This window comes from Micromys minutus, assembly GCF_963924665.1.
Source record: "Micromys minutus genome assembly, chromosome: 15".
NCBI classification, from domain to species: domain Eukaryota; kingdom Metazoa; phylum Chordata; class Mammalia; order Rodentia; family Muridae; genus Micromys; species Micromys minutus.
Genome location: NC_137984.1, coordinates 5,923,456 through 6,043,605, shown reverse-complemented (window position 1 = coordinate 6,043,605; position 120,150 = coordinate 5,923,456). Strand labels below are relative to the sequence as shown.

At 40.1% G+C, this 120,150-nt stretch overlaps 1 protein-coding gene across 1 annotated transcript; it reads left to right on the top strand.

The window, feature by feature from the left end:
• The first annotated feature begins 38,893 nt into the window (after positions 1-38,893).
• On the top strand, positions 38,894-119,716 carry RSPO3 (R-spondin 3). The gene is made up of 5 exons (XM_080929482.1): positions 38,894-39,222; positions 66,206-66,397; positions 67,907-68,053; positions 72,787-72,984; positions 118,724-119,716. The coding sequence occupies exons 1-5, from the start codon at positions 39,126-39,128 to the stop codon at positions 118,918-118,920; spliced, it is 831 nt and encodes a 276-aa protein (XP_080785608.1). The 5' UTR covers positions 38,894-39,125; the 3' UTR covers positions 118,921-119,716.
• The last annotated feature ends 434 nt before the right edge of the window (positions 119,717-120,150 follow it).

The following is a 120,150-nucleotide window of genomic DNA, read 5'->3' as shown; positions in this document are numbered from 1 at the left end:
GAAGCTTCCATTTGTCATTGCTCAATACTCTCTCCCTCTAGATCCCATTCTCTATGGACAATGAGCTCAATGACAGTGAACAAGACTGTGGTTTGAAGACAACCTCGTCGTCAAGGATACTCCTTTAGACACTGAAAATTCAGTAAACTCCACCATATACACACTTCCTGAAATCCCACTCTTTGCACAGGCCATTAGGTTGACTATGTCTTAAAAGTAAAAGGTTATAGATCTTCACCACGGGGCAGGGTTGCAAAGTTAGGACAATTAAATGCAGCATCTTTCAGAGGCAAACTGAAACTGACATACTTTCTTATCCAGCCTGTTGTGTGGGATGCCAGTGTTCTTTACTTTCCTTGTTATTTGAGTAGCAAATCCGAACCCCACCCATTTGTACAGCCATCTATAGTGTGAGTCAGAAAGACCCTCACTTAAATATGAACACCCACAGACAGTGTTGATATGGGTGAAGCCACTGAACAAGTGGTACTGCCAAAAGACAGGCTGGCAAGCACTCAACTAAGCCAAGGCCCTTGCCAAGTGCATATGTATTTTTCCTGCTGCAGAATGCTTACTCCCCTGGGTTTGATTTCTTACATACGTCGGCTATTATTTACGAGATTTTTTACAAAGCGATGTTTGTTCGCATATCACACTCAAGAATGAAGGAGTTGTGGAGTAGGGGGTTAAAAGGACTGAAGCAGTCCAGCGTGCTGTGTAAAAAGTTAGCGCTTCCACAGCAACCAGCAGTCCCCTTTTCTGGGAGGTCCGCAGTGGCCCTCCAGCCAGCGGCAACTAGACACCTAAAAGGACCAAGCAAAGTCCCTTCCTTCAAGTCCTGGGACAGTGGATGTAAGCTTTCCAGCAGACAGAATCTAACAGAGTAGGCAAGCAAGGATCATCTTTCGAAGTTGCTACCAAGACTTTCGTGCAGCATCTGATTCTACAATCTGTCATGATCCACAGCCAGAAAGGAAGAGAAGGTGGGGGACGAGGCCCTGTAGAAATTAATGGAGTTCTTGGGGGCTTTGTTCCTTTCCTGGTGCCAAATGGGATGGGACTCTGGCAGCAACAACTTTCGATCAGTCCTGAAAACAGTTCTGAGGGCCAGGAAATTAGTTCATAAGGGAAAGAGAGGAGAAAAGGGAAGGAGGCTCCAGATCCCTGGGGCAATCCATTTATGTACTGTGGTATGAGGTTTGATTATCTTGATTTTATTTGCAGAAGTTCTGACTCTGTTGGTCATAGAGAGGTTTTGAAATCTGTATCTCACTTTTTAGGCCGACGACCTGCTTCTACAAAATGCTTGGAGATTTCAGATTCCTCAGATAATCCAGTACGAGTACACTCCACGTTCCCTCGGGACATTGTCTTTTCTTGAGGAACACTGTCTTTCCTTTTTAAAATCTGTGATACAAATTTATTTTCACTATCAAGCTAAAGTTAAAAAAAAAAAAAACAGTTGTAAATGGAGGAGAATGTTGAATTTGATACTGGAAGCTAAAATGAAGCTCTCTGTTGCCATTGACCTACTGTGTGAGACTAACCATTAAAACTGTGTTTTTTAGTCTGTAAGGTTATAATATATTCTGAAATTGACAGAATTCCTGACTGTTACAAAGTTCACGGGAACTCCCAGGCTGTTGGACACTGAGGTTCTATATCCAGCTACACCATATGCTCACTGTGTCTGACCAGACTCAAAGAATCCAGAATGTAGCTAAAGACCATGTTTTACTGAGATGGATTCTAGGCCAGGAGAGCAAATAGGCAAAAATGTAAAGAGTTCATGGGTTTGTATCATTTTCTGCAGTACAACGTACAAAAAAATATACAATTATAAAATTTTAAAAACTGGACACTAAAATAGTAAACATAATAAAACAATTTTAAAGGGGAATGTACATATATATGGTGAAAATTTTAAACATTGACTTTCTTTTTTGCTGTTGTTGATTTGTAGGGGGTTGTTTGCTTATTTGTTTGTTCTGGTTTCTGCTTTGTTGGTTGGTTGACTGGTTGGCTTAAAGACAGGATCTCCATACAAACTTTTGCTGTCCCAGAACTCATGGAAACATACCCACTTCTATCTCCATACTGCTGGAACCAAAGGCACAAATCTCCAGGCCTGCCTAGCACTGACTTTATTAACCGTCCTTGGACCATAGTTTTCCCCTTAATATTACAAATATAAAATTGTATTCATTATTTCTGAGGCAAGATATTTTCAAATGTTTATGTTTTTCTCATAAATTATGTCATTCAGAATAAAACAATATTTATCACACACATTTATATATAATAAATTTTTTGTTAGAATAGTTTGGGACTAAACAATTTTTTATATCTTATAAATATAATATAGCCAGTTTTCATAGACTATATTTAATCCAATAGAAAACATATTTCAAATTGAAAGACTGGATATCTTTACTAAAATTATTGTAAACAACACTACAAATGTATATTAGGATTACTAAAGCAGATGACACCCTCATGATCTTCAGCTGGAGATCTTTTAGATGTTCACGCTTTGGGCAAAGTCTGGCATCTTTTCATAAAACTAATGGAAAGAGTGTGAACTTTAACCTTATAGACCAGTTAGCAGGCAGTGCAGAACCCAGGAGCTTAAAACGATCAGATTATTTCTTGCAGAACAGGGACAGTGGGTACAAAGTAGGATCGAGAGCTAATCACCAAAATTACCAACTGTGCGCAGAGACGTACAATTGGATGGAAGATGAAAGAGACAAAGGCAAAGACAGGCATGTAGGCAAGAGATAAGGCGCTGGAGAGATAGGGACCAGGTAAGAAGTCAGAGTGCGCAGATGCATGCTGTGAGTTGGCTCCTGAGTGTGCGCTAGCAGCTCCGAACAAGCCTTCACTCCAGACTCCTAGAGCCATTCTGAGTCTTCTGAATGGTGAGGACGGTCAAGTTAGAGAAATGTTTGACTAGATATTTGCTACCATGGATTGTAATTAAAAACTTACTTAAAGGAAACATTTCGATCTAACAATGTCCTGAATCCTCGTGAGGCCACCTTATTATCACTGCTCTGTCAATATGCAGAGTGACCTTCTCAGACCACTTCAATAGCCTAAGCGAAGTGCAGCTCCGGCAGGGGGATTTCTAGGAGACATTTTTGCTCACATACTCAGTGGTGTACTGAGCCTCTACACATTTGTTGACAATAACAAATTATATATCTCTTCTCAGTGCCATAGGCCAACAATATTGCACTGGCTCAGTACTTTCTTAGCGCCATTTATAGCATGTGTAGCATTAAAATGTCAGCTTATCAAAATTTAGAATTTCTTAGAAGACATATTGCCTGTTTATAAAGGATTTTTTTTTACATTAGGATAATAGAGGTGGAATGACCCATTCAAAGTATAAATGGGAAATTGTCAGGGACTGTTTATTCCACTGGGCTGAGCTAAAAGAAAAAGGCAAACTGACTACCAACATTTATCTCTTCTGATTTCTGACTGGTTCTGTGTGACCTCCTGCCTCGTTCTCCCACCGCCATGGGCTGTACACCTTTAATAAACCCGTCCTCCTTTAAGGCACAAAAGGAACCCAAACTGACAGCTCACTACTACTGAAAGGCAAGGAAGAAATCCATAAATACAAGGAAAAATCTGAAACCACAGAGCAGATGGATGTCAGGAGCCTCCTGAGAGGAGGTGGCAAATCTGTATGGTGTGAAATCACTGGGTTGGTCTCACTCTGCTGCCTACAGTCCTGTTTACAGAAACTCCCCTGAATGTGGGGGGGGGGGCTCACTGAGCAGATTTAGTCCTAGTTTCTAGAGTCATATTAGCCAGAGAGAGTATACAACATTCAACAGAAACCAGAATAATGGAGAGAGAGAGAGAGAGAGAGAGAGAGAGAGAGAGAGCACCAGAAGACAATTTTTCAGGGTTTTCACTAATTTCCTCTTATTCTGTTGTTAGAGACACTTTCTGAAACCTTTCTAGACTGCATGGTCTTTGTTGCTGGTAGGTGTGTGGGGAGATATTTTGTTTTATATATCAAAATATATATATGACAAGTTGTATTTATTTGGCTGGTTATGGTTTTTAGACTGGGTCTTGCCATGTTCCTGTGCTGGCACTGAACTTACCAGGTCTTTATTCCAGGCTAGTCCCAGATTGTGACCCTTACGCCTCACCTTCTAAAGTGTTCAGATTATAAATTTATACCTCCATGCCCAGCAGTCAATTAATGCCTTATGGATCTTGCCAAGGCAATCGGCACATTGACCAACTTAGTCAGACTACTGGATATTTTTTGCGTAAAAGCACAAAGTGTTGCTGCCAGGATAAAATACCCAGGCTCCAAGCCCCAGACCCACTGCCTGTAACATGTCACTGGATTTGCAGGCACTTCTTAAATCTTATTTATATTATCTTTTGACAACTATGTCATGGAAATTCAGTGGAAAATTATGGCAGCTCATGACGAGGTCCTGTGTGTGTGCAATGGAGCCTTGTTCCTTCTGGCAGTGGCCATGACACTGTCAAGCTTCCGGGTAGAGCAAAGTCTCAGCTCAGATTATAAAAATAGATAGACAGGGTCTGGAGAGATGGCTTTGAGTGTAAGAGCACTGACTGCTATGCCAGAGGTCTTGGGTTCAATTTCCAGCAACCACATGGCGGCTTACAACCATCATTAATGGGATTCTCTGCCTTCTTTTGGTGTGTCTGAATGTCTGAAGATAGCTACTGTGTACTCATATATGCATAACATACATAAATCTTTTAAAATGTTTTGTTAAATAAATAAAATAGGTAAAAGTAACTTGTCTGTGAAGAAACAAACCTAACTAATTCATCTCTGCTCATTGCCTTGTACATAAGTAATCGCTTTGATCTATCACATATTTGGGAAAACCTAAAACAACACACAATTTTAAATGTGTCAGGAGGTATACACACACAGACACACAGACACACAGACACACAGACACACAGACACGCGCCGCGCACACACACACACACACACACACACACACACACACACACACACTTGAGTAGTTCATTGTTTTAAGTTCTCCCAAGTCTATGCTGTGGACATCCCCTTCCCCTTCATATGATGGTTGCTAAGTATCTTTTAAACTACATAATCCTGGCATTCTCTAAGTTTTTTTTAAAGCCCTAAGCCAGAGCTTCTTAAGTGGAAAAACTGGGCTTTAGAAACCCTGTGAATTTTCCCTTGACTTAAGCTTTTATTAGTTGTCCTTGATCTCCGATTTAGTTTTTATTAACATCCTCAGATATGCAGTTCAGCTTCAGGTTACAATGGCAATACTTTAGAATTGAATTATATTGTCATCGCTCTGATAGTACTTACTGCATTTGTCAGGGTAAGGACTACAAATGTATTAGATAAAACTTCAATTATTCGAGCCTATTTAACAAGTGTTCTAAGCAACTCTATGAATACAAATAAACCACCCCCCCTATTCCCAAAGCAAATCTTTGCCAGCACTCAGAAAACTTCAGTTTAAACAGAGCACACAGATGTTTACATTCAGTCCAGAAATTTGAGAATTTTCATCAGGATGCATAAAGATTGAGTCTGAAAGTTTGTGGTCTGACAAGCCCTCCTTCTCAAAAGCAAAAAAAAAAAAAAAAAAAAAAAATCACTGAGAAAATGCTGTCCAAGGGAACAGTACAAAGGTGAACTTTCAAAGATGAGGAGAAATGCCATTGTCATCCAAGAAAGTCTCAATGCTGCAAGTCATCAGACTGGCTACCCCAAGCCACATCCAGCTATATGCGCTTATTGATTCAATGCAGTAAATATAAGAGGAAAGAAAGATGTTTACGTCAATGACCACATGCTGGAACTCATGGTTAGTTACGGTATACTTCATATCTTTAATACGGGACCCTGGATCAGCAAGGTTCTGATTCCTATCCATGAAATTCTCCTTGTATGTTTCATAGCATCTCACAATGTAATTGCCCTCTTGGGGTCTGGTTTGTCATAGTGCTCAAGGTTAACACAAGCCATTGATCATCAGCTCTATTTAGGGCAGTGGGCTAAGCACTGAATCCCGAGACGGGAAGGGTGCAAGAGTTCCGCCCTAAAGGAACTTAATCTGGGCAGTCATCTCTGGAAATAGACCATCACAGCAGCAAACACGTGGTGCCTCTCCAACAAAAATATTTATGTTGTCACTCAGCTTAACATGCCATATTTATTAATGATTTGACCTATCAGAATAAGAGATATTTTCCAAGTATTGCATCTCTGTAGATGTATAGTCTATATGATTACTATTGTTTTCCACGTTCAAGGTTCTAATTGGCTATGTTTACTCATGTCATAAAATTTTATTATTAAATTATAAGCTACCAGAAATATAAAAAAAATAGTCTGCACGAAAATTAATTATAGGCAAGCATGGTAGTACATGACTTTATTCCCACCATACTCAGGAGGCAGAGACAGTAGTATCTCTGAGTTCAAGGCCAACCTGGTCTACAAAGTGAGTTCTGGTCCAGCCATGGCTACACAGTGAAGCAACCTTTCAAATAAAAATAGACAAGCAGAAGTTAATAATATTGACAACTTGTGTTTCTCTATAACCACTGCGGTCACCAGTTATCATCCATACTTACTTCTCTGACCTGGTCACTCATCGCTGCCTGTGTGAAGCTGTTGTGAAGTCAGTCTCTCTGTAAACACACTACCTTCAGGGGTCACTTTCACTAAAATGGATCCAAAAACAGTAAGAACAAAAACTTCAACATCATGGCAAGGACAGAAGGCTAGTGGAAGTGTTGAGGAAATGTCCCGACTCTTATTTGTGTATCCCAGGGACTCATCCTTACATGGTCCTCGTTGAACGTGTGATGGACAGATTATTGAGACGCCGAGCCACAAACAAGCGTCTTGTATCGTCTTCTCATAGGAGAAAAAAGAAACCCAGACTCTAGAATACATTGTTCTCTATTTCAGACAACAAAGCCACTGTTCTTATTCATAGCTTACTTGTATTTAGTATCTGGAGCACTTTATGGTAAGAAGCTAATAAAAAAATAAAATAAAAACATACCCATCTGATATTCATCACAGGTTGCCTGTCTTACCTTCTCCAAACTAACCTGTATAAACACCACATCTTGAGTCTTCAGCCAAATTACCATCCCTGGCTTCATTCCTCATATTTGCTCCTAGAATGCTAAGGACCCCATGTGTATTCTTATTGGCCGTTTGCACATCACAGGCTTTTACAATAAACATTTAAATTATGTATCTGACAGTTCTCAGGCCTTGGTCTTTGCAGTTCCTCTGGACAGAAATTTAATTATTTTCAACCAACCAACCAACCAACCAACCAAATAAATAAATAAATAAATGTGGCTTCTGTTTTTTAACCTGAGGATTAAAGAGAAAAATCCTTTCTAGTTGCTGTCTTCACAAGTGCATGGCTTCAGGTGGCAAGGAACCTTTGTGTTTGCTCATATTAACCATTCAGGGTCTTCACAGCTTGACATGGGCAAGGGTTCTGTCCCTGGTCACTTGCATGCCTGAAGCTTTCTTGTTAGCTACTTCCCAGAGGTGATCTTGAATTTCATTAATGGAAACCTTCCAAGAAGGTCCTTTCCTTGCTCCTTTGTACGCTAGGGGAGTCAGCAAGCACTTCTTAACTGGTCCAATACTGGTTTCCAGTTGCTCTTCCACTGATAGTCTCACCTTTTATTGGCACCTGTTTCTACATATGAATTGCATCCTTTCTCTCTCTGGCTACCTCATATTCCAGCAATTCTCAACTCCATGTCTCTTGTCCAATCCGGTTTCATAATTTAGTTCCATGTAGGTACCACCTGAATATTTCCAAAATGGGCATCCTCCAGACTCCATTTGCACAGTGTGCCTAAAAGGGAAAAGTGAACATTGTAGCCCCTGCTGTGTAAACCACACCTAACTTGCTCTGTGTTTTAGTCACTAAGTCAAGCTGATTAGGCATTTCAAGCACCTTCTATGGTTCAGTTATATCTCATAATTTCCAATGGTCATTATCATGCTTACAAAGTATCTTCCAATTAACTTCCTCTCTCACCAGTGTTTTCTTTTCTGTATTTACTTACTATCTTTAACTTGAGCTATTGTTTTTCTGTTAATCTCACCATATATCCTAGCAATGCCTGATAGCTATCTATAAAGCATGCATAGAGGGCTGGAATCAAAGCAAGTGACCGGGAGTGTGGGTTCATTTCAGGGTCTTCATTTCTATTCCATTGATCTACCTGCCTGTCTCTGTGCCAATGCCATGCAGCTTTTAATCACAATTGATCTGTAAGACAGCTTGAGGACAGGGATTGTGCTCTATGAAAAATTGAGTTAGAATTTTGATGGGGATTACACTGAATCTGTAGATTGCTTTTGGCAAGATGGCCATTTTTACTATATTAATGCTGCCAATCCATGAACATGGGAAATTTTTTTTCATCTTCTGAGATCTTCAAATTCTTTCTTCAGAGACTTGTAGTTCTTGTCATACAGCTCTTTCACTTGATTAGTTAGTGTCACACCAAGTTATTTTATATAATTTGTGACTATTGTGAAGGGTATCATTTCCCTAATTTTTTTCTTAGCCTGTTAATCTTTTAAGTAGAGGAAGGCTACAGATTTGTTTGAATTAATTTTATATCCAAACACTTTGCTGAAGTTTTTTATCAGCTGTCAGAATTCTCTGGTGGAATTTTCTGGGTCACTTAAGTATACTATCATACCATCTGCAAATAGTAATATTTTGATTTCTTCCTTTCCAATTTGTATCCCTTTGAACTCCTTTTGTTGTTTAATATCTCTGGTTGGACTTCCAGTACTATTTTGAATAGGTAGGGAGAGAGTGGGCAGCCTTGTCTAGTCACTGATTTTAGTGGAATTGCTTCAAGTTTCTCTCCATTTAGTTTGATGTTGGCTGTTGGTTTGCTGTATATTGCCTTTACTATGTTTAGGTATAGGCCTTGAATTCATCATCTTTCCAAGACTTTTAACATGAAGGCATATTGAATTTTTGCCAAATGCTTTCTCAGTATCTAATGAGATGATCATGTGTTTTTTTTTTTTCCCTTTGAGTTTGTTTATATAGTGGATTATTCTGATGTAATTTCGTATATTGAACAATCCCTGCATCCCTGGGACGAAGCCTACTTGATCATCTATGACAACAGAGTTAAAATCATCCAATTGGGAAAAAATAGCCTTTTCAATAAATGGTGCTGGTCCAACTGGCAGTCAGCATGTAGAAGAATGCAAATCCATCCATTCTTATTGCCCTGTACAAAGCTCAAGTCTAGATGGATCAAGGACCTCCACATAAAACCAGATACACTAAAACTAATATAACAGAACATGGGGAAGAGCCTAAAACTAGCAGGCACTGGGGAAAATTTCCTGAATAGAAAAACAATGATTTATACTCTAAGATCAAGAACCTACAAATGGGACCTCATAAAATTGCAAAAGTTCTGTAAGGCAAAGGATGCTGTCATTAGGACCAACAGAATGGGAAAAGATCTTTGCCAGTCCTACATCCAATAAAGGGCTAATATCTAATATATACAAAGAACTCAAGAAGTTAGACTCCAGAGAATTAAGAAATGGGGACAGTGCTAAACAAAGAATTCTTAACTGAGTAATAGCAAATGGCTGAGAAGCACCTAAAGAAATGTTCAACACCCTAGTGTTCAAGGAAATACAAATCAAAACAATCCTGAGATTCCACCTCACACCAATCAGAATGGCTAAGATCAAAAACTCAGGTAATAGCGGATGCTGGGGAGAATGTGGAGAAAGAGGCACAATCCTCCACTGTTGGTGGGATTGTAAGCTGGTACAACCACTCTGGAAATCAGTTTCGATGTTTCTCAGAAAATTGGACATAGTACTACCTGAGGACCCAGCTATATCACTCCTTGGTATATACACAAAAGATGTTCCACCATATAACAAGGACACATGCTCCACCAAGTTCATAGCAGCCTTATTTATAATAGCCAGGGGCTGGAAAGAACCCAGATGTCCTTAAACAGTGAAATGGATACAGAAAATGTGGTACATTTCCACAATGGAGTACTATTCAGCTATTAAAAACAACGACTTCACAAAATTCTTAGGCAAAACAATGGAATTTTAAAATATCATTCTGAGTGAGTTAACCCAATCACAAAAAGCACACATGGTATCTACTCAATGAAAAGTGAATATTAGCCTAAAAGGTCAGATTACCCAAGACAAATTCACAGACCACATGAAGCTCAAGTAGAAGGAAGACCAAAGTGCAGAATCTTCAGTCCTTCTTAGAAGGGGGAAAATATTCATAGGAGGAAATATAAAGACAAAGTTTGAAGTAGAGACTAAAGGAAAGTCTATCCAGAGACTGCCCCACCTGGTAATTTAGCTCATATACAGCCACCAAACCCAGACAATATTGCTGATGCCAAGGAATACATGCTGTCAGGAGCCTGATATAGCTGTCTCTTGAGAGGCTTTACTAGATCATGACAAATACAGAGGCAGATGCTCACAGCCAACCATTGAACTGAGAACAGGGTCCCCAATATAGGAGTTAGAGAAAGGATTGGAGGAGCTGAAGGGATTTTCAACCCCATAAGAACAACAGTACGAACCAACCAGAGCTCCCAGGGACTAAACCAGTGTCCAAACAGTGCACATAAAACAGACCCATGGCTCCAGCCACATATGTAGCAGAGGATGGCCTAGTTAAGCATCAATGGGAAGAGAAGCCCTTGGTCCGGCCAAGTCTCAATGCCCCAGTGTAAGGAAATTTCAGGGTGGGGAGGCAGGAGGTTGTGGGTGGGTAGGGGTACCTTCATAGATGTAGGGGCAGAGGGTATGAGATAGTGAGTTTATGGAGGGGAATCCAGGAAAGGGGATAAAACTTGAAATGTAAATAAAATATTTCCAATTTTTAAAGGGGGAGGGGCAGAAGGTTGGAAGTCTCAGGGAAGTCTTCTCACTGCAGCATCTACAGAAAAATGAAGGGGCAGTGGGTGCCTGTCACCAAGCCTGATGACCCAAGTTCAATCCCTTATACCTACATAGTATAAGGAAAAAAATCAACTCCACAAGTTTTACTCTGACATCACATGTGTGTCATGGTCCACACACATGAACAGACACACACAGAATAAATAAGTAAGTCAGTAAGTTTCGAAGTTAATTCTAGCAGTCAGGACCAACAAAATTTAGAATTTTATAACAACGTCCACTAAAGCTAAGAATTTAGCAAACACTGAGACATAATCCTCACCAATGCAGTCTGACACTGCTCAAGACAGAAGGGACCTGACCATCAGAACAAAGAGAATGTGGGAGTATGTATATATTTAGTACCTAGTAATCTGTTAAAGGGTTCAGTAAGGTTTGAGGGAGCAGATATTTCTTCTCATGTCTATCTTATAGGTCTACCATTCGAACCTTCCTGCCACCTCTGCCTAAGCTAACAAACTCTTAGAAACTGGTAGAAAAGCATTTAACTGGAGGGCTGCTTACAGTTTAAGTGGTTTTAGCCCCTTATCATCATGGCAGGGAGTGTGGTGGCAAGCAGGCAGGCATGGTGCCAGAGCAGTTGGCAAGAGCTACAGACACAAAGAATGTAGATTAGGAAACATACTGGGCCTAGCATGGGCTGTTGAAACCTTAAAGCATACTCCCAGGAACACATCTGTTTCATACCTCCTAATCCTTTTAATCCTTCTGAACAGGTCCACATTCTGATGACTAGGCATTCAACTGTATGACCCTATGGTGACAATTCTTATTCAAACCACCACAATGATGTATAACAAGAAATTGGTTATAAGATAAACACACCTCAGACAATAACACCAGGTAGTTGTACATAGTGAAGCTGGATTATGCACTATAGATTATAGCTGTGTCTTAGAGGCACAATTAACTATCATTAAAGGAAACTTTTTAAAATATTTTAAAGTCAAAAGGGAATATATATATATATATACCTACTGAATTGGCAAATACCAGAATACACACATACACACACACAAACACACACAAACACACTCACTCATAAACTCTTGCCAGAGCACCTGGATTAAAATTGCTTTACAATTTACAACAACATTTGAATTTAAATTACCCATAGTACTAAAAAATTATCTTACTTTCTTGTTTTTTAGCATGATAAAATGGAAAACAAAAGACAGTTGTTAAATGACTTCTTTTTGTGAGGTGAATAGAGGGAAGATGGAGAAAGAATAAATTTACAATGTGCCTTGGGAATCTCTCTCTCTCTCTCTCTCTCTCTCTCTCTCTCTCTCTCTCTCTCTCTCTCTCTCTCTTTCTCTCTCTCTCAATATCAATACTGAACAGACATACAACACAAACAAGAGAGATCTACCAGCAACAGCTCTGTAAGATATTTAAGATAATTTATTGCAATGAAGACAAGCTAATGTGATTCCTGATTGGCTGTCATTATATGTCCACTGGTCTCATGTTCCTATCAGTATGTCTCCCACGATGTCCCCTCCATGACAGTAAAATCATCTGAAGACATGAGCTGAAATAAAGCTTCCTTGCCTTAGCTCATTTTTGTAGTGTTTTGTCAAAGGGGTAGCTTTAGTGTGTAAAAACCTGCCCTGGTGGTTCTTGAACCTTTGTAACTGGTATGGGAGCAACGTTGAAGAGTTTACTGCTGTACTCTAAAGAAGCTCTTAAAATCTGCAAGGAGACCTTAATGGATCATTCGTGTGGAAGTTTGAGAAACCAAAATGTTGAAAAAGAACACTGATAGCTAAGGCCCAGCTCATGAGGTTTCAGAATCAATTCCCAATCATGAACTTGTGCTAACAATTTAACAGGCAATCTAGAGATATCTTTCCAATGGTGTGACGATTGAAAAGACAGGGTTCAAAATTGGTTCACTTTGCAGAGAAAATGTTAAGGCAGCATAGAACCAGACAATGGCACGGGTGCCACTTAATGATATGTAGGAGCGTTAGAGTAAAAGGGGAAAAGAGAGGCATACAGAAAAAGAGGAACACATTGTCTGGGAGCACAAGTTTATTTCAGGTTTTAGAAAATGTCAGTTGTAATATTAAAATTGTTAAGTAAATGAGTGTTTTGAAAGAAAAATGAAACACTGCCCAGAAGTTATAGGAAAGGTGACTTGAGTCACTACTCTACCTATAGAAGTGTGAAATAATTTGATTTAAAAAGAAAGTGTTCCCTAGGGTTCCTGCTGGTAACCTAGGGAAGGGTTTTCTCAGATTTAGCCCTGCAACATTCAGAAATGCTGCTGCCATGCTCTAAATAAAACAGGCCCATTTAAGCTAGCTGCAGATTGTGGCATGTGAGGTTCTTTTAGAGTGACCAGACCATAAATGTATGCACCAAGATTTCAGAGAACAGCTTAGTAGATGTGGTGATGTATTACAGGGTTAGGTACCAAGCACGGAGCTCCTGGACTGAGTGCTATTGAGCTGCAGGCTGAGCACCAAAGTGCGATGGAGATCTCAGAGTGACAACAATTTTAAGAAGTGGAACTGGCCTAAGAGAAAAGCCATGTGTTTCATAAAACAGGGCCATGGTGGCAGGGCCACCAGAATGCAGATGATGCCACCACATGTCCCACATGCAAAGATCTACCATCTACATCCAGGAAATGGTTCCTGGTTTGTCTTTGCTTTAGCCTTCTCTTTAAATGCTATGCTCATGGTTATCATCCACTGAACTGAAACATTTACTCTATACTCTTTTATGTTGGAGGAATTCAATTTCTTTGTTTGCTTAGTTGTTGTTGCTTTAATAGGGGCTCAGAGTTGAAGAATTGCCATGAGACTCAGAAGACACTATGAACTCTGAACTTCAGAATAATCTTGTAAATGAAAAGCTATGAGAACTCTTAAAGTGAGAAAAAATGGTTTTCCCTTTATGAGCCTGTAGGAACCGGTGGTAGAATGCCGTAGTTTGAACGTGAATTGTTCCACACATCCTAATGTGTGAAAAATTGATCTCAAAATAGTTACTCTGTTTTGACGGTTTATGGGCATCTTTGGGACATGTAGCCTAGCCATCAGCACAAGATCATTTGGGAATAGGCCTAGAAGATAATTTTTGTGTTTGACCCAAACTCTCTCCTGTAGGCTACTACAGTGGTTGATGTCCACCCCATTATAGAAACACATGTTTGCCTGAACATCTATAGTGTTTATGACCCCAGAAATTAACTGAAAATCTTTACTTACTTTTTTTGGCTTATCTACATGTAATGTTGATAAGAAAGGTCCTCAAAACACTTATATACAGGTAACGAATATTATATGTAGGGTAAAGACAGTAAAGCAATTTTGCATGGTTCTAGGAGGTTTATAGGTTACTATGAACCTTACGACAAAACTTTTTCACAGGTAATGTTTGAGAACTAAACATTTGCAGTAGCTGTGATGTATTCAATTCTAAATTCTGAAAATAATTTTATGTCATTGTTGTTCAAACTTGAGGTTCCTTATGACTAGCAATATGAATTACCCATTTAGAGGCCCCACAACAGTATTTTCACATCAGTTGGTTAATTCACAGAAATTGAAAGAAACATGAAAAGAAGAAAATGAAGGATGAAAGGAAGGAAGGACAAGAGATGGGAGAGGTTTTAGGTTTCTATCAAATCTATTTTAGAACTTACAACATTTGTACTAGATCACAGCCCAGAACGCCTTGAAGTAGCCCACTTAAAACACCGCAGTAGCAAAAGGAATCAGATATAATTCAGGTCATCTTTGAAGCCAAGAGGAAAGACGGGTACAAACCACAGGGAAAGACCAGAAAAGAGCAAACATCACTAAGAGCTTTTAGTTTGGCCATGTCGCCTTTCATTTCTCCGCTGTTTATAGGCACAACTCATACTTTGAAAAAGGTCCTAAAGATGGTGCAGAAACTTGTAAAGTCACAGAGGATGCCAGCAATGCTGGCCCTGACATTTTTTCCCATGGTGACTGTATGTTGTGAAATGCAAAATATGTTTTGTTTTCTGTCACATCAATAATTTGATTTTATAGGAAAACATCTTTATTGTACAACAAAATCTGAGAAATGAACAGGGTCAACTAGTCCTCACAACATTTCTGTGAGATACTCTTGCTACACACTACCCAGCACAGCGGAAAGCCACAGAAGATACACAGTGAGCAAGAGAGGTAGAGAGGGGATTAAAACTAGCCTTGAATGTTGATGTGCACGTGTAGGGGATAGACAAGACTGGCAAAGCCAGGCTACCAGAGTCCCAACCAAAACCGTCCTGGTGAGTGACTTTGTTCCTCTCTGTCTCATCTCTGCCCTTTAACACTTAATCTTTCTCATACGTCACATTCTGTGACTGACAACTCTAAATTTTCTGGCAAGTCTTAGATGGCAATCCATTGTTTTCCCCCTGTGATTTCGCAGCGTAGGAGAGAAACAAAGGCCAGGGCAATTTAAACATATGACTAGGTTTCTGCTAGATTGAAAAACAGGAAGGTTACTTCCAAAGACAAGACTTCAGAGCAAAATGGGAGGGGAGCTCCTGTGGATTGATTGGGTTTTTGTCAGCTTAACGCAAATCTAGACACATCTAGAAAGAAGAGATCTCAACTGAGGAACCATAATCTGTAAAATTATTCCATAGATAAGTCTGTGAGGAATTTTCTTGATTGATGAAAAAAGCCCCATCCAACTTTGTGTGGTGCCATCCTTGGGCAGGTGGTTCCAGGGTGTATAGGAAAGAACACTGAACAGGCCAAGGAGAGCTAAGGAGAAGCATCTATCACCCCTCTGTGGCCTATACTTCAGGTCCTGCTTCCAGGATCCTGTCTTGAGTTTCTGTCCTGGCTTCTCTCAGCAGTGGATTGTGAACTCTAAGATGAAATAAACCATTTCTCCCCAAGTTGTTTTAGTTTCTGTTTCTTTATGTCATCTCAATGGAAGCCCCAGCTAGGACAACTTTCTTCTTCCCACAGTGAAACTTCATGTGTTCATGACGTGGGACTATGAGGGACTGGAAGACGCACAAGGTTTCCTATACAAGTGGTCAACTGTGCAATTTGACATTTACTGTCAGGGATCCAGCTATGGTAGTCACCAAGTGAAAGGTTACCAGAATATGAGAAATGAAATGAATTCCACTTAAATAAATGCCCAAAAAAAGCTAAAATAAAAGATGGATAGTGTCTAAATAACATGTTTAAATATTTTTATTTATTCTTTGAAAACACTATAGATTAACATAAGGTATCATGATAACATCTAACCCAATATCCCTGTCACTCTGCCCAGACCCCACTGCTACTTCCCTTTCCATTTTTATGTCTTCCTGATCTTTCTATTCTTTTGTTTCTGCTTTTATTTTTGTTTTATAATCTACTGGTTACAGTTAGTGCTGCCTGTGTGTGCCTGGGTGTGGGACCACCCACTCTCAGCATGGGTAACCTTCCAGAAGCTATTGCCCAGAAGAAATGAACCTCCTATCCAGAAGCTAGCACCACCCAATGCTAAAGCTACATCCTTTGAATTGCTGTAAGAGGCATCGTTTCACTGCATTCTCCTCTATGTTATTTTATCTCTTAAATTCTTCTCCTGTTTCTCAGTGTTCTCTGAGTCTAGGGTGGGGGCTGCTGTTAAAAATATCACATTTAGGGAAGAGCATGCAACAGTAACTTCTCATCACCTTGACCTGAACTTGACTTGAACCGAGGCCCTCAAAAGCCAAGCTTCAGATGAGGTCCCCTTTGCTGCTTAGACTTGTCTGCCAAGAGAGGGAGAGGGCAATGAGAGTCAGTTGAAACTAAGTTAATTATAACAGAAGGAGCAAGAATAGAAATAGAGGTATAAAAACATCAGCAAGAAGGCATCACACTGGAAAAGCCCACAACAGTAGATAAGACCCTGGGGGAAAAAAATCTAATCCAGACATTGCCCTAGGTCTGAGTCTCTGATCCCACTGTTAGCTCTTGTTGAGAACGTGTGCCCTCTGTCTATAGAAATAAGACAACGTGGACTGAGAGACATGCTCAGTCACTCCGTCTCCTCAGGGCTGTAGGAACTGATGGAATGCGCATGCTCTTTTGGTCTTTAGAAGCATTCAAGCAAAATAAACCTGGGTGTACATCAGCTAATGGTCAACAGGAAACACTGAAACTACATGAGCTCTTAAACAATAAGCTTGGAAAAATACCGAACAACCCTTTCTCCTTCGATTTTCAGAGAGAAAATTTCCAAGAACGAGGTTCTCACAGGCATTCCACCGAAGCTTGCAGAGTCGTGAACTGCTCTTTAATAACTCTGTTCATAATTAAATCCGTTTTTTTTAAAGTCAGTGTTCTTACGTCTCAATAAATCTCTGTTCAGCATCTCCTGTGAACTGTTCATGTTATACAGCGTGAACAGTATGAGGTTCAGATCACTTCATTTCTGTGCTTACGGACCTTAAGCATTTTGTTGACATCTAAGCAAATTCCTGTGCTACAGGCAAGGTGTGGTAACGGCAAGAGGAAAACAAGAGCAAACTTCAGGGGAACTTGAGGAAGCAGAAATTCGTCCTGTGGCATGGGGCAGGGGGCAAGATTTATGTTTGCAGAGCAATATCTCTGAGTTGGGCCTTGGGAGCTACAGGTGATTTCCACATGTGTGTGCAGAAGCAGATGGCATACCAAGTGGAAGCAATAGGTAGAGCGAGACGAGCAAATCTCCAGAAATCCTGTCAGAAGCGCAGGCCGGAGACCGAGTGCGACCTTCCATTTAACAGAAGTAAAGACTTGAACTTCAACAAGGTTAAGAGTTTTTCCAAATTTGCCTTTCCAATTGGGGGCGCGGGGACTGAGGGCTTTTTCCTGTTCCACAAAAGCTCTCTTCATCTGTATCCTGCCCACACCTCCCCCTCATTCATGCCAAAGTGTGTATTAGTCCACAACATGATCCCAGCAGTTTGAGACAGGGACAGGGGGTGTTCTCTGCGAGATGACAATTGATTCACACAGGAATTTGCCTCTCCCTTGGCCTCATGAGTTCCAGATTCTAAGCAAGTCCTGGCCTCAGTCTTTCTTAACTGAGAGAGTCAAAGCAGATTGTCATCAAGGGAAGGAATTTATGAAAAGAGCCAACAGTACTCGAAATCCCTCAAACACAACTTCCTTAGACTTGACTCCCTCTAGAGCATGTCGTAGGAAAAGACTTCATCAGTAAAATCCTTTTCTCAGTGAACTGGGAAGTTCATGTTTTAAAACCAACCCTCCTCCAAACCCAATAAAATAGAAACAAAGGCAAAGCAACTGGGGTCTTTCTTAATGGGTAGAACTCAAGTGAGTTAAATTTCTGTCTCTTTCTAGCACTGGTGCCAGCCCCAGAGAACTGCGGCGTAAGGTCATTAATGACTGCCTGTGTGGTTTAAAGTCTTAAAATTCCAGATTCACAGTAATAGCTTTAGCATGAGACTGCTCGTTTCTGTTATCAGCTCATATTTAATAAATTCTCTCAAATCAGATAAACCTATCATCATAAAGGATTTATTTCTCCGACTTGAAATGTACTAATCCAGTTCTATGAGATGCTGCTTCTTGTATGCAGAAAGCACACACACTCATGTGGAAGTGTGTAAATGTCAAGTGTCCTTCTTTATGGCCAGCATGCTTGTATTGGTTCCATATTGTGAAGAAATACAACAGGGAGTTGCTTAATTCTCAGAGTCATTAACACTAGAATGTATTTAAAGTGTTCTTTTGTTTGCTTTGCATGTTAAAATCTCAGTACACTTGTTAAACATGAAAAAATGTCAGTGACCCTGAAGCAGATGAACCACACATCATTCAAAACGGATGTTTAAGAACCCCTAAGGACTTCATGGCTGGGTAGTGAGGTTCATCAAATTACTTTTGACTTCCAGTCACATACAGCCTATAGATAGATAGATAGATAGATAGATAGATAGATAGATAGATAGATAGATAGACAGATAGATAGACAGATAGATAGATAGATAGACAGATAGATAGATAGATAGACAGATAGACAGATAGATAGACAGATAGACAGATAGATAGACAGATAGATAAATGTTGTAAATAATACTTTATATATATATTTATATATATTACACAGTCATTTTGTAAAAAACATATTAACATACAACGGTAGGCCTTATTATAATTACAGACAAGTGAACACAACCAAAAATTCCTTTATATAAAGAAATTTGTAAATAGTAAAAAAGAAGGAACCATAAAATCTAGTGTTAATAATAACAGTCATCTGAATGTATTTAAGAATTCCTTTTCTCTTAAATAAAAGAAGAAAACACCACACGTTTTATTTTTGTCGAAAAATGACACCTTATATCATTCTTTCTCAGTAACGTGCTTCTATCAAAGAAAGTTCACGTTAGTCTTTAGGTCCTCAGCTATAGTTGATAAATAAGTACTTTGACTTGTCCACTAATATTAATAATTAACTTGATTGATTAATATACATTAAAGGAATAAAGCAAAGTCATGCTGGTGGGAAACTGTAACAGATTGGTTATTTATTTGAACACCAGAGCTCATTTTGACCCCCCCCCCCCCCCGAATACGGAAGGCAGATAATTACGAACCTTCTAAAGAACTGAGGGGGCGGGGAATTCCAGTTTTTCACAACTTGCAACATGTACTGACTAATCTTTCTAATATTGTATTACACAGTCTTGTGATGTCTCCTGATAGTAGTTCACCATCTCCCATTCCACAGACTGGACTCACTTGACTCTCTGTTTATTTAACTGACACTTGTTTGAAAGGCTGGGTGCTTCTTATCCCTTTGAGTCACACACTGAGTCTGGGAGCCTCTGCTCTGGCACTTTTAGCACCTCATTAATTACTAACTGTAGCAAAGTCCTGCTGTTTTGTAACTCCACTGCCTTTGTTGGGAAATCACAAGCCCTTGCTAGAATGAGAAGGCAGAACAAGAGTTATCAGCCAAATGCTCAGTTTGGCTGCTTCTTACAAAGGCTAATTATCTTGGGGTCTTGTACTTTCTGTAGATATTCAAGCAGATAAGCTTATCCTTTGGCACTTGGGAGTTCCTTTAAGTTAAGCACCAGGGGTATCTAGGGTGTACTGTTTTGTTTAGGGCTTCCTGTAAGATCCAAGAGTTAAATAACCATCAAGGTTATACCTGAGAATTGGAGATGAAATAGAAAAGTGCCCTGGTTCCCACAGGCAAGGTCTGGGAAGGGACTAAGGGCATCACCATACGCAATTAGAGAACCCATGGTGTCCTTAGCACTTCCTGCCCAAATCTCTCATTTGGCACTTGGACCTATGCTCTCTGAAGCTGTTTACTTGTTGCAAATGCAAGCCCTGACCTCCTCCCCACGGAAAATAAATCAATAAATAAACCCTTCAGAAGCTGTACTCTTCAGTATTTCTGTCTGTAACACCTTGCCGTGTGGCCCACGTGCTTTTATATGGAGATTTGTGGTGTTTCTTGCACTATATAGTCACAAAATAATTCTACTAATCAGTGATTGATATTGAAGAGATTCTTAAGAGACAACAAAGTTTTATCAAGAATTACCCATCGAACTAACCGAATATTCAGGGACAGGGGGCAGACAGACTGAGCAAATGCACTGAGAAATGTTTCTGTCATTCTTAGAAATACATTGCTTTTGTGCGTCATGTAAGGAAACTGTATGTTCGTGGAGTGGATATTACGTCCTCTGACAGTCACATAAAGATGAAACAAACCTACAAGTTAACAGCCCACGGCATGAAGAACACCTTCTCATTCCCTTCGTACTGAATCCTAAGACTTTGCTAATCATTCTGATTAAGACAATTCCACCCAATGGCTTGCTATCGTGTTTTAAAGGGACCCTTCCAGCAGCTCTTTTTCAAAGAAGGAAAGCCTCTAAGATCATCTGCTCTAGGTGTCTCAGCTATTCTTGATAATGAGCTAGTGATTTGGCTGCCTGGAGCCCCACCTCCTCACCTGCCGCCTCCTGTCAGATAGTTTGGAATCTTTATCTGATCTTGCATTCCCTACCTTGCATGCGTCCCTCATCTTCTGTCACCTGATGGAAGTCCCAAGGACACAGACCAAGATGCCCACCTTCAAGCTCACCAGACTGAATCAACCTGAGGTGCAGGTAAACACACACAGACAACAGTTTCCTATGCAGTCAGATGTAGGATTCAAGGGTTCTAGCAACATAGACTTTGATTTTTTTTTAATCTATATTTAACAAGCCGTTTAAGTGACAATTGCCTTTAGGTCCATTTGAGCATGAGGAGAGCAGTGAGTTCCAACCCTGGGTCACACTCAGCTCTCCTGGGGAGCAGTTATATCATAGACACCTATTCACCACTCACCAACTCTGACTGAACTATGCTGAAGTGGGGCTCATTCTCGGTGTTTTTTCACGCTCTTGGATGGGCATGTGTCAGGTCACAGATTCTTTTTCTTTAAGTCTTGTACAAACCCTGATGGAAAAAGTTTTAACATGTACGAATGTAATGTATAATGATTTATCAGGGCTTGTGACAATGAAACTCTTAACCAGTTTCCAGTTATTACTGGTCCTGTAGATCCTTGGACCACTTATAAAAACTATTGAACAGAGTGCTTGGGAATGGAGCCTGAAACTACTATCTCCTTCAACTTTCTGGAGTACACAAACACACACATACACACACACAATTTATAAGTCATAAATTTCTAAGATTAATAAAAACATTACTTACTATGTTTGTTCAATCTATCTACCCCTTGCCTCTGAATATCCAGTTAGATTGATGGGTAATTCTTGATTGTCCATCTGATGAAAAGATTCCCAGCACAAGTAATAAGGTAGAAAATAAATTTCAAACCTACAAAGTAGATAAATGAATGCAATGCCTCTGACATAGCCCGAGTCCTCACCCATTGCTCAGGATATGTGTTCCCAGAAACTGAGGAACATTCTAACAGGCTCTATATTAAGAGTGGATGCTCAGTTGATTTTGGAGGAGACATGAATTGCCTTATAAATCTACCCTTGAAAACAAAAACATTCAACATCTGAGCTGGCCTTTTGCAAAACTGCAATCAGATTTAGACTTAATGGTTCAGAATCTAAGTTAATATTCACTGCTTTGGAGATGGCACCTTGATTGCATTGACTTAATTCTGTTTATTTTCTTTCATGGATGAAGAGGATCTTCCCTCTCAATCATGAAAAGTTGATACAGAAGAATGTATTTATTGTAAATAATTTCTAAAGCCTTCCTCATAAATCAAGTTAAAACTTCCAAAAACCTGGGCTCTTTGTTTCCTTGATTTCATTCTCTCTATTAATATTGCTAAGCTTATATTCACTGAGTCGAGACCAGGCTTGCTCACTGGTGGGCAGTGTAGAAATAGAATCCAAGTGGGTTTTAGTCATCATAGTAATTAAAAAAAATAAATGAATAAATTTAGCAATACAAAAATAATATATGAACCCGATGCTTTATTTTCTGAGTAGCTTATTTTTTTCATTAAGTTCAGCTGAAAAATAAAAACAGAATCAGTTTGAGAAGCAAGTTTCATATGGATTTTCTTAGTTATAAAAACAAATACAGCCTTTAGTTGCTAAGCTGCATGCAAAAAGACTGCCTTCTCTCAATTACATTCATAACTCTCCTGACCATAGATTTTACAAATGCAGAGAAGAGCCAGTAAACAATTATAGAAGAGAACTAGAATTAGAGTGTTGTCCCCAAGAAACCTGATGGAGTCCTAATTGTTTTAAAGCTTATGAGGAGGTCCTAGTCTGAAAAGACAATGCAAAGAAAGAACAAAGTCAAAGGCTAGAGCCATGGGAGTGGACAGATGAGTCGCTTAAGGAGTGAGTTGTACTCATGCCCCAGAGCTGCAGTAGATGTTTTAAGGCAGAAGATTGATGGCACATTATACGTGTAGGGGAGCAGCTGACCCTGGTGTGGTCAGCAGTGTTCTAGCTGCAAAGAGACCTAATCTTGCCAAGAGCATATCAAGAGAATCACGTGATCTTTCAAGCAGCAGTGCCCATATTGACAATAACACGATAGATGTTAAATGGCTAAATGGTTTCCTCGGAAACTTTCCGTTCTGGACAGGGTATATCACTATACAATCGTAAATGGTCTGGAAGTTGTTATGTAGACCAGGCTGGCCTCACATTCATAGAACCACACCTGAGGGGCTAAGCCATCACTCCTGAAATTTCAGCTTATTGAGGAAGTCTTATGTCGGCATGCGCTGCCATTTGTGAAAAATTAACTTCATTTTATTTTGGAAACATTCTAAAGGGGAATCATCATTCTCTTACCACAGACTCATTAAAAGCACCATGTACTTTGGTTTCTCAAATGCCCCCTACCTCCTGTCCCCTATGCCCCAGTTCCGGTTGCAAGCCTATTTTCTGCTGTCTTCCAGCTCCTATGAATTAGCAGAGATTGCACAGTGCACCCATATAAAAGATCAGGAAGCCCCCTGCAGAATTGGAAATGTAGAATCCTGAGATTATACCAGTCACAGCATCCAAAGGAAGGAGACGTATGCCAGACGGGAGTACCTGCCAAGCAGGAAAGATTAAATTAATTTCTCTCTCCAGGACTCTTCATGTTTTCCGAAACACATGCATCACAACTAACTTTGGCATGTGCTTTGTTCCCTGTGGATCACATAGACTTTAAGAGGTGAGAAGTGCTGGGAGATCTTTAGATCACTAGGAGCTATCCTTGGGAGTGATTATGGCGGTCATCCGGGGGGTCCATAGGCTCTGTAACAGGAAGTTGTTAGAAGGCCAAGCCTGGTTCTCTAGGAGCTATCCTTGGGAGTGATTATGGCGGTCATCCTGGGGGTCCATAGGCTCTGTAACAGGAAGTTGTTAGAAGGCCAAGCCTGGTTCTCGAATCACTGTCACACCACAAGCCTCTCTCTCCCACTTGCATGCTCCTGCCATGAGTCAAGCTGATGCTGTGAGCAGCCTTATAAAGTCTTTTAAACTTAGCCTGTTCCCAGTATTTCATGATAGTGATGAACACTGCAAAACTACAGAAAATAATTATTTAGTGACGAGATAGCTGTGGTTGTACAGATGTATAATCTCAGATCTTAATAAAGGAAAGAATAAAGCAAGAAAATCTGGAGTTCATGGTTAGCCTTGGCTAATGGAAAGGAGAAACTGTCTCAAAATAAAACAAGGATAGCCACAAAGGAAAACTATAGCAAAAAACACACTTCACATAAAATAAAACCAAATCATTGAACTTTTAGGGCTGGTAATTCAGCAGCAGTGAATCTGATTTATTTTTTAAAAGTCAACTCTTTTTTTAGTCATTCTAGCCCACTTGTCAAGGAGACCCTGTACACATATTCTTTACTCATTGTTCCTTTTCATTTTCTTATTTTTAACGTTTTATTTGCTCACATGCTGCATATGTGCTGGCCTATTCTGAATGAGGGGCTCCAAACTCGACAAGAGGAATATTCTCAGCTCAGTGACCACACAGCTGGGTTTCTTACCCATGCTCCACCCTGGCTAATATGTTTGCATCGTACAATTCACTGCACTGTTACACAGAGGCTCTTTCTGCCTTTTTTACTTACACATTAGTAGTAAACAAGATGGGTCTGGCCACCAGAAACTCTCTGGTAGAAGAAAAAAACAAACTATCAATTCTGAGCAGCAAAGTAATAAAGGCCAGTACATCTTCTGACACCCGATTTCAAGTCCCTCATGTACATAGTAATTCTTGACTCCCGAGAGAATGTATCTATGAAGGATTAAATCTCAAGAGATGTGGATCTGCCTCCTTTGGTTTACATTCTGCTCTCTTCCTCCATATGCAAAAAGTTTACTACTCTCCTCAGACAATGATATGTTTGAATTCCTGATTCTTTACTGTACTGTGCTTTTGAGTAAAATTGCATATTTAAACAACTTAGTTTATATCTATCTATATATAACATGACTATAGAAATTACTAAAACATCTCTGATGATACTGATATTACTAGAAGTCCAAGAAAAGTAGTTTCGAACACAAACCCAAACAACAACGCTATAGTCCATTCGAGGAATAATCAGCTGTGATTCAGCAGAAAAAGCAATTACAGGACAAAATAACTTTGGTGAAACAAAAGTGCTTCTATTTCAAGAGTATAAGTTAAAATTCTTTTCGGTAGCCAGACTATCCTAAAATTAGAATGTGATACAGTTACTAGTAGCCAATCAGACATTACTATCCAACCACACTGGGGGTTCCCTCTAGGAACCATTGAGAAATTGGTCATGACAGAGAAAAAAAATTACATAATCATTAGTAACAAATACAAATCGCAGGAGACATGTTTGTGAGTTTAGGAGGAAATGGTGAAGATGAAAGGATGCTGTAGTGCTTCTGGTTCTCCGTTCTCGTGCTCAGGAGTGTGTGCTGCCTGCAGTCCTCATGAACTTCACAGGTCCTTTCCAATCTCCTGAGACACGCCAGCTATCAGATGGATCTGGATTAGACAGATCTCCCAAGTGCATCTGATAAAGCTCTGCTAAGTCAGACCCCATCCCTCTCCTGCCAAATGACAAAGATCTGTGCAGAAGAAAACGGTGTGTTTAAATAATGCACGCGCCCTTACGTTTTTTTAATTCCATTTGTTTTCACCATAGATTTTGTTTGTGACTATTTCAAATGACATGTGTGGTAACTATATGCAATGTTAACAATGAAAACAAAGAGGGAGATACAAATGTGCATTCACTCACATGGGAGAGGAAAAGTAAGCTATTCTTAAAATTGTTTTAGAGGAAAATCCTCAAGAGATTATTATTAGAAGCTATTCTGGACTTGTATATATGTATACTCTGTCTCTGTTATTTCTACTATAAGCAAATATTTCAGGATGGGTAGTCTAATCATTAGCATTCTTTTTTCTAAAAAAAAAAAATCCTATTCATTTCAGTTTTCACCCCTAATTCCTCCTAGATTTATACTCTATCTAGCCACTGCCTCTCAACTTTGGTCCTTTTGTATTAATATTCTACAGAGTCCATTTGTACTGCCTACATACTCAGGAGTATAGGGCCAGTCACTAGAGGATTGTTTATTAACCTGTTGGTCGTTTTAGGCACTGAATGACCTTTTTTTTTTTTTTTACAGGGGACACCCAAGCCCATTAGAAAACACAGATATTTACATTATGGTTCACAACGATGGCAAAAGTACACTTATGATTGTTAACTAAAAGAATTTTATAGTTGAGGATCAGTACAATATGAGGATATGCATTAAATGATCACAGCATTAGGAAAGTTGAGAACCACTGCTCTAAAGCATGCTTAAATTTCTAGGGGCCACATCCTTAGAGAAAAGTGACTCTCTCACCCAGAAATTATCAGCTGCTCAATATCAGGGGCTCCTTAGCTAGGTGTGAGGGAGCCTTTCCCTCCTTTGTGCTAGGTTGTTGACTTTGTTCTGTGTAGTTCTTGTGCAGGCAACCACACATGCTACGGTTTGTGAGTGTAGTGGTTCTGCCATGTCTAGTAGATGATGCTGTGCTCCTCTCAATCATCACCTCTTTTCCACAATGGTGCCCAAGCCTTGGTAGGGAAGGATAGCTGGTGTCCCATTTCTACTGAGTTCATTCTCTACATTTGATCAGCTGTGATTTTCATGGTTAACCGCCCAAGAGTGGTGATGTATAGACAACAGAGAGTTGTTGCATGTTGCACAGAGTTCTGGAGGGTTGACCTATGATGATGATTGTCCCTCTGCTTCCAAAATGGGGATGGTGTGATAGCACATTCTGGCTGAGTCATCACATAGATACAAAGGCAAAACTACTCTCTGAACTTTCTATTATAAGGCACTACCATTGTAAAGGTAGCTGCAGAGGTTTGGTCTGATACTCCTTGCATTCAAATGCTAAATTCTATACCCCAAGATCTGGTCGCCCTAGGACAAAGAGATCTTCAAGTACACCAGCTTTTGTTGTGTAAAGCTTGCCCCCAGTTGTCCCTTGTTGGTTAATAAAAATGCCTACAGGCTGGGCTGGGCAGAAGAAAGAGGGCAGATTGAGATTCCCAGGTTTGGAGTCTTGGGCAGAAACCACCAGAAGGAGAGAAAGAAGAAGGAAGGCGCCATAGGCTAGTGTGAGTCAGGAAAGTATGAGCAGGAGAGCTGTCCTGTTGGAGTAGGAGTGGCCCAAGAGGAACATGGCAAGTGATAACTTCGGGTTATTGACAGGGAAGTAGACAAAATAGCATAGAGGGTTGATATCTTCCCAGCTCTAGTGCCTTAAGGCATATTATAAGTATAAAGATTTTCATGACTTCTATTTGCAAACTAAATGATCTAAAGTGGTAAAGATCGAAATAATCTTTACCACAACAGGTGACACTCTCATGACTTAATTACCTACTCCCATAACTCATCTTTATTAATATTAATTGGGGATTAAGTTTCAACATAAAAGTGGAAAGGGACATATTCAGTCCATAGAATCATGTGTCACAGTCCATTCTCTATTTCTATACCAAAACACGTGTGCCTCAGAAATTTGTAAAAAGAAAATATTTTAGGATGTTTGTTTCTCTCATTCCTTTCATCCCTCTGTCCTTTCCCAACCCAAAAACCATTTTCAAAGCATATAGAACACGAGAAAATGTGGTACCCAGCCAAAACCAAACTTGTCTGCAGTACGATTCCTGCACCTATGGTTCAAGGATCACTGCAAAATAGAGAACGGAAACTTGTGAGAGCCAGAAGAGATGAAGTTTGGTATAAGATTTCATCTCCTAGAAATGTCAAAGCAGCTGCACCCATGGAGTCTCATTAACATGGCTGCCTAGACAAGATTGAACAAGGATTAAAAGACACCAATAGGCATGCTAAGATGGAAAGGGGAAAGCCCATGGTCCTTCAAAGCTAGACAAAGTATGACTGGTGACTAAGGAATACTGAGGAGTCTTTCTCAGGGAAGAGCAAATGTTATTTTAGCTCATTGTTAGAAAGGCAGGTGAGTATACCCCTTCCATCTTCTTAGTAGGGGCCTTTGTACTGTATCATACTGTGGCAGAAAATCCAAAAGAAGAAACAGGCAGAAATCATATATCAGACAGACCAGAGGGAGATGCCAAGATTACTTTGTAACATGGGAACTATATTAAACCCTTTATATGCTTTGGTCTCCCAAGGTCCAGTTATCTCTTAAAAGCACCCCCCCATCTTTCAAAATTGCTACAATGTTGCTACTAAATGTCTTATACATAAATTTTGGATGGTAAACCACATTCAAATCATAAAGCTATGTGTCCTTTGAAAAGCTGAAAGAAGCCATATTATACAATGTTGGAACATGATCCAAGAATGGAGTTGTGTGTGGGGAATTTTGAGTGCTTGTGAGAAAATACCAAGAAAACCAGACAATAGTCTTGTGACCACAGCTTCTTCAAAGGTTTTCTTAACCCTCGGGGTATAAATTGTTTGATGCTCTGAATAAAATTAACTATTGCATGAGACTTTGTTACACCTCACTTCAAGCTCCACCATTGCAGTCTCACTACCTTTAGAGTGGTAAATAATTAAAGTATTGATATTAATACCACAGTAATGAACTCTCAATTAAGTCAGAATATCAAGTAGTACTGAGGGAGAGAAGTGGCAGGCTCCCTTGTTTCTGTTCCTAAACCCTTAAGGGAAATCTATTATTAAAGAAAAGCGACCTTTCCTAAATTTCAAGGTTACAGAACATAATACTGCTCTGACACTGACCCTTAGTCGGTAAAAGGAGATCCTGGCAAGAGGACATTTACATTGTGGCTCCTTTCCACAAGGAGCTTTCTCTGTGACATTTACCAATATAGCTCTCAAGAAAAGAGGAAAGGAAAGAAATCATAAGCTAAAATTCTATAGGCAGACCCTTACAACTCCCCCTAAGATGAGACTGCACTGAAGATTTTTTCCTCTGAGTAACAAACCATAGTTTCCTTTGCTTGGGAACCTACAACCCAAAACCACAAAGTTTGTCTCTATATTATTATATTCTAAGGCCTTAAGTCTAGCCCTGAAACTCAGTCCAGAGCAAAAGCTAATCTAGACCATGAAAGAACTTGATCAGTGATCAGATAAAGTGTGGACTAGACTACAATTTACTCAATGTCAAATTTTCTGGTTGGTCAAAAAAAAAAAAAAAAAAAAAAAAAAAAAAAAAAAAAAAAAAAAAAAAAAAAAACCTGAAAGCATGACTTTATGCAGAGGTCCATTAGCTCTGTAGTGTATTAAAGACAGCCAATGTTTCTTTCCAACTCATCCTCTCAAAGGTTGGGATCTACTGGTTAAACCTTGATATTTAGGTTGGTCCTACAACTTGCTTAGACCAAAATCAAAAACAGAATAAGAGTGGCATTCATGGACACCCATAAAATTTCTCTCTTTCTAGTTCTAGAACCCAGACAGCCCAGTACTCTGAAGATGAATAAATATCTGGTGAAAGAGATCAGACCTCTTCCATTCTCCTGAGATGTAAGCTGATGCCAGTCATGAGGAACCTGTGGGAGGTCAGGGTAGCTAGTTCACACATAAGGTTAAGAAGCCATAAGAGCTGGCATTTAAGCCACTCTGCTTGGGTGTTGTTTGTATGGCTGACACAAGCTCCCTGGGGGGAAAAGCCTTTGCTCCCTCTCATCTTGCCAAATACTATTAACTGAGTAATTTTTTGCTGAGCCACCCACTGAGTATGGAAAAGTGGCAGATGGACTAACATCCAAAGAGAACTAGCCAACAAAACACCATCCTTGTTCATTCTTCATAATCGACACATCTCGCCGACCAATGAGAAAACAAAATGATCTCCAGGAAAGAGAAGATTATGTGGATTGAAAGAAGGGTAGAACAGAAGGGTTAACCAGCCCTTACCACTAACAGAAACAAAGATGGAGTTGCAAACCCTGGAACTTTGTGCATGTAAAAGGCTGGGAGACTAAATGGATACAACTCAGCAGGCCAGACTTCAATAATGGATGTACAATGACCTGTCTGGAAACACCATGTCACAGGTAACAAGGAAAGTTACATGGAGGAGTAGAAAACACGAATAGGAGAGGTTATGTCTCTGAGAAGACCAATTTCCACTTCTTTGTCAATTAATCTAAAGTCCTTCAAACACTTCTAGGAAGCAGGAGGGATGAGAAGTCTTTTTTTTTCCCCACATGATAGGACTCTGCCCCAGGTACAGTAAATGGGTCAAATCATTAACCTACAGAGACTCCAGCACTAGGTATCAGCTATTAACAGTCCTCCCACACAGTCAACACAACACAATGACTTGCTGGAGGAGGGGCCATGTTACCAGTGAAGTATGGCCGCCTCTCTAGCAAGCAGGCATCCAACCATAGCCACTTTGTTCCATAAAACAAGGAAAAAGAAGTTACTTTCTCTCCAGCTGAATCAGAGTCAGTGTGAAGCGGAGGAAAGGACCCTTCCTTATGTACAGTAGGATTCTTTATCCATGTGCTAAACACTGCATGACCTGCGGACAGGCTTTCTTCCCATAGCCTACCTAGGCATAGCTCTTATCACTTAGCACTTATCTCATGGAAGGTTTAATGACTGATCTGTCTGCCTCCTTCACTGAGGGCAATTTCCATGAAAACATCCTATTCTTTTCAGTTGCGTGTCTCTAGGACCTACGTAGTGTTGGCCACATTGCTTAGTCAATACTGGGAAAAAAAAAAAAAAAAAAAAAAAAAAAAAAAAAAAAAAAAAAACTTGATCAAAAGTAGCTATGCAAATGCACAGCAGTAACGAATGAATGTGTGAAGGATATATATAGGTGGAGAGGCTGCTGCTCTGTCATTAAAGTACCTGCTACTCTAAAGACATGTTTCCTAAAACATGCAGAGCAAAGACTCATGCTGTCTGAATGCTGCTGAAGTTTGATTTAAACTCCAACACTGCTTTCAGTCAGCGACATAGTAACCCCATAATATCAGCCCTTTTAATAGATCAAAAGATGATGAACAGAGACTTTACTTTGGTGTCTGTCTTAGTCAGGGTTTCTATTTCTACACAAAACATTATGACCAAAAAGCAAATTAGGGAGAAAAGAGTTTATTCAGGTGATAATTCCACATTGCTGTTCATCACCAAAGGAAGTAAGAACAGGAACTTACACAGTACACGAACTTGAAGGCAGGAGCTGATGAAGAAGCTGTGGAGGGGTGCTGCTTACTGGCTTACTTCTCCTGGTTTAGTCAGTTTGCTTTCTTATAGAACCAGCTTAGGGATGGCACCACCCACAATGGGCTGGGCCCTCCCCCACTTGATCACTAATTGAGAAAATGCCTTACAGCTGGATCTCATGGAGGCATTTCCTCAACTGAAGCTCCTTTCTCTGTGACAACTGGAGTTTGTGTCAAGTTGACACATAAAACCAGCCAGTACAATGTCTAAAATGGAATTACTCATAGAAGACACCCAACAATTCTTTGTGAGATGAGTTGCCAGCTGATTTACAGTCACCTGCCCTTTGAGGTACTTTATACTCACTGGTGGAGGAGATATTATTAACCCATCAGCAGGCAGCAGTAGGGTGTGGGGGATAAGAAAGTCTTCATGAAAACATGCCTCAAAACCAATGTCAGCTTTCACTTTTGGAGCGGCTGTTTCCTGACTGCTTTGCTCTTTTTCTTCCTGTTTGTCTCCTCTTGTCCCATTGCCTAGGTTTAATTTTGAACATGAACTTTGGTTTTCTATTGCCATTGTGATTCTGGTAATTGACATTGATTGAACCCATGACATCATCACTCTGATATCTGTTGCCTGCTCATTTTGCTAGGTCTTAGGATTTCCCTCCCATCCTGCCATAATCCTGGAACTCAGTCTATAGCCCAGGCAGGCCTCAGATCCTCCAGCTCCTGCTTTCATGGGGCTGGTGTTGATAGATATGCCAAGTTCTAATGAGTGTATGTTCTTCAGGAGGATGGGGGTGAGAGAAGAGGGATGCCAAGGCTTCCAACCAGACAGGCTAGTTCCAGTCCCAGCTTTCACAGCTTCCTGTCACTTAGGAACTCGATACAGATATCCAAAAAAATGTTAGTGTCAAATAAAATTTTAAATGTCATAGGAAACTCACAAGGAATCAATGAGAAATGTTGATTCACTCAGACATTAGAAAAAGTTGGAAGCTATTTCTACTATTAGGCTCAAAAAGTAGGGAAGGGCCATAATGCTCTGCTTTTAAAACCTGATTGAGATTTGCATATCCCTGATGACTAAGGATGTTAAACATTTCTTTAGGGGCTTCTCAGCCATTTGATATTTTTCAGTTGGGAATTCTTTGTTTAGCTCTGTACCCTGTATTTTAATAGGGTTGTTTGATTCTCTGGAGTTTAATTTCTTGAGTTCTTTGTCTATATTGGATATTAGTACTCTATCAGATATAGGATTGATAAAGATCTTTTCCCAGTCTGCTGGTTGCCATTTTGTCCTATTGATGTTGATCTTTGCTTTACAGAAGCTTTGCAATTTTATGAGGTCCCATTTGTTTATTCTTGATTTTAGAACATAAACCATTTGTGTTCTGTTCATGAAAGTTTCTTCTGTGCCCATGTGTTTGAGGCTCTTCCCCACTTTCCCTTCTATTAGTTCCAGTGCATCTGGTCTTATGTGGAGGCCCAGCTCATCCTGAGTGAGGTAACCCATTCACAAAACAACACACATGGTATGCACTCACTGTTAAGTGGGGATTAGCCTGAAAACTTGGATACAACTCACAGACCACATGAAGCTCAACAAGAAGAAAGACCAACAGGTGGATGCTTCAGTCCTTCTAGGAAGGAGGAGCAAAATACTAACAGGAGAAAATACAGAAACAAAGTGTGGAGCAGAGACTGAAGGAAAGGCCATCCAGAGACTGCCCCACCTGGGTATCTATCCCATATACAGTCACCAAACCCAGACAATATTGATGATGTCAAGAAGTGTTTGCTGACAGGAGTCTGATATAGCTGTCTGCTGAGAGGCTTTGTCAGAGCCCGGCAAATACAGAGGCAGATACTCTCAGCTAACCATTGGATTGAGAACAGGGTCTCCAGTGGAGGAGTTGGAGAAAGGACTGAATGAGCTGAAGGGGTTTCCAACCCCATAGGAAGAACAACAATACCAGCCAACTTGACCACTCACCCATGCTTCTAGGGACTAAACCACCAAACAAAGAGTACATATGGAAGGACCTATGGCTTCAGCTGCATATGTAGCAGAGGATGGCCTTGTCAGACATCAATGGGAGGAGAGGCCTGGTCCTGTGAAGGCATGATGCTCAGTGTAGGGAAATGCCATGGTGGGGAGGCAGAAGGGAGTGGGTAGGTGCGTGGAGAAGCATCCTCATAGAAGCAGGGGGGAGGGGAGGGAATAGGGTATTTCTGGTGGGAAAACCAGGAAAGGGGATAACATTTGCAATGTTTGTTTCATTGATTTTTTAAAAATTTACAAACAAAAAACCTGACTGAGAATGACCTGAAGCCATGGAGAAGACACCACTCTGTAAAGCTGTGCCCATTTCCAATGGAGTGTACCTATTTCCAGAATGATACCAAATCAGGAACTGAGCAGAAACAACCTGTACTGGCTGGTTTTGTGTCAACTTGACACAAACTCCAGTTATCGCAGAGAAAGGAGCCTCAGTTGAGAAAATGCCTCCATGAGATCCAGCTGTAAGGCATTTTCTCAACTAGTGATCAAGGGGGGAGGGCCCCGCCCATTGTGGGTGGAGCCATCCCTGGCCCAGCCCATTGTGGGTGGTGCCATCCCTGGGCTGGTAAACCTGAGTTCTATAAGAAAGCAGGCTGAGCAAGCCAGAGGAAGCAAGCCAGTAAGTAACATCCCTCCATGGCCTCTGCATCAGCTCCTGCTTCCTGACCTGCTTGAGTTCCAGTCCTGACTTCCTTTGGGAATATGGAAGTGTAAACTGAATAAACCCTTTTCTCCTCACTTGTTTCTCAGTCATGACGTTTTGTGCAGGAATAGAAACCCTGACTAAAACACAGCCTTTGTTCCTATGCATTGATTTAACTGGAAACCAGTAGAAAAGAGTACCAGTGATGTAATTCAACATAGTCAACTTCCTGGTGACAAAGATGGTACCAGAAATCAGACATCTAGATAGTGTTAATATTAATGGTACTTTCTACATAAGCTTGGCCATTTGTGACTGATTTTCTGGTCCCAGATGTCTCATCCTGGAAATAATGTGCTCTGAGATCTGTTTGGGTCGGTATATGCCAGTATAGCATTTTCTCATTAACAACTCCTCTCCTACAGTCTTTCATATGCCATAATACTTCAGGTCTTTGCTAGCAACCCTGCAACCTAAAAGTGCTACCACAGTCACTCAGGTTACACTGTGACCTTCTGAACAGTCTCCAGGGACAAAGGGCACGTGGATATACAACCCTATAAAAAGAGAGGCACAAATGGGGAAAAGTCTCTTTTTTTTTTTGTCTTATCTCTGAAAAACTAAAGTGACATGGATTTTTTAAGCCCCTCCTTCCTAGAGCCCGTCGATATTAATCCCTGGTAGGATTCACAAATCAAACTGAACCAGGTCTGTGTCTCCATGAGATGTAACAGTCTCTATCTCTGCTTTCTATAGGAGAATACCCAGAATTAGGGGTTTAAGATCTACACTTGTTTGGCATTCCCAAAGTCTGTAGATACAGAGGCTGATCAAACTAGTCCTGGGTTTATCTTTGCTAGACCAGAGTCCTTTAGGATTCCTGTAAGGAGTTAGGCATTTCCAGCAGAGTGACGCATTCAAAAGCAGATTTCTAAATCTGGACCTATTCAGTTAAACACGAGTCTGTAAGTGCGAAGTGTGATGTCATACGGCTAGAAATAGCTTCAACATTTGGAATTACCAGCCTGTCTGTCTCCCTTTCTTGAAGGTATTGTTATTACAGTCAGTGCATTCAGACTTTGGAAATCACTTGGTTGAATTCCTTTATTCTTCAAATAAAGAAATCTGGGAATCAATAAAGATGCAGAGCCAGGACTCATCATGGTGCCGAGATTTCTAAGCCTGTGCCTTGACCGTAATAAACCTTTAATCAAGTAAACTATTCTGGGGGTTACAATGAATACTGCTGGGTATCCAGTTAATTGACACCATGAGAGAAATCAGTTTTAAAATAAAAACACACCAGACAGTGTTCAACACAGTTTTATAAATGACCCATAACTTCATAGAGAAGGAAAAACATTCTTAACTCTTGACAGACAGCCCTCTTCCTATCTACACAGAATTTTCATTTTCTCGTTTTTGTAATGCTGTGGACCATTGAATCACTTCTTGCATTGGCCTAATCATCCTGTCTCTGTCTAAAATGGTGGTTAGGCTCCATCTACTAATTTCAATGGCTTTTAAATACTGTCTGCTCCATGTTTCTGGGATGGTTTCTGACTACTTTAGTGACACAGACTTCACCAGCAGTACCCCACTTGATTTATTCACTCACATGCATCCAGATCTGAGCAACTGGTTAGCAGAACATTTTCTGAAGCTGCGTACTTGCTCTATGGCATAGTGACTGATGTCAGTTCCAACTTTGCCAAACATCTCTCATCACTACAAGCTGTACCCCATTCCAAAGTCTTGGGTTTGTGCTCTCCCTTTCTGGAGCAAGCTTCCTTCCACATATTTGCTGTATGGGTTCAACAATATGAAAATCATGTTTGTTCCTTAAAGTGCTCCTGCCACAGTGGATAAAAATAGCTTCTTACTGTTGTCTTTGCCTGGTTGGGGGAGGCAGGAGGGAAAGATGAGAAATTGAAGTCACATTCTGGATATGTTTATCTCCCCATGTTTATCCAAACTCACACAATTCTCTTGCCCTGAGTCTCCAGCTCTTAATCCCAGTTTGATGTGACAAATGTTAAAATCATAAGAAAATTTCCAACTTTGTGCTGCACCCACGGCTTCTAAGTTACTTTAGTGTGGAGCTCAGGGAGGCAATGTCAGCTTCTGTGAGCATTATTTTCTTTGCTGAATTGAAAAGCTAGGTACTTTGTTCCACAAAATAGTCTATGGCATGCCTTTTGTAAGCTTCTGGAACAGCTGAGGGAATGTAAGACTCAGCCAGGCAAGTGAACACACCTTTAATACTAAGGTAACATAGACCAAAAAGAAAAAAACGAGTTATTCTAAAGCAGGGTGTCAAGAAAGGAAGAATGCTCTCCCGATTCATTTAATGTTTTCCGGATGTTTCCTCTGGATGGTGCTTGTTCCTTGACAAGCTTTTCCTGCCCGCTGCATCTAACACTTCTTTTCTGGGATAGCTCAAGAACCTTAGCTGCTCACTGAGTTTGTTTATTTACTTACCCTGCCATTCCTGTTCTCATCCTAAAGAGCATGCGTCTGCAGAGCACACAGGGAGAAGAGAAGTGGGTGTCTGTCTTCTTGCTTATTCCCCTGAACTTTTCCACCAAATTGCTTTTTTATATGCCTTTTGCAATCTCATCCCATCCGGCTCAAGTATCCCGGATTAGAAAGCCTGTCTCTGGAGTCCCTTTCAAAGGGAGCCTCCCATAGCTTTTAAACCCTCCACAGTTTATGATGCAGGTATTCTGGATCTGGGGTATTAAGCAAGAAGGAACAAAAAGCTGATGGGGACAGGCACAAAGAAATACAGTGGCTTCTTTACTAGATACTCATTATTGGAACTGGGGGCATCTGCAACTTCTCTAGTTCAGAGTGATAAATTGTCATTTAGCAGTAGACATTATTCAACAGTTGCAGAGTGTGTGTTCTCCCTCTCCATCCCTCCTCTGTCTCTTCCAGTCTCTGTCTCTCTGTCTCTCTGTGTATGTGTGCGGGTGAGTGCATACTATAAACAGGGTCACTGTTTTTTTTTCATATACCATACTCAGAGGATATTATGCCGGGTTTCAAACTTCCAGTGCAAGTACGCAAAACATTTAGTGATGACTTAGCAGCAAAGGGCCAGCCTTCTAGATTCTGTGTTGCACAGCTTTGCAAAGAGTACCTGTGTGGAGTTTCCTGACTTTTGTATCCAAGCCATTCCACCTCAACCCTGATCTTGGGGTATATATCAAACTCCATAGACCTGTAACCAGGGGTGCTCTTAAAGATTACAAAATGAGACAGCAGGCCTGTGACCTTTGCCTCTCCTCTAACTTATGAACACAGAAGCTGAAGGCACTCCACAAATCTCCCTTGTTTTTTAAAGTGGCCTGCTTGTTATCCAAAGTTTCATAAAGCTTTCACACTGCAGAAGAACCCGTTAGAATGTTGATCAGTACCCTTAGGACAAGTTTACATTAAAAATGCTTTGAGGCATGTGACCTTCAACCAAATACTTGAGTAACTATAGAGTTTGTGCTACCGGGGAAGAGGTAGAGTGCCCAACAGTGACAGACTCAGGGCCTGGACTTTTCCCTGGTGGTGGTTTGGCCTGGGAACCTGGATTTTATTTATTTATTTATTTATTTTTTCTTGCTACTGCTAAGAGCCCTCCACTCGCACTCCACTTGCTCTGGAAACTGAAGCAAGAAATGGACCTTTTTGCATTGACCTCAAATGGGGACAATCTTTCCACATAGTGTTCGCAGTCTTCTAGATGAGATGCCCGAATGTACAACAGATCCTTTCAAGAATGAGAGAGAGAGAGAGAGAGAGAGAGAGAGAGAGAGAGAGAGAGAGAGAGAGAGAGAGAGAGAGAGCTAGAGCTAGAGCGCCTAACAGGCAAGCCGACTTCTTGGGGAAGCTTCTGAGGGAGGAGGGATCTTCCAAAGCAAAGGCTGGACTTGGGAGAAAGCCACAGTACAATACAATTGCTTTTCCATCCTGATTACCCAGAGAGCTCACACCTCTGGGTCCTCCCCTTAAGATCAGGTAAAGCACCTTCAAGTTGAAGGGTAAATCTGTCTAAGCCCCCCTGAGACCACACAACCACAACTACTTTCTCTGGACAAAAACAAGGGGGATGGGGGTGGGGAAGGGATAAAGCAACAGACACGGGGAAAGGCTAAGAGTTGAGAAGGCATCTGTAGCCAGAAATCCGGGGAAACTAGGAATACGAAGGAGGGGTGGGTTTCCGAGAGCAGTTGCTGGAGTGAGGTAGGGTCTCTGAAGAGCCTTAGGACATGGCCACTAGGATGTGGTAAGCTTTGCCAGAGGCCAAGGACAACAGAGGCATTGGGTCTGAAGTATTATTTGGTACAGCTGGGTCAGAAACCTCAGGCGGACCAAACCCCAGGGCGCCTACCTCACCGGGTTCGAACTGTCCCATCGAGGGCCTCCCCCAACCCCGCTCCCATTCTCCCGCCGCCTTTGCTGTGTCCGGAGATGCTCCGCCGCAGACCCGGGACCCCTTAGGCGCCTCTTCCCGTCCCTCTGCCAAATCGCAACGCCTGTACTTTTCCAGCTCCCTCTTTCCCTCTTGAAATTGAAAGTTATTGAGGTCGCTCGGGGTTGTTGCTCCTCCCCGCCCCCGAGCTCCCCCCCCTCCGCCCCCCCTCCCTGCAGCCATCCCCACTCCACCTCCCTCCCCCTCCTCCTGTATGGGGTGCTCCCAGCCCTGCCCAACACTGGAGCAGCTCCTGCTCGGAACGCCAGAAGCAGCTCGGGTCTCTCCAGCGCCCCTTGGCCATGGCCGCGGTACCCACTGCGTCCGCTCCTCTGCGCTCCCCGGGTCCCCGCCACTGCGGCACCCGCCGCAGCCTCTGAGCCCCAGGGGCTACTGCTCGCCCGGATCCCGCCCGCGGCCGCCGCCGCTGTGCGGCCGAGGATAACCTGCGGCCAGCCAGGAGGTTCCTGCAACCTTCGCTCGTGGCGATGACAGCCACCCCAGAGCAGCCGGCTGTGTTCGGACAATTAGAGAATGCAATTGTTGGTTTCCCTGGCCACCCGTCCCGCTTCGCTTGCCATCACAGCACGCCTGTTGGATCTCAGTGGAGAAGTCCCGCGGCTCTGGCTTTTCAGCTCTCCGTATAGACCCGCCTAACACCTACATACATATTTAAAAGAAAAAAAAACATTAAATATAACTAACAGTGAAAGCAAAAGGAGAAAAAGAAGGGAAACAATACTGGGTTACTATGCACTTGCGACTGATTTCTTGGTTTTTTATCATTTTGAACTTTATGGAATACATCGGCAGCCAAAACGCCTCCCGGGGAAGGCGCCAGCGGAGAAGTAAGTGCAAGGTTTTCTTTTCTGGGGGCTGGGGGGAGTGTTGTTGTTTGTTTGGGTTGTTGGTTTGGTTCTGGTTTGCGTTACACGCCTTCGCCCCCTTCCACCGCATTCACCTGCGCAGAGTCAGCTGCAGGAGGAAAGAGTCTCTCCAACCCTATGCCTCCCACAGGAGACAGCAGTTCGGGCACCGGCTCTCCTACACCAGCACACCAGCCAGTGCTGGAGTCCCTGCACACCGCGCTAGCCTGGCTCCCGCCCCCTGTAATTCGGGATCTGGAAACCTTCCTTTCTTCCTTAGATTCTCTCTAGGGGTTTGTGCTTTCCCTTTGAGACTCCGGAGGAGGTCTAGAGCCCCGGGCAGTTGGGTCGCCCTGCCTTCAGGTTGCTTGGTAGTGGCACAACACGACGTGGGATCACCCCGAGTTCCCGCCAGGCTCAGGGGAACCTTGGCTGCACCCCCACCCCCGCCCCAGGCTGCTTTTTGATAGCGCAGCTAAGCATCCTGGGGTGAGCCCGAGGGACAGTGTGCTAGCGCCCGCGCTGCCGCTTCCCACGACACGCACATTGAAGTGGCGCTAAGGCTCAAAAGCTTCTGGGACTGTCCCACGTCTCACGCTCCAGGGTCGGAAGGCAGAAGAACCCCAGAGGTTCCGAACTTCAATCGCTTCCATGTCTTGCCGGTCCCCACGTGAATGTTCTGGCAACCTCACACGCTCTCAAGTGGGTCCCCCTGAGACAGGCGCGTACTGAGAGTGGGGTCCCCCCTGAGCTCTTCTCCTCTCTGCTGGTCAGTCTATTACACTGGAACGTGTCATGTCCCTGCTGTGTGGAACTGCGCCTTTGCTGGAATTAAACGGATCCCTAAACTGGTCTGAGGCAAGCCGGTATCTTCCAGAGATCCGGGATCAGACCAGAGGCTGGTTTCTCTGTTTGTTCCCCGGTGGCCAGGCGTACTGTTGTCAGCGCCCGCAAAGGGAGTACTTTCCCAGAGCTCAGGGCGACCCTGGCTCTGCAGAGGGCTCTTGGCCCCGGGGGTAGCTACTAAGGGAAACTAACAGAAAACACCCAGTAAAGCTTTAGTACCTTGGCCCTGGGCGTCTGCTCAGCCCACGACTTTGTCTGGTCCCCAGATGAGATCTCTTTCCCAAGGGTCCAGCCCGCAAAACCCTTGGGGCAGGGATGCTGGCAGCTCTCAACAGCACTTGTGTGGGGTGGAAATTTAGCAATCTCCTCTCGCCACTGTTTGTCTCTGCCCTGGCCCTGGACGTGAGGGTCCCCTGAAAGCTCCCTTTGTACCACTAGCCTAAAGCCAGACAAAGTTTGATTCACCTGAAAATTGCCTTTTAAAAATCATGGCTGGGCAGGAACGCCAGAGGTTTGGAGTCCGAGTTGGCCCCTTTGCCTCTAGGATCGCGTCTCAGCGCAGGAGGGCCTAAACTAAACATGTCAGGGAATCCGATTTATTATTCTTGGCCTCTGAGTGGTTTGTATTCTTTGCAACCCTCCCACCCACTCTATCGCTCGGGCCTTGCTGCTGAAGTGGCAGCCTAGGGGCCCAGGCTCCTTATCCCCACTCCCGGCTGGCTGGGTCCTCTGGGCACCAAGTTTCAGGGGAAAGCGAAGGCAGGAGGAACACAGCTGTTTGCCCGCATAGCTCATGCCAATACAGTCAACCCAGTTCACTCCATCTTCCTAGTGTCCCCGACCCCCGACCACGGCCCCACACACTTGCCCAGGTGGGGAAGAGTCTTGTGTCTCCGTTGTCACTGGTACCTGAGTTTCTGAGTTTGGGGGTGGGGGTGGGGGCTTCTATTTTTGAAAGAAATAAAAGAAAGCAAGGGGGGGTCTGTTGTGCGTTCGTTCTCATCTCTACACCCCTAAAGACCAGAGCAGGGTGCACACATCTGGGCTGGAACTAGGGCGATGAAGTGTGAAGTCTAAAGGAGACTGCTTTTCTCTCTTCCTGTGTCATGTCAAAGCCAAGTCGAAGGCGCCCTCTGGTTGTTTTGCGGGGTTAAGAGAGAAATAAGCGGAGTTGAGCTGAAATTCCAGCGATTCCGTGGGAGTGGGTCTGGAAAAGAGGTCCCTCAAGCTGCTCTCCCGGTGCGGTTGCTCTGGAGTCTGCGTTTGCGGCGTCCTGGCTCCTGCAATCCTGGGAGAGGGGCGACCCCTTGCGTCCTCCGAGCAGACAGAAGAAAGATTTGGCAGGCGCATCATGGCTTTTTGCAGCAAGAATCAGAAGGTAGACCCTTGTTAACTGTTCAGAAACTCGACATTAACGCAGCTGGTTTATAAAATCAACGGGACTGCGATTTTTAAAATACCTGAATAAAAAAATAGCAACTGGGAATATTTTATAGTGAATAATACGGCGATAGTCAAATTATTTTTAAACTGGCCAGATATTTCTATTTTTTTCACAATAAGGCAACTTAAGAAGGCAATTAAGAGCGTCGCTTCTGCCTTGTAGTAAATAGCTTCATTTTCTTAAACGTTTGGAAACATTACTAATGGGAGAGGCAGAAAAGTAAGGGTAAAAATAAAAGATTGCTAATGTCTTTTTTAAAAAATGTGGTCTCTTAAATGTCTTAGTACTTAAAGTGCTAGCAAAGATTGTCATTTACAGTGTTGAACATATAAAGAGTTATGCGAATATTCTTGTGTTTCTCTACAATAATTAATATTCTATTGATCTCCACAAACCAATGATCCTAATTTTTACAAACTACCATTTTCTCTATAAAATTATGCAATGCTTTAAAATGGATTTCTCACAACTATTTAAATGTCTGTATAATTATGGCGCATAAACATAACAAAATGTACTGATTTCGGTTGATATACAGTGAGTTCCCAGAGATAACAAAATAATTTATTATAAAATGTAAAGCCTTTACTCAAAAAACAAAAAGTCATCACTCAGCAAGGTTTTTAGCAGCAAGCTCTAGCGCTGGACACTGGACATTAATTAACAAAGCCTAATCTGTCTCAGATCCCGTTTCCACCTCAGCCTTTGCAGTGTGGTAGAGCCGACCTTGGAATTTTATGTTGCATGTTAGTAGCACTTAAAGGTCATCTTTGTCATAGCGATCAAAATTCTTTACTAATGTGTCACATTTTCACCTGGGATTCCTTCTGTGGAGACAGAAACTGTCACTTGAAGTGTAAAAGCTGGAACTACAGAATCTCCCTTCAGTAGAGAAGGGGTCTAAGAGACAGGAGCCAGTCAATGAAACATGTCTTCTCAGATGAACCACCTTGCCTTTTATGTATTTATACTGTGTGCTGAACCGGCCATAGACAGGATATTAAGCTAATGAAATCATTAACTTGGTGATTTCAAGAGTGCCATTTTCTCAATATGTCCAGGCACTGGGCTGTTCTGCTTAACTGGGAATCTTTATAGCTGTTGTTGCTATATTACAGACAAATGTCAAATAATTACACACCAAATAGGACTAGAGTGCTTTTCTCATCATAATTCATTATTTGATTATTCAGAAGCCTCCATAGAATGGTACTGCTCCAGAGGTCATTGACTCTCTGCAAGAGGACAATGTTTGTTAATTGTGGGCATTTCTTAATTTACTCTTAGTTTTTCAGATTTTAGATCATTCACAATTTAGAAATCCATTATATGCCCAACAATTAAAATACAGTTATGACAATCTCCAGAGACAGATGAAAAAAATCAAAAGAACAACAAAATATTTACACTGATCATATACTTATTGGAATTGGTTATCTCCAATGCTAGTGTAGAAGATGTTAACATAGCCTAAGGTTCTGGTGTGTTCTTGGTGATTTTATTGCTGACAGGTAAAAATAAAAACTCACTGTTAAATTGAAATATTAGTTTAATGTTTTATTTGAAGATTGGGGACAGTACCTTTCTGCCTTTCTTGCCTGCATTTGTCACCTGTGTGGTTTAGTTTTGTGAACTCTGGCATATCACACGGGATGTATGCAGTTCAAAGATAACTTCAGTGTTCTGGAAAATAGTGGCAACGTGAAAATAAAAGCCAAGTACATTTCCCTCTCTGAGCGTGGAGGTTTGTTTCCCAGAATCCTTTGCTGCTACTCTATTTTATTTTCTGCTCCAGCAAAAATAATTTTTTTTAACTGAGTGGCTTAAAAAAAATGGTGATTTGAAATGCTGTCGTCTTAGCCCAAGTAATTCGTGGAAGAAAAGTGACAAAATTTATCACAGTCATTTCAACATTCCTTTGAACCTGCACTAAGAACAGTATTTTAAATTTTATGTAGATGGGATATTTCTCCAATGAAAAGGTTCTCTGGTTTTTAATGTTCTACAAATTAGGTCTCCAGAAAGCAATGAATTGAAATTAACAACATGCAGTAAAATTTGATTTTAAGTTGTTATAGGAAAACCCTTGCTACATTACTAAAAAAATGACTTTAATAGACATTTGATCCTTTTAGATTATGTGAGTCTGGGTAGGTATCTCCAAATGGTTACTAAATGTCTAAAAATATTTTCTAGTTAAATGTATAATCATTTAAATATGTGTAGTGATTCTCATACTTCACAAAAAGCATTTCAGAACCTTACATAAATATATCATACCAAAACATTACTCTGAAATTACATAAACTTTCAAAGATATTCTTACGAACACTGTAATTCCCTGTGTTTCTCTTTATCTCTCTTTAAACACTCAAGTTGGTATTTCCCTGGTCCCTTCCTCTTCCTCCCTTGATTCATATACCTATCCTCACTCACCACAAAGGTCATTCCAGACTCTCAGTGAATTTCTGAAATGCCAGCACGGTGCATATTGTATTTCATGAAATGTAAGAACCAACTTCAGTTGCCATTGGAAAAACATCATTAAGTCTTGCGAATATAGCAAGAGTCGGTGATGGTAGTGTGTTTATGTGACTTGGTGAGGGTGCTTTCCTCTTCTTACAAAACATTGTTTGGTGGTGTCATTAACAAAACAACAATTTGAAATATCTTGACTCATATGTTAGGTAGATCTTTCTCTTGTTTTTGATTTTGTTAGAAAATACAAACAGCTTTCTTTGTTATAATTTTTAAAGGCTTACAATGAATAGATTGTCTTAAAAATTACCATCTACTGAGTCCTCTAGTAGATTGAAAGAACTTTGCAAGTAAGCCTTAATAAAAATACATGAATATAAATATGAGAGAAAATACTGAAGATGTTTTGTTTGTTTATTATACCCAAGCATTCTGATTAAACTGTTCATAAAGCAATACTAAAAACAATAAAACAATGGAACTATAGCCAATTATTTAAAGATTAGAGTTTTTCAAGGACACTGTAGTTTCTAAAGAATGGCTGGGTGTCACCGATGATAAGAACTCTCCATTTTTCCACCTGAAACTTTTCCACAATGTGACACTTAAGTAAAAACATCTGAGATGTTCTCTTATGTGAAGAGTGATAATTCACAAAACATCCTGTTACTGTGCCTCTTATTTCAAAAGACCATCTCTGCCTTAACTACGAGGTCAGCAAGAGATGAAGCAGTCAATTGTTCACACTAAAATGTGGGAATTCTTTAAAAGAAGTTTAGTGGTACCAAAAACAAACAAAAAACAAAAAACAAAAACAATTCCCACTCAATTATATATATAGATAAATAATTGTACCTTTATGTTTTATGCAAAATGCAGCTTACCTTTTCAAAGCACTGTCATATATAGTGTTGCATCTGACATTTTATGATTTGATAAAGATCAGATTTCATGAGTGTGTGATAGAGACTGGGCCCTGAAAGGGAGACTTTCTAGTGGGCATTAGGAAGAGTGGAGTGAGAGGCAAAGACCTCGATTCAGAGGCCAGCATTGCCACCAGTGCTTAGATGACCTGGGCAACTGTCCCTTTACCTCAAAATTCTTGACAGTTTTGTTTTCCATGACAAAATGAGATGGTTGATTTTTTTAAAAAATCATTAGATCATCCAACAGTCTTAACAATTACTAATCTTTTTGTGTGAAACAAAAGTCATGAGCAGAGAGCTAAATATTTCTTCTAAATGTACTCATCTTAACTGAGTTTATTAGGTAAGGGCTAAGAAAGCAAACCAATTCATTTCTTTGTAACAAGTGAATGTATCCCATAAGACCTATTACAGAGACTGACCACGTGACCTTGTAACCTGGAGAATGGGCTTATGTATGACATTCTGTATCCTTCCCAAATTGTAGTGTCTGAAAACCACAGCCACAGCTGAAACTCAGGCAGGTCCATCTTGTTCCTAGCCTTAAAATCCTTGGAGCTGCATCAGAGTAGCAAGCAGAGGAAGGCTTCAGTCTCCCTGTCCTGACAAGTGCTTAGAGATTGCCTGGGGAGATAAGGAAAAACTAACTTTGTAAATTTACTTTTAAGGCCAAAAGGCCTACTTTATGACATGGGATGATGGGGTCAGATAATACATTGGATGACTCCTATTGATGAAATAAATATTTCTGGGCACTAACTCTAGTTGGAAGAAGAAAAAGAAGCAAGGCCATATTTGGCATCAATTTAGGAGAATAAGGATTCAGATGTTGGTCAATGGAAAAATGATACAAAGACAGACAAGAATGAGACAAGTAGGTTTGGTAAGAAACACATTTTGCTTTTGAACTATCTTTAGTGAGGAGCTAAGAGGACACTTAGGACTTGAGCCCCAATTTCGGAATATATCAAGGGCTGAAGTCAAGGATGGTGGTATCACTCATGAAAACAGGATGACTGGCTGCTCGAGATTAAAGATGTGGGTGCCTTCCTTTACTCATCAAAGGTGTTTGTGTTGCTAGCCTCAAGAGTGCTTCATGCGGTGTCCATGAGATTACATTAGACCACTTTCCTCATTCTAAATGCTCTAATGCATTGCTTCCAACTGGTTTCTCCTTTCTAGTACTTTCTGTGACATAAGAGAATGAATGGTTGCTGTTGTCATGATTGATTGTTCCAAACAGTCACATCCTGTAGCTTTGGAACATTTAATACCTTCATGACGTGTTACTATGCCATAGGTCATGTGGAGATTTGAAATACCTTATAGTAATGGAAGATATATTCATATGCGGTATTGAATGACTTTTGAACCACACTATTGAACCTAGAATCTCACAGTGGCATTGCTACTTTCAAGTAGATTTCTCAATGAACATGTGCTCATTTCAGGATGGGATAAAATATGAAGGCATCTAGTTACTCATCTACACTGAACAACATCCCCAACGCATTATTTGACCAGCCATTATAATAGTCAGGTTCCTGGTTTCTCACTGGCTCCTTCTATTAATTTTAGAGGCTCATAGCAAAGGGAGTATATTTTCCCATTATTTTAAGGACTCGCAGAAGTATGAGTTGATTTAGCTTACCGTTGAGCTGCTTTCTAAAATTAATATGTAGTTATGTGGGCTGTAGACTCACTCCCCAACATTGTGTCTAGAAAGATGCTCATGGGCATAGTTGTGACTATATCTCAATAGAAAGTGCTTTCCTGAAAGTGACCGGTAAAACAGCCCTCATTTCTTTTTTTAAACTACATAATAAAAGCTACTGCCACACAACATAGAGTCCCAGAATCCATGAGCTACTTGATTTAGAACACCAGCTCCCTGACATATATTTAGTCAAGTAAGAAAAAGACTGTCCCTTCTCATATCTACAAAGGAACCTTACAACTGAACAGTATAACCCCCTTGACAATGGCTGTCATACACACAGCACAAGTGTCCTTTCTACAGAGAGGTGGGGAAACATCATGTCCAAGTTAAATGCCTCCTAACAAAGTACAGCTTCCCAACTGTCAAGGCAGGTGTTTCAGGCTATATATCTTCTTTAGTATACACTGCATTTGTCTATTAAAGTGAATATTATGGTAGCAACAATTAAATATCTTACAAATCTTCCCACCTCTCGGTAGAAACCCATTCCTTGAATATGTTCAAAGCTCCATTCAGCGGTCACACCCACTCAAGACGGAACCTAGAGCTTCATTTTATCTATTTCCTATCATTTATTATGTACCCTGTTATCAGAGAGATGATACTCAGTTCCTGGTCTACAGTTCAGGTTTAACTTCACAGCCACAACTTCGAAAAGCGTCCTCTTTCCACTCCAGAGGCACTGGGCATACAAGGCATTGTTTCCAGTCCCACCCAGTCTTTCCCTTTGACTTCCTCCACACCTTCCCCACAGACAGTTTCTAAACAAAGTTGCTGATTCCTAGTTTTTATCACAGGCAATAAAATCACACAATTTATTTGGTACATTCTAAAATTCCTTCTCCCCAAGTCCCTCTCTATGCATTCAAGACAAGATTCACTTAGGCATGAAGATGTTGGCAAAGCTGTAATTGTGGAGTTAAATGTCAAAAGCCTTGTAGCTAGTTTACAATCACAATTGGCGTTTCCTTGGCTAGTTTATTTTCTTTTCTTTTCTTTTCTTTCTTTCTTTCTTTTTTTTGGGTCATCCAGAAAGTTATCTTTATGATGTTTCATAAAATCTGTCATTTATATTACTTTCACTATGAACAGTAATAAGTACCTCCACTCTGAATTTTTACTTTATGGACTTTGATACAGGGATTTTGCTGATGCTGAGTTCATACCAAAATCACCTGGAGATCTTTAAAAATAAAAACACCAAGACAAAATGTGGTAATCTCTGGAGATAGGCCCCAGATTGTCTCATTTTTAAACCCACTCTGGTGACTCTAAAACACAGCTGAGAGTGATATATTGTCAGACCCTTAATTCAAGAATAGCCCATACAGCTGAGCAACTGTTGAAAACTGTGCCAGTTTTACGAGGGTTTGGCAGACAAAATAAACCTGTGCAAGTGTGATAAGAGGTGAGCTATGTACCATCTGAAGAGCAGAAAGCACAGGGTTGTTTCTCAATAGGAAATTGATGCACTAGACACTGACTGTCGCAAGCAGGGCTATCTGAGAGAGAATCAATCACTTCATTCTAAAAAAGACAGCAAAGTGCCTGCAGGAAGGCCTGATAGTGACCTTACCAGATGCTGGATCCCTGCAACACTGCCTTTGGGAGAAGATGATTGCACTGCTTTGGTAGGGGAGCAGTGAGCAGAGCAACGGTGGAAGCAAGATGGGGTATAAGCCACACTCGACCTTTTCTCCAAAGCTACTTAATACTAAACAATGGTTGGGCTTTTGTTTTGTTTTGTTATTTTTGTTTGGTTTTCATGCCTCACCCCTCCTTGATATCAGGAAAATCTTAATGGGGAAGCAACTGTCTAACAGGAGGTAAACATTCAGTTTTTTTTATGGTCTCTGACTAGCTTGGATTGACTACTGGTCATCAGTAATAGTGCTGTAACTTGCACGGGCTACACTCCAGCCAATGGGTGAAGTTCTGTGGAGGATCATTAATTCACAGATGCCTTTGCTTTACTCATCGTCTGCTTTTCTCTAAGCCGTTGTCTTCGTTAACCCTTGTTTATTATTCTTTTCTCGTCCTTGCCATAAAAATAGGGAAAGCTCCATGTCAGAAACGAGGTGGAAGTCTGGGCTTCCTGTCAGATTTCATTGTGCTTGTTACGGGGGCTCTTTGGGAAAAGTTGGGTTGCAATGAGTCACTAGGCCAAATCCCAATAACCACAATTGCCAGAAGTAATTAGACTGAAGAAAGCCAGGCTTCTTGGGAGGAGGGTCATCATAGCATGCTTGAGACATTGCTGAGTGGTCAGACCCAGTTACTTGTCCCTAAGGATTGGGAGCATTCATAAACTACAGAAAGCAGGAAACCCACAGAAGACAATGCATTTCCACCAACTTTCTTCTCAATAGGTTATTCACCCTGAGCATGCACAAGATGGGAATTTATCACTACCACCGCCGGCGGCACCGTGCGCGTCACTGGCCCCATAAACCACCTGTCTGTCTGCAAAAGTCAAAACCCACCCAGAGAACTCCTGCTGTCCCTGTCTCAAGTGTGCTCCTCCCTTCCTACATAGATTAGAAAAGAGCCCCGGGAATTCAGTCTTTGTCAAAGAATTATCCGAGGGGGGAAGAAAGGGAAGAGAGGGGAAAAAAAGAAGTCCTCATAAACATTCTTAGGTCAATTTAGACGTAATATCAGTGCAAGGACAATCGTCTATAAGAAAATGGTGACCCATTACTTCAGGACAGGAGTGCTAAGATCTGCACTTAGAAAAAGGCTAAGGGCAAACCTAGGATTTCTTGTACTAAAAGGAACCCCTTTTCAAAACCTAGTATCAAAGCCAGTAAGTACACGGGATCAAAAGAGAAGTGAGTCTGTCTTTTTAAAGTTTCAGTATAAGAAACAAGGAGATTGTTAAATCTTTCCTTTGGAGAAGCACAGACAGCTCTGTGCTTAACAATCCAAAGGAACGCTGGCTTTGAAACCACTGCCTGGACTGCTCAGTGGCCATCCCCTCGTGTGATGGAACTTTAACTGAACAAAACCTCAAAGCTTCCAGGACACACTGTCTTTACATTTTCAAATCCCTTTCTAATTTAGAATGACTTTCAGTTAAGCTATTACTAGATCTTTGTTTAAACATATGGAAGCAAATGCCAATGTTTTAAATATACAGCCTAATGCATTTGCTGGTCGTGTTTATTTTTTATTTTTTATCTTTATGTTCTGCAACTGGCAATCTCTAGGTATCTTGGCAGATATATTGTGTCTTCCTATATAATACATATATGTCCTTATCATGAGGTGCAGTGAACTGCTTGTCATTGTGACCAATTTAGGAGAACCATACATTCCATTGTGTTTGGATTGCATTTGACAGTAATCTGGGAATAGAAACATCCAGTCTTTCCCAGTTGGGATACAAAGATGCTTTTTAATGATTCCCACTACCCCAGCCATCTTCAGCATGCAGAGACATACTGAAAACCATTTGTCAATGACTTTGATATACTGTTTGTGATCTAAACAAAATAATTCTAATTCAGAAGAGTCTTATGAAATAGTTCTTAGCTAAAGTACATAATTTATGGGAGAGAAGGGATACAGCTCAGCACAAACGTTGTATTTATGTTGGTGTTCATCTCAGTGGATGGCCGTTCTCTCCCGGCATATAAAGCCTGCCTACTGATTTCATGTAGCAACTCCCATTAGCGGCATAGCTCAGAATAAGTTTGAAAGTTTGATGTGTCAACAAACTTATTTTACGCCTTTCTTTCTTTCTTTGTGGACAATTTACTGAGTCTCTGAAAACAATGTGTTTTCTCTTCTTTAAACCTGGAACCACTGGTCATTTTTATAAGAGCAATAAACTAAAGTGGTTCTTTAAATATCTTACTTGACTGGCTTTTCATAACTGAAGTACCTTCTATTAATATAAACTCTTTATATTCTTGCGGGAAGCTCCCTAAAATTCAGGGAGCTGCTTAAAATTATATGACCAGAAATCCCCCCCCCACCCGCCCTCTCCTTCTGGGAGGATGCCAGCGGTTTCTCACCATTCACTCTGACAACTGTTCTGGTGTAAATATTTGAAGAAATCCTTTCCATTAGAGATTAAACAAAGTATAAGTAATTGCTCTGCCATGACAGATCTTTATTAATGTTTGCAATAGCAGATCTTATATTATCTGATGCATAGAAGCTGACACCCTCAAGAAGAACCAAAGTAAAAGATGCCAAGACAGGAGTTACAGTGTGCTGTATGCAATCTGATCTGCAAAATACTGATTTCCATTCACCCGCCCGAGGCTTACATTTAAATAATGCACGTAGTGTGGAGAAAAACGAATTTGCTAAAAGTTGAAAATAAATATCAAAAATGAGTTAGCAGTGATTAAATTGACTGAAAAGGTAGAGGAAAATTATAAATCTTTTATCACTTAAATAGCCCCTTGCCATTTCCCAACATGTGCATCAAACTTAAGCAGTGTGTGTGCGATTGTCTCTGACAAACATCTCTGGTTTCTCTATTATTGCCCAAGAATTAGCATTAAAGGGGATAAGGGCTGACCTCTACTGCTTATATCCAGTATCACTTGTTAAACTAATGTTACGCTCAGCTTTGAGAAGCAAGCTTCCAGTGTGGCCTTTCTGCGTTTCATGTCCACAGATTTTTGGGGAATGAGTTTGTACCAGCTGCCCTCGGTGTCAGGGAAACCAGATGGAGTCCAGACCTCAGGTGTTCACTCTCTGATGGAATGGATACGGGAGGGTAGAATATATGACCCCTGCACATCTCCCAGCATATTTATACTATCTCTTAGTGATCATATTACTTAATAATTACAACTAGTTGCTATGCTGTCATTTTAGAGGAAAATAGCAAAGAAAAAGGGTAGGCAAGCTTTTGAAAAGTAGTTTTAAGTTCTCAGGTGACCGTGTAGTTTCATGGATGCAAAGAGATGGTAGGCTCGGCATGACACAGACGAGCAATTTAACCTATAAAGAACGTCACAGGCTGAACTTCAGATTATCAATGATATGGGCTGGAAAATAAGTGCATGCCTTAGAAAACATGTTTATCCTTCCTTTGATGATCACACTAAAATATAAACATCTACATGTTTGAATTCAGCTTAATCATCGACAATTCACACCCTAAGAGTTCTTGTTGGTCTATGGATGTTTTCTTTATAAAGTAAGATTTTTTAGAAAATTTACATTAATATTATTTCTTATGTGGAAATTATAAAACTCAGATGTGTAGGTGCACACCTGTAACTTCAGAGCTCAGGAAACTACAGCAGGTAACTTTTTGTGAGTTCAAGATCAACCTCACAACGGTCTCAACATCTACACTGAGTTTTTTTCTTCCTATGCCTTTGACGTCAAATGTACAGTATTTGCTAAGCTGGTTCACATTTGAATCCTGGTTATACAGCACGATTTAATGAAGAAAATAATAAACAGGATCTATGGGATACACATGGAAACCTCATAAACTTCACTGTAATAGACTTGTGTCCTTTGACTGACCTTCGCAAAGCCTGTGTTTTCTCCAGTTTTGACTATGATGAGAGAGAATTCAGGGAAGAAGGCAAAACCGTTTGATTTATAATTGGGAGATGTAGTTTCACAAACCATTTAATCTCTGATTAGGTTGTAGAAAGCAGGTCTACTTCTTCATGTGCCTGAGAGTGGGCTACTAACCTTGTCCCTTCAAGGGTGGCATCAAGGAGACTTTTTTATGTTGTTGGTTTTTGTTTGTTTTGCTTTGCTTTCTCACCATAAGCTCTTACCAAATAAAGTTATCAATTAAAGCTTCATAGAAATGGAGTTAGGGCTTAAGTTTAAAAGTATAAGTTTTTCCTTATGTGTCTGTATACTTTTTAGACTATATTTAAGAAGATAAGCAAAAACCAATATACGGGGGAAAGTACAGAGCAAAAATAAAACTCAACTTAGTCCTAGTTAAAATAACTCGCGTTTCATTGAATAGCCTCTTATTTAACATTTTTCTAAGCTGTGACACACTCATTTCTTAGGAATACTTGAACAGAAATGAAAATGATATTTTCAATGAGGGAGCCCAAGTCCTATGCAGATATTGATCTGGAGAGCAGCATTGTGGGTCTGAGGCACACAGATGGGAGGAAGCTCAGCCTACAACACTGGAATTTATTAGGCCTTCCAGCATTTTCTTGTCTGAAAATTTATGGCCAATGAACATCACTTGGCTTGACCTTTGTGACAATCCCAGGAAGTGTGCTATGCGCACTGTAAACGTAGTTGGCATTGTTAGGGAAAGCTTGTGATGGAGTGCCATAGTTTGGCTGAGCAAAGTTCCATTTTGGGTGCACTGATGGATTTCTATAGCTGAGCTTTCACACCCCTTCGTTAACTGGAATTATTTTCACCAAACAAACACTAAAATATTTGAGGCTTAAAAATCATGCATTTTTGTTCATCAATCCAAGGCATTTCTAGAACCTTTTATGGTCAGCAACCCCTTGATCACTACATGGAACGTCCAACTACTGAAAGCCCTAGCTAGGCAAATGCACATCAACACACTACTTGGACGTCTACCGTTAAGTCTATTGATGAGTTTTCTAAACCAGTTTATAGCTTTAAAAAGGTTCCTTCCTAAAATATAAAGACATGAAACCAATTTGAGATGTTCTTTTATTGTAATTTACAATTAACTCATGAAGGCTTTTAGGTAAAGAAACCTGTTACGTGTGTCATTTTGTATTACCTTATGCAACAAATATATGATAAATAGAAAACCATCTGATAACTAAGAAACCGAAGGAGCACATAAAAATGATTCAGACGTGAAAAAGGCAAAATTTAACCTAACGGCCTTCACCATAACACTCTGCTGTTCATTAAGCATATTAGAGGATGCTTCAGGGAAGGCTAAAGAGGGCAGCCCTTAGCAGTAGAGATGGCAATACTATTTTTACTCCATTAGACAAAAGTCAGACTTAAACAAGGAAGAGAGCTGGATAATTGGCAGGGTTGTCGTTGGGAAGTAAAAGGACATTAAACTGTTTTATAGCCGAAGATCAATGAAATCAGAGCTGGGGTTTCTGAACGCTTTATTCTGGTTGCTAATTGGCATCAGTGGTATTGGTGAGAAAGGGAAGTTATAAGCTCCGTTCCTCACAATGTGTATAAAAGGCCGATTGGAGATGGGGTTCAACAGGGCTCCTAGGGGTTCTGACTTTAGGAACTAAATGGTGGGAATTGTCGCTCCAAACTTAAGGGCTCTCTTTGATTCGTAGCCCTGTTCAAGAGAACTACCTGTTCTTGCAGTGTAGTATACTGTTCACCTTCTTCATTCCCTCACTGAAGGCCTGGCACTCGCGGCAAGGTGCTTCCCTAACCAGTCACGATGAAGCACCATTTTAGAAATCAAACGACTCTTACCAAATTATCAAACTTCTCATCAAGTTAGAAGCTTACCATCACGGATTTTCTTATTCTACTCTTGGGGATAAGGGGACTTCTAACTGTTTCTAGGCTGGCAAAGTACCACAGCGACATTGTCATCAGCAGCTCATCGAACTGTGGTTTGCATGATGTATACACAGGTCACATCCTTACCTGAGTTGTTCAATGTACTTTCAAAACGGACAGGGCAGTTTTAGCCACAGTCATCTAACAAAATCCAGAAATATCATTTCTGAAGTATTTTATTACAAGCCCAGTAAGCAGCAAAAAATAAAGCACAAAAGAGGGAAATTTACTATCCCCCCAGTGCAGCAAGTATGTGAGTTTTCCCACGCTGCATAAATCCCCAAATATTTCCACTGAAATATCTAATATTTTCATAATTTCTTTGGCTTTGGCTTCTGCAGCATGTATGCTAAGGGGAATATTTGTTACTTGTGAGATTTTTACTGGTTGAAAAGAAATTTACCAGCAGATCATTAAGGTCCTGTTCAATCAAATTCCCATCATGGGAAGAAAGAACTATTAAGACAAGAGCATTATATTAAAAGAGAAAGAAGAATCTAGGGCTCTATATAGCAAGACAGTTTTAAATAAGGATTTCCACGAAAATAATTATGTATGTAATTCATATGTATAATTAATAAATATATGAACAATTATCGAATAAGGCAGTTATGCTTCTATAAGTTAAGAGCTAACAAGCTATGCATGTCTCATTTGAAAATTTGTAGAAAGGATTGTACACGACCCTATTGAATTCCATAATCACAGTATCCCCACGAATCCTCTTTCTGCGTGTAACTGGTAATTTTATTTACTTCCTCCCTCGCCTTCTTCCCGTTCATCTGTGTACTTTGCCTCCTGACTGATGACTCGGGCATGCACACAACACAGCTGTCAGTAATTTGTCATGCCCTTATTTCTCTTGTGAAAAGCTTCTAATGTATATAATGTGTGGTGTTTTCTAGATAGAATAAAAAGAGAAGTTCTTAAACCATTATACACTTCTTGAACCGGAGACCATATTTTATCACAATCCTTTCTCTAATCTCTGGAAGACTTCTATCAGCAATTCCTGAAACTCTTCATTTGGATTCTCACAAAGTGTGGAAATCCCATCCTTTGTGTCAGGGTCACCTCTAACGCTTTTTTTTTTTAAAGGAAGATGCTACAGGCTACAGTCTATCTTCTCCATTCCCAAACCAAAATTTTTCGAAGCAGGACCTATTTGAATTTCACACACATTATTGGGCCATAGAGACATGAATCCAGACTATTTATGTGTTCTTGGGCATGCACAGGAATGCTGGTGAGCTTGTAGACCTGAAAACCATTTCAGATCCTTTTGGAACTGGGGATATAGGCAATTTTATATGGCCTGACATGAATGCTGGGAACTACACTCAGGTACACTGAAAGAGCTGTACCTACTTTTAACAGATGAGTCATCTCTTCAGCCTCACTCTTAATATTTTTATTATTCATCTTATCAGTCTCAGTCTGTTAAAGTCCCTGTCTTTGTTGAGTTGTTTGCCACATAGGCACTCCTTCCTGAAATGTGATTAATGGGTCATCAGTAATATAGTCTGTGTCTGTGGTCTTTATGAAGCCGCTTCTCTCTCTGATATTTAGTGACTTTTTGCCTGCCATGCTACCAAATTTCTTAAATTACAAAGAAGTATCAACATATGCCCTCTTCCCATCCTTTATTGTTGGCTAAATCTACCAGCTATCTCAAATTTACTCAGAAAGAGACAGACTGTGCAGTACAGCAACTTATCTTCTACTTATGGGTTTCTTGCTTTGAAACAGGGTCTCTTTGTTTATCCTGGTGGGTCTGGATTTCATATACAGATCAGTGTGTGGATTACACATGCTGACTACCATACCCATCTACACTTGGGATTTAATCTTCTTTTATTAGTTTCTTGAGAATCTCACAAATCATACTTCATTTATGGTCACCCCTCCTCACACTTCCCAGATCCTCTGCCCTCTCCACACTCAACAAACTTGTTTGAAGGGCTTCACTGTTAGGGAAAATCGATGCCCTGATCCAAGCATCTGCCCGTTGCCAATGGCTCCTCAATCAGGGGTCAGCTTCATGCCCACCTCCCATTTCCAAGCTAGGCCTTGGTATGGCTTGAACTTACTGGGGTGTGGGTATGCTGCTGCAATTACTGTGAGTTACTATGCACGCCCACCTTTCTGTATCTGGAGGACACCATTTTCTTCTATTCATCTCCACCTCTGCTACGTTGATTCTTTCTGCCCCTCTTCTACAGTGATCCCTAAACCTTGGCAGAAGAAGATGGAATATAGTTGTCCCATTTTAATAACTTGGATAGTTGTGGTTTTCTATGTTAATCACCGTATACTGCAAGTAGAAGGTTCTCTGGTGAGAGCTGAGAAATGCATTAATCTACAGGTATAGCTATACTCCATTAGGAATTGGGTTAGTACTGTGACTATGTAGTAGAATGATAATGGTAAGTTTTCCCCTCAGGCCTATATCTATCTGATCACAAGTTCTTGGCCCAACAATGCTGTCATGGATATATTTTATCTTGTAGAGCAACAAATTTATTCAGAAAATCTGTTACACCAGTGATGTCGAAGCCACTATTGCCTCTGTGGGAGTGTCTTTTAACCAGTCATTATTATAGCTCAGAAGAGTCATACCTTGGTAAGATTGAGGATTATTTTATATCTTCTAGTATCATGCATAGCACCTTCTAGAACTATAAAGATTATCCTGTAAGGATGAAGCTTCCAAGTGAGCACCATCTTGATTTTTCTCATGTTCTGTGACTCAAATACATTGTCTCTTCAGCAACAGGTTCTTACTTAAAGTTCTGGAGGGCAGTCAGCACAGCACTGGCACTGTGAAATAGCAACAGCATTAGTCTGTAAGGTTTGGAGGCAGAATCTGGAAGAAAGGTGCGCCTCCTTCCTGGGACTCTTCTGTTGTTGTGTTGTTGTTGCTGCCTTCCTCCTTTGTTAGTTCCTGGTACCTCCTCGGTATTGTCATCCTGTCGTAAAAGGTTTCATCAAACCTTGGTGTATGTAAGCTTCTACAGTAGGGGATAGTTTCCCATGTGACCTTTTAGAAGATCTTCAGTGTTATTCGTTCCTCCCGTTCCCTTCTTTCCTTCCTCTACACCGTTCTCACCTCAACCCCAATTTCCCCTTTGTTGTTCTGTTAATCCCTTTAAACTGAACTGTCATATTCTTTCCCCCCTCTCTTGAATGGCCACAAATGCCGGCTTAGACTAGGGAGTGGGGAACACTTATTCACTACTAGCAGAGTACAAACTGGTCCAGCCACTATTAAAACTAGAGAAGTCTTTTAAAAGCTGAAAATGGATCTATCACATGTTTCATCATGGCTCTGTTATAGTAGCCAGACAATGGAAACAGCCTAAACGCCCATCCATTTAAAAAATAATAAAAACAGGACGTATTTACACAGTGGAATACTGCTTAGCTGCAAAGAAAAGAAAACTTATGAAATTCACAGGTAAATGGATGGAGCTGGGTCCAATAATTCTGAGACCAGTTCCCGAAAGACAAACAGCACATTTTCTATTACTTGAGGATCTTATCTTAGAATTTTCAGATACTTGCATTGGATTTGGAATACCCATGGAGGTCAAATTATTACTAAGGGGCAATGGAGATGCCACGGGGCTTTCAGGAACAGAAGATAGTAGGTACTTAATGGATTCTTAATGAGTGTCTATAAGAAGGTCAACCTCCTCAGAATTTATCAAGTAGATGTTCCTGTACTGCACACAGGCAACCCTAGATTCAAAATGAGTAAGCAACATATGCCAAAATAAATAACCAGGTTTAAGTATCTTAACATGGGTAAGACGTTATCCATCTTTGTGTGTTTGCTGGCTAGCAGAATTAAGGTGCTGAATAACTTGGTTTTTAAATAAATACTTGGATTAAGAGATACATATTAGTAATTTAGCTGAGAAAAAGTAGAGCCAGACTGTGATCTGAGAGGCTGCACTCACCAGTCTGTTAACCTCCTCTGGGAACTGTGCAGGGCACTTTTCCAAATGAGGCACCAGTGTAGGGAGTGCATATCAAAGTTTGCAAAGCATCTTCCCCAGGAAGGCACATTGCTCTTCTTCCATTTCATCAGTAGCTTCATGAATCCAGGAGAAGCAGCCCCTGCTTTTTCTCTCCTCAGAACTTTAGATGTGATACACACAGCCAGGTATTTTTTGTTTAATGATATGTTTGTTGTTTGCACATCTTCTTGTGCCCATTAAATCACCGCAAATCTCTGCCTGCGGTTTGCTGATGCTGAGGCTTCGGCCATCAGATATGCTACTTTTTTAGCATGCTATGTGGCATGAAGATCCAAGTTTATTCCTAATACAACAAAGTAGAGTTTGTTTTTTTCACACAGACTGAAGTTTGTTTCACTCAAGAATGTGAGTTGGTAGTTATGGCTTCACACCCATGCAGGGTCAGTACCATTAAACGATCACATTTTTCTGTTTATGTTGACTTCTAATTATTTCTCACATTAAAAAAAAAAATGGAAAGGTTCTGTTAGCCAAACCAGAGCACATAATGATTCCCACTGTTGGATAAACACTGTTGGACCTGTCTCCTGAAAAACACAGTTATTTACCACCCACAAACTCATCAACAGTCCTGGCTCTCGGCAGGATCTGGATTCTCAGCCCTCTCCAACCCCTCTTGTCCTCTGTTCACCTCCACTTGGGAACATGGCCACTTGGAGAAAGGGAAGCTTCCCCTCCCTTAGAAACAGCTGGGAATGCTGACTCAGTACCATACATTTTAACCCAGAGCAGAGCGTGCTCACTTTATGATGGAGTTTCTATTTGTGGTTAAGGAAAAGACTCTCCACTTCTGATCCTTCAGATGCCTTTGATACAATCTCAGCATCTAACTGAACCAGTGGATCAGACTGGCTGGGCTGGAGCAATGATTTTTCCTACTAATAACCTTGACTTTGAAATTCACCCAAGGATTATTAGCCTTTTGATTAAGTAAAGTAACATATGGTGGAGTTTCTTATGTAAGTCTTATTAGAATGGGAAGAAACGGTGTTAGTGGCCTGAATTACGCTAAGGGTATGTGTTAGAAAATGCAGGAAAAGACTACATGTAAGACTGTTTTTTAAGTTTTTATTCTTTAATGATCTCGTTTTTGTTTCATAAATGAACGTATTTTCACGGGACACTGGATGCCTGTCTTCTTTCCCAGATCCATAAGATTAAAAACAATTAAAGTGAGTATCACAATCAAACCAAATGTTCATGTCTATGAGCACATGATCTGCGCCACCATTCAAGGCAGGTCTCTGGGTGTGGCCCAGCCCTCTGCTACCCTCACCACCTGTCAGTCACAGTGCTGGAGCCTCGTAGGTTCCTCTGCTCTTGCTTGTGTTTGTCTAGGTAGACGCTTCCCTGGAAACTCAAAGATGGTTTCCAGGGCTTCTCCTTACCATCTAGGCTTCAAACATGAAAACGGCTTAACACCATGATACAAAGAACTGGAGAACCTTTACCCCGGTATTCTTTGTATCATACAACACAGTGAGTACTCATGTTTCTTAACTCAGACCTTAATTTATAACCGTTTTTGCTACATTCATGCACAATGTTTCCATCCCTTTCCAAGCTCACTGATCACTACCAAGAATTTCTTTTTATCCTGTTACCATGGTATGGGGATGCAAGCCGGTGCTGGGGTTGGAAAGGTAGTTTGGTAATTAGGAGAGGCCAGGCAAGCAGGAGAACCAGAGTTAGTGAAGATGCTGAGCGGATGCTGCATCAACCTGTACGAACAGCACAAGTTCTCAACACGTGGGTGGTGACCCCTTGGGGGCATTGAAGAACCCTTTCGTGGGGGTCGCTTTAGACGATCAGAAAACATAGATAGTTATATTAGGGTTCATAACTAGCAAAATCACAGTTATAAAGTAGCAACGAAAATAATTCTGTGGTTAGGGGTGAGGGTGGACCACAACATGAGGAAAATACTGAAGAGCAGCAGCATTGGGAAGGTTGAGAACCACGGCCCCAGAGCCCTTGACTATAGAAACTGCAGAGCCCTAATTATAGCTGGCCAGGGAGACTAAACAAATCTGGGAAGCTCAAATATGACTGACAGATTCTATCTCATTGACTATGCTGAGAGTGATTGACACAAGGACTCCTCATACCGACTGAGGTCTCCATATGTACTCACACACACTTACACCACATGCACACAGGAAAGAGGAAAAATGACATTGCTATACTTCATTAAGTTACTGCGCATATGAAAAATAAGCTTTTGTGACTGTATTAACATGTATGTTCAAGTCCTCTAAATTGTCCAAAAGACTGTAGAGCTTGAACTATGGTCAGATTTAACTCATGAATGAATTAAAAAATTCTCAACAGTTTCTTTTGTATTCACAAAAAAAAAAAAAAAAAAAAAAAAAAAAAAAAAAAAAAAAAAAAAAAAAAAACCCTGCAAAAGACCAGCAAGTAGTTCTATTTTTTGTTTGAACATTTGATCTTCAATGAGTTCAACGATCATTCCTAACTCTTCAGTTACCTTATCGCTCTATAATAACACAAGGAGAAACTGTTGCACTATCTCTTAGGGACTTGTTCGTGTAGAAGTCCATTTCTTAATGTAGTCAAGACTAAAAAAAAAAAACCAACAAAAAAAAACACTAGATAATTGGAATACACAGGACATCTAGAAACATCTTTTTTTGTTGTTGTTTAACTCTCTGTTAAATATTTATCAGTTTAACACTTGTTTTAAAAACACAATTACACAGCTTTTTTATATTAGTGGGTTCATTCACTCAATCATACTTGTTATTAAAAAAATCAATGCAATGTTTACTCTGTAGAGAAGCCGGAAATTATCAAAGAGACGATCAAGAAACTATCAGACTAAATAAACTCCTTAACCCGAGAAACATTCAGTGTGAACATGTGCCTGAAAGGCAAGAAATCTAAAGTGAATATGAAATCTTCTCTCCCGTTCTTTCTTTCGAGGCCCCTGCAAGAGTCAGGGGCAGTGTTTTTGTTTGCTTGTTTCTTTATTTTTTTGGTTAAAATATTTGTGAATGCATTACATATTAATTATATAGATTTTAAAATTACAAAATTGCATGAGCGCTTACATTGAATCCTGTCAAACCTGTCTTATGAATTTAAGTTTATTAAATTTGCACTTTGGGAAATTCTTCAGTCACAAGTAAATAAGAAGGGCAGACAATTGACAACACACTCTAGGTTACTGTCATATAGCCATTTATGTAAATGAGACATGTTTCCAGTTGAACATTAAAAATGAACTAAAGGAAGACAGATCCATGAAGCTTGCTCTGACATTTCACACAGATTTCTTGATACTCGGTTGCATGATAAACACCATGGGTCACAGGCACAACTTTCTCAGCCAGATAGTCAGAAAACTTGGTTAGAAATCAAGAGGGGCTAGAGAGATGGCTCAGGGGTTAGAGCACTGGTTGCTCTTCCAGAGGCCCTGAGTTCAATCCCAGCAACCACATGGTAGCTCACAACCCTCTGTAATGGGATCTGATGCCCTCTTCTGGTGTCTGAGGACAGCGACAGCGATTGACTACTATTTCCACAACGTTAGCTTTCATAAGATGGTATAATAGGAGGGTTTGAAGGGAGGAAAGGGAGAGATTTTATAATTATATCATAATCTCAAAAAATTTCAGGTACAAAACAAAACAAGATGAACATTTTAAAACAGTTATGATAACGTATGTCTCTTTCCTAGTTGTAATTTAAGCAGTACTAATTTTGCATGAATGTCAGAGATTCCAATTTTAATTCCTGTAAATTGTATCTATTTTTTCAGTAGCATCTGACCCCCTTTACATTGACAAATGTGGGTTAATACCTATATTCAGGGAGAGTTACTAGGTACCAAAGATGCATGTCTCAGATCCTTGATCTCACCTGCTCTCTGCTCAGTAATTTTCAGTATTCTCAAGACCTAGCTTGGAAATTCAAAAATGAATAATCATGATCACATCTACTTCCACAGGCTGCCCAACAGTTGCCATGGTGAATTCTTTTATTTTTATGAGACACGCAAGTGTGCAGTGTCACAGAATGCTTTGAATGTTTCTCCCTTTCAGCACCGTATCTAGGTATCAGCAGAGAACCCACGTACACCCTCAACAAACATCCCAAAGTAAGCTGTTCCTGTATAATGATGTCATATTATGCCACATTTGATAAGCAAACTCCCTTTTCCCCTCAAGCATGTTCTAACTCTCCACCTGCAGGCTTCCTCCCCCCAAGTAGTAACTTCTTACTCTCTTCTCCCTATCAAGAACTAAAAAACCAACTTCCCAAGCACCCTTCTTGTCCAAGTTGTTCTGTTGGTTACCATTTGTGTTTGACTGCATCACCCTAGTAAGCTGGGCCTCTGACCACTACCATACCATTATGCCATAGCTCAATTTGAAGTTACTATGAGCACCAAGTTACTATGAGCACCCTACCTAGAATACCACAACAGGTATCTCATGATCCCCAAGTCTGCTGAGGTGTCAAGGAAAAACCATTCCAAATAGAAATCACAACACATCATTCAGCAGATAGAAGCCTGGCTTGTCTACAAAATGGCTGGCATGTCATGGTCCGTAAAAGGTTTTATAATCTAAACACATCCTATGCCCAGTCTTCTTGACCATCTGATTTCTTCCTTTACCTGGAGCATACACAGTCTTGCATCAAACTCATCCCTGTCTGCTTGTCAGCTGGAGTAACTGTGGTGTTTCCTCTAGCCTGACATAGTCATGTATGTGCTGATAAACTCCAACTATTTCTAAAACAAAGAGAAAACTCTTCTACCGAGCACCTCTGTCCTCTCCAGTGCCCCAGCCCCCGGCGTCCATGACAACAGCGGTAGAGACACTGACAAACACTGTGATAGATAAAGGAAAAGGAACTCAACAGAATGGGCCAAAAAGGCAGGAGCATGACAAACCAAAATTCCATTTTTTTTTCATCTTAGAATCACAAGGTTTTATGGCTGGAAGAGTTCTTACAGGCAATCCAGACCAAAGTTTTCTGTGGTTTCCATATAAAAGTAAAAGGCCGTAAGATGAAGTATGGGGAATTTGTATCTGGTTGTGTAATGCTGACTGTAAGTCCAGTGATCCTTATACAGCACTCATGAAACTTATCACAGCAGTCACCCATAAAAACAGGATCCCAGAATCCCAACTGCAGACTCTTAATGTCTGTCATTTCCCATGGAAATGGTCGTTTAATCCTTCCCAAAGAAACAGATTGTTCGTCACTCCATGCTCAAGCATTGCCCTATTGCACATTCTCTTGATTCCAAACAAGCAAATCTCCACCAAAAAGCTGGGACAACTGAGACTTCCTTGTTCTTTCGAAAACTCTGTGCACCGGGGGAGGGGGGATTACAGAAAGATTTGTTTTACCACAACGTTGACTCGCATCACTTCACTGGGAAAAGTCTTAGAGTCTCGGGGACTTGAGCAAGGTCTTAGAATATCATCCCATGTCTCAGGAAGTGGTTGCCAATCATCAGACAAACTTGGACCTGACTCAAGGTTTTGAACATCCAAATCCAATTCTTTAAATGAAACATCCTAAGGAATGTTAGGGTTTGAGGCTCTGAAAGTGTAAATTATGTTAATATTGATAACTGATTTGTTTAAAGTAGTTTCATAATTCATGAAGGCTCAAGGTACATAAAATTTCAGAACCACATTGTCCATGGAACATGTCAGTGGTAAGGATGTATCGGTGTGGGTCCTATTCATTGAACCTGGGATCATTTCCTGACTGAAATGGAAGCAATTATTTTTTTAAGTATGATCTACTTTTCCACAGATGGGTTTTGTGAGAATTTTTTGCAGGTTTCACTTGGACATCTAGCTTCTGATTTCAATTCTGTTGGAATCTGAACACTTGGGGTTCTCCTATACCTTTCCTTTTGAGGGTATACCCCTGTGTAAAACAGGTTCTCATTTTTCCCTATCCTTCCCTTCCCCCAGTCCCCTGGCATAAAAAATGACCCTGATACTTGGAAAGGAGTTTCTGGTACAAATCCCTCAGGTCCCATAATGGCTAACCCTCCTCGTCTGCTTTATAGGCCCGCCCCACCCCACAGAAGAGCAAGCACAGGAAAAGCAGTCCTCCCTTCCCCTCCCTTCCCCCACACGTTTCCTCAGTTTATTTATGAAATGTCTTGGAATGAGAGCGAGCTGCTTGTGGTTCCTGTGGCTTATTCAGGGAATGGTTTCCTGCAGGCTGGGGAAGCAAGAGGGTCAACTGAGTGACCTCTATGTAGCCAACCCGTATACCACAGCGGGAGGATCTTCATTATGGGTACCATTGCTAACTGCTAGGACAACGTTCTTGCTCCAATGAAGAGCTTAATCACCCAATGTTACTGTAAATACAGATTAATTATTATACCTTAAATACGAAAAAGTACTCCCAGGCTCATGTTTTGAATACTTGATCCTTAGCTAGTAGGTGATAGCATGTGGGAAAGGGGTGGAGCCCTTGGGTGGGGCCTTGCTGGAGGAGAAAGATTATTGATGAAGGAACTTTGAAGTTTATTGCCCAGACACCGGTTCTCCTCCTGTGCTCTGTTTCCTGGTATGGCACCATAAGACTGGAAGGCTTTGTTTCTGCAATAAAGAACTTATTATCAGACATCATCATGAAGACAGATTAATAGTGGCTAAGTCTACAGATGTTTATACCTTCCCCTGTCAATAAAAGAAGTCAGAAATATGCTAAGATAGCTTTAGATACCTGTGTGTTGTTGACTTTTGCTTCTCCAAGGAACATGGTTGACTTTCTAGAAAGTCCTATACAGGACTAGCATTGTATTTGAATAGATAATCCATTTGGAAAGAAGATAACTTTAAACACAGGCTACGTGAAGCATGTTCCTTATTTGGCCCCATTACATAACACATAATCAATGCCTATAATCAAATTAAAAAAGAGGAGGTCAAGTAAGTGATTACTCCAATGGTTGTTTATGTTTGTTGAGGCTTTCCAGGGAGTATTCTTACCTCATGCATTTATCACTTAGAAACCCAGGGAGTGCGATGACAGTGACCCTTCTCCTAGATTTGTTTCTCCTCAACTGCTGTGCCTTGTATTTGAATGAGTAAATTTAAATGGCAGGGGGTGGGGGACAAAGACTCTAGGACTTCTCTCCCCAAGAAACCAAAATAGGAAACAAAAATTACAGTAAGTGCTGGTATCTGATTCATATAGAATTACTGATAAGACTTAGATGTGAAGTTTTTACATGATATCAAACTTAATGGTGAGAAGAAATGTTTTGGAAAAGTATGCTAATGTAGTTTCAGAATCAGTTTGTGTCGGATCAAAGAGTCAAGTATTCTCTTAGGTCAAAGTTGAAATCGATGTTCCAGACCCAAGGTCCTTGCTCAGTCTCTTCACCCAACTGATTACACTTGCTGGAGAAGTCGGAGGCATGTGCTTACCGTCTGTGACACACAAAATCAGGCCAGTTCCACCAGGTTAAATGCACAAAACAAAACAACAAACAACAGCCAACCACAAGGGCTGCAGAGGTGGCTCAGAGGTTAAGAGCAGTGTCTGCTCTTGTAGAGGTCCTGAGTTCAAATCCCAGCAAGCACATGGTGCGTCACCTCCATCTGCGGTCGGACACGCTCTTCTCGCCCACAGGTGCACATGCAGATAGAGCACTAACATATATAAAAAACAAATCAGTAAAGCTTCAGAAGAAAAACACGGATTGTCAAGCCCGATTTTCCCTGTGTACCAAAGCACAATTATATTTTACTGAGATTTTTTAAAATTTTAAATGAATGTTTAAAATTCGAATTAAATATATTTTGAATCTTCAAATGTACAGATTTGTGAGATTTTAAATTTAAAAAAATATTATAGATGGCTTAAAATGAAGGTAGGAAAAAAGTTTTATCTCACTTTCGAACTTTCACCAAGTCGAAAGGTAATTAAAGTAACATCTACATGGAGAAACATGTCATTTATCTACCCACAGCCTAATGTCTCTTGCCTCTCTGCTCTGTCTCCCCAGTGCATCCTAATGTCAGCCAAGGCTGCCAAGGGGGCTGCGCGACGTGTTCAGATTACAATGGGTGTCTGTCCTGTAAGCCCAGACTATTTTTTGTGCTGGAAAGAGTTGGCATGAAGCAGACTGGAGTGTGTCTCTCCTCGTGTCCAAGCGGATACTACGGAACTCGATATCCAGATATCAATAAGTGTGCAAGTAAGTACCCACCCTTCGCATTTCCACCCTTACCTCCTCCCAGGAGATTTCTCCTGATTAGAAGAGCTCTAGTAAGCCTAAGATACTGAAAAATAATTAGTATTTACGTAATATTTGGGAAAACACATACACATAGACTGAGCTCCCAGGACAGGAAAACTTTCACTACTAACTTACAAAAACATCACTCCAGTTTTGTTTTTGTTTTGTTTCTTTGTTTGTTTGTGTTTGATTAAGCAATCTAAAGCCAGAAAGTGATTATTACTAACTGGAAATAAAGTTTATGAGGTCTGTCATCTTGGCCCCCAAATTTCAGCCTTGGCAATGTCCAAACAAGAAAATGTCACCATACCCATCCTTCCCAGCCACCACCTGTGTCTCTGTTTCCTGACACACTGCCACCTCCCTAAGAATGTCCCAGGCCAAGATCTGTCTGGGCAATTTTGTCCCTCGCCCGCTCTTCTGGCATTTTTGAAGCTGTTTGAGCTCTCATTCGAGATTCTAAAGGTGTCCCTTTCTCAGTGAGGTGGCCTAAGGTCATCTCCTCCAAAACAACCGGCCTCGTCCATTTGTCCGTCATCTGTCTGTTTTTCCTACATTTATCTGTTGCTATAGTGATTATTGTTTTCCAGAACACTTACCACTCTGGAACCAACTTTCTTTTAGCCTTCCTGTGTGATAGATTCATTGCTAGATTTGAGCCTCAGGTAAAGTGGCTGTGAATGGGGGTCATTATGGTGACTACTCTACTGGTTTATGCTGGCATTTAGGTAACCATGTTACAAAATATCCATAAAATTCATGGTTCGTGGTAATCATTACATAAGAATCAATTGCTGATATTGTTTACCGTGTCTCCTTCTAGAAGGAGAACTTTGTGAACACCGGGCATCAACCCTGTGAATGGGATCGAACAATATCTACAGTTTTTGACATCTAGTAGACAGTTAAATATTTTAATGAACAAGTAATCCTTGAGAGCAGTAAAAATGAATTACCTCTGTGTGTTATTCAAATTCAAATGAAACATTATGACTATCACTTAATGTAAAGAACTTCTTGTCCAAATGCACAGGTTGTGAGCATCTGATATGAAGCACCTGGAAACAGGGAATATTTCAGGAGGGTTTTGGATTTGAGAGTGGTTGTGTAGACTTTACTGGCAGAATATCCCTGATCTGAACATCCAAAATCTATAACATCCTATAACACGATGTCAGTCATCAATATCTATCAGATCTTAAAGCCTTTGTACTATAGATGCTGGAAATAAAGGTGTCCAGCATATGTTACAAAAGCTATTTCATGCTGCAATCTATACCACAAATTTTAAAGGAGCCACTGATGCACATCAACTAGATGACTTTGGGAGAGTCCTTAATCCAGTCTTTCAAAATAGCACCGAACCCCAACTTCGACGCCAAAGTCGCATGTACAGTAAGAAGATGATCCAGCAGTAGTTTGGAGAACATAACAGTCACAATTCTCTTCCTGTGTTTTTCCTTTCAGAATGCAAAGCTGACTGTGATACCTGCTTCAACAAAAATTTCTGCACGAAGTGTAAAAGTGGATTTTACTTACACCTTGGGAAGTGCCTTGACAGTTGCCCAGAAGGATTAGAAGCCAACAACCATACTATGGAATGTGTCAGTATTGGTAAGGAAGGCCTCTATGATTTATAATGGATGAGAAATACTTCAGAAGACAGTCGCAATCTTACATGAGATCCCGAGAGGCTATATCTCAGAGACCCTATCCATCTTTGTTTACAAAGATACTATTCCAAACCTATGTTCACATAGCCATATTCTGCATGTAGTTTGGGTAATTTAAGAGTGTTCTGCCATTTGTTAAGGACTGTTCATAATTCTTTCAAGCTATTCTGATCATCAAAGGTTTCTTACATTTCAGAAGGAAACAAAGGAAAAGAGGGAAGAGAGAAGAAAGTGTGTTGAGGGCGAAAAACTTAACTGGTTTCCACTTTAGACCAAGACTTAAAAAAAAAAAATCCCTAAATTTGATAACAACATTGTCAAAGTTATTTTCCATATGGTGGTATTTTTTTTCTGATATTGCCTACTAATGATGATATAGCCTTCTTGTCCAGGTATTAAACACACACAAAAACAGTGAAATATTTGGATTCCCTCTAACTGATGGAATGAGACAGTCCGAACTTTGATTAATTATAGGCCTGGTTTTCTGGAGGGGAGGCCCCTCAGACTAGTTGTCTCTCTAAACAACAGATCACGGTTGGGCTCTTTTCTCTCTTTTAAGTGCACCTAGATAGCTATGGGTTTGATGCACACTTGTGGAACAGATGCTAACCCAATTGGGAAAACAGAACAAGAGAACACTAAGTCCCCTGGGCTGTGGCAGGAACCTTTGATGCTGTCCTGACGCTGGCGTGTGTACACAGAGCCTCCTGATTCCATACAAGATAGTTTCCAGGACTGCCCCAGGCTCCCCACAGTGTGCTTCTGTTAGAAGCTGAAGTGTTGGAGAAATAATTTTAAGTTGGTGGCTCAACCATTTCCATATAATTGCAACTTCTGTGTCTGTACATTCTTTACTGGTAGAAAGAGAACAATGCACCTATTGTTTAACAGTTAACCCCAGAAACACTGGGAAACAGCACTGTCAAATCAGTTTGCTTAAGCCTTGCCTAGTCATGGAAACCACAGAAAAACAACTTAGGAAAGGGGTAAAGTGTCCATGAGAGCTCTTCTGGCTGCTCATCCAGACAGCTGATAACTAGAGGTAATAAGTATCAAGCAGTGGAAACAATGGGAAACACCCCTGTGGAATATTCCAGTGTAGGTACTGGAAACTTGTGGGATTTTTTTTTTTTTTACAGAGGAAAAAGGACAGATGCTTACATTGTGTTAGTTGTTGAAGGTGTAACATTTAGCCTTGAAACGCTCAATGTTCTTTAAGACTTTCAGGGAGCATGTTCAACATTTGGCCCTGTGGGATTAGCCTTCAAAGAAAATTGGTTTTTATATCCCCAAAGTTACCTTGTCTATTTCTTACCATAAATTTTAGACGATGATTATGTATTTCAAATATCACTAGCTGCCAAATGACCATTTATTGAACAAATGACTTAGGACACAGTAATACTACAGATGGGCGGTTTCATCAGGACTGGCTCCTTTAGCCTGTTCCCTAAGGGGATATGTCTATCTTGGTATTCTGTCCTAGGCACTCGGCATGTGCAGGCTGGCCCCAGATTATCAGGGAAAGTAATGGCATGCTTCATTACACAAAAGATTATCCAAGTATGGAGAAGCAGGACTCAGAGAGCTGACATGTAGGCTGTAAACCACACAGGTTTCAGTGCTTAGGTTAGTATCTTAATAGAACTTACTAGACAGTGTCCTTCCTCTGCCCCTGTTCTTGTTTCTAATTAGAAGGCCAACTGAGCCAATAGATTTCAAACAAAAACCTATTGCCCACATCTAGGGGTGGCCTGAAAGATCGTTGTCACAATGTATCCAGTCCCCATGGTTTGCAAATCCTTTCAGCCTACATTTGCACAGTTATAAGAGGGCATAGTGTTTCCGATTTGGACAAGAGATATTTGCTTTTCCTCTGCAGTGGAGTTCTGTGTCCCTTGTTCCTCCTGGACGTCACAGAGGGGGCCGGTGTACCACTGCCAACACGGAGACTCAGAGCTCATGCTCTCTCTGTATGTCCCATGCACACGCCGTTAGTAGCTGAGCCCAAGTGTGCCCAGTCCCCCCACCTTCTCCCCGCATTTACTTTCACCACATCCGAGAGTGACAATAAACCACAGTCTGACACTTTTTAGGGTCTAGGGCTCGTGAATTTTTCTGAAATACTTAGTTGATTGGGAGGAAGGAAGGAAATGGTATCCTCTTTTATGGTCATTCTTTTTTATTTTATCTTACTTTATTTTTATTTATTTTTAAATTATTATTCTTTAATTTTTTTTACAGTCCAGTCATTATACCCTCCCAGTCTGCCCTCTGACTGCTCCTCATCCCATACCTTCTCCCCAAATCTCCAAGAGGATGTTCCCATCTCCCACCCCCATCCCACCATCCCTGGGGCCTCATGTCTCTTGAGGGTTAGGTGCAGCTTCGCTCACTGAGGCCAGACCAGGCAAGACCAAGCAGTTCTCTGCTGTGTGTGTGTTGTGAGCCTCAGATCAGCTGGTGTGTGATGATTGGTAGTTCAGTGTCTGAGAGATCTCTGGGGTCTGGGTTAGTTGAGACTGCAGGTCTTCCTGTGGGGTCTCCCTCTCCCTCAGGTTTGTCCAGCTTTTTCCTAATTCAACCACAGGGGTCTCTGGGTTCCATCTATAGGTTGGGTGTGAGTATCTGCATCCGTCTTAAGCATCTTTTCACACAGTTATATCCCAGTTCTACATATGTTTGTACAACCTAAACCGAGCTTTAAAAGCCCTTTTAGTTGTGTATGTCATTTTTATAATGTTTTCATTTTTATAAAAACATATTACTTGCCACATTCTCTTCCTTTTAAAGCATTTCTAAAGGCAAAAAAAAAAAAAAAAAAAAACCTCTTCCTTTCCTATGAGTTTTAACTAACTGATCTGAAGATATCTACCATCTGATCTCATTAGTTATATTTTCTCCTTCAGTGGAATTATGAAAGGGTAAACCAGAATTTCATCTTAACAACTAGCCATCTTCTGATTTTTAGATCAGTAATTACCTATGTTGCAAATTTTCAATTCTGGTTTCATAAAGTGAAAGTACGTGTTTGATTTTATTACCTGTATTTGTGAAAGACCAACAACACTTTGGCTTCCAGATTAAATGCTGCTTCTTTTTCTAACGATAAATACAGAAAGTTAACGTGCAGACAGAGATTTCTTCTTCTGTTTGCCTTCTTGGAGGCATTATAATCTGTATTACTATTTGGCGATTAATCTGGAGAAAGGATACTAGAAGGCAATATTCATAATTGGCGAAAGATAAGACTATTAAATACCGTGGCTGCTTTATTGATGACCAGAATCATAATGGGATAGATAAATGTTAAGTTTATTTTGAAGATAGTTCAATAGAGTTCATTTAAGCTTTGCTAAAACGAATTCATTTTTATATGTCTCTGTGCTGCATTTGGGTATCTGCAAGTGACTAAAATGCCTATATAAATAAAGGACCTTTTAATTCTCTAGATTTAAAATAAAACTTTAATTAAAATTATTTTCTTATATTTAGAGGTTTAATTTTAAATCTCTAGAACACTTAGGTTAGTGTTCTGAAGGTTATTGTTTGAGATAGCCTTGTATAATAATACCCCACCGAGTCAGAAGGCAAGCAAGAGGTTACCAGAAGCATGTTCCAGTGGAGTGAAGTTTGTACTATCTGAAAAATTCACAGTTGGTAGCCATTTTTGTTATTGTAAGTCATGAAGTTTCATGGTCATAAAAACAGGAACAGCATTTTCAAAACCATCCAGGGAAGCACACACTTATACTACTGGAGCTCGAGAGACAGAGACATGAGGGTCATGAGTTTGAGTTTAGGCTGGACTACATATAGAGACCTTGTTGGAAGGAAGGAGGGAGGGAATGAAGGGAAGGAAAAGTAGTACTTTTGGGGTGTGATTAAAAGTACAAACGTCTGCTACAAAAAGCCCAGGAAAAGTATTAATGAAGAGCAGAGAAGCTCTACTCACACAAAGGAAGAAATCTTCACAACAGCTTCAGAAGGGCACGCCCTGCCTTTTAAGCACCACGCAAGGACATCCAGTCCAGACGCAAGTTATTAGCTGTCACTGAAGTGGGCAGTGCCACTGTGCATCTGCTGAGTCACGAATAATGTGTAGGTATTCCGCAGCATGGGAGATTGGGAGGACACTGAGTCTAGGACAAAGACCTGGATGCCGTTTCTGCCTGCCATTCTCTAGCACAGATGTTCCCAAACCAAATGATGTGCCCATGTCTGCACATACCATCTCTTACACTACGAAGGCACATCTGCTCCGAGCTAGAAATGTCATCAGAAGTTCTAGGGCAGGGCCCAGAATCCTGTACTTTATCGGGTCCTCCAGATAATTCTGAGAACGGCAAACATTTATTTATCTAGTCAGCCATTACAATATCCCTCAAGGTCTAGTAAGCATCAGCCACGAGTTACAACAGGGTTAGGAAATTTTCAAATGAGCCTGAGTTAACCAGGTCCACCACAAAAATGCAATTTCGTGAGAAGAAACTGTCCCTACAGCACATGTAGAAAACCTCCTATTGCTGCCCCTTATTTATTTTCTCTTGCCCAATGATGATCTGCAGAATCTATTCTAAAAACTTAGCTGTGCTGCGGTTGTTTGTCTGTCTGTTTCATCGGCAATCCTGCCTCTGCTTGGGAGCCAACTGAGACTGTGTTTGGTTGCAGTACACTGCGAGGCCAGTGACTGGAGTTCGTGGAGTCCGTGCATGAAGAAAGGAAAAACGTGTGGCTTCAGAAGAGGGACAGAAACACGGGTCCGAGATATACTACAGCATCCTTCAGCCAAGGGTAACCTGTGTCCCCCAACCAGCGAGACAAGAACGTGTATAGTACAAAGAAAGAAGTGTTCAAAGGGAGAGCGAGGTACAAACTCACTAACGCAACATTCTTCTTTGAATTTTCCCAACCTGATCATCATTTCACTTTACAGCTTTTGGAATACTTGGCCATATTCCTCATGCTGGAAGCTCGAAATTGTGTAGGAAAAGAACACTGTGGATCTCAGTTACAGTTTATAGAGCTGACTAGTTTTCTTTTATTAGTATGAAACCTGATCACAGCACTTTAGTGTGATCGTGTGATAAATGATAATTTATAATACTGTAAGCATTGGGCCTTGATTTTTTTTCTCTGTGATCTGCCTTGTTAATGGCTAGGAAGTCTCATAAGCCCAAGGCGAACATCATCTGGTGTCAGACCATAACAAGGAACTTACCCCTACCAAAGGAGACATTCCCTACACAACTGCTTACAAATTAAGTGGTGAGAATGTTGAATGTTTCTAAGTTTCACAGTGTGAAGTAGAAGATAAAAACCCCTGGGGGCATTCTGTCTCCATGTTGCTTTTGTAGACTTTTGTATCAGGTGGCAGAAACTGTTAGATCAATATTATATATGTCAGAATGAGTTAAAGTTCCTTGAGCACCAAGGAGAAACTTGAACATAGTGCATGAGTGGAAATAAATTTCACTGAGAGCTACAACTGCTGATTTTTAAGTGGTCCTTTTCTCATATGTCTTAACCGTCTTACTTCAGGACCACTGCCTACAAATATGTTGTATATATTTAAGTAATTATAGGTAATTTTCTAGTGAGCCTATGAATGGCCCTGTCTACAAGCTAATTGTCACTTGACAGCAGTTGAATACGTCTGCAGATGACCTTCCTTAGCTTATTTCAGTCAGCCCTTCACTAATCCCTTCAACATACTTTAATTAAACTCTCCCTTCTGTGGCTGCATATTCTGTGAATTCCTAAAGACTCACAGCTAAGTAGAATCCTCTTTGGGAGTACTATGAAGTTAAGTCCGATGTTTTGTTTACAGGACAAACTAATTTGGTTCACCTGAGTTTTATCAAATACTTTTTATTGTAACAAGAGAATTTATTGCCCACCATGAAACTGTATGGGGTCTTCTGTTACCATTGGAACTCAGAACTTAGTGTACTAAAATTTTTAAAAATAGGGGTTATATTAAAGAGAACACCTAACTTTTGTAAATCTGTAAGAGATTTTGGTGAAAACTTTGTTTCAGAAATGCAAGTTAGCTGGTCAAAATGGTCTTTAAGCATTTGTTATCAATTAATTCTAAACTCTTAGATTTTTAAAAGTTGGCATTAGGAGTCAAATGTTTGAGAACTCTGTTAGTGTGTGTCCATAACCTCAGAGTTCCTTCTGTTTACTAATGATCTTGAAATGATCTACATGTAATGAGCTACATCTGGCCTTAACCTTGTTCTTTCCTATCTAATCTACAGCAGTAATCAGCATGTACATTTTCTTTTAAAAAATATAAATGAAGTGAAGCTTATTCCATAGAGAAGCTAAATTACATTAATTATCTTTTCTCTTTTATTTGAGAATATGCCCATCTAATATACTTCTCATTGTACCTGTCATAAACACTGATGTCACAAATGGTACTTCTTAAGGCTGGAAGCTAGAAGAAAAACATTATGGCATAAATGTGTTTGAGTATCAACCTGTATAAGTTGTATAACATAAGTATGCACATAAAATATGTATAACATAAGCATGCTCGTAACATATGTATAACATAAGCATGCTCATAAAATGTTGTTTCGGTCTTTGTTCCTGTCTTCCATGGATACAGCAACATTTTTCTCTCACAAACTGAGCTTTATGCTAATAGAACAGTATAAAGGTTTTATTGTTTTTCAAATTTGATAATACATGTACCAGTAGGAATTGATTTTTGGACTTGGCATTCCTAGCCCTGCTCCATTTTTTTCTTACTCTCCATTAGTCTTTCTATGAGGCTGTTTCTTTTTTTAAGGTAGGTTGGAAATATGAGGAAGGAATGAAACTGTGGACCTAATTCATCACCTCCTTAATACTTTTCGTAAATTCTCTTAATGCCTACTTATTGGATACATTACATTACCGGGGGAGGGGGAAGGACAGTGTGAGAGAGACCAGGATGAGGGGGGGGGCAATCAGAATGTAGAGAGAATAAATAAATACATTTACAAAACAGTAAGAAGTCCAGGAAGCACAGCTCTGAACTGTGTCCATGCTTTCAATCAACTGTATAGGACATGGGAGCATTCCCCAACTCCTCAGTTAGCCTCAGATACACATTTATGAAGTGGGTATGGTACACCATGAAGCGTTTTGAAATGTAAATGTTAAAAAGAATAAACACTTAGAAAGGCCCCCGGCAGGCTCAGCTGACTAAAATCAGACTCCCGAGTTAGCGTATCTAGATGAGTGAATCCCTTTTAATCTTAGAATCATAAACATAAGAAGCTTTCAGGTGGTTTAGAGATTAAAAACCAAATTGATAAGCACAAGACCTTTCCACCGAGTTTTTATCTATCTATTGCTTAGTTGCTCTGGCTTCAGGGCTCAGAGGTGAACAAAACAGGAGGGGCCTCTTAATTTTACAGTTTCACTACTGAACGATGGGTGAAGCAAATGACCCGGTGTTTTTTTATAAAATGCGTCCTCAAATCTTGATTTGAAACTACATCTGAGATCTGCCTGGGAGGGTCACAGCAGACAGAAATATGCCACTCATGTTTGGAAGAGGTGCAGAACTTGCTTTCAGGATTTTTTTTCCTGCTGAGTTCTAATTGCCGTAGGCAGAAGCTCCAGGGAAGAATGTATCCTGAAATAACTTTCCAAGACACATTCAAAAAAGTTAAATAGAAGGAAAGTGTTTCTAGATACGGAGTGGGGTGTGTTTTGAAAAGATACAAAATATTTTACCCATGTGTTTTTTTTTCTTCCATTTTCCTTGTGCTTCTAATTACTATTAGAAATAAGGTTCACAAAGTCAACATACTTTTTGTAGACCCAATTCCTAATTTTTACTAAATGTACCACTTGTTTACAATTTGAGATTATCGTCTGTAATGTCATGTTGTTCTTTTAAAATCAGCTTTGAATTATTCATAAAATACTATCATAAAAGCTGTTACTACTACAATGTTTTTTCTGTCTTGAACTTTTATCAACTTAATTGCATATTTGAGTTGTTAAAACATATAAGATGTCTCCTAAAATGTTCTATAGGCTAGTATATAGACTTGTGTCATATAGGTATTAAAACTATACATTGAAATATTGAAATACTAATCAAAGAGTAAAGAGTAAAGAAAAGAAAAAAGATGATGCACTGTCAGTGGCTATCAGTTCCCAGTTACTGACTTTTTGATATGCTCAATAAAACCTCAGATCATGGGAAGTGAGACAGGACAGAGAAATGTGTATGTGCCTGAATTTGACTTATAGCAGTGTGCATGTATGTCTGTGTGTGTGTGTGTGTGTGTGTGTGTGTGTGTGTGTGTGTGTGTGTGTGTGATGCATCTATTTCTAATTCATTTCTAGATTCCATCAATTGATTATCTAGTTAGTATTTAGGGAAGTTGGCAAATAATGAAGAAAATTCTTTAACTTTTGTAAAGGATTTTCAGTAATCAAAGGTGTCATGTGATCTGGGAATAGAAATAGGAGAGAAGAGAAATGGGAGCAAGGGTCTATCTTCTCTAAAGTTGAATGAGCACCAACTCTCCCTTAGAAGAAAAGAAGAGCTGACTAAATAGAACAAAATGTCTAGAAGTCCTTCAGGAAAGGAACTAGCATGGTTTATCATACCGTCATTTTATATGAATAAACTATAGATGGCCTTACGTGCCTTCTCAGATTTATAGTAGGATGGAAATCACTGTGTGAAACTATATAAAAGAAGATGAGCTACCTGTTGATGTCTAAATGAGTGTTACTTTACCACCAACATTATAAATGTGTATTACTTTTAGCATCATGGCAAGACAACTTTTTATAAAATCCAAATGAGCTAAAGTTTTAAGAAGTCAACTTCTCTGTTTTGTTTGGGGATTTTGTTTGTTTGTTTAGGTGGATTTTGTTGTTGTTGTTTGATGCAGGGTCTCATTATATAGGTCAGTCTGGCCTGGACCTTACTGTGTAGACTATGCTAGATTGAAACTTCAAATGTCTCTTGAGTGCTGGGATTAAAGTTGTAGTATGAACCACCACACTCAGCTTGATCAACTTCTTAAACATTTGTGACTATTCTGTTGACTTAGAGAGGGGTTACCTACAGGAAGAGTTTATAATAAATAGCATTTCATCACAACTGATAATTCCAGAATATTTTTTGGAAATAAAATGCATGCATTTGTCACTATCAGGGACAAATAGATGAGCTTTTTATTTGACTTACATTGGTGCTCTGCCTCCATGTGTGTCTGCGAAGGGTGTCCTGGAACTAGAAATACACATAGTTGTGAGCTGTCATGTGCTGGCACTTGAACCTGGGTCCTTTGGAAAAGAAGCCAGTGCTCTTAACACTGGCCCATCTCTCCAGCCCTAGATGCATTTCTTATTAATAAGGACTAAAATTGTGCCTTTTCTCTATTTTCATCTCTCAGAAGATCAGCTAGCTTAATACCCTCATCCTTGTAAACACTTCAAAATAAGATCTTTCTGCTCTTTGGTTGTTGTTGTGAGTAGACTAATCCCTTCAAAAGAGTCAGGAGAGACTAGGAGTTGTTTTGTTTCTGATGGGACAACTTCTAGCCTGCTAATAATATGTGTATAAAACACTGAAGTAAATTCACAATATTTTTTGCTACCATTCTTGTACATAGCTAGTCCTAACAAATGGACTATTTGTTAAGATTCTGTGGAGGAGCTTTTGCCACCACTGGATATTTGTACATGGTAGAAAAAAAAATAGTGACCTAAATGGGGAATGCTCAATCTTTGATGTGAAGGCTCTAGTCAACTTTGTAATATAAATGCATGCTCACAAGAACTACTGCTACTTGTATTCTTCTTCTTCTTCTTCTTCTTCTTCTTCTTCTTCTTCTTCTTCTTCTTCTTCTTCTTCTTCTTCTTCTTCTTCTTCTTCTTCTTCTTCTTCTTCTCCTTCTTTTTCTCCTTCTCCTTCTCCTTCTCTTTCTTCTTCTCCTTCTCCTTCTCCTTCTCCTTCTCCTTCTCCTTCTCCTTCTCCTTCTCCTTCTCCTTCTCCTTCTCCTTCTTCTTCTTCTTCTTCTTCTTCTTCTTCTTCTTCTTCTTCTTCCTCTTTTTTATCGTCTCCTCCTTTTTCTTCTTTCTTCCCATCCTAGTTTTTTTGAGATGAGGGCTCTCAACATAGTCCTAACTGTCCTGGAACTCTCTATGTGTACCAAGATGGCTTCAAAGATATGTGCTGCTTCCTAAATGCTGGAATCAAAAGTTTGGACCATCCTTTCCAGCATTAGCAAACTTCTCAATGTTGAAAGTTCTGCAGAAAATAGAAAGACTTTTATTTCATAGCGTGTGTTCTTTGATTTATGTTACTTTTAATCTCAACTTGTGGTTGTTAAGTCTTCTTCATAGTTAAAACAAAATTTCTATCATTAGCTTATCATATATAGGCTCCCAAGTTGGGAAACTCTTAATGGTGGTCAGAATTCATGTTACATAGAATTTGTGGTAGAAATACTTGTGATAGTATTATTCATATAGGCCTGCCCTTCACAAAGTTACAGGGAAAAAATTGTGTCAACATCTGTGTTGGCAAAACCCTTGCCATTGCTACTGTAATGTAATCTACCCACGTGATCCTTGCAAACGCCTATGTTCTTTGAGTTTCCTGTTTCAGGGATGACATTTAAACACCTAATGCCTTTTATCTTTTAATGTGTTTCCCTCTTCATCTCTATTTCACATGTTATGTATATGTTTTTCTGTGCACATTTGTGTGTGTGTGTGTGTGTGTGTGTGTGTGTTTACATGAGTGTAGAGGCATAAGGTTGACGTATCCTCCTTGATAGGTCTCTATGCTACTGTTTGATAAAAAGCTTTTCATTCAACCTGGATCTCAATGCCAGGTTAGAATGCCTTGGCAGACAATAAGCTATTGCATTTCCCTCCCACTCAAACCAGGGCAGGTACTGAAACTCATGCTGTTGTGACATGATATTACAGGCATGCTAGGGATCTGAATTCAGGACTTGTACTTACGTGGCAGGGACTTCGTCAGCTGTCACATCTCTTTAATGCCCTCTTTAATGTGTTTAAAATAACACACACTATTATGTTACTTGAGGGTGTGCTAACTGTACTACAAATATTCTCCAGCCCCAAATCAATGGCCTTGTCCTTGTTACGGTGTTTAGATACTATGAGAAATGTTGCCCTAGCACTGAATAACAAGGAACTTCAAAATAGAGGCTAAAACAACAGCCATTCATTTAAGGATCTGGGACTGGGTAGTTTAGACAGAGATGCATTCAATAATTCTGACCTGAGCTAGGCTCCTTTATGTGGCTCATCTGTGTTTCTGAGGCTAATGACCCGTGTTCAATATCAAGAACGTGCATCATGTCCAAGGGAGAATGGCAAAGTAGGTTTACCTGAGGAGACACTTAGAACCGGCAAGCTAATATTTCTACAGCCCTCTGTTACCTCGCACTGGTCACAAGGCCATTTCTGACTCTGAAGATGAGAAATAAGTTGTACCTGTTGTCTCAGGCAGCCATGTTCCTTTCTAACGTGCCACGCGAGCCCAGGCAGAAAGGGAGGAAGTTAAGTATCATTGCCACACAGAAATCCTTTTCTTTTTGCAGTTTGACGAATATGGTCACTTAACCTTTACCGGTCTCTCCTGTGATGCTGTCTCTTCCCCTATAAAACACAGTACAGTGTGGCAAGCATTCTTCTCTACTCTGCTCTGGGCTGTGCAGGTTGATATGCCAGGAGCTGTCTTCGCTGCAGACAAAAGACACATATACCTTAGCTCATTCTTAAACTGCCTTATTGGTTCTGTGGCTTGTTCTTCTAAGCCATTTACAGTTAGCATGCCCTTACCATTATCCTAGCTCTACATGTTCAAGTTTGCCTTCAACTTAATTACCCAGTTACCTTTATCCTAGCTCAATACCTCTAAATCTCTCCTCAATTTAGTTGCCCGGTTACCTTCTGTGAAGCCCACTGGCCTTGCCACCAAACAAGCACACCACAGGGCTGCCCTTCCATGGGTCACTTTCCTTTTCCACCTACATTTTGGAAATTTTCCCTTACAGCTCTGAACCTGTTCTGTTTCTGTCACCCAACTATCTTGATCTCCTCCTGGAACCTGGAAGTCCCACCTCTTTCTTTCCAGCTAGCCATTGGCCACTGGCATCTTTATTGATGGATGAAAAACCAACTGGGGGCAAGGCCTTTCTTCATCAGGAAACAGATTCCCAATTAAATGGAAGCATCAGAACCACTGCTCTACAGTAGAGATGTAAAGTATGTCATTTCTACTGTACACTCCACATGTAAAATGACGTGCAGTTAGTCTTCCCTCTGCTGTCACCAAATACCTGGCAAACACCACTTAGAGGCAAAGGGTTGACTTTGGTTCACAGTTTAAGATCAGAGCCCTGACAGCAGGGGCTTGAGGCAACTAGTTATATACCTTCTCCAGTCAAGAAGCAGAAAGTGAATAGTCAGCTCTCTCTCCCTCCCTTCCTCCCTCCCTCCCTCTCTCCCTCCCTCCCTCCCTCCCTCCCTCTCTCTCTCTCTCTCTCTCTCTCTCTCTCTCTCTCTCTCTCTCTCTCCTTCCCCCCTCCCTCCCCATCTCCCTCCTTCCCTCCCTCCCTCCCTCCCTCCCCATCTCCCTTCTTCCCTCTCTCCCTCCCTCCTTCCCTCCCTCCCTCCCTCCCCATCTCCTTTCTTCCCTCTCTCCCTCCCTCCCTCCCTCCCCTCCCCCCCTCTCTCTCCCCTTTTTATTCAGTGTAGAACTTCACCCCATGGAATGGTCCTGACCCCACTTTGCCTGCCTTTTCTTTCACCAGCTAATCTAGTATAGAGACTTCCTCACAGATGTGCCTAGAGGTTTGTTCCCATGGTGTAAGTTGCCAGAGATATCCTTCACAGGAAGACCAGACGAAAAGATTAAAAGCCAAGCCAGGGAGTTGGGGACATGGCTCCGCCATTACGAACACTTGTTGCCCTTGCAGAGGACACAGGTTTGATCTTTCGAACCCACAAGGTGGTACATGAATGCAAAACACCCACTTGTGTACAATCATAAAAATAAATAATCTCTTGTTTGTAAGAAGCCAGATACACTACGTAGTAAATATTTACTTAAGTAGCACTTTGTGCTAGGTGTTCTACAGTATGGGAAAAATTTTAAAGACTCAGCTTTTACAGTCATTTTCATATTCTAGGCATTAATATATGTTTGGTGTTTCTTAAAACTTTGATCACCCTGTTCAACCTTCCTGTAGCAAAAACCTGTGTTGAGAGTTGTGATTTTCACCATAAGAACACTAGTAACTACAGTTTTCATTAAAGCTTATCAGCATGTTTACAAACGCTTTTATTTTCACTGGTAAAATATAAGATAGACCCGCCCATATTTTGTTCTAGCTTCAAGACAAATATATATTTTTCCTGTGACCACCCTATCGATGCACTGATACGTGTTTTTCAAACTGCTGAGTAGGGTTAAAGGTACAGCTTGTGGCTGTGGAGCAGAGTTTGAATTAATAGGGCCTTTGGAGAAATGACCTCAAGACCTTTGGCTTCACTCACAGCCTGCTCTGGCCAACTACGATTCCTGCCAATTAGTAGGGTTCCCTAGAGAGACTCCAAGAGCATCAGCATAAATTTAAATTCTGAACCCCAAATGTAGTTTCCAAAAAAGACTTTCTTGTCCTTTGCTAATTACAAAATAAACATTTCTCAGCAAAAAAAGACACTTCCTTCTTTCGTGGTCCTGTCTAGGTCCCTGCACCCTACCACTCTTTAAAGCTGCTGCTGCTGCTCCTGCTTTAGGCACAGGAGACAAACCCACGTTTGCCGACAGAAAAAAGATTATTCTTCCCACAGAGCGTTATCTTAGTCTCCCTATTTCTTCCAACTTCAGAGAGGCCTTACAGAGAGACTCCGTGTATGTCTGCGTCTTCCAGAATGGAGCGCACACCATCGTAGGCCTCCCAAGAGCTCCAAGGGAGCAAACCTAACTGGAAACAGTTTATCTCTGTGGCACCATTGAAGAGAAATACTGGCAAACTTAGTTACCTTAAAAACTGTCGGTTTTCTGTGTCATTGAGATACTCTGTCTGATGCCAAACTATAGCTGTGGAAACTAGGTTACGTAAACATCAAATAGTTTTTGATATTAAATTCAAATTTAAAAATTGTATCCTTGGGACATTACAGATGAGAAAGCCTTGCTCAAGCTCAAGGGCTTTGCCATGGATGAGTTCTGAGCCTAACGTCTCAGAACAAGGTGTGTATTTTACTGATGAGCAGATGCAGCCGATGGGCCCAGTGCAGTGTCTTCCGCCAGTGAGCTTTACTGTTAGTGTAGCAAATGGATGGAAAAGAAAATTCTCCAAACCCCCTTCATGTTCTTTATCCTCATTTGCTTCCTCAAATGTTTTCTTTTTCTTTTAGTTCAATTTCCTTTTAACACGTCTTTCTTAAAGTCACCCTCATTCCTTACAATCTAAAATTAAAACATTTTTAAAAATAATTTCTCCTTTTCATTGTGGCATCTCTAAGTGTTAGTTTGTAATCTGTATGAACCAGTTGCTAGTATTGAAAAAAATCATACACCAGTATTCATCAGGACAGATGCATTAAAAATAACAGCTCTAGGGGCTGGAGGGGTGGCTCAGTGGCTAGGGGCACTGTCTGCTCTTCCCGACAGAATTAAACCCTTCCTGAATTTAATTCCCAGTCACTACATGATGGTAACATAGTGGACCCAATGCCCTCTTCTGGCGTGCGGTTATGCATGCACATCGAGCACTTATATATAGAACAAATGAATGCATCTTTTTTTACAATGACTCGCCTAAAATTATCTTAAGCAAAAAAATGAGTTTTGAGCATAGGACTTTGTAAACTGTAACACCATCAAGCCAGCAGTTTCTTTCTTCACTGTTTCAATCCTTCCTCTCCCTCTTTCCCTATTGGTTTGCTTTCCATAGCTGTGGATCTTTCTAAAATTTAGAATAAAACTGGCTCTGAACAGCTCCAGTTCATATGTTAAAGTCCCAGTTTACCCTCATTCCCCTGTGCACGTGGTCTAGTTCATGGTCTAATTCATGGAGAAGTCTAGTTGACCAGCTTGAACCACATGTCCATTCCCTGAGGCAATCTCTCCAGCAGGCATTTGCAGTATTCTGATGAGTCTGCCTTCTGATTGGTCACATGACTGTGATTAAGACTGGGTGCCATTGTGAGTGGTTAGACTCACAAATAAGGATGTATGTGCAAATGACCCAGCTCAACACACAAATACACAAATACGAACCTGCTCGAAATTATCCAATGTACAAACATATTTTTTCACCAGATACTTTCCAGCCAATACGTATAAAAGCAATTTAAATAATGAAGCTTAAGCAAGCTTTTTTTTTTTTTTAGGTTGGACCAGATGTGCATGTCTAGCATAATGCTAATAATATTTTCATTTAACCAATTTTTTCCAGTTTCTGGGTTTTTAGAAACATTTTGTGGGGGAATTAAACTGACTTTAACCGAATCCAGTACTCCTTCGATGGTTTCTGGGACAGATTTGCAGACTCCAGACTAGGGCACTCATTTCTGTTTCTAGCTGCTCAGGGTTCTCTGTGGACCTGACCAGTGTGGGTAACGGCCTTCTAACTATTCACCATGCCGCTGGACCTTTAAGATGGACTCAAACCTAATTCCCCAACGCCTGTGTTTATTTTATGCATGCACACTGGTCTAGGTCTATGAGGCCAGGCTGCTAAAAATACAAAATATGTCTTCTGAAGAGTTCTTTTGATTCTACTGGAGGAGTCTTTTTTTTTTTTTTTTTTTTTTTACCTGCCTTTAAAGAATCAGATAAACAGAACTGCTCAGCACTGAGTAACTATAGCCCGTGAGTAAGGATGGATATGTACATGGATGCATAACACGTTCCTTTACTTTTGCAATCAAGAGCAAGAAGATATTAGGAAGCCCGTTTATTTCTTACTGTGGCATAATATCTAAATTCAGGAAAGTGGATAATATACTAAATTCACACGAGCTGTATTTGTGTGTGCAGGAACACATGCGCACACATGCATGCGTGTGTACAATTGTTCATTTCAAAAGTAAAGCAGGATGTAGGAAGTTTGCCTTTCATGAGATTGTTAGTGGGTGAAGGCGCTTGCTTACAAGGCTGAAGATGTGAGCTGGATCCAGGGGACCCACAAAGTAGAGGGAAAGAGCCACGCCTTTAGACTGTCCTTAGACATCTCCAAACACACTGAATAAAATGTAATAATAATAATTTTAAAGAAAACATACACAATTAAAATTAGGAGCTTTTGTTTAATTGTAACTCATGAACAAAAAGCATTACCCTAATTCGCAAAAAATAATCATCTAATTTTCCATATGTAATCAGTATAATTAGTAGATAACAATTTTTATGAAACTCCCACATACAGACAGAAATATCACTCAGGGTAATGAATATGCATTGTAAGTGTCAGATATATGGTCTAGTTGTTCTCTGATTTATATCACATACTGAGGATATATGCTTCAATTTGTTTTCCTAGAAATTATAATTTAGTTTACCAAAGTAGTTTATGAGCAAAACCCTACTACATAAAACATTTGCCTAGCTTCTCGAGCTTTGTTCTGAAATGTGTAAGAGAAGGGAGTCTACATATATGTAGACTATTTTATTTATTTAGTGTGTGTGTCTCTGTGTGCAGTGTGATGTAGTATGTGTGTGTGTGTGTGTATGTGTGTGGTGTGATATACTGCATATATGTATGTGTGATGTGGTATGCTGGTGTGTGTATGTGTGGTGTGATGTAGTGTGTGTGTGTATGTATGTGTGGTGTGATATAGTGCATATATGTATGTGTGATGTGATATACTGGTGTATGTGTGGTGCTATGTTGTGTGTGTGTGTGTGTGTGTGTTGTGATGTAATATGTGTGTATAAGTGTGATTCTTGGAGGTCCACTTTCAGCAGTGTGTTCTCTATTTCCCCTAAGTAGGCCTGCTCAGGTGACAAGCACTTGAACCTGAGCCTTCTCACCAGCTCTGGTCAACTACTTACCTGTTCTCCCCTTTTCAGCAACTTCCAACACCTTTAATGTTGCATCTTTTGGCTTTCCCACCCCTGCATATTTACCTTATTAATTAATATACACATATATACTGACCTATTAGTTAGCTAATATATATATATATATCCTGAGACAGGACCGTTCCACATTAATGTGTAAATGACCCAGGTCAATGCCAACATGACCCTGAATTCACAATGTTTCTTCTCTCCTTCCAAAGGCGAGGTTACGACTGTGAACCACTACATCCAGCTGCTGAAATTTTTCTCTTTCATTAAAAATGGATTTTTTCATACATAATCTATCCTAATTAATTTCCCCTCCCCCTGCTCCTCACAGTTCCCCACCCACCCTCCTTCCCATTCAGATATACTCCCTTTCTATTTCTTATTAGAGAACAAGTAGGCTTCTAAATAATAAAATAAAAATATATCAAAGATCATTACATTTATTCTATACACACCAAGAAAACTCTGATTGTTTCCATGTTACATTCTGTTCTACATGTACTTTATGCTTATGGTAACTAGTGGGATTTCAATGCATGCTATCAAACCTCTAAAAGAATTGCCAAAATGCTTTTAAAAATCTTGCATTTCTTTAAATAAAGTTGTAAGGAAAAATAATATAATTAGTGTAATGTATAACAAAATATAATAAAGCAACACATTGAAATAGGGTAAAATAACCAGAAGGAAAGGAGCTGAATACAACATACAAGAAACAGATAAGGATTCCGAGACCCACTCATTTGCAAACTCAGGAATTCCATTAAAACACTAAACTGGAAACCACAATGTATGCACAAAGAATGTGTAGGGTAAAAATAGAGAAAAACATATAAATTAGTTAAAATATAATAAAATAAAACTCTGGAATATAAGGAACCTAAAGAACTCCATTGAGTTTGTTTTTAGTGGGTCATTTTCTGCTTGGAATGCTACCTACTCCTTAGAGTAGTTTGTTTCTTCCTTGGAGAAAACTAAATTTTCATTTACTAGTGTTATCAATGCAAGGTTGCTTCTGGGTTAGGTATGGGGTCACTTTCCCTCTCAGCACTAGCTTGTCAACTGCTGCAGACCTGTAGGGGCCCTATGAGTCTCTGTGTGTTCATGTGTGTTCATCCTATTTATTTAGGGGGAACTGTTTCCATGTATCCTCCATCCCCTCTGGCTCTTACACTCTTTCAGCCTCCTCTTACACAGTTACCTGATCCCTAAGGGGAGGAATTGGATGGAGGTGCCCCACTTGGGGCTCAGAGTTACAAGGTCTCTCTCTCCATATTGTTCAGCTGTGGGTCTCTGAGTTTGTTCTTCTCTACTGCAGGGGGGGCTTCATTGATGGTGGTGATAATGACTAAGCAAAGCACTGACTATGAGTATAGTAAAATGTAATTAGAAGTCAGTTTATTGCTATGTGATTTAGCCTCATCATACTTAGTTTAACCCTAGGTCCCTGGGCTATATATTCATAAGTTCTGGGTTATCTAAGCAGTGCCTGCTGTAAGTTCTGTATCATGGAGTAGGCTCTTAAGTCAAATCAGATATTTTTTAGTTACTTCCATAAGGGTTGTGCCACCATTGCATCAGCAAATCTTGCAGACACGCCACCACATTAGATCAGAGGATTTACAGTTAAGTTGGTGTTTACCTTTCTTCTTTGTAATGTGCAAGGTTTCTTCTCTATGTTAACACGTAGTAGTAAAGTCTCTATGTGATGTGAGCACCAGCTTGACTTCTCTGTGTTCACTGAGCTGTGTAGGTGTTATCTGCCACAATAGGGCCTTGCTGTCAGTTGATAGAGAGCATCCTGTAGGTCTGAAAACAGCCAAAGATGTTTGGGCATTCCCATGGGACCCTCTGACTAATAATTCAGCCAGAGGGGACCCATCCCCAGTACTGGAAGCCTCCTGACAAAATAATGTCCACTGGGGTTCCTGTCCCCCATATTGTTTGGTTATTTCATTTAGGCCATAATCACACACACACACACACACACACACACACACACACACACACACACACACACACATATATATATATATATATATATATATATATATATATAAAATTCCTCAAATGCCCTTAACTTTAGCAATCTTCCCCAGTATTCCCTCTCTTTCTATCTCCTCTCCCTCACCCCATTTGATTCTCTCATTCCAACCTCCCTTTTAATTCATAAATATACATATACATTCTATTTCCCTTTCCTGGCAAGATCTATCTATCTATCTATCCCACCTAACTCTTACTCTGTAGCTCATTCTGTGGTTCTAGTAACTATAGCTTGACTTAATATTGACTGAAGAGCTTATATCCACATAAAGATCTTCTATTTTAAATTAACTGTTTAACCACATGTTCAGCATCTTAAGGTAATGTCTAGTGTCATCATTTCAACAGAAGTACAGAAACATGTGTAATCAGAACTGTTTCAGTTCAACCACAGGTCTCTCATGAGTGTTATTTGCTTCCCTTTTTAATTTTTTGCTAAAACATTTTATTGCCAATGTTTATATATCTGCAGTTGTAAAATCTCAAAAATTTGGGATGTATAGAAATGAACAATATCCCTCAACTCAGGGTAGTTCTATCCTCTGAGAAAAGTTATATTAAATTGTTGGGTCTGTGTTCCAGATTATTGCAATATATTCATTTCTAGCAGAGGAAAAATAGATGATATACCTGCTTTTAAACTTCTAATGGACTTTTAAGTAGCTCTATGGCTTTTCAGCAAGTTATTCACCAGTATGTATAAAATTATACTTGTGCCTGGGAAATATTTAATAATCATATAGTAGTACCAAGCATTGACTGAATAAAGCAAAAGAATGCATATATTTATATATGGGAAGCCTGGTACATAAAGTGGGTTGACAGTAGAAATGTGTTGTCAGCAAGCAGAGAGATACAGGAACTTGTATACACTGCCCATGGGGATACAAGATAAAAAAGCCAGCCTGGCAGTTCCACAGAAACCCAAACTGAAATTATAATGTGACCCAGCAATTCCCATTCTGAGTGTATATATTAAGAGAATTAAAAGTACATTCCCAAGGAGACATTCAAAAGCCCATGTTAATAAAAGTATTGCTTACAATAGCCAAAAGCTATAAGCAGTTTATGACCATCGATGAAAGACTAAATAAACAAAATGTAGCATGTTCATTCAGTGGCATATCATTGCTTGAAAAAGGAATGACATTCTCATACATGCTAAAACATGGATAAAGCTGAAGATACTATGCTAACTGAAATCAGCCAGTCATAGTATCACAAATAGCCAATGGCTCTGTTTATATAAGCTACAAAGAATGGCAAAAATTACACAGAAAGACATTAGACAAGGAGATGCTAGGACCAGGAGGAAAAGGAAAATGACATTATTGAGAAATAAGAGTTTCGATTCTGCACAGTGAAGGGTTCTCCAAACTGACATCTGTAATGGCTGCTGTACTGGCTGGTTTTGTGTCAACTTGACACAAGCTGGAGTTTTCAGAAAAAGGAGCCTCAGTTGAGGAAATGCCTCCATGAGATCCAGCTCTAGGGTATTTTCTCAACTAGTGATCAAGGGGGAAGGGCCCAGACCATTGTGGGTGGAGCCATCCCTGGCCCAGACCATTGTGGGTGGTGCCATCCCTGGGCTGGTAGACCTGGGTTCTTTAAGAAAGCAAGCTGAGCAAGCCAGGGGAAGCAAGCCAGTAAGTGACATCCCTCCATGGCCTCTGCATCAGCTCCTGATTCCTGACCTGCTTGAGTTACAGTCCTGACTTCCTTTGGTGATGAACAGCAATATGGAAGTATAATCTGAATAAACCCTCTCCTCCCCAACTTGCTTCTTGGTCATGATGCTTGTACAGGAATAGAAACCCTGACTTAGACAGCTTCACAATGAAAATATTTTTAGTGCTACTAAACTCTATCCTTAAAATGTCTAGGATATTTATGTATGATTTATCTCAGCTTAAAGACTGAATGCTAAGGGTTGGAAAGATGACTCCATAGGTAAAATATTGCAATCCCAGTGACATGAGCTCGCTCTATGCCTGGAGGCCACTAAAGGTGGAGGAACTGAATTGATTCCACCAACTTCTAATCTCCACAAATGCACCATGATGCTTGCACCCCCCCCCCCACAAGAATGCATCAGGTACACACACATGCACCATGATAGTGAAAAAATGCTTACAGTTAAAATAGCATTCGTGTAAGGAATGAGTTCTAGCTAGCCAGCATCTATGGGCTAGACGGCTATATTTGAGAACCACCGAACTTGTTTTCTGAACATCTTTGATATTCTCACCTTCATGGTAAAATCTGAATGTGACATTTCTCTTGGTTCTTTGCTAATGATTTTCCCCCACCCCCTTAGGGAAAATGCTGAGTCTCAGAAGAGTAAACAATGTCCTTAGATTTCTTATGGGGCCATGCAATTTATTCCAGATGAGATTCTCACCTCGATTCTGCTATAGCTACAGTGAGGTAAAGGCAACACAGCAGTCAAAGCCATTGGGACAGGCAGGGCTTCCTTAAGAGATGCGATTCTGGGCCTTGCATTTGTTTTTTCCTTCGTTTCTTCCTCTTGTGTGTATCCCCTGCACAAACTTAAGAAAATGCTCCTCCAGTTTATTCTGTAATGCAGGAAAACTAGAGACACTAAAGGTAATACTTGTAACAGAGCCACCCACATGGGTGGCCTTGAGGTAGTTAACACACAGCCTCACAGTGCCCTGCACATCTCGTGCTGTTCATCTCCTGGCTTCGTGGGTTTTTTTTCTGGGTTTTTGTTCCATCTTTGCTGATTGCTAAATACATAATGTAAAACATTAGGTTGCAAACTGGCCTTAGATTGGCTGGAACCTCAGGAGAACTATTCTGAACACTTTTTAAATAAACTCTAAGGAGGTCAAACTTAGACAAGTCTCAGCTGCTGAGCTTGGATTCCGCAAGCCACTGACCAGTCATAATTGATATTGATAAATGGCAGATGACAGATGTTTATTGCCTAACTGAGCTATGTGTATGCAATACTAAGTTTTCAAAAAGCCAGTGTCAAAGGATCTAAACATGCGTTTTAAAGTATCAAAAAGAATAAAACTACAGTCATGTGATCCAAACTCTTCTATCTGCAAGTACCTAATACACCATAGGAAATATACACGACATATTTTTCATCATATTAGAAAATGGATTGGCATGAAACTACTTCATTAGACTAAAAGACGGTTTTATATGCCTACATTTCTAGGGTAAAGAGACTTATAAACCGTAGACATTGAGACCAAAAATAAACGTAATATACATAACTGTTGACCCTAAAGTCTGAAACCAAAGTGTTTACCATGCAAAGGTTTTGTGATCAGAAAAAAAAAAAAAATCAGTATCCAAATGCTAAGTCCGTTTAAATGTGTACAGTGCTGTTGAGTTCTACTAAATAATCAAACCACTGAACAGCATTTATTCACTTCTGGATCCTAAAGAGTTAAGACACAGTAATTCAGTTACCTGGTTGTGTAATTCTGGGAGCAGAGTAAGATGCTTAAAATAGAAATGAATTCTCCAGTTACTAAAGGCAAAGTAAAAGAATTTTCCAAGGGAATTACACGAAGACTCAAACACATCTTATAAAAAGACAGAGGGGGAAAATAACTTGATTAGTTTATTTCTGTATCCAATGGAATCCATTCAACACAACCATATCCATTAATGCTGATTCTTCCCAACTGAGCTGTGATAGAGTAACACTACTTCCTGAATGATGATTGTTTTAATTAGTTTTTAAGTATCCTGGGCTTGTATGCATTTCATTCAAAACTCCATCTTAAAGATGAGCAAATTGAGACATTTGGTGAGTAGTTGGCTGGGAAATATTAAGTAGTTGACTTATACGGTAGTAATGTCCAGTTCTGATCTCAGTGCGACTTCAAGATTCCTAGGCAGAAAAGTGTATTATAAACTACTATGACCAGCAGCTAATAGTTGAGGCAGAATTGGGCCCAGAGTCTGGGCCATTTGAGAATAAACTTTGTCCTGTCTGCTTTAAGACTTTTGCCCCATGTTCAGAATGAAGGTATATTTCTTTTGTTCCCACATCTCTATCCACACCCCAAGTCAAACCACTCTTTTTTCGATATCCTTGCTGATGTTGCTGATAAAACCAAAGATGTTCTGTTTCTCCCACCAAACTTGTTTATCTTTTTGTTTATTCCACTGTTCAAAGAACAAACCCAAACTTAATAAATTGCCAACAATTTCCCCTTTGTTTACACACACCCGGGTTTAAAATCCATATCGTTTTTGAAAACTGTAAACATCATATTAAAATGGTATAAATAGCCATGTCTACATATCATGCTATATAAACAAAAGCGTTGTCACAGAGTCAGTAAACTTCAGGCAGCACGTGCCTTGTGCACGTTTAATGGGACTATGCTTAAGTATTGGTCTTAATAAGAAACTTCATGAAGTTTTTTCAAAGAATATCACTGCTACCTAATTACTATTGCGTAACACTAAAGACACAACGTAAAACTGATTGAAGGAGGTACTTCAAGACTTTGGATCTTTCTGCTCAACTTGTAAAGTGTAAATGGGCTCCACACATATTCTGTGAAGAAGTTATGCTGGACACATGGAACAGGGCACCCACCCCAGGAGGCCCCTGAGTGTGAAGCAAGCTGAAAGTGGGTGGGGCTCCAAGAAGGAACATTTTGTGCATGTGCAGCTGAGCAGATGCACCATGGCATTTAGGGTTGTTCTCTGAAGCCGGGGATGGTGTGGGAAACAATTACATGCTGCTCTTGTTGCTGCCGACATCTGCTGGAGGCATGTGAGGATGGTGCAAATTTTTTCAAAGAATATGGTCTCAGCACTGGAAAAAGGGAAAAGTGGCAAGGACCTGAGTCAGAATCTTGTTCTAACAGGATCACTTTAGGGGATGCTTACAAAGAACTGTGTGAAAGAAACAAAACAAAAACCAAAAGAACCATTGTTTTCTTTACAAGAACTATATACCTATTTATAGCCTTTACCCCAAGTAATCAAAGACTAGCCCCTTTCAAATGGCATGCCTGATTATTGTTCCTTTCATCATTGAAGATACAAAATATTAAAGAAGCTTTGAAATATGTTTTTTAGACATGAAATTGAGCTCATAAAATAAGTTTTATTTCAAATTAGTCAAAACACATGGATACAACTTTACTTTTATCACTTGTGGTTTTCTGAAATGTTCTCCATCTGTTGCAAAGAAAGGTTCCTTGATCTTCCCCAGGGCAGAGCATATCAGTTGCTTATTCAATACCAAATGGTCATCCCTGGAAAGATATACACACACGAGTAAAATTATGTAGACTAAGTAGGCTGTGATTATGTACACACATACACACACACACACCACATCACAACAACAACAAAAAGGGGGCATGAATTGGGAAACTAGAAGGGAAGGGGTACGTCTGGAGGTTTAAGGGAGAATGGGAAATGAGGAAATACAGTTACTATGGCTACGATGACACACCATGACCAAAGCAACTCAGGGAGGAAAGGGCTTATTAGGCTAATGTTTCCATATCGATATTCATCATCAATAAAAGTTAAAACAGGAGCTGAGGCAGAGGCCATGACTGGATGATCTTTACTGGCTTGCTCCCTATGGCATGCTCTGCCTGTTGCCTTATGGAAACCAAAACCACCAGCCCAGGGATAGCACCACCAACAATGGGCTTGGCCTTCCCCATCAATCACTAATAAAGAAAATGTCCTATAGGTTTGCCTGCAGCCTGATCTTATAGAGACATTTTCTCAGCTAAGGTTTCTTCCTCTCAGATGACTCTAGCTTGGACAAACTGGCCTAAAACTAGCCAGCACAGATATAATTATAATCATAAACTCTTAAAATTAAAAATGAGTGTATTTCTTATAAATTATATACAGATCTTTAAGAATTAAGATGTAATCGAACCCCTACCAGTTGCTTATAAAGCCATATAAACTACTTGAAATACAATCAGACATTTGCAAATCCACAGCTGTCTCCTCATGGGATTCAAGCCGTGTATGGCTATCAGTTAGTCTATGAGCAGCAGTGGTTAGTCTTTGAATAGCAACTATGCTTCCATGAGAAGGTTGAAGGTGCAAAAAAAGCAAAAGAAACACGGGTTATTTTTAGAATACCAGAGTCAGGAATACATGCAGAAAGTGCCTCTACACTGGATTTTATCTTGCTGGCAGTGTCCTGTTGGAATAAGATAGCATTTCCCACTGGCCACATTAGAAAGAAACATCTATAGATGATAAACACTTTGAGCCAAGTATCAGATACAAAATTACAAACAAAAATCAGTAACCTTCCTATATACAAATGACAAATGGGATGAGAAAAAAATTGGGGGAATAGTACTAAATTTCACAATAATTTTTAGAAAATATCTTGGAATGATTCTAACCAAGCAAGTGAAAGACTTATATAATAAAAACTTTAAGACACAGAAGAAAATAATTTAAGAAGATATCAGAAGGTAGAGAAATCTCTTATAGCAGTCAGTCAGTAATATTAATGCACTGAAATGGTCATTCTCCAAAATGTAGTCTACAGTTCAACGCAATCCTCATCAAAATTCAAACACAGTTCTTCACAGAAATGGAAAGGACCAGTATTAGCTTTGTATGGAAGCATTGATCAATAGAATCAAAATGAAGTTCCAGAAATAAATCCACACACCTATGGATGCCTGATTTTACAAAGAAGCCAGAAATACACACTGGAAAAAGACAGCATCTTCTTTAACAAATGGTGCTGGCCAAATCAGATGGCTGCATATAGAACAATTCAGAGGTACCCATATTTACCACTCAACCCAAATTCAATTCCAAATAGATCGAGGACTTCCACATGAGGCCAGATACTTTGACTCTGACTGAGGAGAAATTTGGGGATAGAACTCATAGAGAGGGACACTGTTAGCACAGACACTGAAACCCAACCAGCAATAAGTGGAACCACAGGAAATTCAAAGGCTTCCAAAATTATTCCAACAAAGCAGCAGGCTTCAGGATGGAAGAAGAGTTTCGCTCTGTTCCTCAGTTTAAATTTGTGGGTGCTACACAGATACTTAAGGTAATTAAAAGTAGTATGCATGGAGTCACAGAAGCAGCCTTGTGCTAACCAACGCAGCAGACTGTTCAAATTCTCTCATGGCTCCCTTATAGTCAAGCATTTGAGTATTCATTTCAGAAGTTTCCCTAGGTCTGCCTTTTTGTCAGTGTTCTCTTTGCTTTGCCAGTTTGTGTTGTCTTGTTCAATTTTTCTAAACTTGAAAATAGTGATACTTTATAAAAGATCAAGGCCCAAATTCATTATATTTTGGGGAGTTCAATTAGTTTTGAGTTTGGGTGTGTTTGCTACTTTTCTTGTGGTTATAACAAAGTACTCAGAAAAAGTCAGGTAAGGAAGGAAAGCTTAGGCCCAGAGCTTGAAGAAACCATCATTCACAATGGAAGACACTAATAATTGTAGCTCTGGTAAGAATTTTTAAGATTCTTTTAACAAATTTCTACTGTGTTTAAATAGAAACACATCAAATTGAATTAGAAAAATTTCCATACTGTTCATCACATTCCCTGTAAGATCAAACTTATTTTCTTATAAAACATTCTACGTTTGTCATTTAGAAATGGCTGTTCCTTTATAGGATTCACAGTCCTTGTCTGAAAGAGTATGCTGTGGGTGCCATGTCATGTTAAACAGATCCAGGCATAGAGACAAAACCAAATTCTATAATGTTTTTACAATTCTGGAGCTACCAAAAAGGAGGTCCGTGACCCCACTGGTGCATTAACAATGTCTTCAGCATTTCAGATTTAATTATAGTATAATACTTACCAATATAATAAATGTAGATGTATGAGATACTTTAATGTTCTTAAAACAAGTGCAAACCACCCAAGAGGAACCTCACCAATCCAACCTGAGGTTGGACAAATTGCATATTCGAAAATGAAGTGGAAGATCATTCCTCTCCAGGGGTCATGCAGTTAATCTTAGAGTGGGAGTTAAGGCAATGACTAAGCAGAAAAGGAAGCCAGCCCAGCCTGCGAGCCCTTAACAAGAGGGGCTGGCCTCTAACATCAAGGAGCTATTTCCTTTTTGTTTTCCTTTTTCTCTTCCTGAATAAAGCTAAAATATTCCTTATTGTTGGTTTTTTGGTATTCAAAAATCTCACGTGTTTAATGAAGCCATTGTTAGTACTATAATTACCATTAATGTGCAAACAAATACAAACTCATTGCAGGTAAAAGAGCTCAATGGGCTTTTAGCATCTAGGAAGAAACCATGCCTCTTTGCCCAGGTGTCACCAGAAAAGAACTTAGGGTGAATTTAGGATAATAGTGATAAAGTTAAAGCTCAGAAGCTGTTTCGAGAGGAAATAGCACGCTCTAGACTTTCTGAATTTATATAATTTTAATTAGAGGTCAAAGTTATTTACACATGCTCCAGATATTGAGAAGACTTTGTTCATTTACCAGGAACGAATGCTGCAAGTTGTCTCTCCGTGGTCCCAGAGAATCTCTGTGGCAGCAAGGTTTTATTCTTTCAAACACTGCAGATGTTTCTACCAAGCATACCGAGTGATAGATCATGACAGTTTAAGCGAACCAACCACTCTCTCTCAGTTGGCTTTTCCTTAGTGGAAGCACATCTTGGAACTAAGAACTCTGACCCAAGAGGGGCCTGCCTCCGGGCTTTTCTTGGGAAGTGTTAAGGCTGATGTCCCATGAAAGTGACTGCTGTGTCTGTTGCTGACATCAATGTTCCCACTGGGCATGTTGCTCATTCCTCGGGAATTTAAAAGAATAACAAGTAACCAACAAATCATCAGAAAATTATAACATGTTACTCAATTCTTGAGAGCAAGCCAGTGACACTAACATCTGCTTCGGTGTCATCGGTATGAATTCCCAGTGTTTGAAGTGAGCAGTTCCTACCACATGCTGACCAGTGGCAAATCTATACAGGAGAGATGTGTGATCATGGCAACATACTTGACCTTGAAGCTCAGGATAGGTAGGGCCCTAGAGGGAACACAGTCCAGAGGACCATGACATATGAAATGGATTTGAGGTTGGCTGGTCTCAACAGCTAATTCTGCACTGGATCAATTAGTAACAATACATAGGCACATTATGTTACAAACCCTAAGCGTGAAATATGTCAGAGTGAAAAAATAGTGAAAGAAGAAATGAACTTTTAAAACTATCACTCCAAAGAATTTGTGTTTACTTTCTTCTTTGTGACCCATGTAAAAGACTATTTTAATAGAAAATAAGCCATATATCAGATTTACCTTGAGTTCTATTTTTACAACTGCTGAATAAAGTAAAAATATTAATAAAGTAATTAATATTTGGACACAATGGCTTTAGGGTCCCCTTTAATGATTTTCCTTAAGTAATTGCAATTTTGGCTAAGAGAAATCTCTGGGATACATATAAATATTTCTGGTTACAAGTCAGGACTTATAGTAGTACATATGTTTTTTTTAAAAAAAGCGTGGGGCTTAGAAGCAGTATAATATAAATTCATTGTCTTATAGTGAACATTGATAAATATGAAACATAGATTTTTAAATACATATTCTTCTAAAAATACACGAGTGTTTCTTTTCTTATGAATTAAAAGTGTGGTGCTGTTGCACCAGGGTCTGTGTCTTCTCACATGTGACTTTTCTTGATTGTTTCTAGGGAGGTAGACTAAACATGCAGTTCTGACGTAATGCAGCCTCCTGTGTTGGTTTCTGGTTAGCTCAGACTCTTCACCAGCCCCAAAAAAACAGTCTCTGAAAAGGGCAAATATTTTCAACCTCAGGAGTCTCTGATAGGAAGAGCCAGAGTAGTGAACCCGGGAGCTGTGGAAACATGGGCACCTTCCCCCAAAGCGCTACACACTCTCTGTGTAGGTGCTGGGCAAGGATAACTTCATTCCTAAGGCATCAGTTCTCATCCTGACCTTTGTTCTGATCCTCCAGGTGATATAGTCCAGATGAATTTCTGCCCAATAGGAGGTTTTTTCAGAAATAGACAGGAAAATATATACACTGTGTGCAGAAAGCCTGGGCACAGAACCACTGTGTGCATTAAGCCTTGTTCAGGATGTCATAAATATTTAATAGGATCACTTTTATGCAAAGCAAGTGTTACTGCTCCTAAGAACTGTATTCAGAACTTGAAGTGGAGGTGGGAAAAGGTTTCTTCTTTGTACTCAGACCCCTTTTATCATTTTTCGTGGCCATTGATAAATTCATTTTCTCTACATCTTTTAGTACAAAATTTTCCAAAAGAAAATTAAGGATCTCCTGTCCAAAAAGGCTGTATAGACAAGTTATGCTCTGCTTATAAACAATAAGCTTTTACTCAGTATATGGCCTCTCACTGAATAACGTGGTATACCCTTTCTCACTAAATAAGGGGGTAGTAGTCTTTAAACCTGATACATATATAAATTGAAATCCTAGAAAATCGTTACAAGGTTTCCCTTGTATTTATTTAACTTTAAAACCTAAAATTATCAAGGATGAGCAACTTAACCAACAAAAGCCTATTGTGCTATAGTTATATAGATCAGAATGCAAAAATTGAGATGCCAGCAAGATGGTCTTCCTTGCTGGAGACTCTGGGAAGACTGTCCATTTGTCTCTTTCAGAGTCTCGAGACGACTTACAATTTTAGCCTTGTTGCCTTTTTTTGATCTCCATCTTCACATGCACAGGTTATGAGTTGAGTCTTTTCTGTCTAGCATCCCTTGCTCCCAACTTTTGGGAGCAATTTTCTCTTCCAAGTCTGTGTTTAAGTGGATCAATCAGAAGAGCCTGGGAACGTTTCTCATACCAAGTTCAGCCAGTTTGCGGCTTTACTTCCCTGTGCTGTCTCAGCTGCCTTTTGGCATTTAAAGAAACATGTTCACAGGCTGCCAGGGTTAGACCACGCCCATACCCCCCTCTTTGCAGACTCATTTACCTGCTTACTACAGGAGTGTTTTACAAAATTTGACCGTGCCTCTTTCAAAAGTGAAGGAATCTTTTGGAGAATACTTTATTAGTGGTGCTGAGATGAATGGTTTGCTAGCTAAAGACGGACATTAACTGACATTACTCATTTAGATGGAGTGGGCATCCATGCGGGTGGTTTCCACCATAATCACTGCTGGCAAATTCAGCTAATTCTCTCCAGGTTTTCATTACTACGTCTTTTACCCATCCATTACAGAGATTCCAGAGAGCTAATCCTTCCCACAAACATGGTTTTTAAAAATGTAACTAAGTCTTCTCTCCCCAGCTAACATGAGCTAATTAGAAACCCAACTAGAAGGTGAATGTGATGGGACTCCAGATAAGCCCCGACCATCTGGAGTGATCAATGGCTCCATGCCTGAAAAGTGTTCACTGGGTAATGTTATCAATTTCCACATCTCATCTTCCATTAGCAGTGCAGAGAGAGTGACCAAGGGAAATAAAGAAGAAAAAGGAAGAAGCATGAAATGACATGAGCCACACGAAAAACTCTGCAGGAACAGAATTGCTATCAAATTGTCCTATTTAAGAACGGTTTTTATTTCAGCTTGTGACATCACCACCCGTTTTACTGCCCATGACTCTTATGTTGAACATTTTCTCTGCTGATTTCCTTGTTTAATTTTCATGTCACTGGTGCAGTCAGGCATCTACTGGCTACTCATTCGCTCTGTTAGACTGTAGCAATAACATTCCAGTAGGAGGTAAAATGGGTAGTATATCTACTTAGAAATCTACAGTTTTCTGATAGATTGGGTAATAAAGAAACAAAAGCAGACCGTGTTTCCTGAGACTGAGGGAATAAGCTGGTAAAGCCCCGGAAGGCCTGGGTGGGTTTCCGGTCTGATCTGGTAAAGCCCCGGAAGGCCTGGGTGGGTTTCCGGTCTGATCTGGTAGCATTAATCCAAGTGAACAGATAACCAACGAGTAGACAGATAGGGGGTTTGGGTGGAGCAATAGGACGACTTAGAGAAAAGGGAGGTAGGTGTTCAACAAAAACAAACAGAAAGGAAACAAACAGCAATTGTTGGCTATGTGAAGTCTCTAGACCTTCTGAAACTAAGGTAGTCAACACTGGAGACATAAAATCAAAGTATCAACAAATGAAGTGGCTGTCTGTCTGTGCTGCAGGAGCATGGGAGAAGGTACAGAGAAGCACTTACACACACACACACGCACACACACACATATACACATACACAAATATACATACACACATACCTGTATGCACATACACACATACAAACATACACACATACCTGTATGGACATACACACACACACATACATACACACACTTGTAGGCACATTCACACATACACATACACACACATATACACATACATGTACATGTGTGCATACCCACACATATTTTTTTCTCTGTTAGTAAGCTGTTGAAGGATGTCTGAAGATACTCTTGAATGTACAGTGTCCGGGTCCTGTTCATGTGGCTGTGTCTGATGGCACATATTTGTCAGGGAATCCATGTCTAGTGCTGTTAGTGCTTGCTGACTTTCCCTTCAGTGTGGAACCCCAAACCTTGCTTTCCTTTTAAGTTAGGGGGTGAGGGGCCCATATCAGCAGCAATCATCAACCGACCAATGGGATCTACTTAGTGGCTACCCCAGTGTGGCCATTCGGGTTCTTGTAGAGATTGCTTCAGTTTCTACCTTTCCCCAAGCAATTGCTTCTTACCTGATCGAGAGGGACCTGGAGACCCCTGAATGGAGATCACTGGGTCATTCTGAAGTGGCGGGGGGAGAGCCCAGGGGCTGTCACCACTGTGGGCAGTCCTTGCCTCTTGCAGATCCAGCCGTAATGCCTGACATCCCAGGAAGGACAGACCCTCACAAAGTGGATATCAGAGTGTCTACCATGAGGAGCTGTAACAAGAGGAGTCTCACCGAAGAGAATGAGATGCCACACCAGGTCTGCCCGTTACACTGATCTGAGTGCACCCTTAGAACACCCACTGTACCACAAACCCAGGACATTTTTTGGAACTCGTATGCTCTCTAACAACTTTGTGTGAATTTTTATACAAGCACTGTTTTATTGATTACATAAAATATAAAAATAGAATAAAGCAGTGCTTGTTCTTCATACCTAATTTTACTTTACAAACACAGCAAAGGAAACAGAAGTGCTTTACTTACAGCCATGTGCAACGTGCACGTCTCTTGATAGGTAGCTCACACTGTTTTACACTTAATGTCATACTGTTTTTTAAAAAGAAACATATTTTCACAAATGAAGTCTTAAGAGCTTAAGTATCGCGTCGAAAAGACAGGCACCGAGTAGATGGCTTGGCAGTAATTCAGACGTCAATGTCCAAGGTCATAGCAACTGTCTTATTGCAAATCTTCTCAAGTTAGAGAGAATGGTCTCTTGGGGTTTTATGAAAAATAACCTTTGAAGTGTATGTGGAAGATGTATACAGAAGGGTAACTTTAAATAACTTAACATGTATTCTTAAAAAATACAGTAATAACATTAATTACCATATTAATAATATAGCATATATTATACTTGATAATATAGTATATGTAACATACTATATAATATGGTATAGTACTATATTACTATATCAATAAAATAATGTTCCATGAATAATAATAATGTTACCAGCTAATGGAGGCAGGAACACAACTTGGCTGTGGTCATTTATTGATGTTAGAACTGTTTGCTGTTTTCAGAAGTCACATTATAAGTTTTGATTGGTGTGGCAGATTCCCAGAGCCATGCCCAACCTGCAGAGATACAGCAAATCCTGTCCGGAAATCATCACATGCCTGGCTCACAAAAGCTTAAAGCCTCCACAGTGACCAGTTCTGCGCTGTATTTGATGAAAAGGCATCAGAATCTAATAGAGACAAAATGATTCCCCTACTTTTCTTCCCACATCCCAGCACATCGGGGCAAGAAGCCTACAGATCTTATCTCTGCTTTCTTTATTGATTTTAATCCTTAATAATCTTAATCATCTCTGCATCATTACATTGTCCCCCTAAAAATTCTCTAGTGATAGACGAAGTTTTACAACCATTGACTTTATAACCCCCTTTTATAATTAAGATGGCCTTCAGATACACAAGAAAGTGGTTCATTTTGCTCAGAGAATAAAACTCAAATCATGGATAATTTAAAGATATTTATACTTTTTACACCTTTATTACTGGTGCTGGAGAGATGGTTTCATGGGAAGAAGTATCCTCTTTGTAAACATTAGGACATAAGTTTAGATCTCAGCACACATGCAAAAGGATCTGTGCATGCTTGAAACTCCAGAGCTATGGAAGAGTATATGAATTTCTGGGCTTGCTACCGGTCACCTTTTTGATTCACTGATTTTGACCCAAATGTATAAGTCAACTCCTGACCTCTGAAATTATACACATCCATTAAGGCCACACAAACTCACACAATCTTTTCTATTTCATTAGATCTTGTTTCCTGTGTCACTTTATATGATTTCTAAATACCTCACTTAAATAAAAAATACTTTCCTCAAGATTGAACAAGACAGCATGATTCATTCCTTCAGAGCCTGCCACAGTTTTCTTTCGTTTTCAGGTCCTGTACTTAAATCTTTCCCAAGTCTTTCTTCATTAATTTCCCCAACCATGCTTCCTGCTGCCCTCACTACACCCTCTAAAGTGCAAGTTTCATCGCACTACCCAATAGTCCTTCATTTGGGTGGCATCTCACAGAACACAAAATTCAATGGATTACAGAAAAAGACACAGTTGTTCAAAACCCAAGGGCAACTCAGGTTTCTGAAACTATACAGTGCCACTTCAAAAGAGAATAAAATCCCCAAGATTGTTGCAAGATGATCCAGGATCATATTTCATGACTTTAAAATAAGGCCACATTCCCAAATCCACCAAGGCACCATGTATGTCTGCTGTGGAAAATAATTTAAGCAAGTGAAAGTTGTTTTAAGAACCTTTCAACTTTTCACAACCAGAGGTCCCTTCCTTTTATCCTGTTTCTCTTTCCGGTTGCTGTACAAGATCATCTCTTAGATTTGATCTTAGAAAAACTCTCGTTAGATCTTTGCCTAGATTGGAGCTAAGAGTGGACTGTCAGCCACATGCCCAACCTCAAGGAAACATGGGAGTTCTCTGGAAATTTGAGTTCCAAAAGTCTCTTTTTGAGAAGTCTAGAGATTCAATCATTGCCTTGGTCCCAAAGAGAGTGGAAAGCTGGAATGATTTTTCCGAGGACCATGATGATTCTGAGTGGACTGTAGCCATTCGAATTCAGTATGTGAGGAAGAGGGGCTAACAGGATGAGAAGTTCATAGTAATCAGTAAGGTTTACTGAGACAATTTGTCTGGAACGCAGAATGCTACACACAGGAGAGTACAGGAACGCAGGCATCTATCTCGATTCGTGCCCGTCCTAACTCTGTCTTCATTGCATGATGACCATGAAATAAGAAAGAGAATGCTAAATTGTCACTGAATATAGTCACTACATATAGACCGAGTAGCTACTGCATGATTCAACAAAAAGAAATGTGGAATTACCGCCTGGTTTCAGAGCAATGAACTGATGATGCTCACCAAGGAAACAGGAATATGTCTCTCACGTGCTCCTCCTTATCCACAAAAGCATGGACATGGGTGAGAAACCCACCCCCAGGAGCCTCACAGCACTGTCCTCACCGCAGCTTGGCCTGGCACAGCGCTCCATGTTGGAAAACTAATGGGTCAGAATTAATGTAGAATTTTTATAGAGTAACATCACAGTCTTTGCACAAAAGTTACTGTGTTTAACATAAAAAATAGAAACAAAATTCAGTATCACTTAGATCATCTGTAGAACTTCAGAAGTATTTGTTTAAATACCTTAATAACAATTTAATAGCAAAGTAATAGAAGAAACCATGCTATCTAGACACAAAGAAACACCACAGAAATTATGTTATAATTAACAGTGTCAATACTGAAAAATAAAACTTACAGAGATTTTTTGAGTTCCCTCAAAATGAAAGCAAATTTTTGGTGTTTTTTGCCTTAATCAGGTGTTTACTACGAAAACATATTCCATTTTTTTCTAATAGTATTTTATAAAGAAAATATAGGGCAGGATACCTTCTAATATAAGAAACTATAGTTGTTTTTTTTTTATTTTTTATTTTTTTTCAAATACATCTTTAAGGTTTTAATTAAGTATTTGTGGGTACATATATATACACATATGTATATATGTAACAATAATATAGGAAAAGAGGATATTAATTTGAGGGGATAGGAGAGAAACTAGGAGGGGGTGTACGGAGGAAAGGGGGATGTGATACAGTTCTATTTTAATTAAAATATATTCTTTTTTGTTGTTGTTGAGTTTCACACAGTCTGTGAGTTGTTTCTGGGGTGTTCAGAGCTTTCTGGGTTTGTATCCCATTATCAGTGACTGCATATTATGTCTGTTCTTTTGTGAGTGGGTTATCTCACTCAGGATGATATTCTCTAGATGCAGCTATTTTCTTAAGAATTTGGTTAAGTCATTGTTTCTGATGGCTGAGTAGTACTCCATTGTGTAAATGTACCACAATTTTTGTATCCATTCATCTACTGAAGGACATCTGGGTTCTTTCCAGCTTCTGGCTATTATAAATAGAGCTGCTATGAACATTGTGGTGCATATATCTTTGTTGTGTGTTGGAGTGTCTCTGGGGTAAATGCCCAGAAGTGGAATAACTATAGTTGTTAAGAAAAAGTTCACTACACAACCCGAGTCTAACAGCTTAGCCCCGTGATCCCCTCTCCGGAGGTGGAGGCAGGAGGCTCAGAAGTTCATGGCCATGTGGACTTAGAGGTCTGACTGAGCTAGAGTCACTATTTTGGAAAAGGAGAAAAATGGAAAATATAGTAAAAGAGAAACCTCTTGAAGACTCAAATTTTTGAAATGATCTTTCAAAGGAAACAGTTCCATTTAAAATTATCAAAGAATAAATTGAAAGCCAGCTGTCTTGGAGTTTATATTTTTAAATCTACCAGAAAATAGAACTTTTCCATCTGTGGTTGGAAAGGACCTATAAATAAACATATGCATACACACACACAAACAGTCAGGCACATTTGATACACATGTGTTTACTCTTCCAACCCTCACCCACTGACACACATCGACAGTGATAGACAAACAATGGTGGAAGATTAGAAATAAAACACAGAAACACCTTACTAATACTTATAAAGCAGTGAACATTTAACCACTAAAATGTTTTGAGGAAATTAAGTCACTATGTAACCACTGCAGAAAGCGATTACAAAGAGCTCTCATGCTGGTTGAACAAAGCATGCAGAAAGCATGTTCAGTTATACAGAACAGGAGAAGCAATTATTCCAACAGCTCACACTTCTTCCTGCAGGTGAACTTTCTTACGTTATGAGTGAAATCAATCCATCATGAAGTTTAATATAGCAAATATTAAGTGTGGTAATTAGCTTTTATTGTTTGATGAAGCCTAGAATTCAATAGAGGCTTGTCTACATTTGGACTAGCCTGTGGCATGTCTGTGGCAAATTGTCTTAACATTTAAGTGGTGTGGTAAGATGCAGCCAGATGTTTTCAACACTCTTCTCTCGGCTGGGTAGATTGGGACGCCAGGCAGGCAGCAAATAGAAAATCTGAACTATCTAAGGGTCCAGACACCAACCTGAACACAGGAGAACAAGCGAGCAAGCAAGTATGCATGCTGAGATCTCTCTCTGCTCTTGTCTATGGGTACGATCTGACCCAGATACCTCAAGCATCTTTTTCTGTGACTTCCCTGTGGTGATGGCTGTACCTGGAATTGTGAACTAGATAAACCTTACTCATCTAAGTTGCTTTTATGACAGGGTTTGTTTTTTCGCAGCAATAAATATAAAATTAGAATATTAAGTTTCTATGAGCGCCTCGGCTTGAATGCTTGCCTGGTGTTAGGAACAGAACCCAGGCCTTTGTGTGTGTTCAGCATGTTCCACACCGCCATAGTACAACCTCAGCTCCCGTGTGTTCTTCAAGCGAGTTATGACAAGAGTTAGAAACAGTGTACAGCAAAGGAGGACAAAGAAAACAGTGAATCAAAGCAAAGAAAATGCACTTAAGAATATTCAAGCATGCGACAATTATCTTTATGTAATCTGTAAGTAGCTGGAAACACTAATTAGCAGTCATAGAAGGCTGTAATGTGTTTAGCAAAAATGTCACAAAGTACACACTTCTAGGTTGTTGTGTGTTTTTCCTGTTATGGGAATCAATATTACAGTTATTTATTCCACCCATAGGACAGTAAACCCTTCAAACTACAGACAGGATGGACTGTCATAGAACTAGAAATAGACAGCATAGAGAACTCATGCAGAAGAGGGGAGGATAATGCCACAGTTTCTTGTGTAATCCATCTTGCAAATCTGTCAGCAAAGACGAGGCATCCAGTCCTGTCAATCACGGAGGCAGACAGCTCGGGTAAGGGAGGAAGTGGAGCAGAATCAAACATGGCTATCAACACTTCCTTTTCTGTCTCGGAAGAACAAAATTCTGAGTCCAATTCTTGGAGCAAGTAGAAATTTATCCAAATGAAAATCAAATGACACACATCCAGAGAACTGTCTATCTTTGGAGTTTGTTCGGTTCTTCAATTTACCCAGCTGGAGCAGATTTCCGAAGCCGAGTTCTGTTCAGCCTTTGGAAACAAAGGCTTCTCCAGCTAATTAAAAGGCTATATTTCATCAAAGATGAAGACAATGCCCTTGGCTTAGAGATTCCCATCTTAAAACAATAGCAACAAAAGCTTCTGCTGAAGGGTCACTGTGCAGAGATTTGAGAACATCTCTTGCACACATGGATGGGTAGACAATGTGCAGCTGTAGGAAAACGGTTAAAGCTAAATGAACTTTTATTCAGAAGTCTACCAAAAGTTCCATGCTTCTACTACCTTATATCAAAAAGAAAATATCAAAACCTAAATATCAAGGGTCGACTGGGCAGATGGCTCACTGGGTAAAGCGCCCGAAAGGCGGGGAATGTCTCAGACACAGCACTCAGGGGCTGTGAGCAAATTCTATCAAAAGCAAAGAAGTGTGCACAGAGAGAAGGGAGCAGAGAGAAAAGAAGGCTTTTATAAAATGGAGAGAGCCGCTGCTGTCTGAAATCACTTCCCTGGCTGCCTGGTGCACAGTCAATGTCCAGGGCCTGCCTGGGCAGGTCAGCCAGCAAGCGGCTCACCAGAAGGGGCAGAAGCTTGCCAACTCTTTTGTCCTGGGTATGGAAGACAGAAGTATGCCTTCTCTATGGCTTGTCTCTGGCCCCCCAGTGTACCTATCTGCCTGTTGGGTATCTGGCTAGAATCTAGTCCCTCAGATGGAGCTGGGAAAACATGAGTCAACTCAGAAAAATTTAGACCAGGAAAATGCAGATACACAAAGCAAATTTCTTTTGAAAACGTAAGCTTTCTGAGCATTCTGGCCTATAGACAGGACTTGTGGCCTTCCTAATGGCTGGTGTTATGACTGTTTTAAATTGGCACAGAATTTCTAAGGAAGAATTTGGAAACTCTTTGAAATGAACTAATTACAGTCAGGAAGTAAAGAAGTTTCTCCAAACCTACTGGAGCTGCTGCATAGATACGCTGACCAATAATTGTAAATACGTTTATAGGGAACTTACAGAAAATATGATTTATGTACTTTACATTCTAAATCTGCATATAGAGATTTCTTTAGAGTCTTTTCGCTGCCTTTAATGTTTAAATTAAGAGAACTTGCTGAAATTATTTGAAAAAATCACTCACCCTGCCACTCTTTGATAATTCAACTAACTTCAAATCAAAAGATGTATGTCCTGAACACGCTTAGACTTTGATTCTTGTCATCATTCTTTAGCAAGTCAGCATAATCACTTCCTCACAAGTTGTAGATAATGTGTTATGTATGATAAAGAGTCTCAAAATGATCCAAAGTATATTAGACTGTAGGTTATACGTAACTTCTACTTCATTTTACATAAGACACTGGGTGTCCCAGAGGGCAACTGTATTTGATGGGAACCTCACACAGGCTTACAAGTGTTCTAACGAAACAAGGAAGGAAATGGGGTGGGCAGGGAGAAGGGAAGCTGCGTAGTATCCATATATCACAAATAAAGGTGATGGTTTGAGAAGACATCTCGGTTGTTAAGAATACTTGTTGTAGGGTTGTGGAGATCTGATTTCATATCCCCAGCACTCACATAGAGAGTTGTGTGTGGCCACATATCCACCTGTAATCCCAGAGCTGTCATGAGACAGTGAGCTCTCTGGGACTGGATGGCTGTCGGTCTAACTCTAGGTTCAGTAGGAGACCCTGACAAACAAAGGAATAAGGTTGAAAATAGTATGAGAGAATACCTAATGTCCTCTCTCTCACACTCACTCTCTCTCTCTCTCTCTCTTTCTTTCTCTCTCTCTCTCTCTCTCTCTCTCTCTCTCTCTCTCTCTCACACACACACACACACACAAACATACATGCATACACATACACAAAGAACATGAGCATAGAAGTCTATTTTGGAGATATTTATTAATATTTTGAAAAGATTAGGTTCAAATTGAAATTTTTTAATAAGACATAATACTCTTTTTATGATCATGTTTCTCATTTTATAAAAATATTAATGCCTATACACTGCTCACTGGTTCAATATTGGTATGAATGTTATGAGAGTAGCCAGTGACTTCTTCACTGAATCCAAGGCATGATGCATAAGATAGAACTCATGCTTGATACCACTGATAAAGCCAACCGTCCATGGCTAGGTGAGTCATGTGTCCTAGGGAACAGCTTATTACTATTATCCTGCTAAATGGAAATAACATTAAATCAACTCGGCCTGGCTTATCCTTAGACCCACACCTTCCTGCAGCTCTCAACCCTCGCTGGGGAAGCTGTGTCTTTTAGTAAATAGCAGTTGACAAAGAGACCAGCAACTGGTCAAGGTGCAAAGAATAGCATAGTCACCCCAAAGGGGGTATCTGTGTCACACTTGCTCCTTCCGAGGCTCAGGGGTCCTCACATAAAGGAGTGAGAGAAAGCCTGTGAGAGTCAGAGGCAGTAGACAATTACAGAGACAGCATTTCCCGGGCAGAGCAGGGCAGATGCACGTGTGGCTCACAGTAGTTGTGACAGCCCGTATGGGACCTACGTAGGACATGCAAGAGATCAAGCCAAAGTCCCATCACAGGAAGACAAGAAGTCACAAAACCCCACCCTTAAACTGAAGAGCTGTTAGCAACTGATGGTTTCTGCAACAGGGGAAATTGTTGTTGTGGTTGTTTGTTTGTTTTGTTTTTTCTGGAATTCAGCTCCCAAGAGGCTACCAATGCTCCGTAAAATGGCCCTGTACATGCTGGCAGAATGAAATAGACTCAGTGGGTGTAAAAAAAACAAATAATTAAAACTGGGAGGGTAGTCCAGCCGGGGCACTGACGGGGGAGAGCTGAGAGTACGCTTGATCAGAATACCTCCTCAGGTAATAGAAACGCCTACAAATTCCTGAATTGTGAGTATTATTTCACCCTGTAGTGCATGAAAGTTTACAGCTGGCACATAAAACAACCAAAGTAGCCTATGCAGAATGATTTGTTGGTGTTAGCTGTCATATAGATAAGGTAGTCTTGAGTTTGATTACTACCAAAGAAATGAACCCCAACATTTAATGAGTTAAATTGGAATGAGTTTAAAAATACTTTGGACATTAAGCGATTAACAGAAATAATGCATATGCTTATCCAGTATTAGGAATGTTTAAACCTCAACATGTCATTCAAAATGTGCTACTCGGACATGTACCAGTCAAGACATTGCAACATATAAATTAATATGTTTGATTCAGTGCCCAAGAGTTTTGTAATCAGACCTTATGTGGTAGAAGTTATTTCAAAACTAAGACGTCTTAAACTAAAAAATACTTAAAGAGCTAGCCTCAAATGAACATTTAGACAAATAACAAGGCAACTTAAGAGAAATAAGACCCCCAAAATAATATTAAATATAAAATATTTAATATAGTGTCATGCCCTACCCTGTTTTAAAAATATCATATAGCAAGGTTCATTTTACATTCAAAGTGAGCACATTTTTTAAAATACTGCAAATAGTTTGGATTTTTAAAAATTGGCTACTTTCTCCAGTTTTCACTTTTAATTCGTTTAATGCTGGCTCCAACAAGAAGATGTAGTACTAGGTAAGATCCAGGGCCATCAGGTTTCTAGAGGGCATATGTAAAAATGGAGCTTAGGCTGGGGGCAGCAGAGTTCATGGTTTGGGACTGAGTTCTCACTGTGTGAAGGGTCATAGAAAACTTTGTCAGGACATGAACTGAAAATCAAATTTCAGTGACTAATGAACGTAAACACAAGATAAGTGGGAGAAATCTCTTAGGAGGTTTTTTTAAAGGCACGGAACAGATAGCTCAGTGGTTAAGAGCACTTCTCTCTGAGGACCTGAGCTCCATTCCCACATGTCAGCCTCCCACAGGGGGTTCCCTGTAACTCCAGCCCTAGGGAATCCGGGCCCTCCTCACACCTCTGCAGTCAGCATGCACACCTACATCTGTGCAAGCAAACACTCAAACACAGGAAATAAGAAATGGTTAAATCATTACAAAGATGTTCTTAAAAATGTTTTTAAGAGTAAAGGTTGGAAAACATGCAATAGCACGTTTATGAAGATAAAATGGTTCATCAAAAGACTGTGTTCAAGTCTCAGTAGAATTTCAAGAGCCTTTCATTTATTTTGGTAATAAAAATATAAAACCACCTGATAATTTTGGAAAGGGGTAAAAACATTTTTATGGTGGTACTTTAATAGCAAAATCGTGTTTCTGAATTGAATATAACAAATATACAATAGAGTTGTGTTTGTGTATATAGTGTGTGTGTATGTATAGTGTGTGTGTGTATAGTGTGTGTGTATAGTGTGTGTATATATAGTATGTGTATGTATAGTGTGTGTATGTATAGTGTGTGTGTATAGTGTGTGTGTAGTGTGTGTGTGTGTATAGTGTGTGTGTGTAGTGTGTATGTATAGTGTGTATATAGTATGTGTGTATAGTGTGTGTATAGTGTGTGTGTATGTATAGTGTGTATGTATAGTGTGTGTATAGTGTGTATGTATGTATAGTGTGTATGTGTGTGTATAGTATGTAGGTGTGCATGTGTATATAGTGTGTGTGTATGTATGTATAGTGTGTGTGTATAGTATGTGTATATATAGTGTGTGTGTATAGTGTGTGTGTGTGTATAGTGTGTGTGTGTGTATAGTGTGTGTGTGTGTGGGTGTTTCAGCTGGGCTAGGCTCCATCTGTCTCCAGACACCAGCTCTGTAGTTACAGGTAGTCACAGCTCTATTTGGAGGCTAGAGTTTCAACTGTACAAGTATAGGTTGTCTTGCTTCCATAGCAAGTGCTCTTATTCCGGGACCTCTCTGCCCAGTGTAGCCATCACTTCTCACCCAAGGTTTAACTTTCTGTTGTTCTCCACTCGAATTCAACTGTGGTCCTGACACATTACTGATATGTTGTAGAAATAAAGGACCCATGTGCTGCCCACTCAGACCAACCTCATTTTTGTGTCTCTCATATCTGCCTTGTTGTGATAGAGTCTCCCTTACAAGCCTTCTCAGTTCCATGGGCTCTCACTGATCACACTGCTGGTGTTTCAGTGGCCTCAGTGTAGTAGCTCAGAACCTTAGCACAGTCCTCTGACCTCACCGAGTCACAAGAACTGGGGTGGATACAGAAAAGAGGAAATTAAAAAAGACAGACGCAGCAACGTAACTTTTATTGCAATGTCGTCATGGTTGTCTTCACGAATAATTATCTGTTATTGTTAATCTCCTAACATGCCTAGTATATAAACTAAACTTTACCATGAGAAAATGTGTGGGGTTGAGTTCACATAGGGAACAGAGGCCGTGGCAACTGTTTAGCAAACCCTCATTTTTTCTTATTTTCAAAAAGTTAAAAAGCATACAGACACAACATTCTTAACTACAAGTGTCTGGTCATAGAAGGGTTCATTGAATTTTTGTAATCATTACTGTTTTAAATATATGTTGCCTGAAATTTGAAAAAAAAAAAAGATTGATTGTATTAGGGATGGGACCTATATCTTTGCACACAGTAGGCCAGCAGGCTGCCCATGAGCTCACAGCTCTCATTTTGCTTTATTTTGAAACAAGTTCTCACTAAGTAACCCAGGCTTACCTTGAATTTGATTGAGACCTTCCTCAGCCCCAGGAGTAGGTGGGATTACAGGTGTACATCTCCAGAATTGCCCCCACCCTCTGTGATTCCTCCCCCCCCCCGGGGGGCCCAGGGCACCTGCCTAAGAAGCCTATGTAAAATAGGCGAGCCTGGGTGAAAGCTTAGAAAGCAAGGATGGTGCCCTGAAGAGGTCATGTGGCCAGAGAATTTAACATGAGTCTAAGGTAAGGCAACGGATCCTAGAAATTGTGATCCCGGTTAGCACGTACACGGGATCAGAAGACGTTATGGGGGGCGGGGCACGGGGATACAGGGATGAGCCGGAAGACGAATGTGAGGCCAGCCAAGTGGGTGAAGAAGCAAACAGGCAAAGTCACAGAGGACAAGAGCCCGACGGCTGTCTTAGGAAGCTTGAGTTTATCTGCTCCCACCTCCTAACATGTACATGTAGTGTCTAACCTTAAACGTTTTCTCCCCCCGCCCCCCGAATTCTGAAAAGAGCGTGATGTGCATAGGCGCGCCTCTTAAAATTTGCTTTTCCTACTGAGAGTAAAACACAAATCTAAATCTTAACAGAAGCCATTGATCAGAGAGCTGTTGCTAATGGACAGTATATAATAGGAGACATACTAATATGCCAAATTAACCTTGGCTAATTAGTCAAAAGCATCCTACAAGTCAAGTGGAAAAGGAAGAGAATTGACTTGTCTATGATCGGACAGAGTACATAACTTGGATAGCTTTGAATTTGAAGTCGAGGAAATTAAATGTCTGCTTAATTTGTCTATAAAAGATGTCTAGTCTCCTACCGTATTTTAACTGTATTTCCTAAAATTGCAGCAGAGGCAGAAGTGAATGTATTTTAGTAAAACAAAGAAGCAGAACAGGACCGAGGACTTGAACAGGTTTCTCCTGTCAGCTCTGCTGGCCACTAACATAGCCGAGAAGGACATTTGGCCTTGACGCCTGTCAGCTGTGTTCCTCAGCACTGGGTCATGCTGTCCTGTGTTTATATAGCCCGCGGGCCAACTGCCTTTTAAGTACATATTTGCACAACCGATCATAACTGCTGCGCAGAAATACCTGTACTGTAGCCCGTCCCTGCAACCTTCCTTCAGTGCCACAGTAACTGGAACTATCGAAAGTTACATGTATCCTTTGGACATACAAACATGGCCAAATTTAGATTCACAAATCAGACTAACTCCCTTTTAACAGATAAAGCCACAGGCTACTGTTGGGATGAACCCCACTAACGGCCTAGCGGGTAAATTTTATCTTTCTGAAGGGTTATTTCTGTAGCTGGTTAGAGTCATGGAATGGGTGATGTTTATTTCTCTGTCTAGAATGGGAAATACACCTTAAGATGAATTACTTAAAGCTCCTTAGCTCCCCCTAATGGAAAATTTGAGAACTTCACAAATAAACCCCTCAAACATTTCTAAGTGGCAGAAAAAAGCAAAAACAACCCCTTGCTATTATAATCTAAGTAATTGTTGTTCCTTCTGATTCCAGGGCAAGTGCCTCTCCTTCATGTCTTCATAATTTAAGAGCTTGCCTTACGGATAACTAGGATTGATAAAGTCATTGCAGATTTTACATCGTGATGAAAAATTTAGTAACAATGTAATCTCAACTAAATTTTAACTGCACAAATTTAAGAAAAATGGCTTCTCTTATTTCTCTAGAAATAGAGTTTTCATGTGTAGCAGATAGTCAATATTAACTCAGAAGGTTTTGTGTGTGTGTGTATGTGTGTATGTGTGTGTACAGTGATATATATATCATATGTAATATATAAAATATAATTATATACATTTATATACATGACTTTTGTTCAATACTATATATGTTGTGTATATATGTGTGTGTGTGTGTAAAATGTATGTAACAAGAATAAAGAAACCGATGCTGTCAACACAAGAGTAGCAAAGGCCATGGAAGGAATTTAGGGATTTGAGGGAGGGACTGGAGGGAGCCACAGGGAGGGAAGAAGAGACATAATTCTATTTTAAATAAAATTATTGGGAATAAAAGAAAATACTTAAAGAAGAAAGAAGGAGGTAGAGGAAAGAAAGTTAAAGGAAGAAAGAGAAAGAGAGAGAGAAAGAAAAAAGAAAGAAAGAAAGAAAGAAAAAGAAAGAAAGAAAGAAAGAAAGAAAGAAAGAAAGGAAGGAAGGAAGGAAGGAAGGAAGGAAGGAAGGAAGGAAGGAAGAAAGTTAGTTCAGCTTAGTTGCTAGCTACAGACTATAAAAGCCACATCTTAGTCTGGGACGCACTGTGTAAGAACGTTTTACAAAGTCACCTATATTTAGAGCTAGATCTACAGAAGCTTCCAGACAGTGCTTATGCTAAAGACGTTATGTGGTTTTCTCATCAGTAGAAAATAATTTCACAGTCCCATCGTTGTCTATTACAGATTCACATTTGTGACGCTAATTTTTATCAAGTCCTGAAATCATGTGTGGCTTCTCTGTCTGCACAGAGATTCCAGTTACCCTTTGGGAAGTCAGTCTCTTACAGGAGGGCCTTGGGAGACGAATATGTCTAAGAGACATTGGTGTGTGGGAAGGAAACTGACAAAGATTAAATGTATAAAACTGTGGAGCTGAATTATAAGCACCAGCAGAACTCCCTCTGTGGATTGGTTACATATAACAAACATGTGGGAAATGAAATGTCACATGTTGAAATATGCAGTCACTGGTTTCTGTTTTTTCTCCCTTCATAACTTATCCCACAACTCTCTAAATTCCCCTGTGTTCTGGGGTTCTGAGACTTGTCCTTCCAGAGTTTTTAATAACGCTGGAACTTCCGGACAAATTCCAAAAACGGCGATTGAATCCAGCACTCCTCTGTAACTTCCTATATATAGACTGTGACCAAACCACGAGGGCATACCTTCGGTGTCCCAGGTCACCGTGTCCTCGAACGACATCACCTGTTGACATCATCCACTGCCTACCCTGACCTCTTCCTCACCAGCCTGACAACCTTCCTGGTCTTTCAGGTGTAACTTAAACGTGATCTGAAGAATTACATTCAGTCTCTTTTAGGGGAGTCCTGTGCTTCCGTGTTCCCTTGTGGTTGCCTCCTGCTCAGCTGGTCATGTGACCACCATTGTCATCTCCTCTCCACATCTCTCCTGTGCACTCAGGGTAGAGCATACCTTTAGCACTAGGTGAAGACTAACATCATGCTGATGCTCTGTAGTCATGATATTAGCTTTGGTTTATCACGTGACTGCCATGTCAGGCACCATGCTGAGAATTCCACAAACAACTTATTCAAATGTTAATAGTTTAGCAAGGAGAAAAGACTGTTTGTATCTGAAGTATCAGTTAATCCTGAGGCTTATCAGAATCTTGCAAAAGGTTATGCAACTACTTGAATTGGACAAAGAATCTGAGCAGTGTTCTCTGACCCTAAGGATGGTATTCGAAAACTTCACAGCAAGTGGCTGTGAAGACAAAACTCTGTTGCTCTATTTTCCTCTTTTCTAAAAGACTCTCACAGACTATGTTATAAACAATAGAAGCTTACTTATCACATGGATCTGGAGACCAGAAGGCTAAGAATGATGCGTTGCTGTTTCATAAGGATTCTCCAGCTGCATGATTAATGTTAGGAAAGGCCCCATGGGAAGACCAGCAGCCTCAAACGACTTGGACCCCTGGGATCTCTCAGACACTGAGCCACCAACCAGGCAGCATAAACCAGCTGATATGAGGCCCCCGACACATATACATGGTCTGACCTCAGTGAGAGAAGATACACCTAACCCTGAGAGACTCGAGGCCCAGGGAGTGGGGAGTTGTGGGGTATGGGGTGGGGGAGTGGGGACATAATCATGAAGATGGAGGCAGGGGAAGAAGATATGGGATAAGTTGGGGACAGACTGGAGTGGGTTGAAGTCTGGACTGTAAAAAAGTGATTAAAGAATGAAAATAAATAGATTTTAAAAACCAACCACAACAAAAAGAAAAGCCAGTAAGTATGATTTCTCCTCAAACCTACTTTAGGTAGAACACAGGGGAAAATGAATGTTCTTTCAGTCATTAGAATGTGTCAGAATCCAGTCAGGCCCACCTATACATAGTCATGAGCACCATACACATGTATATGCAGTGAAGGGCAACACACACACACACACGCACACACACACACACACACACACACACACACACACACACACCACATTGTTTTAATTGAAATGCTTAGCTTGCAAAGTTGCAAAAGAGTCACAAAATAACTATTAACCACATCAATGAAAACTCACCAAGTTACTACAATAGAAACAGAAGTCCCTTTAATGAAAACCTTACAAAATTATCCCCAATTGCACGTGATTTTCTAATAGACTGCAGCCACTCTGGGCATGTCTATTTTATTTCTTGGACAAGAGTAGAATGTATTATTTGTGCAGAAAAATAGTGAGCATTTCCAACTACTAACACATGGCCTGTGAAGAAAAGAACAATCCCATTTAGTTTCCTCTTGTGCAATAACCCTCCAGTGGGCAGCAGCCATGTACGATGTGCTAGCTTTCTGTTACTTTAGCTGGGCCTCCGTTTTCACTTGCTGCCCAGACTAAATAGCTATTCCTTGGACAATAAACACATAATACTAAACTTCAAGATGCTTCCATCAAATGATCCTGCCTCTCTTAAATAATCATATAGGTTTGTTAATAAGCAGAAATACCTTGAAATTTGAATTTTTTGTCACAAGTGGCAAAAAAAAAAACCCACAAATCAACCCATAACCAACAAAGAAACAATACATTTCTTATGTTTCTAAAAATTATGGCTGAAGGCAGATGCTCACAGTCAACCACTGAACTGAGCACAGGGACCCCAATGAAGGAGTCAGAGAAAGAACTGAAGGAGCTGAAGGGGTTTGCAACCCCATAGAAAGAACAATATCAACGAGACCCCCCATACCTCCCAGGGACTAAACCACCAACCAAAGTGTATGGAGGGACCCATGGGTACAGTCACATATGTAGCAGAGGATGGCCTTTTCTAGAATCGACAAGAGAAGCCCTTGGTCCTGTAAAGGCTCGATTCCCCAGTGTAGGGGAATGTGAGGGCAGGGAGGTGGGAGGAGATGGTTAGGAGGGAGAGCACTTCATAAAGCAGGAGGAGGGGTGATGGGTTAGGGGGTTCCAGAGGGTAAACCAGGAAAGGGGATAACATTTGAAATGTAAATTCATAAAATAACCAAGAAAAAAAATTACTGCTGGGATCACAGCTGTAATGTGTTGGATCATCATCAAGAGAACTATGTCAAACACTGAAGTTCTGGGTAATTTCCATTAAAGTAACATTTTTGTTTGATGTCAGTAATTCCTGAAGAATTTCGGAATGATTTCTGTTGACCTCTTTTAGAGTTGAACTCGAACACCCTCAAGGTGGCTCTGAAACTAGAGCTACTGTGTCATCCATTGCTTGCAAAACCCCCCTGAGAAGGAGGAAACGTGTGAAAAACTAGGGTTGGCTGGGCCTGTGAAGGGTTGTGGAGCTGAAATTATGCTGCATGGTCAGAAAAGGGAGTTTACTTTTCAGGCTTGCTTACTTAGGTCACTTCTCAAGACAGCGCTACCAAAATGTCATGTGAACCGATAAGAAGGCCTAGGGTCTGTCTTTAGAACTTTTACCAACACAATATTTCTTAAGGGACATAGGAAAATGAACTTGGACACTCGGTGGATAAGTAGTTGAGCTTAGCAGTCGCAGCTGACCGCTTTGGTCCAACTTCATATGCCTCAAATAACTAAGTAACTTGATACTTGTTTCACCCTCTTCTGGACTCTCATCTTTTTTATTAATTGTCCTATTAGCATTCAACAATTGGATGTGTATTTTGTTAACCTCAACCAGGCAGGTTTTCTCAAACAACTGGATGATTTTATAAATACAATCTCATGACAAAGCTATTCAGGGCATAAAGCCGTTAATCTGAGGAGACGGAGGTGTCCCAATATACATATGAAATATTAATAACAACATTCCCTGGGATTCTGTCACCAGAGCACCAGAAAAGAAGCCAAACCACCAAATTCAATATTTGCAGTCTGTTTCAGGACATAAAAATATTTTGGTTCTCTTACACAAATAATTTTTCCAAAGTACTTTCATCCATAGTGAATGTCTCAGTGTAGGCAGACTGATTTCAAAGTTTGCATGGCTGAGTGTGGGCTATAAATGTTTAAGACTTGTCACATCAAAGACTAGGTGGTTCCAAGGTTTAGTTTATAATGAATTGATTTGAGTATAATCTCTTATTGTTACATATGTGCTAATGAATCTTACTAAAACCATATCCTTAAAAATTATAAATTTTATGTAAAAAAAAGTTTACCTCACAAAAGTTAACTTTCTATTCTTAAGGAAATAGGAAAAAAAATCCATCCATTTTGGTGTCTTGGCAAAATGCTCAGTTTTTTGATGGTTATTGAATAAAAGTGAATAAGATTTACATTCATTCTGGATCTGTAAGGGACACAGAGTCCCTACCCACGTGGGTACCTTCATGCTCATGTTCATCTCAACGAAAAAATAATCCCCTCACAGTATGAGTCTGAATTAAATCTGTGCTGTGAATCCACTTCAAGGTCAAGCGCCTCCACAGAATACAGGATACATCTGAGAAATATCTGCTTCATCAATTAAAAACAAAATGGTTCCGTCCTTGTAAGTTACACTATAGCAGTTTTGATGAATCATATCAACACACCCTGTGCACAGAGAAGTTGCAAAGTGAATTAATTTCACTCTGTGCTAAACTAAACCATAATTATTTTGGTATGCATTACACCCTATCATTTCCATATTTGTTATACAAATCAATTCTCGTAGATCACGGCTTGCAGATATATAATGGCTATTTGTAAATTTGAGTATAAAGAAGTGCTGTAAATATGAAGCAGATAAATTTACATACTAATAGAGTTTCTATAGGGTAAAATAATGTATGCTAAGTTTTCCATTTGGTATGCATAAGTGGCTATCATGTAAAATAAATCCCCTAATTCTATTAGTCACAGAAATTCTATTAATTTAACAAAGGCAACTGAGCGAAAGGCTTAAAAGGTACATGTTCCCTATCTATGAGTATAGCATGTAACTTGAGGGGGAAAATTATGCTTTTAGCAAGTTAAAATAACCAAGGAGAATATAATTGAATATGATTTTGAAATGAATGTCCTTTTATTTTAGGAAAAAAAGGCAGAGAGCGAAAACGAAAAAAACTCAGTGAAGAGGAAAGGAAGGAAAGAAGCCCCTCCGACAGTAAAGGTCTGGAGTCCAGCAGAGAGACCCCAGAGCAGAGGGAAAGCAAGGAGAGGCCGCAGCAGCAGAGGAGAAGAGTCGGAGACAAACCACAGAGACCGGTATCGGCTGGCACTACACACTAGAGGGTCCTGTGAGGTCACTGTAGACTCACGATGCTGCTATCTCAACCGGATGTCCAGGACAGTGTTCTAGCCATGGGCCACTCTGTCTAAACAACATTCCTAATAGTTGCTATATTCTTCATACAAGCATAGTTAAGAACAGCAAAGAGCCAAACGTTCAAAGAAGGGACACTTTCAGATGGTTATCTTATGTGCTTCTGTGTATTTTTAAAAGACGAGAAAAAGCAAATCTGTACATAATTATCAATAAGCTATAAGATATCCTCAGTGTAATGATGACAGCAGGAGAAGAACCATCTTTTCTTTATCAAAAAAAAAAATCCTTCAAATAATTGTCTTTAAGAAGCAAAAGATAATTCTGCAACTTCAAGAAAAAAAAATACCATGTCCCTCAGAACAAAGCTTTGTCAGGGGGAGAGAAACATCTCCATGCACAGGGTGGATTTGTCCTGGAGAAAGTTGAGCCTGTCATTTGGAATCCTAGAGTTTATCACCACGGAAGCAAGTGTTTTAAGATCACTGCTGTTACCCTCATCTGCAAAAAAAAAAAACTGAACATGCATAACAGAGTTAAATATACTGTGTGGGCTTGGAGTAAGACAAGCTGTGGAAGAAATCATGGAGCTGGAGGTCACCGTATGCTTTCCAGAACTGTGAGAGGTTTTAGCCGCCTGGAACATGGCTCCAGTCTATATTAGCACTGTGTGGTTGATCTTCCACTACACCTCGGTTTATATGAGTAAACATGTACCTGTGACTTTCTTCCAAAAGCAAAACCAAGCATATTAGAAGAAATCTCTGACCTTATAGAAAACAAAGCTATAGTGAGAAGAATGTGACATGTTTGCAAAGCTGAGTGTTTTTCTTTCATACGGAGGGAAAACTATTTTATTACCTGTTTAAGGGTCCACCTGGAACTAAAGGGAGACTACTTTCTAACAAGGTGTATCTAGTAGGAGAGAAAGCCACCACAATAAATATATTTGTTAATAGTTTTTAAAGCTTGGTTCACTTTGTTTTATTGGGTAAGAGTTCTAGACTCATGAACTAGAGAAAAGGAATCTGCTCTATGGGAGAACCTGGTCTTACAACTTTAGAAGACAGGGTTCTCCATGAATCCATCGTTGCCTGAGTCAATAGAAGCTTACTTATGGGATGCTAGGAGATATTTATTAATTTTTTCTTTAATGAATAAGTATTATGGGCACATAAGCTTCCCTAAGTGATCTC

Excerpts from the sequence above, each read along its gene's own strand:
- RSPO3 (XM_080929482.1), top strand. The coding sequence starts at position 39,126 with ATGCACTTGCGACTGATTTCTTGGTTTTTTATCATTTTGAACTTTATG. Across the intron at positions 39,223-66,205 it reads GGGAAGGCGCCAGCGGAGAA|TGCATCCTAATGTCAGCCAA; the intron begins GTAAGTGCAAGG and ends CTGTCTCCCCAG. Across the intron at positions 68,054-72,786 it reads TATGGAATGTGTCAGTATTG|TACACTGCGAGGCCAGTGAC; the intron begins GTAAGGAAGGCC and ends GTTTGGTTGCAG.